Genomic DNA, 114,049 nt, shown 5'->3' with positions numbered 1-114,049 from the left:
AAATAAATGTTCCAATGACTCTATGTCTGCTTCACAGAAGATGCCCTTATTGCAGTCCATATTAAATCTATGTCTGAGGAACTCATTACAAGGATGTCATTCATCATTTTAAACTGATCCTCTTTAGCCTTCGGTAGAACAGGGATAGAAAGAAACCTTGTTCTAATTTGAATCACTTTCTCCTTACAAAAATCAATAACAAGGGGTCTCTTTCTGACATGTAAAGGGAAGGTCTGTGCATTTACAAATGTTCTTAATACCTTATTATTACAACTCTAATCATTTCTGGTTTCAATTTTATCGAGGAAAGTACTCAGTCTTGGTATCACAGGTGAATAACACAATGCACTATTAACCAACTGAGCCATGCCCGCAGGAATAGCTTTTAACAAAGACATATACAATCTCTTAGTACACGTGATATTGTGCTTTACACAAAACTCATCATAACTGAGAAAATTCCCTTCCCCATCCATAATGTGTACAATAGACCAGACACCTTTATCCATCCAATCACGAAAAAACAGCTATTATTCCACAAACAGCAACTATGTGGGGAAAAATTGTGTTTGTATAACATCTTCCAATATAATAATCCCTGACTATGGAAAGACAATAGTTTGCATTTTAATTTTGAAGGCTCAAAGTCACACCTCAAATGGAAATCAAGTCCCCCAAAAGACTAAAAAATTTTAGAAGAAAAACAAGACCAAACCGATTGATAATTTCTAAGGAAAGTTTGGAGCCACTTCAATTTGAGAGTCCCATTCATGACATCGAAATCAATTATATTCAACCCACCCTCACTGATTGGCTTCACTAAATCTTTTGTTTTTTCAAATAATGTTATACTGAAGTTGGTTAATATCTCTTGTCCACCTGTCAGAGATACTTAAAGAGTATGCTGGAGAAATTACCCTAGAAAGAACTTTGTTTTTCTGTATGAGAATTCTACCAATATTGTAACCACAAGTTGACTTTTTTTCATATTGTCGACCAGATTCTTTTGTAATAACAATTCCCAAATATGTTACTTCATTTTTTAACGGAATATTGAACAAATAAGATTCTGTATGATCATGAATTGCGATCAGCTCATGCTTTTTTAAATTCAATCTGGTGAAAAATGAGACACCAAATGAACGGCTACTGGAATCTGCTCTGCATTACTAAGATACAAAGCAGTATCGTCTGTCTAATTGACTTATTACCTAAAACATTCAAGGGCTTGATCTCTTTACTATTTTTAACGTTTCCAACAGTTCAGCTACTAAGATAAATAAATATGGACTTGTCGGATCCCCCTGTCTAATACCCCTATTAATGTTAAAACGATTAGATGTCCGATTAAACGATTAACTGTAATTGGTTGATTATTACCAACGCTGAGAAGAGCAACACAAACCACGTGAAATTGAAGTCTTCATGTTCTTGACAATAATAATAATTTTCGTCTGAATATTGACATTGACAAATTTAAATAGACATTTCAAAATCAAAAGTGAATTAAAATTGGATAAATATTACAGTTATTTACTTAATTAATTCATATCGAACCTTCTCTCAAGCACACGCTATCTCTACAAAACCCCGCCTACCGGAGACGTGTCAGCCAACCTGATGTCAGTGAATCCGGACACTCTGACAAGTACAGATAATTTCTGATTGGCTAAAAAGGGCAGGCCTCTCCCCTGCCGTATTTCTTTTTTTTCTTATTTTTCAAGACTCGTTTTTCAGTAAGATTTGACAGGTAGATGTGATATTTTATGTACAATATGAAAACATTATAAATTAAAACAAAGCTTTATGAGCCACAACGCTAGCCCCTCCCATTGCAGTGCCGGCTGTTTATCGCTAACGGACAATCTACTCAGTTATTCCAGTTTCTATTCTTCGGAAAGGCATTGCTGCCCAGTCTAAATAGACAGCTCACTAAGTTTTGGGACACAGCCTTTCGTCGCTCCTCGTTTGCACTCATTAGATCAGTCCACTCGCTAAAACTGGAGGAACTACCGCCTTTAAAAATAATTTCTACAGCTACAAGTGACAAGACGGGACTTTAGCGCTCATATGTGGAGTTTATCTGGGAATCTTGAGTGATTTGATCAGAACAGATTTTATTATTTTACATGCGCTAATGTTAGCCTGTTAGCTCTTAATCTCTCTTTATAAACCTCCGTTGAAATCAACATGAAGATCACTGTGGATTTTGAAGAATGTCTAAAAGATTCACCCAGATTTAGGTGAGAAGGGAATTTAAACTTAGAAACATGTCATTTATGTGTGACTGTTGTGGTGAAGTTTTAAGTGTCTGCCCATTACTGAACTTTGGATTATACCAGTAACATTCAACATAAGCATACACACATACACTAAACAAATTGATATTGATAGTATATAAATTGATATTAATAGTAAATTTGATCAGAAATGTAATTGGCATTATTTTAAGAGATTGGTTTTGTATTTATCTTGGTGTCCATGATGACATTATGTTCTTTTCATTTTAAGCAATGACAACAAAATAAGTGCTGTGATGGTATCAAATGGTAATACAATTGTTCTGAATAATTACCAGATTCATATAGCATGACAATTACATTGTACTTCATGGTACTGCTATTACCATGATATTTTTGCATACAACTTTTTTGTAGTGAAGTTACTTTTTTGTCAGATGTTTATATGTAAGAATCTGAATTAGATTTATTGCATTCTTCTCACATACAAGGAATCCATTTTTTTTGGTGATGGGAGAAACAAGTGCACACAGAACATAACAGTGAGACAGAATATAAAACAAGGTAAGAGTAGAAATAGATATACAAATAATTGGACATATATGGGGTATGTACATGGTAGGGTTGTACAGTATGTACAATTATTGAATTCAATCTGAGTGGATTTACATATGTACATGAGATATGTATTTACATGATTGCACTATGGGGGAGTCCTGAGGCAAATGGCCTGAGGGTAAAAACTGTTCTTGTGCCTGGATGTCCTGGCGCTCAGTGCTCTGTAGTGCCGGCCAGAGGGCAACAGTTCAAAGAGTGATTGGCCAGGGTGTGTGGGGACCAGATTAATTCTACCTGCACGTTTCCTCACTCTGGAGACAATTTTGAGCATCTTCAGCTCAAGGTTATTGTGACCGCACCAGACAGCCAGCTGATCAACCTCCCGTCTGTATGCAGACTCGTCACCTTCGCAGATGACCGTGGTGTCATCTGCAAACTTCAGGAGCTTGACAGTGGGGTCTTTTGCAGTGCAGTCATTTGTGTACAGGGAGAAGAGTAATGTAGAGTGAACTCAACCCTGAGGAGCACCAGTGCTAATAGTGAGGGTCCCGGATGTGAGTTTCCCCAGTCTCACTAGCTGCTGCTTATCTGTCAGAAAGCTGGTGATCCATCGACAGATTGGGGTGGGCATGGAGAGCTGGGCCAGTTTGTCTGAGAGAAGATCAGTCATAATGGTCAATGAAGGCTGAACTGAAGTCCACAAATAGGATCTTTGCATAAGTCATGTTGACAGCATCATCCACAGAACTGTTTGCTTGGTAAGCAAACTGAAAGGGGTCCAGCAGGGGTCCAGTGATGTCCTTCAGGTAGGCTAAAACCAGTTTCTCAAACTACTTCATGACTACAGACATGAGAGTGACAGGACTCTAGTCATTCATTCCTGTAATTATTTTTTTTTTGGGGGGCGGACTGGAGCATTTAAAGCATCAGGGAACTTCACAATGCTCCAGTGACTTATTGAAGATCTGTGTGATGATGGGGGCCAGTTGGTCAGAGCAGACTTTCAGACAGGCAGGTGAAACACCATCTGGGCCTGAAGCTTTCCTAGTCTTTTATTTCCAAAAGACCCAGCACACATCCTTCTCACAGATCATAAGTGCAGACTGAGTAGCAGGAGGGGGCTCCAGAAGGTGTTGGTGTGTGAAGTGAAGATTGGAGCGGGGGAGGGTGTGAGACTGGGCTTTTCAAATCTGCAGTAAAACACATTCAGTTCATCAGCCATTAGCTAACTCTCTACAGAGCGAGGGGGAGGTGTCTTGTACTTGTTAATGCTTTTCATGCCTTTCCACACAGATGTAGGATCGTTGGCTGCAATGCTCGAATTGAGGGGGGGGGGGGCTGGGGGGATCCGGGACCCCCCATAAGGTATTAGGGACCCCCCATAAGAAGTAAAAAATAGAATTAGGGGGTCCCTCAGATATCTTTATTTTAGTAAAAAATAATAATAACAAATCTGATTAAATGCATGCAATGGATACGGTAAATTTCGTGAATTGATTATTTACAATAATTTTTTTAAAGTTGGCTAGTTGCCATGTCTCTTTAACATGTAAACGCCCCGCCCCACATCTAAAGAGTGCTGTGCGCATGACATCGTTGACTGACAGGACTGTTTGATTGGCGCCGCTCCGTTGAAGCTAATTTTAACTTTTAAAAAATTGAGAAAAATAAACCTCCACTCGAGGAGAAAGCTTCTTATCGACTTTTTTGAGGGGTAATTGTCTCTCTATATATCTTTCTACTTTATATCTACCCACACCATATCGGGGCTTTTGTATTCCTTGAGTAAATTGGAAACATTTAGGCTTAAGTTACTATTTTTTTCATTATTAATAGTCCTGGTTCTACGGGAGTGCTAGAGATCTCGACGGAGATGGATAACAGCTTTTTAGTAAAGGGAGCGATCGTTGTGTGCTTTCTATGCTTTCTAATTTCCATTCAGAATTTGTATAAAACTTGTTTTTCATGCTGAAGCCAGGACCAATGGCCACGTAAACACAAAGTTTCGGGAATTACATACACATTTATGCGGGATTCACTCTTGAAATAGCAATAATTGACATTGATTGCCATGGCATTGTTTGTTTCTGAATAAAGCAGCCTTTTTCACTGAAATGGTCGTTGAATAGTTGCTGACTTACTCACTCATAACAGTGCTTTTCCGCCACCTACTGGACGTAACTATGTTAAAAATCGCATGTGCTGAAATAGTTGAAAAATCCCCACCAACACACAGACTGACAGCCTGTTTTGTCACAATCTATATGTTTAATATCTAATAAACAAGTTTCATCCATTTAATCAAGTCTTTTGGAGCAAACATTATTATCACAGTGTCACATAATCCACATTAATCATCCAGTTGTTTTTAGGGTAAAAACTACATTGGTAAAAAAAGCTAGAATCATTCTGTTGGATGTACACTGCTGTTCAAAAGTTCAAGAGTCTCTTCTGCTCACCAAGCCTGCATTGATTTGATGCAAAATACAGTAAAAACAGTAATTTTATGAAATATTATTACAATTTAAAATAATAATACAATAAAATATAATTTATTTTTGTGATCAAAGCTGAATTTTCACCATCGTTTCTCCAGTCTTCATCACATGATCCTTCAGATCTGAAATATAAATTTTGTAGCATTATACACTACCATTTAAAAGCTTGTGGTCAGTAAGAATGTATTTTTAAAAAATGTTGGGAAAGAAATTAATACTTTTATTCAGTATGGTTGCATTAAATTGATCAGAAGTTACAGTAAAGACATTTATAATGTAACAAAAGATTCTATTTCAAATAGAAACTGTTCTTTTGAACTTTCTATTGATCAAAAAATCCTGAAAAATAAAATAAATGTTTATTACATAAATGTTTGTTGATCATCATATTAGAGTGATTTCTGACGGATCATGTGACACTGAAGACTGGAGTAATGATACTGAAAATTCAGCGTTGATCACGCATTTTACTATATATTCACATAGAAAACATATATTTCACAATATTACTGTTTTTTTTATCAAATCAATGCAGCTTTGAGCAGAAGAGACTTTTAAAAACATTTAAAAAATTGTATCGATCTCAACTTCTGAATGGTAGTGTATATTTCATTTCATTATGTGTATTTATTTAAAAATAAAAATATTGAAACCAAAACATGGCATTGTCTAGTGTGCAGGTAAATAGTACCTCCAAGGCAAGCACAGTCCATTCCAGTTTAGCAGAGGGCAGAGACCAGGGGCGTTGGGGTATCGGGAGAGGTTGAAGGAGCCCAGCTGGAGGTTGCCTCGGGGTCTTAGTTGCGTTGCAGGTGGGGCAGCCGTTCACGAAGTCGGTGGCGTCCTCCTGCAAGGTTCCCCACCAGAAACGATTCTGCAGGAGGCGTATGGTGGTGAAGACGCCAGGGTGCCCGGAGTTTGTGGCGTCGTGGACCCAGTGAAGCACCCTCTCTCGGAGGCCAGGTGGAACGAACGTCCGATTGGGCGGACAGTCGGGCGGAGGAGGATCGGTCGTGTGGGCTTGTGCGATCTCCGCCATAATGTCCCATTGAATGGGGGCCAGGATCAATGTGGGAGGTATGATGGGCTCGGCGATGGGGCTCGAAGGACTGGCATCGTGTTGACGGGAAAGTGAGTCTGCCTTGATGTTTTTGGTTCCCGGGAGGTAGGAGATGGTGAAGTGGAAGCGGGTAAAAACAGCTCCAGCCGGCCTGTCGGGGATTGAGCCTCTTGGCGGAGCGCAAGTACTCCAGGTTGCGGTGGTCGGTGAACACCTGGAACGGATGTCGAGCTCCCTCCAACCAATGTCGCCACTCCTCCAGGGCTGCCTTCACAGCCAGGAGCTCGCGGTTGCCCACATCATAATTCTGCTCCGCCGGCGAGAGTTTTCGGGAGTAGAACGCACAGGGAAATAACTTGAGGGGGTCGCCTTGGCGTTGGGAGAGTATGGCACCGATACCTGAACCGGATGCATCCACTTCCACAATGAAGGGGAGGTCTGGGTTGGGGTGATGCAGGATGGGAGCAGAGTTGAATCGTTCTTTGAGCTGGTGGAACGCCTGGAGTGCGTCGGAAGACCAGTGCAGTTTGGTTTGCCCCCTCTTTACCATGGCGGTGAGTGGCGAGGCGACGGTACTGAAGTTCCTGGTGAACCGTCGATAGAAGTTCGAGAATCCCAGGAATCTTTGGAGCTCTTTCACGGAGTTAGGTTGTGGCCAGTTTAGGACAGCTCGCACCTTGCTTTCGTCCATAGCTACCCCCTCAGGGCTGATGATATAACCAAGGAAGGCGACAGTGGTCAAGTGGAATTCGCACTTCTCGGCCTTGGCATAGAGTTGATGTTCCGCTAGGCGCTTAAGTACTGCTCTGACCTGCGTAATGTGTTCTTCTAGGGAGCTGGAGTAAATAAGGATGCCATCGATGTAGACGATGACGCACCGGTTAAGCATGTCCCGGAAGATGTCGTTGATGTATGCCTGGAACACGGAGGGGCTGTTGGACAGGCCGAAAGGCATCACCAAATATTCATAGTGGCCGTTCGTGGTGGAGAAGGCCGTCTTCCACTCGTCCCCCTCTCGTATGTGGATGAGGTTGTAGGCGCAGCGTAAGTCCAATTTGGTATACACCCTGGCGGACCGTAGTTGTTCAAGGGCCGCAGGGATTAAGGGAAGCGGATAGCGGAACTTCACAGTGACATCATTGAGGCCACGGTAGTCGATACAGGGGCGTAGGGTTCCATCCTTCTTTCCCACGAAGAAGAACCCGGCTGCAGCTGGGGAGGTGGATGGGCGAATGAACCCCTTGGCGAGCTCCTCCTCTATGTACGACTTCATGGCTTGAGATTCGGGATCTGACAGAGGGAAGATTCGGCCTTTAGGGGGTGAGGTGCCTGGAACGAGTTCAATCGCGCAGTCGTGCGCGCGGTGTTGCGGGAGCTGTGTTGCCTTGGACTTGCTGAATGCTACGCTTAAATCAGCGTATTCAGAAGGTATCAGGGGAGAGCTGTGTGGAGCTGACGAGATTCGTGTCGATCCTACCACGGTAGGTGTGATGGCTTTTAGGCATCTCGCTGGACAGTCAGCGCCCCACTGTGTGATTTGGTGTTCCCGCCAGGAGATTCGTGGATTATGTTCTTGTAGCCAGGGATGGCCGAGGATAACTGGGTGATGGGGTGAGGAGATAACAAAGAAGCGAGTGGTCTCAGTGTGTAGTGCCCCCACCTGTAGGATCACGTCGGTGGTGGTGTAGTACACGCGACCGGTCCCCAGGGGGCGTCCGTCTAGCGCCGCCACTGCCAAGGGAGAAGCACAAGAGATCAAGGGAATGTTGACACGTCTGCATAGTGACTCATCAATAAAATTGCCTGCCGCTCCCGAATCAACCATAGCGCGAGTGATGAAATTCATGGAGGCGTAAGTGAGCTTGATAGGTACTTCCAGACAAGAGACAGTGAGGAAAGAGTTAAGTGGTTGAGTCACCCCGGATTGCGATGGGCGTGTTGGACAGTTAGCGCGTTGGTGCCCTGGTTGACCACAGTAGAGGCAGAGGTTACGTGAAAAGCGGCGTTCTCTTTCTTCCTGAGTGAGATGTGTCCGCCCGACCTGCATGGGTTCGGGCTCCTCTCGGAGCTGGCAAGTTTGAGGTGCTGGTGCTGACCACCGGTTTGGGCGTCTGGAGTGAATGAGATTGTCGAGCCGGATCGCCAGGGTGACGAATTGGTCGAGGGAAATTCCTTCGTTGCGGCAAGCCAGTGCGGACTGCAGTTCGGCATTCAGACCCTGACGGAAGTGAAGCTTGAGGGGGCTTTCCGGCCAGCCGGTCTGTGTGGCGAGGGTGCGGAAGGAAAGCGCGTAGTCCACTGCCGTGCGATTTCCCTGACGCAGGGCTATCAGCTGTTCGCCTGGGCTCTTACCGCTCTCGGGGTGGTCAAAGACGGTGTTCAAGTTACTCATAAAGGATTCGAAGGTCGTTTGAGCGAAACCGTGGTTGGTCCAGATCGCGTTTGCCCAGTCGAGAGCCCTGCCTGTGAGTACTGAACACACGAAGAGGATCTTGCTTTCGTCGGTGGGGTAAAGTGCCAGTTGTTGAGAGAGGAAGACCGAGCACTGCATGTAGAAGCCTTTGCATTTCGAGGGCGTACCGTCAAACTTCTCGGGGTGTGCGAGTCGTGAGCTGGCGATCGGCTGATAGTGAGGAACGGCGGCGGCCACTTGACTGGCGTGGGGCACGGCGGGCGCCGGTGCGGGCTGGTGTAGCGCTTGTACTGACCGCATCATCTCTTCCATGGCAGACGTGAGGCGCCCGAGTTGTTGGTGTTGTACTGACAGCTGACTCGCTTGGGCGGTGAGTTCTTCGGCCATGCGTGATATTACCGCTGGATCGATGTTTGGTGAAGTCTTCTGTAACACAGACTCAGGTAAGTTGGGATCCATCAGCAGTTTCTTTATTTAACTCACAGAGATAAACAGGCAATGGTCAAGCAGTGGGGAAGCTGGGCAAACGTAGACAGGCTGAGCGCGTAGTGAGGCAGGCAGAACGTCAGGGCAGGCGGCAAGTGGCAACACGAAGAGGCAGGCAAGAGTATCAGGCAGGCAGGTAACAGTCAATCATAGTCAAGGGGTAAGCAAGGTCGGTAGGTAGATAATCAATCAGGTTTAGTAGTTAGAACGCTCAGTAGTGTAGCCGGAACAAACAAGACTTCGCAATGTGACTGTCACTGTGCGTGGCTTATGTAGAGGGAGTTGAATGAGGAACAGCTGTACCTTAATCAAGCCCCGGTATGTGGGTAAGGAGGAGATTAGAATACAGGTGAACCTGATCTCCGGTGGCTGATCGTGACAGATAGTATTTTTCCATTCTTTTGCTAATGTTTAAGTAATAAAAAAAGTTGTGAAGATAGATATCCTTTTGAAGTTACTCACAGCTCTTTTATCACTGCTTTCGGAGACATGAAATAATTATTCCTGTGCCACTGTTGAATCTGACAGTGATACCATTCAGTGAGTCTGGAAGCCATCTGATTATTTTCTACTGTTTTTGAGACATTTCAATGTATTTTGAAGTTACTTGCTTTTACGGGTCTTCAAGAGCCTTATATGTAGTGCCCTGGTATATTTGCCATAGTTGCTGTTTTGGGTCTGCTACCCTCTAAATCCAGTATTACTTTAGTAAGTAATTTAAAAGAATAATTATATATATATATATATATATATATATATATATATATATATATATATATATATATATATATAGCCTATATAATTCTTTATCAAGCGTTTTTAATAAATAAGATATATTTATGCATATTATGATCAAATATATTGTATATTTTGTATAAAGTGTATATTGCAAGACTAAACCTACATCCACACCCCCTAAAAAAAAACTTGGGGACCCCCATAAGACTTGACTCAATTCGAGCACTGGTTGGCTGACAATTTTTGTGACTGTATTAAGTTAATAAATATTATATTTTGAAGGTTGTTGGTGTGTATATATACAGATAATTGAAGTGTGTAGTTTTTTTAATTTGTTTGTAAAGTTTATCTAACTTACAATTTTGTAATGAGAATACATGTATGTTTGCGCATTTAGATTTATAAGAGTTTGATAATTGACACTGTCTTCTAGTTGTGTTGCCAATTATGAAGGTGTTTGAAATTTGGTTTCTCATTAATGTTGATGTGTTGTGGTTTAAAGTGGTTAAAGACCCAAATTTAAGTGATTATTCACCAAAAGTATTCGGCTGTAAAACTTCCGCCGGAGCAATTGATCTCACTTGACTCTGAAATGGCGCATTTGGAGTAATCATGAGTTACTCAAATAAAGTAATCCAGTAAAAATTACTTCACCTAAATTGTAATCAAATTACTAATGACTTTTAAGCTACTTTCTAAAACACTTTTTTGCAGGAAAATAATTTTTTTCTGCTGAACAAATTTAAAATAATGTCTACTTGTTTATTTTTGCACACAAGTTATACACCCACTAGTTAGGGGGTTGACACTTCAGCTGTCATAGAAATGCAAACAGACATACATATGAACATAATTCAAGTTTTAAATGTGTTTTAGATAAATAATGTTTTTTTAAATAAGTGTAACCGTTAATGTACTTTAAATTAATTAACTTGATTAAAAGTCAGAAACAAGAATTTGATTACAAGAATTTTTATTGTAATACGTTACACTACTTTTTGACTAAAAGAATAATTGGACTTCTATAGAAAATTACATCGTAATCAGTTTACACCCAAAACTAAATATCATTATTGCCAAATTACATTGGTTCTCACATTTTCAGTGAATAATGATTTAAATATTGGACTTTATCTCACATAAATCTGTCGTATGTCTTCTGAAGACTTGGAATATTACTAAGTTATATGGACTACATTTGTGGTGCTCTTTTGTTATTTTTGGAGCATGACAGAGTCCCCATTCACTTTCATTGTATGTAAAAAGCAGTGTGAACATTCTTCAAAATGTCTGCTTTTATGCTTCACAGAAGTATGTCATATAGGTTTGGAATAACATGAGGCCGAGTAAATAATGACAATTTCTGATTTGGGTGAACTATTTCTTCAGCCTCAAGTTACTCGGAACTGAACCGGTTATAATTGTACTGTAAGGTAAACAACTACTTATAGCTAATTAGTAAAAGTCCTGAGATCGGGACTGGTTGAAGGAAGTCTCTTTAAGTGTTGAAGTGCTATCTGTGCTTTCTACCCCTCCTGTCTCCTCTTTCTCTCTCTCAGAACAGCATCCTGTCTCAGAAATAAGGAGCAGATGGGGTTAAGTAATTTGCAGAAGATATTGAAAGAGCCTTTATTTGTGTGTGCTTTACGTCAAAGAAAAGACATGCACTCAGCTGTCACGCATAACCAAGGGATCGACGCCTTTTTCATGTATCATAAATCAGAACATTTTCCGATGATTAGAATGATCAGTGGTGCCCAGCTATGACTCCAGAGGCTGTTCAAAATTCTGCTGTGCCATAGAAAGGAACACACATAATTTTCCATTATATTCCACCTAAATCGTTATCAAAGAACAAAGATTATTTACTGTGTATGTTTTCAGTTGCAAGTACAGTGCATCCAGAAAGTATTCACAGCGCTTCACATTTTGAAAAGTGAAATCTATTTATACAGAAAATCTATTTCTGAAATTTATTTATACAGAAAAATTGCATTATAAACGTTGCCATTTCTAATTGTATAGTTTGCACAGTTACACCAATTTCATACAATAACCTGCAAACTCATCAATGTTACTTTGTTCATTCTTGAAGAAGTACAAAAAAACCTTCAGAACTTTTATTTGTATGGTGACTAGATTCATAACTGCCAAATGCGCATTTACTCATCATGTGTGATGTGATACCAGTGCCTTGTTCTCCCCGCAGCCAGCTTCAAGAAATGCTATTTCACCCTCTTGTGGTCTCCCGAAGCTATTACGGCCACTAAATTCAATAGAAGACCAACTGACACTGAATTGGAAAGCACACAAATTAGACTTCTAGTTTAATGACATGCCTAGTATTAAGATCTATGGTATGTGGTTGCTAGGGTGTTTTGAGAGATAATCCTATCCTTAAAGGATACTTATTATGCAAAATTCTCTTTTACATGGTGTTTGAACATATGTGTGTTGGCAGTGTGTGTACACAACCACCCTATAATGATAAAAATCCACCCAGTCCTTTTTTTTTAATCCCCATTAATCATAAGCACAGTCTCAGAACAAGTCATTTGCTTGTTTGTTTGTATGTGTTGTTTCGTTATAGCGCATAGCAAACGTTGTAACAGTATTTGTGTGTGTGTGTGTGTGTGTGTGTGTGTGTGTGTGTGTTGCTCATCCATCATTGCAAAATTGCTGAAAAACTCTACAACATTTAAATAAATGTATCAAATAACCATTCGGAATCTTCCTGGTTCATTCTCAAAGTTGTTACTTCTGACAGAGTCTCTCCCTCATCAGTGTCTGACTCCGGTTCAGATTATTTGGGCGCACCGGTGCGACTGACATTTGACACCTTAACTTATGAACTTCTATAGTACCATCAGAATAAATACTCACGTATGCATCTAACATTATATACAATATACTTTTTAAAAGTGTTTTATAGTGCTGTTTTCGCACTCTAAATTAGCTGAGACAGACAAGGCTGAATACAGCTCCTTATTCTCGGAAGTGTGTACTGGCGCGCACTTTGTTCCTCCCTCTCTTTTCCCTCACCATGCATGCATGCACTGAGAGAAAGGCACATAAGCTGATATGCAACATAAAGAATGTTTAAGCTGAGTTTCTTGCTTGTTTTACCCGGAGCAATGATAAAAGACGGCTGACCAGCACATGCTTTACATGAAAAATAAATACACAACACCATGAACGATTGCAAAAACAGACATTTTGAATTAAGAGTGTGAGGTATTTTATGTGTGCGTCACAAGATCAAAGCATATTGCCCAGCCCTGAATGTGGAACTGAAGTGGGAGTTAATATGTTGGTTATTGCAGTGCTTTTCCTGCAAATGAAATGATATTTATTTGGCGCTTGGTGCTTTATATGCGCTAAATATGCTTCCTCATCTGAAACAAGCAGTACTCAATTGTGGTTTTCGCGCGAGCCGCCACAAAACCCACTCGCGTTCATGCGCTCTGCTCCTAGTGCTGGTGCCAATGTGGCAACCGCCTCCTCCCCACCGGCACCATAAGTCGTCTGATGGGGTTTAGGCTACTCACCCCTGCTGTCTTACCCGGTAGGATCTGATAGTTCACTAAAAGTTTCACTGGACCATCAGACGGGGACTTATGCCAAAAGCGTGTTTTAAAAAATAAATGTGTATTATTATTGTTAATCAATTAATTGCCATTCCCTTTAAGCTAATGCTGTTTTGAGACTTTCTGATATAACTGTGTGTTAACTGTAAAGCTGGCACTTGAGTTTCAATGGCAAAAAAGTCAGAAAATTGAAGCAGAAATAAAAACTAAATTCAAATTCAAAACAATAATAACTGTTTATAATGACTAAAGCAGCTTTCACTTTCTCTGGTGTATGTTTGAGTGGAGGGGAAAATCAAACAGAATGTAATAAGAGGTGTGTTGAAGGACAGGTTTGTCTTCGTACACCTAAAGCATATTGCTTTCATTCTGAAACCACTTTGAAATTTGTTCAGCAGCATACTAATCATTTGTTTTTTTCATTTATATTGACCAATAGTTTTTCTTAGTTGTGAAGGATAACATAAGCTTTAAAATTTGATGGTTTACGGTTACAATTTCAATTCAGATACTTGAACAGACTTGACTCGGCCTGTTGTGGACTCGGTCTTGAGTCCGACTCAGATTGTTTTGGACTCTGACTATTGTTTAAAGACTTGGACTCGACAAGGGTGGACTCGAACCCAATGCTACATTAAAGTATCCTTATACATAAGTCATGCATATGAGGTATTATTTGAAAGCTTAGAATCTGAACTTTTCAGAGATAACCATTATTTCTGCATTTGTTACTGAAAATGCTGAAATAAGGCCTCAAAACATTAACATTGAAAATTACCCCCCATATAAATATTGAAATATTTATACAAAATTAAAGCTTTCTAATGACACCTAGATTGAGCTTCTAGTCCACTCAGAGGCCGATATATTCAATGAAACTTTTAGGGTTGTGCTTGAACTGAAAATTACACTTAATGTCTATGGATGAGCACAACTTTGAGGGCTAAAATGCGTTAAAGCGGCACCTACATTTCAGATCTGTATATTGTGATGGAATGGGAAAGATCATTTTCAATGATTTTCCCAATTATTCCACAGTATGTGTGAATGGTGAGCTTTTACATTGGAGTGTGAAAAATTGCAGGCGGCAGCCTAGAAATCCACCAGAGTATAAACGGTTAATAGTGCAATTCTGGGAGAATTACACTACCATCATCCCGAGGGGAAAAGATCCACCTATCAAAGGATTGCAAAGTCAAAGAATTGCCAATCAAAGAAGAACAATGTGCACCAAAATAGTTCTGCAGGGACCACCCATTCCCATGATGCATTGTCAATGATCCAGTAGAGCCGCTCTCCCTACAATCTCAAGCTACTTGTTTATTTGCATATATATCAGAATTTTTGCAACAATCAAAAACATTTTATCAATATTTTTTATTTAAATTACAGTACATCATGTGCAATGCTTCATGCGATTGTAGTTCATTCCCTCATGAAAGAGGTTAAGTACAGATTTTTCAATACTTTTTTCCTTTAAATACTGTGGCAGCGGGGGCGTGGTCAAGCGCCCGTCCGGGAGAGAGAAGCGGTAAGGGCGCTCACACCTGGGCCAAATTATGACTAACACCTGTCTCTAATTGCAGTAGAGTGAGGAGAGCGGTGAAAAAGCCAGCGGCCGCAGAGCAGAGGGAGTCGACCAGAACAAGCCAACCCACTGCGCTTGTGTTATTGTGTGTTGATTTTCGTATAATTATTTGTGAGACAGACATTAAAAACCTTACCTTGTTTTCCTGGAACCTTCGGTTCCTGTCCTCCTTCCCGTGAGGGTTCTACAAATACAATTTGTGATTAGGGTTGTTACAATACCAACATTTCAGTAGTCAGGACCAATACAAGTAAAATTTCACGATTCTCGATACCAATTTCGTTACCACAAAGAAATAGGTAATATGCTATTGAACACACTCCTTTAACCAATTTTATACAAATTTCAATGTAAATAATAAATGAAAACAGTGTTCCTCAATTAAATAAATATTGCTTCAAGCTTTTTTAAGTAGGACTTAATGATACATTTTATTATTTTATTATTTATTTATTTCCCCCCCAAATATTGTTTTCCGTTCCATGTTTGATATTTTATCTCTATTTCATCATCAAAATTGTGTCTAATTAAATTAATTCTTAAAACTTTTCAGTTAGTACAATACTTTTACTTTTAATTGAGATTTCTTAATAATAAAAAACTATTATTATTAAAGTAAATTTCATTAGTCGGTACCAATACCATTGAAATTTCACGGTACTTGATACCATTTTCGATACCAAAGCAAAAACAGGTTACTAAACAACACTCTTTTATTAACAAAGTCTACAAAACTTTAGCAGCAGAACTAAGAACAGAAATATGCCATTGAGCAACACTTTAATTTAAATGTATTATTTTTTTAATGATAACAAAACCGTACAATGTATGCTTAAAGGATTTTTGAATACTTATATAAGATTTGCTTCAACTTTTGAAACTTTAAGTTTTTACCAAGTACTAAAGAAAAATCCTAAATAAACAAGCATACAATAGAATGAATAAAAAACAATTTCCAAACTAATGTGCAAAGTGCTCTCTTATTAATAAAGCTGCACATTGTGCATTTCTTATTGTGAAGACAAATGGCAGTGACATATATTATGATTAAATAAATCTAGCTACATTAAGTGTGTGCGCTCGAGGGATGATGTCCCCGAGGCAGAGTCTCTCTCAGCCGGGTGCAGTTTCAATCTCTTCACCTTAAATTGGGACATTTGAGCAACTCATTGAAGAGGCACTGACCACCAGGGGCGAAAATTTCATCAAAATGTTGGGGGGGACAATAAACATAACAATTATTTTAAGAATATATCATTATATTATTTACAATACACATATTTTAATGATATTTTGGGGGGGGGGGCAACCCTCAGATAGGGTGGGGTCCTGACCCCCCGACCCCCCCGCAATTTCCGCGTATGCTGACCACACAGAGAAATGCCAGTTTCTGAGTTTATAGTTATTAACATGATCTGCTTCTGTATTATTTGAACTTTAATAAAAGCTATAACGCATTAAATATAACTGCATTTGTAACACCGGGATGTTTCCTTTTAAAGAGCTCCGGATCCTCTTATTCCAAAACGAGACTGCTTCTGAATTATTTTTTTTTAAAATTGTTTTATTATATAATTCCCTAATACTTTGGGATCTACATAAAATGAAGCTGTGAAAGTTTAGAGTGCATCTGGACTGATCTTTGTAATTCTTCTCCTCCGTCAGGCCTGAACTGCAGTGCTGCTCTCGCTCGTCATTAGTTTAATATGATTTCATTTTACCTTAAATGAGATCAAACGACTATTCGACAATGAAAATTTTTCTCTTAATTTTTTTTTTTCCAACGTTGTCGATAATGTCGACTAATCATTTCAGCCCTAATGCAAAAGAAAATATGCTTTAGTTGCTTGAATAAATCCGGGTGTCTGTCTTTCAGGTGCTTTATTAAGTTTGATGTGTTTCCTCCTTTCGTCTGAAAATTGAGAAAGCACTGTTTACAAATAGGTTTTTGCTGATCTATTATGTTTCCCTTTTCATCAGCCTCAAATACAAAGAATTTCCAAACCTGGCTTTTTCCACTTTTCTTTTCGACAAGATTATGTTGAGACTCTGCAGCAGCTTTGCTTGTCACCATCTTTTGCTTGTTGTGAGCGTTAAGTTCCCGACTCTGATTGGGTACCGGATACCTTCAGAAATTCTGGTATCGTAAAAAAACTGCATCAAGCCTCCAAGAGGGATAAAGACATACTGCGGAGGATTGTGCGGGAGAGAGAGATCGTTTATGGGCATGTCCGTTGTGTGTGTTGTTGTCTTTTGTTCTCATACAGATGACGGTAATGTCAATAACTCAAAATAGGACACATAAACAAAGTAAGGCTTCAGGGTTCTCTCTCCCGCACAATACTGCGCAGTCGGCCTTTATTCCTCTCGGAGGCTTAATTAGCCTGATAAGGGACCGGGTGTGTAGAATCACGACCCGGCCCCGCCCTCCGCCCTGCCACACATCCTTTTGTAGTTTAGTAATCACACTAGGAAATATAGCATTTTTAGTTTGATTAATTGTCCATTTCAGTGTAAAAGCAGTAGGTTAACAGAGCATGCGCTCAAATATACGTGTGAGCATTTGAAAGCAGTCGTGTGTCAGTCAGACAGCATGTGGGGACCGAATTGAGTAGTTGTTTGGAACTACCTGTACTGCAGAAACAGTGGTATTGTTACATCTTTTTTATTTTAGTATCGACTTGGTACCGAAGTACCAGTACTTTTCACATTATCTTTAGTCGTTATTCACCTTGAAGCTGGTTGGTTTGGTTCATAGCTTAGCACTCATTTATGGAAACAAGACTTTCTGTGCATTCAAATCTCATGTAGTGATGGCAAAATTATGGCTTGTACATTATCAGTAGTTCTGGGAGTTTAGCATGTACAGTTTGCTCTTTAAAGTTGGTAATGATTTATCCACAAAAATTCCCTCTATGTAAGCTAATCTCATTATACATTGTTATTGGTTTTCTAAAAATCTGAGGTTTACCTCATTGGGAACTCCCCCTCTGCTTCATCCCAGATTGTTTCCCAACAATTACAGGAAGAATTACACAACTGAGGGGCCGGTCCAAGCGTCAGTTCCTCCAGAGTGTCTCAGCTTGAGAGATGTTATATCCTCACAAAACTCTTTTATTTATTTTTAAAAATGTTCATTTAAATAATGCATGGCTCAAACATAAGCATCTATGTCATTGATTAATAAACCATTAACATATCATGATATATATTTAATATTATGGAAAGGCAAATGTAGATTCACTTTTTAAAGCTATATCACCCATGAATAAGGGATGTGCAAAACTGCAAATTCTAAAGGAAACCCTCTATAATTAGGGTAGTTTCAGGTTAACCTCACCCTGATCAGACATGTCTCTTCAAGGGGACTTTAAGACAAGTAGCCTAAAACTTCTCTCACAGCTAAAATGCAGCACACTATCTGCACACTAATTAAAGTACCACTGCCAAAGATCATTACAAAGATATAATAAATGAACTAGTCAAACTCACTAATCAACTACTCTGATTCTGGACCATCATACCTCTACCCTCATACTTTGTAAAAAGGGGTGTTTTCACTCTGAAAATCTTTTGAGAAAGGTGGATGTCATTTCTCTATTGAATCCAGCTGGATAAATAAACCCCTATCCACTCGTTTGGTCTGACTTTAGGAATAGTCCAGCTTTAATTATTTATGTTGACATGTAAAGGTCTGATGTGGTTTCCTGCTTCTGGGTTGTTTAGTCCTCTGTGTGCCTTTTGGTTCTTTGAAGTTTGTTGTTACATTAATGTGGTTCAGCATCACTGATAATGTGATCCAGATACCAAAAAGTGAATTTAAGCCGTTCCTTTGGTGTAAAAGTGTATAGTTTATGTTGCATGACTTTTCATATTTCACTCCAAAATCAAGAGAAATCATTATTTAAATATGTAGCAAAAAATGGCAGAAGTGGTAGTGTGATAATGGTGGACAGCTGTACTGTTTCTTCTTTCATTGGTTTGTTTGCATATTTTAGTACTTTCTGGGACTGATTTCTTTTCAGAAACCAACAAGGAGGGAAAGTGGCTGGATGATTTATGAGTAAATGTGGCTGATAACATTACAATGGCATCAGGGCATAATTGATTCACTTATAATTGTTTTTAGGCTAATGTTGTTGTCTTTTTGTATAGTCATGGACAGCAGTTCACAAAATGATAGCTATGCTTTGTTGTCATGTGTGAGGAAAATGCCTATGAAAGGATCTGCTGAATTCTCTTAGTACGTTTGTAGATGTGCAAGTATAATTAGACTTCTTTCAGTTGTGAACAACTCAGTACTTTATCAGTGCTTTAATGACTAACTTAAAACAAATAATAGACGTTCATTTGTTGACACCTACTGGTTAAGTGTGATTTAAAAAAATTGTCACTGAACAAATCGATAAACAAATCTGAATGACAGACAGAGAAACAAAGGGTCTGTTCCAAGACATAGTGAGCTGGCTTGCTGTCTCCTGCCTACATAGGCAGCTGTCTTCTGAGGCAGCATCCTTACTGAAATGATGCCTCATAAGAGAACAATTTGGAACACTCTACATGGGTGGCAGCACTCTAGGATTGCATTCCCGGGGAAGGATACATATGATGCTACCATACAATTTGTCCAAACGAGGCATCAATGAGGCAACAATTAAGATACCTATGTCTGGCAACAGCCTTCACATCGGGAGCATGCCTATAATGTCTTAAAATGCCACCTCTGGAGGAAGCTCACTAGGTTTTGGAACAAGACCCATCATCTAGGGCCTGATGTGTAACTGTTGTGTACGCACAAAATGGGCATTGAAATTTACATATGCAATTTCCCATGCACACATCAGGATTTATAAAAATATAAACTGGATAAACTGCCACAGTCATGCAATATTCAAAAGACCAGGCTGGTTTGAAGTCATTGCCGGTTGTTTCTAACAGCACAGTTCTTTCTCGTCTTGAATTTGTTTAGGACACGTCCTGCTCTGTACTTTTGTATTACTTCACATTTAAATTTTTCACTTTTATGCGTAAATAATGTAAAGCAGTCCTGCCCACCGATAGCTTTGCAGATCTATCTATCATACTGCCATATAATCGTTATAGCAAAACTACTATCAGATGACAGTTCTTCCGTTGCATGGTATATTGTAATTCCTCCCAGCTCTATGGACAGATAGTCAGTTGTGATGTAGATAGTTGTGTTATCGAATGTAAAGTTCCTTCATTATTTCAGCTCCTTCACCTCTCATTGCTCACTCACAGTCTCTGGACAGGCTCCAGGTTGTAAAGTGTGAGGCAATGGCCTAGATTTCATTTACAGAGCCACTTCACCCATGTCAGCACTTTCCTAACAATCCGCTCGAGACGTAGCTGTTTTGGGAAAATGTCTAGGCTGAAAATAAGAAACAAGTGTTTGCAGGAAGCTGCTTTTCAATCGTTACTCTACTGATTAATAACAGTACTTTAATCAAGAGCTCTTGTCATAGCAAGATAACACAAAGACAGCAAACAGTAGAGTTACAGGAAGAGCACAGTTTTAAAATGCACAGGACTGCATCTACAACTCATGGTTTCTTGAGGGTTAAAGCCTAGTTTATGAAATAATCTTAAATTCTGATTTAAATTCTGATTATAGACATAGCTCCGGTACAATGTAAATAACAATAACAATAATAATAACAACTTTATAGCACCTTTAAAAACACAGGTTTGCAAAGTAATTCACAAAATAATTAATCAGAGACACAAATGCCATAAAACCGTAAGAGGTGGACCGCCCAATACAAGAACCTAACAACAAATCCAGACCAGGAGAACTAAAATGAAGTGCAGGATGCAGTTAAAATAAAATAAAAAGGGGCAGACATGAAAAAAATATATATACAATACGATAAGAAAAAGATGCATGTTAAAAAATGCACCAGAGATACTAAAAGTGGCCTAAATTCACGTTTATTTTTACGTTTCTGTCAGTCTGAGGTGTTGTTGCTATAACGCGTTGCTATGGGTTGCGTCACTTGCGTCAAGTTGTGTGTGTGTCTTGCTTCGGTCTTGTGAGACGGATTTTTATGGTTAATTTTATATATATATATATATATATATATTTATCTAAAATGAATTTACAATTTTATTAATACGTTCATATGTTTAAAAAGAAGAAGAATGTATTTATGTAAATTAAAATTTATTTATATATGAAATGTCGGATTTTTCTTTAATTTTTTTTTTATTTATTTTTTTAGCCTACGTAATTTTTTGGCGGCACCCCTGACACAGACACAGTCAGGGGGCACCCCAGTGTGCCGCGGCACCCACTTTGAGAAAGGCTGAGCTAGACTGTAAGGTGTATGAGAAGTGTCCGACAAGACAGTCACATCTATGCCAAGTGCTACAGGAAGTGTGGGGTGAAATGTCACCTGAGTATCTGAACAAGCTAGAATGCCAAGGATCTGCAAAGCTGTCATTGCTGCACATGGATGATTTTTTATGAGTATTCTGAAACTTGAAAAAAAAATGAAAAAAATCTAATTGTAATAGTAATTTTTCACATTATTAATATCATGACATATCATACATTGTGATCAGTTGAATACCACTTTGGTGAATAAAAGTACCTATTTCTTTCCACAAGAGCAAAATCTGTACATTATTCCAAACTTTTGGCTTGCCAGTGAATGTATATATATTAGGGCTGCAACAAATCTGTACAAACAATAGTGTGCAAGTATAAATGCCATGGTGCCACGCAGTCATCATACCGCTCAGGAAGGAGAAGCTTTCTGTCTCCTAGAGATGAACATAGTTTGGTGCGAAATGTGCAAATCAATCCCAGAACAACAGCAAAGGACCTTGTGAAGAAGCTGGAGGAAAAGGTAGACAAGTATCTATATCCACAGTAAAACATGTCCTATATCAACATAACCTGAAAGGCTGCTCAACAAAGAAGAAGACACTGCCTCAAAACCACCATAAAAATCTATTAATAATAATAATAAAAAGACTACAGTTTGCAAGTGCACATGGGGACATAGATCTTACTTTTCGGAAAAATGTCCTCTGGTCTGATGAATTTTTTTTTTTTTAACTGTATGGCCATAATGACCGCCATTATGTTTGGAGAAAAAAGGGTGAGGCTCACAAGCCGAAGAACACCATCCCAACTGTGAAGCATGGGGGTGGCAGCATCATGTTGTGGGGGTGCTTTGCTGCTGGAGGGACTGATACACTTCACAAAATAGATGGCATCATGAGGAAGGAAAAGTATGGGGATATTTTGAAGCAACATCTAAGGACATCAGGCAAGGAAGTTAAAGTTAATTTGCAAATAGGTCCTCCAAATGGACAATGACCCCAAGCATGATTTTTTTAGTGCTAAACAAGTTCTTGTATGAACACACAACCAAATGCAAACAAGCTTCCTTCATTGTGTTTATGAATGCAAATTTCATTTTTGGGTGAACTATTCCTTTTTCACTTGAAAAAGTACTCATGCTCTCTGACCTCAGAACAGAAACAGTGTGTGCATGAACTACAAACGAGATCTAAAAGGGATTGTGAAAGATCATACCACATTTATAAACACATGTTTTTGTTCTTGTGTTTCTGTGTATTTTAAAGGTGGTCATTTAAATTGAAGATGTTTTTAGAGATACTTTTATAGTCTATTTTCTGATGCTGATATATTCTGTCCATCTTGCTTATTCAGGAGTTTAGATTGAAATGTCTGACTGAAACTTCTCCGCAATGTCATGGAAATGTGAACAGAAAACAGCTTGAGGAAACATAAACTGCAGAGATCACATATCATGTCAAACTTCTCACTTTCACTGTGGTCATGAATAACTGATGACTGATGAGATTTCATATGTTTCTCAATTTCAAAAAATTATTGGGTAGTCAATAGAATCTAACTTCTTTTTTGTATAACTTTTTTTTGATTTGACATGCAATATTTCTTTCCTTGAGGTTATTTTAAGATTGATAAGAAAGGCCATAATCTACACTTTTGTAAAATATGAAATAAGTCCTTTTATAATGTTAGTCAAGGTTTTTGCGCAGTTATTTCGTTTTTCTTTACATTTTTCCACTTTCTCTCTGACCTTTTCACATTGTCCTAACCAGCCGCCACAAGCAAGCAAGTGAGTTGGTTTCTATTTGTGCAGTATAATGCTGGGTAACCCCACCTACAATGAAATCTCATTGGTCTAAAATCATTGGGCAGTTGGTCCTTAGAATTAAACAGACTTTTGTGTCACTGTACCTTTAAGACTTCTTTAAGTAAATTACCTCTATTATGATTGTCTAACTTTTGCGCAGTTAAATGACTGAAAATTATTTTCTTTCTTCTACAGGGCGACAATTGATGAAGTTGAAGGCGACGTCAGTGAGCTTGAGTCCAAATTAGACAAGGTACGTTTGAACTAGATGGCGACTTATATGGTGATGGATGCATCTAAATGATGGATGTACTGATATATCAGTGATATCAAGAAAGCAGGGTGGCCAGATATTGGGTCTCATTCACTAGTAATTGCTAAGAAAAAGGTTCTAGCAAAATTTCCGCCTGATTCACAACAAATGATTACACACATAAACTTGTTCTTACCCTCATTCTTACATTGACGAATCCAGATGATCCTTGGGCAAAGTTAGTTAGTTTTAAGTTTGATATTCGCCTATGGTACTTAAGGGATCATCTGAAAAGATCTGTGCTAAAACATCCCTCGCGTCCAAGTGGTCATTCAGATGACTTGCACGTTCTGTATTAACAGTCAATGTTATTAAAAAAACATTTCCACATTCTAAAAGCTTTGTTTTTTTTTTTTTTTTTATGTAAATCTGACATGTCAATTGAATGAATCCTTGGACACCATCTATGTTTTAGCGCTGTGGGTGAAATTTTCAGACAGTCCCTTATGGTCCCCTAGGTCATGAAAGCGAATCGGAGCATTTTCAGGCATAATTCTGAAGCTACATCAAGTTTTATGGCCATATTGTATAGTTTTATACTCTTTAACTCTTTCAAGAAAGTTAGTCAACTGGCGGCCTTCTTTGGAATGCTCCAGTGAAGCTATTTATAGTCATAAAAGTGTAGCTCCAATCTACTTGAATAGTGAAAGACAGAAATCTCCAAAACGGTTGGTAAAGATTACGATCAAAGAACATATTTCAAATCCGCAGTAAAATCTACAACTGGTATCATTGAATTGTGTTTCTATACCTCAGATTACGCTAAAAAAGCAATTTTATCAACTTGTACAGCTAATGAACATGTGTGTTCTTGAGTTGATTGACAGGCTATGTCCTGTCTCTAAAAGGTGATTGGCACTTTTACCTGCAAGGCAAGGCTTCCTTACTAAATCCTTTGACCGTTGGGTGTCCCAATTTCTCCCATTCATTTTAATAGAAGACCGGTCATCTGCTAAATAGGGCTGCAACTAATGATTATTTTGATAATCAATGAATTTAACGATTATTAAAACGATTATTAGACTATTCTGCAATGATTAATCATTAGCTCTGTGATTGTTTAGCTTGTGCCCTGACTTACTTGGTTGTATTGAACGTGCTTACTGACAATAAAGAGGACAAAATCATCTTTTAAAAATATCTCTAAATGACATTCACTGAATTAAAGGGGAAAAATACAAATCCTATTGTTATCAAGTGTCTTGTTTTCCATTTAAACTAGTCTAAAAATCCTTTTAGCGTTTACATTGAAGTTTTAAAGGGGACATATTATGCAAAATTGACTTTTACTTGGTGTATGTACATTCATGCGAGTCGGCAGTAAAGTCCAACCACTCCACTTTCTTATATTTTTTATTAATCAAAAACAGTGTGTCAAAATGAACGGTTTTCATTTTTGCTCTAAAGTGACGTCACTCTAGAGGCCTTACCCACGACTGGTGACAGACTGCACCCTATTATCATAGATCCTCCCCTGAGTGATCTACACACAGTCTGCCATTTTTTCTGCACTGGAGCAGATACAGTGAGAAGAATAATGTCTCAGCTTTGTGAATGAGTGTCAATATAAAGCAGGATTTTCTAAAAATGTGATTCTCAAGCATGGATCAGTACCAACTGTTCGTGTTCCAGCTTAATATCCTGAAGATGTAAGTAATCGCACTTTATATTTTGTGAATGATTGCAAATCGCCTTTCTGAATGTGCTTGTTAGCTGATTCCATGGCTAATGCAGCTCAAGTTACCGTTGTCTCCGTTTGTATTCACGGAGACCAGATATACATACAGTGGATATAAAAAGTCTACACACCCCTGTTAAAATGGCAGTTTCTTGTGATGTCATATATATATATATATATATATATATATATATATATATATATATGGCTGAACTCCGGTATTTACGCTGTCAGTCATATTCGTTCTGATTTGTTGCTGCTGTAGTAACCAAAGCAGGAGCTGTAAAGGCACAGGCCTCCTCCGGAAAGGGGGCGGGGAGCAGCAGCTCATTTGCATTTAAAGAGACACACAAAATCAGCGTGTTCTTGATTCCACCCAAAAAGAGGCATTTACAACATGGTATAATAAATGATCTGTGGAGTATTTTGAGCTGAAACTTCACAGACACATTCTGGAGACACATGAGACTTATATTACATCTTGTAAAAAGGGGCATAATACGTCTCCTTTAAAGAGGGGCTTATGCCATAATCGAGTCCGGCTGCAACTAACGATTATTTTGATAATCGATTAATCTTTGATTATTTATTCGATTAACTGATTAATTGGAAAATGAAATTTCCTGTATTTTATTCATATGTTATTTTTTAAGAAACAGAAATTATAAAGGGCATACAGATTTAGTTTACTATACTGAACGATTCTCCCGATGCCCAGTACGCCCCTGATCGACCCCAAAGTGTGTCGGCCCACTGGGAAAATGCCAGGTATGCTAGATTACCAATCTATCCCTGAATATAACTCATCCTCAATGAATGAGACTGGTGGGCAGACAGTGTTCCGAAAAATATATATATTTTTTTATTTTCTATATTTGAGTTTTCAGCTAAATTCTATACTTGAGTTCTAATGGGTAGATCACGTTGAACTAGTTGAGAGGGCAAACCTGCTTTGGGTGTCTGTTGGCTTAAGATATTGTTTGCACAATCGTAGAGTGCAATCAAAATTCAATTTAACGTCAGATTAATCTATTTTAATTAAATTAAAATAGTCAATAGAGACAGCCCTTATATTCACACAGCATGCACTGATGGAAAAGCATTCCTCTCACAATTGTTATGTGCTGTCCTCACGGAAGTTTTGCGAGTTTCCACATTCTATATTATTTACAATTGTTTTGTCAGACCAGCATCACAGCCAGGTAACTCTACCCCTTTCCACTACATATTGCAAGTCGCAAGTGCTGAGTGCACAAAGTGTCCAACATTCCACACTCCATTTTGATGGTTGAAGAAGTACAGCATCTGGGTAATCATAGTACACTGGTTCTAATAGTACACTTTCTTTTTTTCATTTTCATACTCGCACTACTTACACTACAAAATGGCGTAGAATAGTGCAGAAGTCTGCCGTTTCGGATGCACCTGTAGCCTTGGGCCACGTCCAAACTACTACGTTTTTGTTTGAAAGTGCACCTTTCATCCACACTTTAACACTGTTTTCATCCAACATAAAGCTTAGCAAAGCATTTTGAAAATGACTTTCACTTTCTAGTGTGTACGAATGGCAGAAACACACACTAATAGATTTTTGTTTGAAACTCCGTTTTCAGTTTTCTAACGTCATTGTTTTTTAAATTATGCAGTGATGGAGAGTTTTCGAAACGCTCCATTATCAATGGAGAAAAATGCATTTCTCGTGTGGATGAGAGGCGTAAACTTAGCTTTAAGCCATGTCTACACTAATATGTGTTTGTTTGACAATGCATTGATTTTGCTAAGTTTAGCCTACACCTTTCATCCACACTATGACACGTTGATTTGACTCCACCAGAAATGGAGCATTTCGTAAATGCCATTCTTGTATGGATTGGCGTAAAATTCAACATAGCCTTAGGCCACACTAATATGTTTACATTTGAAAACGTATTGATTATGGCATATTTACGCCTGTCATCCACAATAGAATGACGTTTTCCTGGACTGGAAACATAACATTTCGAAAATGCCGTTCTAGTGTGAATGAAAAGGGCAAACAAAGCCAAGGCCAAGTCAACACTAGCATTTTCATTTGAAAGTTCATTGTTGTCACTATGTTCACATTTCTCATCCACACTAGAAATGCATTTTCCATCAGCATAAATGGAGTGCATTCAAATAGTTAAATTCACACCTATCAATGCTTTATCATGGTCACATGGTGACAGCTTTTAAAGATGAAGTGTGTAATACCCGCCCTAAACTCACTCTGCTGGTTAAGCCAATGTTGTTGTGTCGGGCTGGATTGGTCACCCAAAACAAACAGAGGAATTGTTATAGCGGCACAGAAACAGTGTTTAAAGGTTTCGAGAAAATTATCATATGAATGGCTTACTTACTTAAATTTGTATATTACTCTGCATATTAAGCTTGAAGAGAAAGTATTTTAACAGAAAAAGTTACACATTTCAGCTTTAAAAGTTAAAGGTGTCACTGATTTTTGCAGCACATATTTCAACTAGAAAAAATATAAATAACAATTAACTTTATCTAAGGGCCAATAAGTCTTAAGTTCTGCTTGTTTTAAATTCGACACACATATAAAGTAACATGAAAAAATATTTTTTTTTTATAGACCACACAATCTGTAAAAACTCCAGAGATAATAAAATGCCTGGCCAAAAAAAAAAAGTTGCATAGATTTGATAACGGAGCGCATTCGTCGTGGCATTGGTTTGAGAACCTTATGAAATGCCACAACATTTATTTCCGTCCAGAGTAGCGTACATTTTTGGCCAAGATCTTGTATTGATGATGGGAGAGTCGAACCAGTCCGTAAAGTCTTCTCCAGCACATCCCAAAAACTTTCAGTGGGGTTAAGATCAGGACTCTGTGGTAGCCAATTCATATGTGACAAGGATTCCTCATGAATCTTGGCATTGTCATCCTGCCCATACTCTTAAGCATTGGAGAACCTGATCATTCAGGTAGTCAGCTGACTTCATTTTATTGCCGCATAACGTTGCTGAGCCTAGACCTGACCAACTGAATCAAAACAGATCATAACACTGCTTCCAGAGGCTTGAACAGTGGGCACTATGCATGACAGGTGCATCACTTCATGCCCTTCCCTTCTTAGACTGATGCACCCATCACTTTAGAATAGGGTATATCTGGACTCATCAGACCACATGACCTTTTCCATTGCTCCACAGTCCAATCTTTATGCCCCCTAGCCAATTGAAGTTGTTTTTTCCAATTGCATCACTAACAGCTGTTTAGTCCCAATCCTGTTGTTCTCGTCACATTGTGTATGTGGAAATGCTCTTACTTTCACTATTAAACATAGCTGTGAGTTCTACTGTCGATTTTTGACGATGTGACTTCAAGCGTTTTAGTAATCTCTGATCACGATTGTTCAAGATTTGTTTCTGACCACATTTTTTCCGTGAAGCTGATTCACCAGTATCCTTTCAGGTATTAATAATGCATTGGACCGTTCTTAACCCAATTCCAGTGATTTCAGCAATCTCCTTAGGCCAATAATTTGCCCCTTTGCAAACACAGTAACTTCTTTTCCACGAACATGGAATACATCTTTAGACATGGTTGCTTAAGAAATGAGAAGCTACACACTGCATGAGTTAGGGTTAAAAGAATTGTTGCCAGCTAAAACATATTAAAACACTGCAATCATTATCCAATCATAGGCTCTGAAGTATCTGCTCAAACGGTGACTTTTTTTGGCCAGAGAGTGAAATGGCCACACAGATTGTAGAGGTGTTGGCTCTCCAGGAACATGCATTTAATTTTTATACATTTACATTTATTCATTTGGCAGACACTTTTATCCAAAGCGACTTACAAAAGAGGAAAAACATCAGCGAATCATCTTATGGAGACAGTGGTACAAAAAGTGCCATATTACAAAGTTTCACTATCATCAGAATAGTATACAAAACAGATTTAAGTGCAACAAGAAATGTAAATATTTTTTTTTTTTTTTTTTTTTTTTAAGTGACCGGTTAAGTGCTTTTGGAAAAGATGTGTTTTTAGCCGTTTTTTTAAGATAGAGAGTGAGTTAGCTTCCCGGATTGAGTTTGGAAGATCATTCCACCACCGTGGTATGATGAAACTGAAAGTCCGGGAAAGTGTTTTGGTGCCTTTTTGTTTTGGTACGACAAGGCGACGTTCCTTAGCCGACCGCAGGCTTCTGGTGGGAACGTAGCTCTGCATAAATGTTTTTAGGTATGCTGGAGCAGACCCAGTGACTGTTTTGTATACCAGCATCAGGGCCTTGAATTTAGTACGTGCATGAACCGGCAGCCAGTGGAGAGAGACAAAAAGTGGTGTAACATGTGCTCTCTTAGGTTCGTTAAAGACCAGACGTGCTGCTGCATTTATAATTTGTCATATTCACATTAATGTGGAAAAAGCGGGCTTTGAAACCTGCAGACGTTGACCCCTAAGGTATAGGTATGGTATCCATTAAGGCTGCACAATTGATTGAATTATGATAAAAATCTTGTTTTGTTCTTGCGTGATTAGTAAACCGTGAAAGGCTGCATTTGAAAATATAGCCTAGTCTGTATTAAGAGCTTCAGACAGCGATGTGTGAGCAAGCGGCGCTCTCTAGTGGGTGTTTGCGGCACACACTGAGCAGCACAGCAATATTAGATGATTTTCCTTGTTTGACACAGAGGGATTCTTATAATTTTTTGTTTCTATATTATGCGTCAGGATCACTAACTTAGCTCAACCTTGTCTCTTGGACAACAAAAGACACCTTTGATAGGTCCAGGTTTCCTTCTCTCTCCTTGGTGCAAAACATGGCTGAATGCCAAATCATACTGTTGACATTCAATAGACTTGCTACACTATTTTGACATCCATAGGTAGTTTGAGCAGAGGCATAAATCTCTTGCAATGTCTTTTTAAGGAGGACATTAGACTAGGCACATTAATATAGAATGCTGATTAAAAATTATTAAAGCTATGTGGCTACCTGTGCATCCAGTCAATGAGAATCAAGTTGGGGTAGAAGTAAAAAATGATGTTTATATATTCAATATTATATACATATATAAAAAATATTTGTAGTACAATTTTAAACGTACATTAAATTGTGGAAATGAAATGAATGCTTGTTTAATACAAGACTTGCTCAATTCACCAAAAACATCAACATGACTGTGTATAGATTTCGTAACTGGCCGAAGGGGAACATTTCTATTAATCTGTCAAGCAAGCACAGTTGGCCAAATATCGGCCTGGCCGATATTATTGTTTTATCAATTGTTTTGACCTGAATATAGGAGTATCCATCCAACTGCAAAATCCATCACACTCATCTCATTTGATACAAGAGCCTCTTTCCTGCTGTTCTATACACCACTAACTGCTAAATAAACAGGAGCGGGGAGCAAAGGAGAGAGAAGGAGGGAGCAGCTCATTGTTGGGTCAGATTGCAGACCCACCCAGCGTTGTTTGGCCGAGTGACTCGCACTTCCCTCTCTCTCTCTCTCTCTCACTCTCAGAGGAAGGATATGAAGTCTTAGGAGGAACTCTAAATGTACACTGCAGTTTTTCTTAGAAATCAACACAAACTATGACTGTACACTGCATTATACCTGTCATAATTGAACAAATTGATCAGTGCAGGTCAGATCAGGTGGTCAATAAATATGGATCTAGAAAGTACTACCAAGTTGCAGAATACCAAGGATCATGGTATTCTTTGAAGTATCTTGGATTATCTTGTAAATATGGTGTAAAAACACCTAACCTAAGTTTTGCCTTGCCAAACACTACTCACATCTTCAGAAAATGTAAAAATATAGGTAGTAATTATATTTTTGTAATTCTCTTCTGTGTTTAGCTGGTGAAGTTGTGCATTGGAATGATTGATGCTGGAAAGGCGTACAACACTGCAAACAAACAGTTTGTGAACGGGATTCAAGAGTTAGCTCAGCAGTCTGCCAAAGATGATGTCATCGAGGTGAGTAAAGATGAACACATTATAACCAGTCAGTTAAGAATAGCATAGTCGTTTGGTATGTTGTGGCACTTTTCCACTGCACGTTACGGTTCAACTCGACTCTACTCGCTTTACTTTTCTGAGCTTGCTTTTCCACTGCTGTTTAGTGCCGCCTCAACGAGGGTGGGATTATAGGCTGATTGTTATAGTTGCACCGCCTCTACTGGCGTGACATCATCTTAAACACGACACAAAACAATAAACAATAACTTGACCGCTAGCTGTTAGCTACTAGCTCATTGTGCTGCATAAAGCAGTTGTTGCACGGTGATTTTACACAAGTGTAACAGTTAAATTGACCTGGTTGTTTTAGAAGCAAGCTTCCAGTAGCTGGTCAACTAAATAAAGTGAAGCTTTCAAGCAGAGTATAGAGTTAACGTACCATCCTCCATCGTGGACTCCCAACAACGACGTGGCCGAGTCCAGGGCACTCTCCCTCCCATTGCTTGTCAGTTTAGATAGCATCCATTTGGTCAAACCACTTCCACTTTTCCTTGATGGTTCTGTAGTCACTTAAGTTTTTTTTTACTTTTCCCTACACTGTTGGTAGGTACGGTGGTAGCCGTGTCTCAGCAGTCACTTGTGAGACACTTCCTGAAAGACTTTTTCGTTTCGTTCATCGCTAATGAGAGGAACATCTGCACCTCATTTATTGACCACACCGTGGTTTTGAGCACTGCCATTTCTTTTTACAAAGTCACGTGAACAAATGTTACTGCTATCGCTGTTGCTAACTTTAAAACTTCTATCAGCATAAAGCGGGTTGATGTCCCGTGTCGAAAATCCTTTGAATCCGTTAGTGACGATTCTCTCTGACCAATCAGTGATCTGCAGGGTTTTGACGTCACATTTAGTATCTGCTCAGCTCGCTTGGAACCTCGGCTGAGGTGATACTAAATAAAATGATCAGGTACCAGGTACTATCCACAGTGGAAAACCTCCAAAAAGCGAGCAGAGACAAGTTGAGTTTGTACCGTGTAGTGGAAAAGCCCCATTGGAATTGTCTTCAAAGGCGTGAGATCTTGTAGAGTTAAGAATATTCTCATATATCATCAGTATATTTTTGATATATTTTAAAATGTTCAGTATGATGGTGCCAATTTGAAGACTGCTGTTTATTTAGTGATCTTTTGATAGGCCATTTGGTTTGTTCACACACAAATGCTGGCCTCAAACCGACATTCCTTGTCTTTGCATATTTACTTTCCTGCATCTTTCAAATATCCATTGTTAACATACCAATGTACCATGAAATATGCCGGTGTTTTTCCTTGTATGCAACTGGCACAGGTATACACAACAGACACAATATCTTTCAAGAGCGTGTACAAGCCGTATTCATCCTCCAGAAATAAGAAATTATATTTGGCTTATAATGCTAATTTGAAACAAAGCATTTTTGAACCATTAACATTTGCATTGTGCCTGTATTTCTATGACAAATAAGGACATTTTCCTCAAAATATCAGGTCTGTTATTTATGACTTAAATTATTTACACATCATGGTAGTATCAGACTTTAGTTTATGAATCTATTGACAATCACCACTAAAAATAATAGGAAAAACTGAAGAACTAAAGAATTATTAATATGTTCAGAGGCATTACAGTAATTAAGTTATATTTTCCATTAAAGGAAATTAATCCAGTTTTTAGGATCTTTTTTTTTTGCATTGTGACATTATTTTGTTTAGGGTCAAGCACATTTCTCCCCCAAGTTCAGTGGAGGATAGGTGTCAGCAAGGTCACTCTGACTGGTCTGCGGCTACGCAGCCCCATTCGCAGCAAGCTGTGATGCACTGTGTGTTCTGACACCTTTCTATCATGGCCAGCATTAAGTTTATCAGCAGTGTTTGCTACAGTAGTTCTTCTGTGGGACTGGACCAGATGGGCTAGCCTTCGCTCCCCACGCGCATCACTTGGGTGCCCATGACCCTGTCGCCGGTTTACCGGTTGTCCTTCCTTGGACCAATTTTGGGTGGTACTAACCACTGCAGACACTGACCCAGTCGTCTAGCCATCACAATTTGGCCCTTGTCAGAGTCGCTCAGATCCATACGCTTGCCCATTTTTCCTGCTTCCAACATATGAAATTCAAGAACTGACCATTCACTTGCTGCCTAATATATCCCACAGGTGCCATTGTAATGAGATAATCGATGTTATTCACGTTACCTGTCAGTGGTTTTAATGTTGTGGCTGATCGGTGTGTGTGTGTGTGTGTATATATATATATATATATATATATATATATATATATATATATATATATATATATATATGTATATGTATATGTATGTATGTGTGGTTATGGAAAGTTTGAAATTGCCATTAAAGTAATGTAACAATGCAACATTTCTTGTTTTTCTTTTTATGATTTTGGATGGAATTTGTCCTGTATATGTTTTTTTGAGATTCGCCTTCATTTTGTGTAAAACAGAGAAATCTAACATTCATATAATTGTTGTTTTATTGTCTTGAATGTTTGTGTAAATGTCTCTTATTTCTTCACAGTCCAGTCTTACCAAGTTTGCTGAGAGTCTTCAAGAGATGATCAACTACCACACAGTAAGGAAATTTGCCCCAAAGTGCTCATAGCTTTCGCTGTGTTGGTGTGAAATGTTGGCGTGTTGTATGTTACTTCTTTTTTAGTTTTTTGTTCTGTTGTTAGGTTTGTGTGTATTTTTAAATAAGTTAATATGAGAATGATGACTTCAAGAAAAATTACAATTATTTTTTGCAGCATAAACAACAACTGTCCTCTAACGTCAGGAGTCTATAGCCATTATAGTTAGATTGTGGTAAGTTATTTATGGTCCATTAGTTATACACCGATCGGCCACAACATTAAAACTACCTGCCTAATATTGTGTAGGTCCCCCTTGTGCCACCTAAACATTCTGAGATACTATTCTTCTCACCACAAGTGTACAGAGCGGTTATCTGAGTTACCATAAACTTTCTGTCAGATCAAACCGGTCTGGCCATTCTCTGTTGACCTCTCTCATCAACAAGTGTTTCCATTCAGATAACTGCCCCTCGCTGGATGTTTTTTATTTTTGGCACCGTACGGAGTAAATTCTAGAGACTGTTGTGTGTGAAAATCCCAGAAATACTCAAACCAGCTCATCTGGCACCAGTGCAGGTTGGTGCTGTTCTGGCAGCATGAGGGGGACCTACACAATTTTAGGGAGGTGGTTTAAATGTTGTGGCTGATTGGTGTGTATATATATACGTTTATAATTGATAGTGTCACTTTCATACTGGTAATGGTGATTGGATGTTTCTAAAACAGATTGTTGCTTAGAATGGTTGGTTTAACCCTCTGGGGTCTGAGGGTGTTTTGGGCCCTGGAGAAGTTTTGACATGCCTTGACATTTGTGCTTTTTTTCAGTTGCTTAAAAACATATTAATGGCTAAAGTCTGATGACACTGTATTCAGCACAAACTGGGCTACAATAATATGTGAGCAACATGTGTGTACATGTGTGTACATGTTTGTATGTTTGAGAAAATAACGTTTATGCATGGTTTTTGAAAAAACTAAAATGTTAAGTCATTGAAATATGGCCATATAACACATACTAAACATTTTTCCACAAGACTTTTGAGAACTGGATCTTGTAGCCTAGATTTTTTGCTACAAAATGATGTGAAAACCATGCTGATCACTCATTCATACAAAACAATATAGTAATTGACAATTTTAGTGTTGAAAGGTCATATGCGAGGAGGTGTGAGCGATCATAAATATGGATTGTGATTCACACCTGAAGAGACAAAAGACCCATCCCCTGGGCCTATCAATGAGGAATGTGACAGAAAGTGAATTAATGTGAGGAGACTTAATGATTAAAATAAGTAATCTGACTATACATTTTCTTTACATAAAGACTTAAATTTAGACCTACAATACCTTTTAAAAGAAGTCTCTTCTGCTCACCAAGGCTGCATTTATTTGATCCAAAATACAGTAAAAACACTGATATTGTGAACCATTTTTACAATTTAAAAGAACCGTTTTCTATTAAAATATATTGTAAAATGCAATTAGTGATCAAAGCTGAATTTTCATCATCATTACTTCAGTCTTCAGTGTCACATGATCCTTCAGAAATCATTATAAGATGGAAATTTTTCACTTGTGTAAATATGGGCATATTTAAAGTTAATTTAACCTTTGTTGATGATAATGAGGCAGCATAAACACTAGTTAAAATATAATCTAAACATTCATATTATTTTTATATCATATTACATATCATATTTATATCATACATCATACAATTTAAATACCTGCTTTAGCTGAAAACAGCATTTAAATGTAACTAAAACTTGCTTATTAGGATTATTATTCAAATTTCAATACTCTGAATCCTGGCTGGCAAGTCTGGAAACAGTTTCATTAGTTGACAATAGCATGTCAACTAATGAAAACGCAATGACTTACTCGTCTGAAATTGTATCCTCGAAATGTTCATCGGAGTCCCGCTCTAATTCTGAGGAAAATGTTAACTCTTCCTTCCTATCCAGGAGTTTCCTCGCCTGTGTATCGTTACAAAGCTGCAGAAAAGTGAATGATTTGTGTTTACATTAAATCTCACCGTCGGGGGCGAGCACCATTTTCATTGATCGTCTCAGCACATTAGCGTATGAATGGCGCGCTCTGCTGGTGGGTGTGATTACATTACAGATAATTAGCTGAGCCTGGAGAAACTGTACATCACTTTGTTTCATACAGGTTACACTGCAGGAGAATATTTGTTCTAAATTTGAATTGTTTTATTTAAAAGTAGACATTTTAAGCTTTCTTTAGACATATGTTTCATGTGTGTGTGTGATAAGTATTCGCAGAGTTTCAGTTCATTTTTGTGACGCGTTTCTGAAATATGCTCGTGAACACAGAGACTGCTGAAAGCTCACGCCAGCGCGTCCGTCGACCCCAGAGGGTTAAAGAAGTAGTTCTGAACATGAATTACATTTTAGGGACAGAAACCTAAAAATATGTATTGAAATAAGCAAGGGCTTTCAATATAACACAATAATTTAGTGATGCAATGCACTTTGCTTAACCAAACTTTTTTATTTTGAGCTGAATAACATATACTGGATATTATGTTGACTTCTAAAGCCACTTTTTGTTTTGTTTGAAATAATTTACACGTCTGCCACAATAATGTAATGTATTTGAATATATGAATAATTATATTTATCATTATTTAAATTATTATATATTAAACAGTGTGGGGTAAGTCCGCTGTAAATGGGAAAAAAATTATTCCTCAAAAATCTTTAGCAAATTACTGATTAATTGCAATTTAAATCATTTAATTTTTTAATCAATCGACATATCATGTAATTAATTTTATTACAAATTTGAATTGATTTACAGCCTTGAAATAAATGCACGCAACACACAAAAGCACAATGTGGTAACCATGGTACAAGTGGAATTATTTGATATTTTCTATATTAATGCACCACCCTCCATCTGGCCTTCACCCACCTAGACAAAAAGGACTCATACGTTTGCATGCTGTTCATAGATTTCAGCTCAGTATTCAACTCGATAATTCCTCAGCACCTGATTGGAAAGCTGAATCTGCTGGGCCTGGACACCTCCCTCTGCAACTGGATCCTGGAGTTACTGACTGGGAGACCTCAGTCAGTCCGGATTGGGAACAGCATCTCCACCACCCCCACACTGAGCACTGGGGCCCCCCAGGGCTGTGTGCTCAGTGCACTGCTGTTCACTCTGCTGACTCACGATTGTGCAGCAATGCACAGCTCGAATCACATCATTAAGTTCGCCGATGACACGACCGTGGTGGGTCTCATCAGCAAGAACGACGAGTCAGCATACAGAGAGGAGGTGCAGCGGCTAACGGACTGGTGTAGAGCCTGGCGGAGAACCTCACCTGGTCCCTCAACACCAGCTCTATTACCAAGAAAGCCCAGCAGCGTCTCTACTTTCTTTGAAGGCTGAGGAAAGCACATCTCCCACCCCCCCATACTCACTACATTCTATAGAGGGGCTATTGAGAGCATCCTGAGCAGCTGCAACACAGCCTGGTTTGGGACTTGCACCGTTTCGGACCGCAGAGCCCTGCAGAGGATCGTGAGGACAGCTGAGAAGATCATCGGGGTCTCTCTTCCCTCCATCAAAGACATTTACAAAAAACACTATCCGCAAAGCAACCTGCATTGTGGAGGACCCCACACACCCCTCACACAAACTCTTTACCCTCCTGCCATCTGGCAAGAGGTACCGAAGCATTCGGGCCCTCACGGCCTGACTGTTTAACAGCTTCTTCCCCCAAGCCATCAGACTCCTCAATACTCAGAGACTGGACTGACACACAGACACACACACACACACACACACAGGTGTCCTGAGTTGTACTTTAATTATTGTCACTTTATAACTGTCTGCTACTTCAATAACTGCTATGTGCATAGAACACTATCTCATAGTATGTTATGTTTACGTTTGACATTTTTAGAATCTGTCATCTTTTTGCACTACTGTGTACTGGTCGGCGCTGCACTGTCTCTCACTGTGCCTATTGTCCTGTTCATTATTAGTAATTTATTGTACTGTCCCGTACTTTTTGCACACGTTTGGTCGTGCACTTTATATAGGTATATAGGTATATGTATGTTATTTAGTCTTTGTAGTCTCATGTGGTTCTGTGTTTGTCCTATGTTTTTATAATATGTTTATGTAGCATCATGGTCCTGGAGGACGTTGTCTCGTTTCACTGTGTACTGAACTAACTGTATATGGTTGAAACGACAATAAAAACCACTTGACTTGACTTGCACACTTAAGGTCACATTACCACCTCTGTATAGGCCTAATTCAACTGTTGTCAGTTATTCCTTACTTAACTTGGAATTCTGGATACTGGTGGGTTTACAGACATTTCAATGTTTTGATGAATTTTCTCTAACTGCATATCTATATAAATCACTTGAAAATCACGTCATTCTATAATCCCCATGGCTCAACAGTGCTGCTGGTGTCCCTGCTGTTGCCTGTAGCAGTTTTATACTGGGACTCTGAGTCCGTGTTTAAGTCTGTGATAAGATCAACTAACTTGTGGTTAAAGTCCACACAAAGTACATGATCTTTTCTGCACAGATGCGTTTGGATTATTTCATCCATAACACACTACAGCTATCTGATTTCACTGGCCTTTAACGTTACAAACACTCCAAAACCTTTTCACACTTCATATCAAAGTGCAGTAGCTACAGAAATGTGATAAAAAAGAATAAAATAAATATATATATATTTAGTGACAGTAGCAGTTGCTTGAGATTTCACCATTTGTTTTGTTTTGCAGATTTTGTTCGACCATGCACAGAGATCAATCAAATCACAACTGCTGACGTTTGTGCGAGAGTGAGTATCCGAACAACATCTGAATTATTGAAAATAGACATTTACCTTGACAAATTACTGAAACAGTTTGTCTGCACATTGACATCTGGATCTTTTATAAAGGTGTGGACCTGAGATAAAGTACCACTTGGTATGGCAAGCCAGTTTAAAATTTAATGACATGCAGGATGTGAATTATAGGGATCTGCAATTACATTTTCACTTGTGAAATGCTTATTCTTGATATCAGTAATTAGATTTGGATTAGTAAAAACATGAATTATTGATGTTAAAAATGACATCATTACTCATGGGGAATACACTTTGTTATAAGAAATAGAATTTGTATTTGTAAAAAACATAATTATTGATTTCTATAACTGCATTACACTAGTAGTATTTCACAATGACCAGGAATCGATATTTGCATTGTATAAAATACAATAAATGTTGTTTAGGACCATAAAGATTATTTTGTATTGTGAGATTATATTCATGACAATTAAGCACACTGAAGCAATTACTAAAACAATGTGATTTTAACAAAGAGATTGTTATTATGGGAGATTTAAATATTAATTGGGATGACAAAATAGTTAGAATCTTGAACAAATAACTGATCATTTTGATCTGAAGCAACTGATTAATGGTCCTACAAGAATAAGTAATTCAACAAGGACTCAAATTGATTTAATATTTAGTAACCGAGCTGAGAGAATTTTAAAATCTTTTAATATGTTAACAGGTCTCTCTGACCACAATTTGATTTTAGTGGCCAGAAAATTATCTGATAAGAGATTTAATTCATTGGTTAGGAAATAAAATTCTTCCGGCATCCCAAAACATAAACTAGATGACTTTAAAAGTGCTGTTAATAGAATCAAATGGGGTGGTTCATTAATGGGAACTGATCAGGAGGAAGATAGTCAAATATTCTCCAAAACATTAGAGAGCAATATTAAAGATTTTAGTTGTACATTTAGTCACAAAAATAAAAACCATACTGTCCCTTGGATAAATTCAGATATTTTAAAACTGATGAAAGAACGGCAAATAGATCCAAGTTAAGTCACGATAGACAACATTTTGTTGTGTTAAGGAACAAACTGGTAAAGCACATTATTCCCTGAAGATAATTGAAAACGCAAGAGGTAATCCTAAAATAATCTGGAACCAGTTACATAAATTAAAAGGACATAAAAAAAAGATAGAACATTACTTGAATTGAAAGTAAATGGGAAGTTGAGAAATAATCCAGTTGAAATGGCCGAAGCACTTAATAATTACTTTATTGATTCTGTAGTCTCAATTGCACAATGTTTTTCCCCTGAGAATACAGATGTTTGTACAGTTAATACAGTTGAACAAGCCTTTACTCTAAAGGCCGTCACTGAATTAGATGTCATAATATCAATTACATCTCTTTGACCATCTAGAGCAAAGGATATATTTGGTATTTACATTTACATTTATGCATTTGGCAGACGCTTTTATCCAAAGCGACTTACAGTGCAATTATTACAGGGACAATCCCCCTGGAGCAACCTGGAGTTAAGTGCCTTGCTCAAGGGCCCAATGGTGGTGGCCGTGTGGTTTGAACCACCGACCTTCTGATTAACAGCCCTGTGCTTTAGCCACTACGCCACCACCACTCCGTATGGATGTAGTAATGCTTAAAGCTTAAAATGGTATGGATGTAGTAATGCTTAAAGAGCTTAGTGTGTCACTAATTTATCCCATCACTAAAATGATCAACCTCTCAATTCTTCAGGGGACATTTCCATGTGCTTGGAAGTCATCTGTTGTTGTACCTGTATTCAAAAGTGGAGATCATTGTGCCAGTTATTATAGGCCTATTAGTCTTTTACCTATAGTGTCAGAGGTTGCAGAGAAATTGATAGCTGTGCAAATTACTGATCATTTGAATACTTGTTCATTTGCCATGCATCCAATGCAATTTAGATTCAGAGCAAACTACTCAACAGAGATGGCAAATTGCTAAGTCTATTGGATAAATGTGGGGTTGTTGGAGCTGTGTTTCTTGACCTTAAGAAGGCTTTTGATACTGTTAACCATAGAATTCTTATGTCTAAATTATTAGCTTTTAATTTTTCTCCAGAGACCTTGAGATGGATAGAATCATATTTGTCAGGTCGAATACAGTATGTTCAAGTACTGAATTATATCAACAGCCTTATATATATATCCACAGGTGTTCCCCGAGGATCTATTTTGGGTCCATTGCTATTTACTTTGTATATTAATGATCTTCCATCTGTTTGTCCCGACACTAACATCCGTATGCGGACGACACTGTTATTTATATACATGGGAGCAGTGTGTCACAAGTTGCTAATGAATTTACAAAATCCATGGTTCATGTAACAGCTTGGTTAGAACAATGCTGTTTACAATTAAATACCTCTAAAACAGTTTGTATTTTTTTTACCAAAACAAATAGTTCAAGGGTAGTCCCAGATGTTTTTGTGACAGGGAAGAGGCTACAAGTTGTATCTGAATATAAGTACCTTGGAGTTTTGATTGATTCAAGACTTTCTTTCAAAGCTCAGGTTAAAAAGGTCTGTAATTGGGTCAAACTTTAGTCTCGCAAATTTTAGATTTATTCGAGATTGTATGTCTACAGAGGCCGCTGTGATGTATGTGCACTCTATGGTTATTTCTCATATTACTTATTGTTTAACAACTTGGTCACAAGCTAGTATAACTACGCTAAAAGTCTCTGTATAAACAATCACTAAAAAATATAATCTTCTTAGTTGGGATAACATGATCAAATATATGTCTTATGTTCAAGACTATACATAACTTGGCCTCCCCGTTAAAACAATATGTTAACATAAGAACAACTGCCCATTGGTCCACAAGGGGTGGGGCTAGAAGGGACTGTATTATTCCCCTCAAAGTATAAATTTAGTCAGTCTGTATTTTCTGTTAAAGCTGCCCGGGAATGGAACTCCATCCCATCAACAATTAGAGGACTGGATACATACAGTTCTTTTCAGTTTCATCTTAAAAAATGGTTCATTAATACTCAGCACTGCCTACATTAGAGCTATATTATTCTCATTTTTAGCTTGTCTGTAACTATTGTTCTTGGTTAATTGTTTATTCTCCTGTCGCTAACTCTATGACCCCATAAATAGCACAATATATGTTACTAATGTAATGTATTTAATATGATTTATTATGCTTGGAATCGATTATGTGCTTGTATTTATTTATTTTTTTTTGTATTTATTTATTTTTATTTGTTTTTTTTTTCTTATTTTTATTTGATAATGTAGTTTGTGCGTGTGTTTTTTAATGCATTAATATATAAATGCCTTGTATTTTAGGGTGACTTTTTGACATTCCGTCAATGGTCTACAGATGAAAAATAGCCATTTGGCTAATTCTGGCACATTTACAGTCTTATTTATTAATGTGCATTGCCCCTGTAAGTAAATAAATAAATAAATAAAATGGCCCAGATGTAGAAAAGCTGCTCCAAACCAAGATACTTCCTCCACCATGCTTCACAGTTGGGATGAGGTTTTGGCGTGCAGTGCCTTTATTCCTCTAAATATAGTGCTGCCAAAAAGTTCAGTTTTGTTCCATCTGCCCACAGAACATTATTCCAGAAGCTTTGTGGAGCATCAAGGTGGTCTTTCGCAAACTTGAGATGTGCAGAAATGCTTTGTTTGGAGAGCAGTTGTTTCCTCTGTGTTGTCCTTCCATGAACACCATTCTTGCTTAGTGTTTTTCTTATAGTATGAAATGAGACTTAAGCAAGTTCAAGATATTTCTGCAGATCTTTTGCTGTTACTTTTGTGTTCTTTTTCACTCCCTTCAGCATTGCATATTGTGTTCTTGGGGTGAACTGTGCAGGACACTCACTTCTAAGTAAACTAGCAACAGTGCTGAATTTCCTTCATTTGTAGATCATTTTTTGTACTGTGGATTGGTGAACATCCAGGTAATTTAGAAATGTTTTGTATCCTTTTCCACCATCTCTGCAATTATTCTTCTAAGGTCCTCTGACATTTGTTTTAATCAGGGCATTGTTCACAGGCTTCTTGAGAAGTTCAGATGCTGTCAGTACCCAGATTGTACTGTTTTTATACTGCAGGGAAACTCTAAAATCCACACTTTCAATCTCAGCTCTTTGACTGGAACACCATATAGCTTTTTTAGAAGTCAGAAGCCCAGAGGTTCACATATTTTCCCAGCATGGACTGTGAATAATTAATTAATAGTTAAACAACATGTTCAATAAAGACATGAAAACTACAAATATTTTTCATTACTTTAAGCAGATTGTGTTTATCTATTATTAGGACTTGGGTGAAGATCATTTTATGATCCCTCGCAATAACTTTTGCGCTCCCTCACAATAGTTAGCGTTCCCTCACAATAGTTTGCATTCCCTTGCAATAGTTAGCGTTCCCTCACAATAGTTTGCATTCCCTCGCAATAGTTAGCGTTCCCTCACAATAGTTTGCATTCCGTCGCAATAAGGTTTGCTTTTCCTCACAATGGTTAGTGTTCCCTCACAATAGTTTGCATTCTGTCACAATAAGGTTTGCTTTTCCTCACGATAGTTTGCGTTCCCACACAATAGTTTGCATTCTGTCGCAATAAGGTTTGCTTTTCCTCACGATAGTTTGCGTTCCCACACAATAGTTTGCGTTCCCTCACAATAGTTTGCGTTTCTTCACTGTAGTTAACGTTCCCTCACAATAGTTTGCGTTCCTTCGCGCTAGCTTGCATTCCGTCGCAATAAGGTTTGCTTTTCCTCACAATAGTTTGCATTCCGTCGCAATAAGGTTCGCTTTTCCTCACAATAGTTTGCGTTCCCTCTCAGTAGTTAACGTTCCCTCACATTAGTTAGTGTTCCCTCACAATAGTTTGCGTTCCCTCACTGTAGTTAACGTTACCTCACAATAGTTTGCGTTCCCTCACAATAGTTTGCGTTCCCTTGCGCTAGCTTGCATTCCGTCGCAATAAGGTTTTGCTTTTCCTCACAATAGTTTGCATTCCCTCGCAATAGCTTGCGTTCCGTCACAATAAGGTTTGCTTTTCCTCACAATAGTTAGCGTTCCCTCACAATAGTTTGCATTCCGTCGCAATAAGGTTTGCTTTTCCTCACAATAGTTTGCGTTCCCACACAATAGTTTGCGTTCCCTCACAATAGTTTGCGTTTCCTCACTGTAGTTAACGTTCCCTCACAATAGTTTGCGTTCCCTCGCGATAGCTTGCATTCCGTCGCAATAAGGTTTGCTTTTCCTCACAATAGTTAGCGTTCCCACACAATAGTTTGCGTTCCCTCACAATAGTTTGCGTTCCCTCACAATAGTTTGCTTTTCCTCACTGTAGTTAACGTTCCCTCACAATAGTTTGCGTTCCCTCACAATAGTTTGCGTTCCCTCACGCTGGCTTGCATTCCGTCGCAATAAGGTTTGCTTTTCCTCACTATAGTTAGCCTTCCCTCACAATAGTTTGCATTCCGTCGCAATAAGGTTTGCTTTTCCTCACAATAGTTTGCGTTTCCTCACAATAGTTTGCATTCCCTCGCAATAAGGTTTGCGTTTCATCGTGATAGTTTGCGTTTCATCGTGATAGTTTGCGTTTCCTCACGATAGTTAGCGTTCCCTCTCAGTGCTTAACGTTCCCTCACCATATTTAGCGTTTCCTAGCGATGGTTTGCGTTCCCTCACAATAGTTTGCATTCCCTCGCAATAAGGTTTGCGTTTCATCGTGATAGTTTGCGTTCCCTCACAATAGTTTGCATTCCCTCGCAATAAGGTTTGCTTTTCCTCACGATAGTTAACGTTCCCTCACAATAGTTAGTGTTCCCTCACAATATTTTGCGTTTCCTAGTGATGGTTTGAGTTTCCTCGTGATAATTTGCGTTTCCTCACAGTAGTTAACGTTCCCTCCCAATAGTTTGCGTTTCCTCGCGATAGTTTGCGTTTCCTCACAGTAGTTAATGTTCCCTCACAATGGTTTGCGTTTCCTCGCGATGGTTTGCTTTCCCTCACAATACTTTGCGTTCCCTCCCAATATGTTTTGAATTACCTTGTGATAGTTTGCGTTCCCTCGCAATAGTTTGCCTTCCCTCACAGTAAATGTATTATGCTTTTATAACAGTAACCACTTTATAACCTTGGAATTCGTAGTGAAACCATAGTGATAATAGGAAAACGAAAACTATGGTAATAATTTTCAGATTATTGTGGTTTTACTATATAAATAGTATAGTTTAACTTCCCGCTCATAAAAATCCCACTCTGTCCTTTAAGGGGCTCTGTAGAATGAGACTTTGACTGGTAAATAATGTCATTACAATAATATCACAAACAAATCTTGACAGCTTTTGCAATATTCATTGTTAACTGTTAATATTGCCAAGCCATGTGTGACGCTACAAATAAATACATTTTTCCATGTTTGTCATAAAGTTTATAAACAAAGTCTTCCTTATATTTATGGAATGTTATTGCTCTGTGTTTCGCAGGGACCTTCGGAAATTTAAAGAAGCTAAGAAACAATTTGACAAAGTGAGCGAAGAGAAAGAAGCAGCTCTGTCCAAAAATGCCCAAGCACCTCGCAACAAACAGCATGAGGTGGATGAGGCCACCAACATTCTCAATGCCACACGCAAGTGCTTCAGACACGTCGTTCTGGACTACGTACTGCAGGTAAGATCACTTCAACATGGCCTGATGTTAACTAACAATATGGAGCTGCAGTTTAAAAAACATCCATTGTTAATGGTTAACCTACTCATGCAGTCTTTGTACGATAACAGGCCAAACTAAAATACAGAAAGTGAAAATTGATTTGCAGACCGACATTAAGGATAAACTATTAACACTTGAAGATCGATTCATGTTACACAGTAAACATGACCTCCCTTCTCACTTCCTGGGCCGTGTACACTAGTACACTCTTAGATTTAATTATTCCTATGAGCAAGAGCATGTTCACTCTAACAGCTTTAACTTATTGATTTCTAACGTTATTACTGTAGGTTGACCTTTATTTTAAAGTTACATGTAATGGCCTGGAAACTCAAATAAATCTCTCCACCTAGTCATATTTAACTCTTTAAGTGCACTTGGCATACAGTAGCTTGGCATGCAGTACAGTGCGCATCCTGGTGGCACAGAGAGAGAACGGCTTATTTCCAGAATGAAGACTTTCCAGTTTTTAGGATTTTAGGAAGCTTGATAGTGGCCATCATTATGTAATCATCCATAGTTGATATGAGCCTACAGATGCAATAAAAGTTTCTCTGTAGTAGGAGATTTTTATTTCTTTATTTTTCAGATTAATGTGCTCCAGTCCAAGAGACGATCAGAAATCCTCAAATCGGTAAACCATTCCTGTCATGTTTTGCATCCATCATGTATAGTTAAGACTTAAAAGAAGAGACTGGTGATTGTGTAAGTGTTTTTACTCTCTCTAGATGCTGTCCTTCATGTACGCCCACCTGACGTTCTTCCATCAGGGTTATGATCTGTTCAGTGAACTACAACCCCTCATGAAAACACTCACTGGACAGGTACATTACATCTCACTGTCTGTCTGTCTGTCGAGTTTGTATGTCTTTTTATCTGTCTGTCTATCAGTATATCTGTGTATTTGTCTGTCTGGTGAATCTTTCAGTCTATCCATCTGTCTGTCAATCTATCTTTCTGTCTGTCTGACTTTTGAATCAGTTTGTCTGTCTTTCTATCTGCCTTTTTGTTGTCTTTCTGTCTATCTATCTGCATCTGACAAAATTGTCTGTCTTTCTCTCTGTCTATCTGACAAATATGGCTGTCTGTCTGTGTCTTTTGGTCTGTCTGTCTGTCTATCTATCTACTGCATCTTATCTATCTGCCTCTGACAAATTGGTCTGTCTGTCTTTCTCGCTGTCTGCCAAATCCGTCTGTCTGCCTTTCCCGCTATCTATCAATATGTCTCTCTGACTATCTAGCTGTCTATATGTCTGTATCTTTCTGTCTGTATGACTCTTTTGAATCTGTCTGTCAAGTCTATCTATCAAATCGGTCTGTCGAATCCATCTATCTAGCTGTCTGTATGTATGTCTTTCCATCCATCCATCCATCCGCCTGGCAAATCTGTCTGTCTGTCTATCTGTTTACCTATGATCTGTCTATCTGTCTGTCAAGTCTATCTATCAAATCGGTCTGTCGAATCCATCTATCTAGCTGTCTGTATGTAAGTATTTTATCCATCTATCAATCCATCCGCCTCTGATGAATCCATCTCTCTGACTGTCTTTATGTCAATCTATCTGTCTGTCTGTCGAATTATATCTGTCTGTCGAATTATATCTGTCTGTCCATCTGATGAATCACGGGGAATGTTCTCTGTATGAAAAAGCAAAAGCTTGATTTCTGTGCTAAACCTTCCAGCATTTTATTTTCACCCTCAAGGACTGACCGGCATGTGAATCCTTGTTTCCTGTGGGCAGAAATTAGAGGGTTTTCAAGACGTGTAATTGGTCAGTACTTACACTTGGCTTGCACTGAAAACAGGAAGTTAAATTGAGTGATTAAGGGGTATTCCCTGTGTGGCAGTTAAATTGAGTATGAGAGAGTTGTAAGTTCATAGTCACAGTGGATTGTAAAGCACAGGGCTGTCTGGATTTGTTTTCAGCTCTCTGTCTGACAACATGAAGCTCAAGAGAGTGGAGCGCTTATGTCGTGAGGTTTGGAGAAGCTGTCCGCAGGTTTGTGATTGTTTTCATCATGGACTGCTTAAAGATAAGAGCAAACATATTCATGAAGGACTGATAACACAATACCAGTCAACATTTTGGACACATTCTTAATGTGGTTGCTAAGGTGTTCTGTGTGGTTTTTGGTCCGTTTCTAATCAGTGACTAGGATGTTTTAGGTGTTTACTAAGGTGTAAATGAGGTGTTCTGGGTGTTTGCTACCCAGGTCAACCCAAGCCTCTATGACATTTTGGTCTATAGATATGGCTTGGGATCCTCCTTCAGTGTACAGTAAGTCTATGGGAAGTTTTCACCCATCAAACTTTATCGTAAGATCCCTTAGAAAAGTCAACAAGCCACATGATTTGAGGTGTCATTCATGTTTGTAGCAGAAAAACCGTACAGGACGAGTTTCACGCTGAAGTCTGATGTTCAGATCACTAACTTTAAATATGAGCAATAGTAATTATTCATGCTCACTGTTTTTATCAGGTGCTAAGTCTCTGTCATTAACCGAAGGCTATTATAGGCAGTGGAAACGTCTGGTTGTGACTTTGACGGGGAAAACATTTCTCATCTGACCTTATCAGCAGTGAATCTGACCGCCTTTTTCCTGCTAAACCAAAACAAACCGCTTCACCCAACTATTGTGTAATGCTGATCCATGATGGATACAGGGTTGATTACTTGCTGTATTTGAGAAAATAGAAGTGCACGTAAAGTTCATTGCTCTTCACTGCTTTCCCCTGTAAAAAAAGAAACATCTTATTAGCATCACTATTATTAATAATCATACGCAGGGTTAGGGTTAGTGTTTTGAATAAACTTCTAAACCTACAGTTAGTATTAAAAAAAACTTTTACTTTTACATTTCTGTCCAATTTTTGTCTGGCAGAGGATATGATGGGTTAAAAAACCAATAGAGTGATTCTCACTTGTCAAGAAAATGTCCTGGTCAACAAATAAGAAATAACTTTTTCAAATAGAAAATAAAGCATGTTTTTTCCTCAAAAAAGATCTTGTACCACGATGTGGAGGAAAGTTAAAGTCTGTTGCACTCTGAACAAGTAGACGTGTAACCAATAGAAGGTATTTGAGGTGAGGGGTTCAGCAGTCTATCTATAGTGAAGAAGAGGAATCTAGGATTTTGTTTGTGGCTGTCATTTTAACTTTAGAATGAAGACTTTCTGGAAGACCTCATTTCATTATTTAGTATGTTTAAAGCTGCACTACAGTACTTTGGGCTTTCTATTGACATCTGTGGTTGAAACTAGAGATGTGCGAGACTAGTCGACTAAACGGTTCGGTTAATATTTCCCCCATTAAACTGTAAACCTTTTTCATTAAGGATATCTTTTTTAAATTGATTTAATAATACAAATATTATTTTAGAAAGAGGATATCTGGAGCATATAGCAAGTTTCATTTCACCTCAGGCTGCGCATACTTCTTCTCTCTCTCACTCGCGTCACGCAGGAAAATGTCCTCTTGCTAGACAAGCAAACTCAGCAAAGTAGTTATGAAATCACTTCGGTGGTGGTGCGGGAAGCGGATTTCCAAACTTTTGAAAGTCCCTATAGATGTTTTCACATTTGAGTCTTTTTTAATCGGTGCTTGCTTGTATGTTATTTTTCCATTGTGCAGGCCATTTCAAGCACAGGATAGCCGCCTCACATGAGAGTGATGTCAACATTGTCACCTGAGGCTGCTATCCTGTGCTTGAAAAAGCCTGCACAATGGAGAAATAACATGAATTTTGCTCATCAAATAAGATATGCTTGTGAGCAAGAAAATGACTGTTTTAGGCTAGGTATGCCATTTTATACTCAGACTGATAAAGAAGGCTAATTTCAAAGACGTGCCGACTACTTAAGCAGGTTAAGCTATCTTTTATTCTGTGTGCACGTCATATTTAGAGAACATTACATCACAGTATTATTTTTTTCTATCCTATAGCTACCTGTTTCACTTTTAGCTACTTTGTTTTACATCGCAACTGTTATTGGTAAACGTTCTTTACTGAACAGCTGTCATATTAGATCAATGGTACTGCACAACGAAACATTGTGAAATACGAACAAATTTTCAGCGCATATTTTTTTATCTTGTAGATTTAGCTTAGCCTACCTGTTAATTAATTCATTTCAACAATGTACTGACTGTTTTAATAAGTAATTTTAATTTACATTCCGTTTAGTACATGCTGGGTTGCTCTATTGGTCCTGCACTATTCATTTGATTATTTTCAACAAATATCCGCCAACCTTGATTCAGTGAATGCGTGTCATGTTCTATATTTAATGTAAAATGGTCATAATGCAATGCGAGCATGTCGCAGATAAATGCCCTTTTTCAGTGGAATTTGAAATAGATTAAGTATTTTAAATTGCTCGCATAAACTATTTTTTTGTACTGTTTTATGAAGGTGGGTTTCTTTTTAGAATAGTCGATTTCAAAATATTCATTTAAACGTCAGTTAAATTAGTCATTCTGCACCTCCCTTGTTGAAACCTAAAATTGCAAGTAACTTGCAGAAGTTTCCTTTATGGTTTCTTTGACAGTAAACTTATACCGTAATGAGAGATGGTTACACGCTAAACAAATTAATATACACTGATGAGCCAAAACATTATGAACACTCACAGGTGAAGCGAATAACATTGATTATCTCCTAACAAGGCCACATGTCATAGTCTGGGTAGATTAGATGGTAAGTGAACAATCAGTTCTTGTAGTAAACGTGTTGAATGCAGGAGAAATGGGCAGGATTAAAGACCTGAGCGACTTTGACAAGGGCCAAATTGTTATGGCTAGACGACTGGGTCAGAGCATCTCTGAAACCGCAAGGTCTGTGGGGTGCTCCCAATAAGTAGTGGTGAGTACCTACCGACAGTGGTCTGAGGAGGGACAAACCACAAATCAGCGACAGGGTGTGGGGCGCCCAATGCTCATCGATGTGTGAGGGCAATGAAGGCTATCTCATCTGGTCTGAATTGACAGAAGGTCTACTGTGGCACAAGTCACAGAAAACTTTAATGATGTTACGGGAGGAATGTCACATCACACAGTGCATCACACCCTCCTGTGTAGGGGGCTTCACTGTAGGGATGGTATTGGCCAGGTGAAGAGCGGTGCCTGGTTTCCTCCAGACATGACCCTTGCCATTCAGGCCTAAGAGTTCAATCTTTGTTTCATCAGACCAGATTATTTTATTTCTCATTATCTGAGAGTCCTTCAGGTGACTTTTGACAACTCCAGACAGGCTGTGGTTTCTGTCTGCCATACAGGCCTGTTTGGTGGAGTGCTGCAGAGATGGTTGTTCTTCTGGAAGTTTCTCCTCTCTCAACAGAGAAACACTGGAGCTCTGTCAGAGTGACCATCAGGTTCTTGGTCACCTCCCCGACTAAGGCCCTTCTCCCCCGATCGCTCAGTTTGGCCGGGCGGCCAGCTCTAGGAAGAGTCCTGGTGGTTCCAAACTTCCATTTATGGATGATGGAGGCCACTGTGCTCAATGGGACCTTCAATGCAGCAGACATTTTTCTGTACCCTTCCCCAGATCTGTGGCATGATACAATCCTGTCTCGGAGGTCTACAGACAATTCCTTGGACTTCATGGCTTGGTTTGTGCTCTGACATGCACGGTTAACTGTGGGACCTTATATAGACAGGTGTGTGCCTTTCCATATCATGTCCAACAACTGAATTTACCACAGGTGGACTCCAATCAAGTTGTAGAAACATCTCAAGGATGATCAGTGGAAACAGGATGCAACTGAGCTCAATTTTGAGTGTCATGGCAAAGGCTGTGAATACTTATGCAAATGTGAATTGTTTTTTTTGTTTTGTAAATTTGCAAAGATTTCAAACAACCTTCTTTCATGTTGTCATTATGGGGTATTGTTTGTTGAATTTTGAGGAAAATAATTAATTTAATCCATTTTGGAATAAGGCTGTAACCTAAAAAAATATGGAAAAAGTGAAGCGCTGTGAATACTTTACGGGTGCACCGTATCAATTTATATTGTTGTATCTCTTCCAGCTGGATCAACTGGTGATGGACTCAGCGAAAGATAGGAAGGATATGGAGACCAAACACTCCACTATACAACAGAAGGTACGAGACCTCCTTCAAACAAACACTCATGATCACTTCTGCTGTAGGTAAAACCCTTATTTAGGGGTTTTCTGAATGTTTGTGTTCTTCCTTTCACCTCATTCTAAAGAATGCAATACTGCAATGGAACAACATTTAGCTGTTTCTAAATGTATTTATCTTCGAAGTGACAAAAGCACAATCAATCAAAAAACATTTAATTGAGTTTGTGTACTCATTTACTCATGTATTACTATTATTCTAAAATGTGACAAATAGCAATAATAAAGTCCTCAAAACTATGGAATAACACAAATGGATGTATGGGAATTATGTGATGAACAATAACAACAAAAAAGTGAAACAAAACCTACAAAACACACATACTGTAGAGAGTCATGTTGAAGCTTTTGCCTTTTCTCAAGTTTATGAGTAAACAATCGATGTAATAAAGTCACTGTTATTACAGTAGAGCTGTTCATCTTTCTGGATCACAGCTGAACATGTTGGAAGATTTTAACTGAATCCTGGCACATGGCAGATGCAGTAGTGTGGTTTATGTAGTAAAATGAAACCCAGTCATGACCTCCTTTAAGAAGGATCTCTGAAGTGCTAAACTTTAACAGTTGTTAGGGTGTACAGGTACATCCACCAGGAAACCAAGGTATGTTTGCAAGTTGCAATACTGCTACAATGAGCACTTCTGAGGAAAAACTAGTCACTGGATTTGTGAGGTTCATGATATCAAATGTTTGATTGTAATTCAGAGTATATAAGATTTCCACAAGAACTATAACAAATTAATAAGGCCTCCTTTTGTTGGCACTCACCATGTACAATGAGAGGGCTGGGCTTGTGTGTCGATCTGCATCTTGTCAAATTCTGGCATTACATTGAGTCATCTCTCATGTTATATCTGACTTGTTGTATCATATTTGGTTTTGGTTCATGGTTCGGTTTAGAGTTTGGGTTAGACTTTATGGGTAGGTTTAGGTTTGGGTTAGGGGTTTGGAAAAATCATAAGAACTTTGTTTGTTTGTTTATAATTTTTTCTCTTTGGGAGTAAAAGGTGTACATCTTATAATGCGGCTTGATGAGCATGTTAATCTAGAGTAAACATATGTGGAGGTTCATGCTATTCACCATTTCATCCACGCACAACTTTCCATGAGCCCCACCGAGACCGAGAACCACCAAATAGTGACCACGAGAAAGGTAAGCCAATTGGTTGCTTAGGAAGACTGGCTGGATTCACTCAGCACAACCTGGATTTCAACTTCCAACTCCAGCATTGGTAGTCAGCGTCTTTGCTCGCTGAGCTTCCCAGGCCCCTGAAAATGATTGCGCTCCCTTTATTTAGTTGATACACAAGTGCGAGCTAATCAAGCTCAGTACAGGGAGAGATGCACAAGTGTTTTGAGCACTCTTTCTTATTTCCTTAACCTCAAATGGCAATGAGATGAATCACTTTTCTTGAAGCAATTCACAACTATTAATAAATGTCCCAGCACTGCAGAATAAATTTTAGGATGCGTGGTATCGGAACATTTTATCGAGAATAAGTACATGAGCAGAGTATCTAACCCCATACCAGTCTTATAACAAACGCTTTCAATCGCTGGGGAGCCCTTGGCCTGATGTACACCTCCATCTTTCCCTGGGGAAGGGCATGCTTTAAGCCCAATCTGCCGGCATGAAATTCCTGTCTACCTGGATGAGGGAGGGGGCAAGGGGAGGGAAACAGAAATCATTTAAATGGGGGTACTTCCTGTAACAGTGTCTGACCTCCCAAAAAAACACTGTAAAATTTAAACGAGAGGGAAAAGACCAACGGAGAGCGACAATGAGAGAGAGAGAGAGAGAGAGGAGAGAGTTGGAAAAAAAAAAAAACCTACTTGCCGGTTCTCCGTTACACCGTCGCATGGTCCTCGATCACTTCTCCACCCTCTCAGGCGGACGACAGCCGCTTCTCCCCGGGCGGACCGGAGTCAGACTCACGACCCCTGGCGGTCAAAACGCCCCTCTGCGTTCTCAGTGACTATTGGGGACACTCCGCCGCCTCTGGCAGCAGCCCTACCGCTCCAGGCGGTCGGGGAGACACTTCCGTCCTCCCCTCACAGACGGCGGTCTTCCTTCGACCCCTCCGCGTTTCTGGGGGATGGCAGGGCTCTCCTCCGCCCCTGGCAGCGGCTCCATCGCTCCAGGTGGTCGGGGAGTCCAGTCCCCACTCGCCTCGCAGACGGCGGCCGTTCACCGCGTCCGGGCGGTCAGTCTACTCCCTTCCCCTGGTGGATGGCAGTGGCGCTCCCTTGGGTGGACGGCAGTGTCGAGGACTCCGCGACAGGCATCCCTCCTCCTTCCCGGGCTTCGGCATCAGTTTAACACAGTTCGAGGAGGCGAAAACCAGCTTGTCAATATAAATAATATTTGAATGCTTAACTTAAACAAAAGACAACACACACATGTCCGTAAACTCTCGCTCTCGTCACACCACCGTCTGCCATCGGCCTTTATCCCTCTCTGATGCTTAATTAGCCTGATAAGGGACCGGGTGTGTATAATCACAACCCGGCCCTGCCACACTGTATTAATAACCAGCCCTATAAGATAATTAAATGTAATCTCCTGCAACCCCATCTGACCACATGGGGTCACAACCTCAAGTTTGAGAGTCTCTGTATGTTTGTGTGTATATGCAATGCTGTATCTCTTATGCCACATTGAGCACATAGTAATTAATGTTGCTTGTCCTTGATGTTTGAAGCATGACTCTCACACCTTCAGCAGATCTTTTTATGTTTTCCTCTCTCACTTTCTCTCTCTCTCTCTCTCTCTCTCTCTCTCATTGGCTGTATCAGCAGTTTTTAACATGGTCTCTCTTCTTTTCTGTCTGCTCACGTGAGGCTGCACTGCAGGTGAGTCTGTCGCTCTTGTCCTTTCTTTCTGAGTGCTGCATGAATCACGTTACATTAATAAAGTACAGAGTCATTACTATGTTAATCAAACTGTGGCTGTTGGTCAGAAGGTCAAAAGTAAGGTACAATGTGCAGTCAGCGGGTCATTGTTGTAAAATAAACCCAGACAAAGTTGATCAGGTCTCTTAATTCACTCTTGCACTTAAGGTAGTACACTATCAAATGTAAATGTTTAATGTGATACCTGCTCTTCTGGATTGTTGAATCCATACCATGAGCCACGGTTAATGAATTCATTCATCAACCACAAAAACCCACACTAGATCTGTGTCATGCTTTGACAGTGACTCTTTTGGTGTTCATACACATGTACACTTCGAAAAGCACACTTACTATGTGTAGAGTGGCTTATTTTAGTGAGGTAGATCTTGGACAACACTGACGGGATGGTCACCGTAACCACTGCTAACACACAGACACGAACACTGGTCTCTTTGACATGAAGATCTTCAGTCGCTTCCACTATGTGTGGTATCTGGTGAGTTTATACAAATATATACACCTAACTTTGCTGTTAAATCAATGATAGTGTGTGATGTTATGGTGTTATGGTGTTTAGCTATCAGAGTATTTTTAGCCAGACTGTGCCATCTGTTGGCATAGGCGTTGAATGTTGTTGACATCTTTTTTTTTTTTTTAACATAGACATCCACATCTTTGTCATCCTCTATCCTGTATTATGTCATCGCTATTATGGGGTCACTTGTCCTTGTTTTCTGTTTGTGTGGTTCATTTGGCTTGCTGTTTCTGTTGAGATTTGTTTTAATTCAGCATTAATTTGTGTTTATCAGTGGTTCCCAAATTTTCCCTTTCTTATCTTTTGGCAATTTTCAAGCATTGCAAAAAAATTCTAAATAGCTCCGATGTTATCACATTTTTAACTATAATCGAAATAAAATGCCACATGATCTTCAGCAAATATTAACCGTAGAAACAATTATAAATGACAAATATGCAAGCAGTTTGGAAAAGTGGAGAAAATGATAAAAACTGCCAAATTTGAAAGAACAGATCTGCCTGGGGCAAAGTAATTTCATCACTAAGTACTCTAGTTATTTTGTAGGAATGGTGTTTCCAGACTTAAAAGGATTAGCCAAACAAAATGTATGTCTTTGATTTAATGTACTTTTTTAAATTTGTCCTGGACTGTTTTTTCCGACGCATCACCTAGAATCATGTTACCAGCCAAATTATTATACAGCAAATAGTTTAGAAGATATAAGCCAATGAATGTTTTGGCCATGGCCCAAATTCACTTCTCAACCTATATCTTCTAACCAATATGTCAAATCAAAATTATTTTGAAATGTTTTTGTTATGAGGTTCTCTTGATAAGACCAATGGTCTAGGAGGAGTTTAAAAACAAAATGGTGGGACAATATTATAGACGTAATTAACATATTTATTCCACATCCAGTTGTTAAAATTGGATTTCGGATTTAGCTGCCCAGACACTTAGGACAGAAAAAGAATTAGAAGAAAATGAGCACAAATGGGGTTTCAGCACCTTTGGAAGACATATTGTAATATACATTTTTCATGAAAATGTAAATTTATGTGACTCTGTATTGTATGTACACAACAGTAGGCAAATGACTTAAAAATGTTTATTGCAAGATGAAAGGAACAATAATTTGGTGCTTGAACGCCAATTATAATGTAATACTTATGTTTGTAATATGACATTTTTATTACAAATATGAAATCCGTCTTTGAACAGCTAACCTATGAGAGGAACTGCAAGTATGTTGCAGTCTTTGAAGTGTGAACAGTGGAAAAGTCTCAAGTGAGAACGGGCGAGCTGATATAAGCTCATGACTGCTTGATCAGGTTACAAAGAGATGGAAACCAGATCTGCTTTTTAGTAATGCTCGATCCATTTAATCACTTGTGTGGATGTAAACCTACAACGAGAGAGTCACACTGAGGGTCAGGCCCTGCCATGACAGTCATAACTGCCCAATTCTTTTTTCCCCTTTAATTTAAGTATTAAATGAGGTATAGCTTAGTGATGAAAAATGTGGGCTGGTAAACCTCATTAAGGACGATCCAATGTACACTTGATTTGACTTAACCTCAGGTTACTTCACAGTGCTCTTTACTCGTCAAGAGAAGTTTAAACAGAAGTTTAACTCACACTTATGCAATAACACAGCGTTGTCTCCAATTATTTATGGCAAGATCTTTCTACATTTAATCATGTGCAGGATATGAATTATAGATATCTAAAATTCTATTTTCACTAGGTAAAATGCTAGTGTGTGATATCAGTAATGAGGTTTTCACTAGTTCAAATGTTAATTCTTGATACGTCATTATTTTTGAGCACGTATTGTTTACAAGTGAACCTAAATACTATTATAAAAATGGGCATTTTTACTAGTAGTATCTCCGTTTCTTATATCCATAGTTAGCATTTTAACAAGTAAAAATGTAATTATATTAAATTATAATGAATTAGATATTTATAATGCATATTCTGTTGGCCATATCCATTGTAATATGAATTAATAGGAACATATTTCTGGTTTGGTGTTGATGAATGGCTACTCCTGCCATACTGATAGTGCTGTTAGGGTACATAAATGTTGAAAAACACTATTTTAGAAGAAGTAAATTAACCATCCAGAGCAGATTCAACTAGATTCATGTTGTATACAGGTCGGGCTGTAAATGTACCTCCTCTACTAGTATGTCACGCTTACCTGCTGTCACCTGGTTAAGGTTTCATTCCAGCATAAAAAAACAAATGCACAGGATCCAGTGACAGCCGCGCTAGTGTTACACATGTTCTGCTAGTCTGAGCTCAGTCAGGCTTTGCTAAACTAGTCTGAGATCAGACAAGATCATATGACATCTACAGGAAGCAGGGATCCTTGATTACTCTAACTTGGTATAAACTTGGTTTTCTTAAATTAACAGAACATTGGGACTCATTAATGAGCAGAAAAAATGTTTGTGTAAATTTTATGTAAACATTTTCTGCCGAAAATTGTCGGATTCATGAAAGTTTTTGTATTTTCAAAATGTTAGGATTTACACCTGCTTCTGACCACATGTAAATCATGTGTAAGACATCTGAACATATTGTCTTCTTTCGGGCAAAACTGTCATGACTGTTTTTTTTTTTCAACCAGCCTACCCTATAAGGGAAAACACATGTAAAATCCCACAAACAGTATAGCTTGCAAATCTGTAATATCATACTGCATTTTGGTCAAAGATTTTCTTCAAGCATTCTATTAATTTCTCTTAAGACTCTTCCGTTTGCACATATATTACTGTTACCATCAGGATTATGCTGACGATGTGCTGCGAACTGAACCAGAGATGGTTAATGGTAGTGGACAACTTCCTGCCAGCGTGAACGGAACATGTTTTACACGCATACAAACCATTTTTACAGCTTGAACTGTTTGATTCACAAAAGAGCCTCCGATGACATCAAAAACATGCGATGACTGTAAGTCCTGACTTTCTTTGAGACGCTACTGTGCTTGATAAATCAACATTTTAAAATGGGAATGTGCTTAATTGATAAAAATGATTTAATTACTGTTAAAAGCATTTATTAACGAGTCTGGTGCGTTCCTTATATGGCATTTTCATGGGCGTGGATTATGATAATTGTGAAATAAATGTGCAGACGCCCCTCTTTACGAATGTTTGGAATTCACTAACATACTCACGTTTTACTAACAAATCTGGGGAGTACAAAGCGTTAGTGAATCCGTCAGATAGTTTTCGGGAAAGTCCAACTTACTCAGAATTGAATCATATATTATACAAAAGTTTTATGAATGAGGCCCATTGTGTGTGCTTTGTGTATGGTTTTGCCATAACAGTCAATATGTTAGTTGACGTGTGACGTACTCCATCTAATACGGTTTTAAACATCATTTTGCCAATTTCAAATTATTATGCATGCAGCTTTCATGAGCTCATTTTTAATGATGATTCAAAAGGAATTATGACTTAAAATATACTCTCTTCCGTATATATTAATATATAGGTGTTACTTGAACTTCGAGCAATTTCATACCCCATGAAAAGATTTATATGAAAACTAACAAGCTTTTTTTCTTTCTGTAATATGAAAGTCTTATTAAAACTGACATGAGATGACATATGAGATAAATTATATTTGATGAAACCAGAAAAAAACAAGGTAAATATCACAAGCAGAATATTTGTATTAAGCTTAATTTCCAGTCAAACTGTAATTTTGCTACATTATGCAAAAAAGTGTGAAACTATCATATGCAGTGCATTCAGGAAGTATTCAGAACCCTTCTTTTTAAAATGCTTTAAATAAAATAAAAAATTCCACATCAGTCTCCATACCCCATAATGACAAAGCAAAAAACAGATTTTTGATAACTTTGAAAATTCATTAAAAAGTAAAAACTGAAATATCACATTGACATAAGTATTCAGACTTTTACCTTAACTCAGTACTTAGTTGAAGCACCTTTAGCAGCGGTTACAGCCTCAAGTCTTTTTGGGTATGACGCGACAAGCTTTTAACACTTGGATTTGGGGATTTTCTGCCATTCTCCTCAGCAGATCCTCTCAAGCTATGTCAGGTTGGATGGAGAACGTCGGTGGACAGTAATTTTCAGAACTCTATTGGGTTCAACTCTGGGCTCTGGCTGGATCACTCAAGGCCATTCACAGAGTTGTCCCAATGCCACTCTTGCATTGTCTTGGCTGTGTGCATTGTCTTGTTGGACGGTGAACCCTCTGGCCAGTCTGAGGTCCTGAGCTCTCTGGACCAGGTTTTCAATTAGGATATCTCTGTATTTTGCTGCGTTCTGCTTCCCTTCAACCCTGACCAGTCCCCCAGTCCCTGCCGCTGAAAAACACCCCCACAGCATGATGCTACCACGACCATGCACCGTTGGGATGGTATTGCGCAGGTGATGAGCAGTGCCTGGTTTTCTCCAGACATTATGCTTGGAATTGATGCCCAACAGTTCAATCTTCGTTTCATCAGACCAGAGAATCTTGTTTCTCACAGTCTGAGAGTCCTTTAGGTGCTTTTTTTGTTTCTTGCACTGAGGAGAGTCTTCCAGCTCTAGGAAGAGTCCTAAATGTTCCAAACTTCCATTTAAGAATTATGGAGGCCATTGTGCTCTCGGAAAACTTCACTGCAGCCAAAACTTTTTTGTAGCATTGCCCAGATCTGTGCCTCATCTCTGAGCTCTGCTGGCAGTTCTTTTGGGCAGTTCATGGCTGGGTTTTTGCTCTGATATGCATTTTCAGCTGTGAGACCTTATATACACAGGTGTGTGCCTTTCCAAATCATGTCCAATCAATTACATTTTGCCACAGGTGGACTAATAAAAGTGTAGAAATATCTCAAAGATGATCCAGAGAAATGGGATGCACCTTAGCTAAATTTCAAGTGTCATAGCAAAGGGTCTGAATACTTATGTCAGTGTGTTATTTCAGTTTTTTGCTTTGTCATTATGGGGTATGAGTGTAAATTGATCTGATGATGATAATAATAATAATAATAATTAAAATAATTTTAGCATTAAGCTGCAACATAACAAAATGTGAGAAAATTAAGGGGTCTGAATACTTTTTGAATGCACTGTAATTGTGTATTTAGGATACATACAATGTTAGCTATGGAATTAGCTTTAGCAAAACAAAGTAGTCAGGCATTTAATTTCAAAAACATTAAATTTTTTATTTCCATCAGCGTCATTTCCACCACAGAGTCCTGTTAACCACAATACACAATTTGAAATGTGTTGGAAATGACACTGTAGAGGGAATTTTCAAGATTTTCTGAAAAAATTACATAAATCTCCTATGCTGCTGGACATTTTTGAAAACAAATTTGTAGACTTTTTTTTTTTTTCTTTGTTTTTCAGTCCACTGTGCTAAAAGTACCTGAAGTTGAAGAAACGGCCATATATTTTAACCTAAATTCTTGATGTCTATCAAATGTCAAAAAAGGCACAATTGAACAAGTTGTGGTCATAATTTTATCGTTTGTTAATGAAATCCCCTCTTTATCTTTGTTCAGGAGTTTGTGAATGATGAGACCAAATTGGAGTATAATGTGGATGCAGAGAATGGGATTGTCATGGAGGGATATCTGTTCAAGAGAGCCAGTAATGCCTTCAAAACATGGAACCGGTCAGTGATATGAACAGAGGCCTTGCCTTAGATGACACATTCATATTGTCTCTAGGTGTTTTATGGACTGATGGCTAATGGCTTAGTTAATGGATAATTCTAGGTACGCATATGTACATTACTGAGACATCTAAAAATGGTGCATCATCTGGAGAGCATCACATTTTCAACATGTTTGTCAAACATCCAATGAACATCCTAAAGGACACAATGAAAAGGGAAAGGTGACCAAGTTATGCCAAGTTCAAAAAAATGACTTAATCATATGATATATATGTGAGTATATATGGAATTACTGATGCTCACCTGGTACAGCATGTCTCCTGTAATGCCAAGTTTATGGCTTCATTTCCCAAAGAACACACATACTGATAAAATGTGTAAGGAAGTCCAGGGTTAGTTCTCACACTTTTTTACTCCATTGAATATTTCTCATTGTAGGTTTATTTTTGGAAAGTTTGTTTATACACATCCACATACCTTGCGCTGTAGAACATTTTTACAGTTCTTGCTCAGGACAAAAGATACAGTTGAACAGACGTTTGACCTTTTCGCTGACCCATTGGGTTATATCATCACACTATACTGTATGGGGTAAATTGTCACATTGGAACTTGCCATTAAACCAGTGGTGTAGTTTTCATATGAACATTGGGGGGTGACGGGGGAACGTGTCCCCACCATCACAACCACCAAAACAAAATCTACACCTCTCTGTAAATCTAATAGATGTGACAACATGTCCCAATAAAAGTGTGACCATATGCCCAACCTGAATCTTAAGAAAATTCCTTTGACCAAAGAACACATTGAAGTCTTCATAAAACAGTTGACCGCTGCTTTGATGTATGCCATTGTCTTTGATTACATTCACTTGTTTACCCAAGAGCTATAACGAAATATGATGATTAGTAAAAGTTTACTTTTGGGTAGAATTCACTGAAATTATTCTAATTTAAGAGGGTTTTGAACTGGGGTGAGTAAAATATCGATTTCTACAACAAATTGTTATTTTCAGTTGAAGATCCCAAGATCGTTCTATTACTCTGTGGCAACTCTCTACAATGTAAAGAATAAATCACTTGCATATGCGAGCACATTTTACGATATGCGAATAAAAATGTCTGATTAGCCACTGGCTGGTAAATGTTCAGATTTTACTCACCAGTAATTGAGTAGTATGGTGGCAAAGAAATTTACCAGCAAGATCCTTTCACTGCGTATTGAGATTAAAAGTTTGGTTTACTCGTTCAGTGTAATGTGTGTCCAAAGACGAGATCATGTAATCCATTTTTTCTTTTAATACACTTTTGATTCTTCACATTTTATTGTTGACCATATAAACAAACAAACAAACATTTAATTGTATTGCACGGATGCGGTAAATAAGCCGTACCACTCTTGTTAAAATGCACTCAACCGAAACATTTCTATGAGGTGCTCGCTGGACTGCTGCTATTCTTTAAAGAATAGTTCACCCAAAAAAAAAAAAATTCTCATGATTTACTCACCTTTAAGCCATCCCAGATGTGTATGACTTTCCTTCTTCAGCAGAACAGAAATGAAGATGTTTATAAGCACAGTTCAGCTCTGTTTGTCTGTACAATGCATGTGAATGGGTGCCATCAGGCTGCTGGCTGTTTGATGATCCAAAAGACAGATTTAGGCAACATGAAAGTAATCCACACGTCTCCAGTCGATCAATTAATTGTCTTCTGAAGCAAACCGATAGGTTGGTATAAGAAACAAATCAATAATTAAACGTTTTTAAACTTTAAATCGTTGTTTCCGACCAGCTTTGTATTGCTGTTTGAAATGACCTAATGCTCACGTGATGTTCGTTCCTCTGTTGTATACAATGTTGTTCTTACATCACTGATGCATCGACTGTTGGCAGGAAGCGATTTTTAAAGTTAATAAAGTTTTAATTATCTTTTTTTTTTTTTTTTAACCTATAGATTTGCTTCAGAAGACATTAATTGATCAAAAATATTATGTGTAAATTACTTTTATGTTGCCTAAATATGTCTATTGGATCATCAAACAGCCAGCAGCCTGATGGCACCCATTCACATGCATTGTATGGATAAACAGAGCTGAAATGTGCTTATAAACATCTTCATTTCAGTTCTGCTGAAGAAGGAAAGTCATACACATCTGGAATGGCTTCAAGGTGAGTAAATCAAACATAACATTTTTGGGTGAACGAACCCTTTAAAGAGACAATATTGTTTAAGTGCTTACTGTACAAATCAATATAAATACTTGTGAACAGTCCAGATCATGCATGTATACAATAAACATATAATATATGCAGTTATATACACTGGCGTCCAAAGGTTTGGAATAATGTACAGATTTTGATGTTCCGGAAGGAAATTGGTACTTTATTTCACCAAAGTGGCATTCAGCTGATCACAAAGTATAGTCAGGACATTACTGATGTAAACAGCACCATCACTATTTGAAAAAAGTAATTTTTGATCAAATCTAGACAGCATCATCACTCCAACACCTTATCCTTGAGTAATCATGCTAAATTGATCATTTGGTACTAGAAAACCACTTCCATTATATCAAACACAGTTGAAAGAGATTTGGTTCATTAAATGAACCAAATGAGTTCTTTGTGTTTGAGTTGTCACAGTATACAATAGACTGGCATGTCTTAAGGTGATTATTAGGTGAAAAATGGCAAAACAGAAACAGCTTTCTCTACAAACTCATCAGTCAATCATTGTTTTGAGGAATGAAGGTGATACAATGCTTGAAATTGCCAAAAACTGAAGATTTCATTCAAAGGTGTACACTACAGTCTTCAAAGACAAAGGACAACTGTCTCTAACAAGGACAGAAAGAGATGTGGAAGACCAGATGTACAACTAAACAAGAGGATAAGTACATCAGAGTCTCTAGTTTGAGAAGTAGACACCTCACATGTCCTCGGCTGACAGCTTCATTGAATTCTACCCGCTCAACACCAGTTTCATGTACAACAGTAAAGAGAAGACTCAGGGGTGCAGGACTTATGGGAAGAATTACAAAGAAAAAGACACTTTTGAAACAAAATGGCAAAAAGAAAAGTTTAGAATGGACAAAGAAACAGCCATTGGACAACAGATAATTGGAAAAGAGTGTTATGGATCTTAACCCTATTGAGCTTTTGTGGGAAATTGGTTAATCATATTTTATCGTAATTATTTAAATATATACACTACCGGTCAAAAGTTTAGGGTCACTTATTCTTTATTATATTATTTTTTTTTCCCCCATTTTAGAATAATAGTAAAGTCGTCAAAATTATGCTATAACATAAATGGAACTATGGGAATTATGTTGTGACTAAACTAAATCAAAACTGTTATATTTTAGCATCTTCAAAGTGTCCACACTTTGTCTAGATTTTGTCAGACATGTATTCTTGACATTTTCTCAAGCAACTTTTTGAGGTACCACCCTGAGATGCTTTTTAAACAGTATTGAAGGAGTTCCCATCTATGTTGGGCACTTATTGGCTGCTTTTCTTTATTATTTGGTCCAAGTCATCAATTTCAAAACCTTTTTTTTTTTTAAATAATATTTTAGTTTTGTAATTAAATAAAGTCATATTTTGGCACAATTATATTTTTGTCTACAAAACAAATTTCAGGCAAGTTTTTCAAAAGTTTTGACCAGTAGTGTACATGTTAAAGTGTTTTTTTTTTTTGTGTGTAGAGTTAATTATATACATTTTTACAAGTATAAATATTTGTTACAAGTATATGTTTACATTCCAAAAAAAATCAGTGGATGTGCTGTAATTAAAAGTTGTGTAAAAGCTTCTGCTGTTTTCCAGTGGAAGTTTTTAATAATAGGATCAAATGGGCAGATTCAATTCATATCAAGCTTTATTGGCAAAAGAAAACTTTGTGTACATTGCCAATGCTTTTTAAGACATTAAACAAACAAATTGAATGCTGAATTTTACAAATAAGTCCAAATCAAATTGAATTTGTAATCAAATTTAATAAAGAGCTTGTGCATCAAAATCTAATTGGGAAATATGTATCAATATGCAGCCCTAGTTTTGAACTGGGTGTCTGAAAGATACAAGATACAAAACCACTGCTAGAGAAAACAAATATTTGTTCAATTCGACTTTTGACTCTAAATCGTATTGTTACTGAGATATAGTCCTTATGACTATTTATTTTGAATGGACAAAGTCATTTTTGATAAAATCTGCCAAATGAATAAAATGTAAGTCTTTGAAAATCTTCTGAAGCAATACAATACACATTTTAGCTATGTGTTGCAGGTGAAATGCTCTACAGTCTTCTGGATGAATATGCACACATTGAATAGACATCTCAGCAATGTAGGTGTGTATCAGGTTTAGTAATTTGCCATGTCTTGTTGATAATTGTGTTTTTTTGCAGACGGTGGTTCACAATTCAAAACAATCAGCTAGTGTACCAGAAAAAATTTAAGGTAAACCTCATGCCACCATTACTCATAAATAGCTTCTTTATCTAGATGTGTTTTTGAAGCTAACAGACCTTTGTTTTGGTGTGTATTTTCCAGGATAACCCTACTGTTGTGGTGGAAGACTTACGGTTATGCACCGTCAAACACTGCGAGGACATCGAACGCCGCTTCTGTTTCGAAGTTGTGTCTCCAACAAAGTGAGTCTAAGTACAAGGGCTGAATTATTAAACATTATACCACTCCACTGTTGAATACTCTGTTTTTTGACAGATGTTCCAAGGTGTTGATTTATAGAGCGCGTTAGTGCCCACCTACTTTTTCAGCCATGTTGGTTCTGGAAGTATTTTTCCCATTCATTTTATCCATAGGGGTTTTATAAAGTCCTTCATAAAAGAGTTCTAAGCCATGAACCAAACCAACTAGCTCTGAGGTGAATCACAACATTACAAACTTTGATTTGAAGCAAAAAAGTATTTGAAAATTGGACAAAAAGACGAAGGTACAAGAATTCCTGCGGCATCCTGAAACTACTTCATAGCTGCTCAGTTATAGAAAATTAATCAACACCTTGGAGTGTCTGTAAACCATTTAGAATCTTCACAGATATTCACAGAAGAATTTTAAATGTTAAATTATAAGATTATTTAATGTATTTCACTGTACTTTGTAGTATATTTCTCTGACATTAATAAAGAAAATAAATCCAGCCAACTAGTCACCGTATCTTTCTCTTTTCTGACTGCCGTAATCCAGTGCTTTCTTTTGGATGGTCGTGGAATCATAATAATTTTTTTTTTTTTTTTTTTTGCTGTTGGAGCAAATAGGAAAGCAAAAAATATATATTTGCAGTGGTCTCCCATTTACCTTTATACACAAGTAGCACTGTTTAACCTGCTATAGTTCACTTCCGCATTCCAAACCAGGAAATGTGTCCCAACGCTGACTCGGATCTGTTTGTCCTTAAAGATGTGTAGTGCCATGTATAAGACTGTATGGATGACCGATATTCTCTATACTGTAGGAGTTGTATGATGCAAGCGGACACTGAAAAACTCAGGCAAGCCTGGATTAAAGCCGTCCAAAACAGTATCGCTACAGCCTTCAGGGACAAAGCAGTGGATGCTGAGGTACAGCTGTTTCTATTTTGCTTACTTAACTCTTTAAATTGGTGGGGCCAAGAGTGTGTAATAAGTTTAAGCTTAATATATAATAGTTCCTGAATACATAAATAGTCATACACAGGATTGGTAAGGTTACTTTTAAAATGTATTCCACTACAGAAAACATGTAACGTATGCTGTCAGATTACTCAGTAACATAATATAAATACATTCGTTTTTATATATCAAAAATAAACAAGTGAATATTGTTTTAAAAATATACCAGAAGAGTAAGGCAAAATAGACAAAATTCACTAAGGTTGAAAATACTATCTATTGGGGGTCTGGGTATCTCAGCGAGTAGAAACGCTGACTACCCCCCCTAGAGGCATACCAATTCAGGGCGTGCTGAGTAACTCCAGCCAGGTCTCCTAAGCAACCATATTAGCCCGGTTGCTAGGGAGGGTAGAGTCACATGGGGTAATCTCCTCATGGTCGCTATAATGTGGTTCTCGCTTTCGGTGGGGCGTGTGGTGAGTTGTGTGTGGATGTCGCAGAGAATAGCGTGAAGCCTCTATGTCTCCGTGGTAACGCGCTCAACAAGCCACGTGATAAGATGCGCAGATTTACGGTCTCAGACACGGAGGCAATAGATTTGTCCTCCGTCACCCGGATTGAGGCGAGTCACTACGCCACCATTAGGTCTTGGAGTGCATTGGGAATTGGGCGTTCCAAATTGGGGAGAAAAAATAAATACATTCTCTAAAATGCTTAAAGTAAATGTACTTGAAAAGCTTCACGAGCTATTCATGAGATATTTAAGGATTTATTCGATGTTTTTACAGGGAAAAAATACAACCATATTTTATTAAGAACTGCCCTAATAACAAAGGTCTTACTAGAGATTTTTTTTTTTATTATCGTTATCTAACGAGGATTTCCTTAATAGAAAAAATACACAATATATATATATACAATATAATTGTGCATGTAAAAGGGTTCACTTGAGAGTTTAAATAAGGTTAACTATTTCTTCTGCTCCAAACTTGTTTTAAAAACCGACAGTGTACACAATGACATGTTTATCTAATTGTATGTGGATTCTGTTCATAAAGTTCATGAAAATATATTATTTGTAACTTTCTATATGATGCTAAAGGCTACATTGGTTATCATTTCTCATATAAACAATTTATTCTTGCAAAAATACTTAATATACATACATAGCATTGGCAAAATATATATCCTTCTAATTGTGGATATATTGGATTTATGTTTCATCTGTCGGAGCATTTTTATAGATAAATGTTTTTTCAACTGAATAGACTCCATATTAAATAAAATCATGACTGTAAAATGCAAAGTAATATCTTCAGTAATCAAAATAATTTTTGAATGTAAAAATTAATTACCAATGATAGTTGAATACAGTTACTCATATTTAGTATTTTATAATCCTGTTACATGTAGTCCATTAATCCTCAACCCTAGTCATATGTGAAAGCTTAGATTCTGAATATTTCACATTATGTTTATGATCAGTAGTCAAAATTATCAACTATGAAATTATACCTCAACAAAGAGTTTAGATCTGTCTAGATTAGGCTTCTAGTCCACTCAGAGGCCGAGATATTTAAAAACAGTGGGGAAGGTGTGAGGGCTCAAAAACTAGATTGAATGTCTATCGATGAGCATATGGCGAGTGCTCTGCTGTGTTAGACCGCCACCTGCATTTCAGATCTGTATACTGTGTTTGAAGGAGACTGAGGAAAATGTATTATTCTAATACTTGCTGCCTTCTAGTGAAACTAACTTAACACTTACTTTCAGGGACATAGAGCAAACAGAGCCTGAATCACAGGCTTTCAAAGACAACAGATTTTTTTTTTTCATCATCAGAGACCAATTTTTTGCAATTAGACAACTGTATGTTTGCAAGGTAAGCTTTTAAATTTGGGGGTGAAAAATTGCAGGTGGCAGACAAAACTTGCAGCAGAATTTCAGGGGTTAACCCATGTCAAGACATGATAATAACCCACTGTCAGGCTTTGACAATATTGGCATGTGTTTGGCAGAAGATGGACAGGAAGTCGTCTACATCTACAGGCAGTCTGGAATCAGGTGGAGATATGAAAGAGAAGACTCTTAAAGGTGACAGCGCAGTGCAGAAGGTGATGGCTATCGCTGGCAATAGCACCTGCTGTGACTGTGGGCAACCTGACCCACGTTGGGCAAGCATTAACCTGGGCATCACTCTCTGCATTCAGTGTTCAGGGATACACAGGTGTGTGTGTGTGTGTGTGTGTGTGTGTGTGTGTGTGTGTGTGTGTGTGTGTGTGTGTGTGTGATACAGAGACTCTTTATTTAGTTATTTAGAAATTATTTAGTGTTAGATAAATTTATTAATTTAATTAAAAAACAAAATATCAAAGCAAGTGTCATCTGCAAACAAATTATGCTCGTGCTTTTTTCAGAACTAACTTCACTTTTATGAGCCATTTTTGTTATTACTTTGTGTTTTGTAAATTTTGCTTGCTTTCAAATTTTGTTGTCTAATGCATTGACATTTGGACATTTTTAAGTGTAACTTATATGTTTAATTGTTTTTTGGGGTCACTGTATTTAAGATTTTAAAACATATAGAAGACTTCTTCAAAATCTTTCAAAAACTTCTAGTTTATTTTAGTTGTATTTTTATGTTAAATTTGGGCCGTTTACTGTAGAAAAAATATCCACAAATTTTTGACTGATTTGTTTTCTTATAATGAATTTATGGATTCACCAATTAATAGTACTGTATAATTTGTAGCTGACACTGATTGCGATTTTCTTTTTTTATATATATAATTTCTTTAGCCCAAAGTGGTTTTACAACTATACTGCTTATGTTAATCTTGTGTTAGTATTTAAATGGCTCTGTTTGTGTTATGTTGTGTTTGTCAGGAGTCTTGGAGTTCATTTCTCGAAGGTTAGATCTCTGACACTGGACACATGGGAGCCTGAACTACTCAAGGTGAGAGTCAGTAATGACACGTGAATCTGACAAATGAAGTGTTGAGACCTGAATTTATAAAAACAGGGTATGATTGACAGATGTTTGTGAGAACGGTATGTTTATTTGGTATGTTTAAGACACGAAGCAACCAATGTGAGATCCTCCAAAAGCATCCGTGTGCAGATGTACATTGACATGTCCTTAAACAAGATCTCATAATACTTTTCGGACTGATTGACAAATTCACTTGTGAAATGGATTGCTGTGAACTGTATGCCAACGATTGGCTTATGATCAATAATATGCAAATAAACAATCCACTGGCTTCTGAAGCCACTTTTTGTATTGTCTTATCAATGATTAACTCTTCTGCCCCAAGAATGTAATGAATTTTAATTATCTGAATATTATATTTTTTATGTAATTATTTGAATATTAATGATTAACTATTTTTAATTATTTCGTCATTGTATATTTAATTATTGTATTTGAGGGGCTTTCTCAGCAAATATTTATATATGAGATTAATTATGATTAATTCGATAAAAACGTTTAATCGATTGACAGTGCTATAAATTAAATTAAAACATTATGCCAAAATACCCAAGGCTTTTTTCAAGAATTTCAGTCTTTTTACCATCTATGATCTATGATCTGTTAAATCACTTTGACATTTGTGACCACAAAAATAGCAAATTAAAATCATTTTTATTCAGAAATAGAAAACATGTTAATCATATGGGTTTGTCTTATGTTAATTACAGTTTGAATGTTCTTTTAAATTAAGTAATAGGACCAGACAAAAACAAAACAAAGAGTGTAATTGACCATTAGTCCATGTTTTTATTTTTCTACAGCTGATGTGTGAGCTAGGAAATGGTGTCATTAATCAAATCTATGAAGCACGCCGGGAAGAACTTGGAGCCAGAAAACCACAGCCAGGAGATCCCAGGTACTGCACTGTAACCAAAATATTTACAGCTAAAAAATTTTTATCAACGTTAATGCATCAGAGAGATTTTACATTCTAGAGAGAAGATCTTTGAGCTTATTCAAAATATGTAGTCTAAATCCATAAATTATGTATATTTGGACCATTTATTTTGCGTTTATTTGTGTTTCCTTTCAAAAATGAAATAAATAAATTATATATAAAAATTTCTCTCTAATATTTTTATTTTTTTTTTTAAACTGAAAAGTGAGAAATTAGCATAAATTCTCATGTTTATTGCTTGTGGATATAAAATGAAAATACAGTTTCAATATTTGATTTTCACATGGGGTGGACCTTAAACGCGATTGGTCAATCTGCACTGTCATCTGACCTGCTTTAATCATGTCCATCAGAACAAACATTTTGCTGAAGGATTAATCTAAGTTTAATTAAGAACATTTTCATTCTTCCATATGTTTGGCAGTTACATAATTATTGTAAGTCTGCTTCACACGTATATCAATGGATTTATCCGACAGCTCACCAACTGAATGCAGAAACTGGTCATTATATAATGATGCTGTAGCTCCAGTTTTAAAAGGCAGGGTGTAGTCCGATTATTATAAAATGGTGTAAAGCAAATTACTGAACATGAACACAAATCCACACATTTCTATACATTGTAAATATGTACATAATACATAATCTATATCATTAAACAATTTGTAGTTTTCTTTGCAATGATACCAAACACTTGACCCACAATGTTTTTTTGTGTGTCTCACTTTACTTGTATTGTACATTTATATCCACTTTTCATAAATTACAGCAAACTATTCAAACTGTATATTAATTTTATATTCATGAGCAATAAACTTAACTGATTTCACTTTTTTTTTTTTTATGAAAAAAATAGTTCTGTCAGTCAATTCAAATGTTTTGTTGCGATTAATTACAAAGGAAAGAATTAGTTAATCGTGATTAATTGGACATTTTGAAAGTGCTGGAATTTGCCGCTATATATACTTCTTTCCTTGTCAAAATGTATTTATTTCCATCTTAAGAAAGAAAGCAAAATAAAAAGTAACTATTAGTCTTCATTAACATTTTCCAAACAAAGCCTTCCACAGTATAATGATAGAAATGCACTAAAATAGCAACTTTCAAGTAACATTAAACATTTTCCAAAGTCTAACTGGAAGTTTAACTGATTGAAAGAACGAGTCCCCACATTATTGCAATGAGCAATAAATCTTTTAAACCCAAATCCTCCACAATCTGCCAGTAGACTGTGGCTATCCGCTTTCCTACAGCAATCGTGAAGCTGCATTCATGATTCGCTTCAGGGTGTCAGCGTCAGCGCCACTTTGAACTCCACATGACGTCTTTCTGTGGTAATTAAAATGCACCTTATATAGGCTGAATAATACTGGACTTCTATCACAAGTCTCATCTAGGCTTCTTTTGTACATCAAATAGCATTAAGAGGTCCTTTCTCCATAATTTTATCACTGAAGCGCTGTTGTGTGTGTGTGCAGAGATTTTTTTATTTACTGAGATCATATTTTGTATTTTTTTTGTTTTTATTTACTATAAATAAAAATATATACTGATCTATCATAGGAGAGAGTGTAACAGTCAACTAGCATGTTACATTGTGGTCCAACAGTACCGCCCATAGAATGTATATGGGACTGCCATGTTATGCTATTTTATGCTAAGCTTGTAGGCTCCCCTTGTAGAAAGGCTTGTGTGTGTGTGTGTGTGTGTGTGTGTGTGTGTGTGTGTGTGTGTGTGTGTGTGTGCGCATGCGTGCGTGTCCGTGTTGTGAAGTGTGCATCAGTGTAATGACTCCAGGCAGACACATTACAAAGGTTCCGCCCTTCCCAACAAGTGTTTTTGCTGGTTTATGTTGTATTAACGATAAATGCGTTAATCGGATTGAAGATAAATGACTGCAATAAACTTTTTCATGCATTAACACATTGATTCTAACAGCTCTAGAAAAACGATCTAACTAAAACAATATCTAAACGAAAAATTATCACAACGTGCGTGGACCATATTGTTTTAGTCCATGTTTTTTTTAGGTTTGTACATTTCATTTAATCATCCTATTGAAAGCAATTAATTGCTTTAGACATGATTACAAACCTGTATTTAATCATCAACTGTCTTTTGACTAATAGGCATGAGATGGAGGCATACATCAAAGCCAAGTATGTGGAGCGAAGGTTTGTCCAGAGACGGTCGGAAGATAAGATCAAAGAGAAGGTTTTATCATTGAGTAATCCAGATAAAGATCTTAGTAGCTTTTCAGAAGCTCAGCCTACAAGACAACCAGCAACATCAAAACCCCCAGCTGCCTCTGGTTCCTCAGGTGAGCAGATCATCATATCTCATCTCACTACAGACAAGATCTTTTTTCTCTTTCCTGCAACTTTACTATTTGCTGGCTCAAGAATCAATTTAACATTTGTTTTTGTCTTTCTGTGGCCCTGTTTACAACTGCTATTAACATCCTTATTGGGTGATCCAATATTGGAGATCCAGTCTTGATCTAGATTCAGTCTTTATTTTGTTCTTAATCCAATCTTGATTATTAAGCAGTCTGGATCTTGATCCAGTCTTGATCTTGATAATGATCTGATGTTGATTTTGATCGAGTCTTAATCTTGATTTTAACCAGTCCTGATAGGGTCCAATAGATTCAATGTAAAATCTTAACCCTCTGGGGTTGACGGACGCGCCGGGCGTCCTGCTGGATATTTTCGTCATTACAGCTGAAACAACTTAAAATAATCCGTCAATTTTGGGTATACAGATAAGTGTAAGACATCATTAGAGACTATAAAGGGTCTACTTTTTATTTGTGTATACTCACAATAACAACAAAACCTTGTGCATTTGTAAAATAAAGAAATTAAAAAGTGTGAGCTTTCAGCAGTCTCCGTGTTCTCGAGCAAATTTCAGAAACACGTCACAAAAATGAACTGAAACTCTGCGAATACTCATCACACACACACACATGAAACATATGTCTAAAGAAAGCTTAAAATGTCTACTTTTAAATAAAACTATTCCAATTTAAAACAGATATTCTCCTGCAATGTAATCTGTATGAAACAAAGCAATGTACAGTTTTTACTTGGATATCTAATTATCTCTAATGTGATCACACCCACCAGCAGAGCGCGCCATTCATACGCTAATGTGCTGAGACGATCAATGCAAATGTACACGCCCCTGACTGCGTTCAGAGGTTTGATGTAAACAATTCATTTTACTGCTCGTTTGCAATGATATACAGGCGAGAAAGCTCAAGGATATTAAGGAAGAGTTAACATTTTCCTCAGAATTAGAGTGGGACTCCGATGAACATTTGTATTTTGAAGAGAGACTTGATCCAGCCGAGGACACAATTTCAGATGAGTAAGTCATTTAGTTTTCATTAGCTGACATGCTATTTTATATAAACATGTACATATTTTACTAGCGGGACTGTTTCCAGACTTTCCAGCCAGGATTCAGAGTATTGAAATTTGAAAAATGTCGTAATAAGCAAGTTTTAGTTACATTTAAATGCTGTTTCGGCTAAAGCAGGTATTTAAATTGTATGCTGTCTGATATAAATATGATATGTAATATGATATAAAAATAATATGAATGTTTAGATTATATTTGAACTAGTGTTTATGCTGCCTCATTATCATCAATGCTTGTGCTTGCAAATATCTGATCAGGTGTAAATGAGTAAAATGCACTTTAAATATGCCATATTAGAAAATCAACATCTTTTAATGATTTCTGAAGGATCATGTGACAATGAAGACGGCAGTAATGATGCTGAAAATTCAGCTTTGATCACAAATTGCATTTTACAATATATTCAAATAGAAAACTGTTCTTTTAAATTGTAAAATGAGTTCACACAATATTTTTACTGTATTTTGGATCAAATAAATGCAGTCTTGGTGAGCAGAAGAGACTTCTTCTAAAACGTTTAAAAGGTTGTGTAGGTATAAAATTAAGTGAAGTCTTTATGTAAAGATGTAACTTTTATGTAACTTCTTTTAACTTAAAGCTTGGTTTTGATCATTAAGTCTCCTCACATTCATTCTCTTTGTCACATTCCTCATTGATAGACCCAGGGGAGGGGTCTTTTGTCTCTTCAGGTGTGAATTACAATCCATATTCATGATAGTTCATGCCTCCTCACATATGAGCTTTCAACACTAACATTGTCTTACAAAAGTTAAAGTAGTATTTTTTTTTCTATGAATGAGTGATCAGGATGGTTTTCTCATCATTTTGTAGCAAAAAATCTAGGCTACAAGATCCAGTTCTCAAAAGTCTTGTGAACAAATGTTTAGTATGTGTTATATGGCCTTATTTCAATGGCTTAAAAAATTTTGTTTTTTCAAAAACCATGCATAAACGTTATTTTCTCAAAAATACAAACCTGTACACACATGTTGCTCACATATTATTGTAGCCCAGTTTGTGCTGAATACAGTGTTATCAGACTGAAAAAAGCACAAATGTCAAGGCATGTCAAAACTTCTCCAGGGCCCAAAACACCCTCAGACCCCAGAGGGTTAACCTCTCTCACACTCGACTCTGACCAGCAGAAAGGGGACATATTTATACATAATGCTTGAGGGAACATTTAAATAAATGACCGAATTAAACACACTGGACACTTTTGTCCATGCCAAGTTTAATAGAAAGGCTTTGCAATGACGAAATTGGGGCAATATCTTCCTGTTCAATACAAAACCAGGGAGGGGCTCTCTCAGGTGGAAGGGACCACTGAGCCAAATGTCTGACACCGAATGCATAATAATAAAACAAAATCTTGTTGAGGCCTAGCCCACCTTTGTCAATCAGCCTATATAATTTATTGAAATGTAATCTGGGATGTTTACAATTCCAAATTGTAGCGAATCAGCTCGCATTCTTCCACCATTAGGTAGCGAATGAGCTCTATGAAATATTAATAATCAATCATAACTTGTTATAATCTATTATGAATATTTGGATCAGTTAATCGGGTTAACTTGATGTAGCTACATTAACATTACAACCAAATACTCGGTTCATCCCGTGAACACTCAATATTGGTTATTAATTAATTAATTAATAGAAAGGTACATTTCCGGGGCATGGGAAATGTCTTTCTTACTAAGTATTAAGAGCAAGTAGTCAAAATCTATGATTAGTGACTTTAGATATGAGCTTGAGACACAGACAACTTTACATGTGACATGAACAAGACTTTATTAACTAGACTAAACATTTAAACTACTCTAACATACATATACATACATTCATACAGTTTACCAAGGGAAAGAGGGCTGAAGCAGAATACAGGAAGGCAAGAAGTTATAGCATTGTTTGAAGTTCAGCAGATCAACAGCCTGAGCAAACCATCATATTAGTTCTGACACGCCCTTTTTAGAAAGGGGTGAGGATACTTAATGTATCAAATAATGAGACTAAGTTTGATACTTGCATGTCCCATTTGAATTAAACTGTCCTGATGCAATTTGTTGAGGCTCCAGTTGATCTTTGATGATGTTGTCTTGATGAGAGAGAACCAGTGGGAGTCAGAGACAAGGCCGTAGCCTGGCACACGCTTGGGAGTCCTTGGGGCCTCTAGTTTGGCATCATTCAGCGAGAGAGTGAGAGAGCACAAGGCTCAGAGGGCAAGAGAGGCAGGAAGCCAGAGGAGCATAAGAGAGTGATGAGATAAGAGATAAGCGAATAAGAGAGAGAGAGGAAGTGGGCGCAGCAATTTTATACCCTTAGAAACATGTCCCACCTCTCATTGGCTCGACCAATAAGAAGGGTTTGAGTTCTAGGCGGGAATTTGGTTTATTGCTCTTTGTTCTCACATTTCTCATTGCATGAGCAAGAAAGAAACTAGGAAATATACTTGTAATACTAATATGTTGTTGTTATCGACATATCATGTACACAGTCATTTCGATCTTCAAAATACCAAGTTATAGAGACCAAACATGACACACATATGATTTCGGTTAACCATAGTATGCAAAGTCTGAAACATTAACCCATTAGAGTTTGCAAGAAAACATAGATCAAGCACATTTAAGGGAAAATGTGAGATGGCACATTAGATACATGTCAATATTTATCACATGGATATATAGAATATATATATAGGATTAACAGGGTTCATTTCTCTTTCTCAGTAAGAGAATGAAGTGAGGGTCAGCACTTCTCTGAACATTCCTTTGGAGGTCGTAAAATTCTCCTTCCATTGGGACAGGAGAATGATTCCTTTGTCAAGGCTCATTTGCATGTTTATGACAGTAAGAGATTTTGGGCTGAATGACTCAAAAGATAGTAAAACATCGCGTAATATCATTCTACAGAGATCTTATATTCGAATTCAGCTCGGACAAATCGTAAGGTTTAATTTGATACCAAGAAAGGTATATTTGGTACCTTTAAAAGTGGGTTTAACATTCTTACACTCAGGCTATTAAATATAAAGCCTCTTATTAGATATAATGAGTTCTCCTACACTACTAAACAATTCTACTAATTTTGATCTACACCAAAATACATAGCACACAGGGATTACAACATATTTCATTAAAACTAAGCCCTTTTAGGCTTTATAAGAAAGACACACATTTTTACGTTCAAAAGTTTCCCCCTTCCGGTCCACACGATAAGCACGTGGTGAGCATGCGGATGTCACATGTGGTTCTCTGTCAATAGTTCATTGTCTCTTTGTCAATACATTTATTGTGCTTGTGGAGACTGGTTGGCGCTATTTCAGTAATTAGGGGAGTTTTTAACAGTAAGTTCTTGTTTGTTCGGAACCTGCCGAGTTAATGATTCCTTCATTGATTCCCCCAGTCGCTACAGTCCCCCTTTTCGCCAGGTGATGTCCCTGTTGGAGACATCATCGGGCGACAATCATCACAATGGCGGATGGCAGGTGAATCATGAGGGTTTTGTAGAAGGTGGTTGTTCCACGGTGGGTGATGTAGACAGTAGCCACATCCAGGTCTCTGCAGCAGGTGCAGAGGCAGCAGGTGCCTTGACAGTGTGTCACCTGTCATTATGAAGTCAGTTCGTTTGAGGCAGGTGCTTGTTTGTGGCTGCAGGGAGTGGTTATGGGCATTGTGTAGTGTGGAGAGAGTTTCAGACTGACCTAGTACTGGTAGCAAAAGGGCAGCAGGTGGCCGTTCAGCCCTTGGTTCGGCACCCAGTCACCAGGTGTCTGAAGTCTGCAGTGTTACTCTGCTCTGGCAGCAGTGCTGACTTGAGCTTGCCTGAGTGGTGTTGGGCAAGAGTCAGAGGTTTGTTCTTCCCAGTACTCCTCAGGGGAGTTCTGTTCCAGGAGCTCTTTTGCTAGTGCTAGCAGCTCTTGTAACTCATAAACAGGCTTTCCTAGCTGTCTTTGTGCAGCCTCTGTTTGGCACCTGTTTGAAAGGTGTACAGGAGGATGTTGTTGTAGACTGCTGTGGGACGTCCTGTGGTGTTTGCTGGGTGAGGATGTTCTTTTCCATGGCTTCTCCCAGCGGTTGGTCTTGTGTCTAGATCTATGGCCATGGTGACGGTTCTGCCCTCTGCTGGCTAGTAGCGTTTCGTTGAAGGCTCTTGCATTGTGGCAATGCTGGGTGCCTTCTGGTACCAGCTTTGGATTCTGGATTTTGCAGTTCAGAATCACTGGGGTCTTACAAACTCTTTTTGAGGAGGCCTTGTGTTTGTTAAAGGCCTTCTGTGTCAGGTCACGCAGTTGTTGGATAGGCATTGTGTGGGGCAGGCCATAATGCCTAAATGGTGACTTACCATAGGATGGAGGTTTCGGAGGAAAAGGCTCTTGAAGCTGGTGTCCTCCTCCATCCCAGGTTTGTTGCTGAGCTCGAGTAAGCTCGTCTGAGTCTGTGGTAGTAAACATAGGGAGTTTCATGCCGACCCTGTTTGGTGTCTAGGGCAGCGATCAGTCCGTTTTTAGACTCTGAGAATTCCCTTATGATGGCTTGTTTCAGCTGCTGGTAGTTAGACTGGATGTTTTCTGGCTGTCGAGCCAGAAAGCGTCGCAACTCTGGGCTGGACGTGATCCAGATCAGATGGAGTCTATCTTGATGGTTCACACTCATCAAAGACTGCAGGTGAAAGTCAATGTCTCGCAGGTAAGCGTGGACGTCGTGGTCTCCTGCAAGCTCTGGTGTAAATGCAGGGATATGTCTGGCCATTCGGTTGAGGTCTTTGAGTGTCGCTACACGTGTCGTTTCAAGATTCGTCTGAATCAATCCTTTTCCTTCCGCGGCTGCAGAAGCTTTAAGGAAACTGTCCGATGACGTGTTAAGCAGTGGGGTTTGTCTCCCCCTTTGTAAATCTGTGCTTGGCTGGGGAGGTTTCTCTGCTGATTGCAAGTGAGGGAGTGAGATGTCTCTCCTGCTGTGGTTCCTTTTGCAGCAGGTAAGAGTGTCTCAGTTCTCGTTGGACCATGTCAAGTTCATCTTTGGTGTTGTCCAGCTGCTGAGTCAGCACTTTAACTTCAGCTCTGGACACATTCAGTTGACCTTCACAGGCCATGATTCTGGCATCTTTGTCCAAGAGTTCAGAATTTGCTGTTTTTAACAGTGAATCTTTGTGAAAAAGTACCTTTTCCAGGTGCTCTCTGGCTGTCTTTTCCAACTGCTCTTGTTGTTTAGCAGCTGTCAGAGCCGTTTGAAGTCTGTGGATTACCTCCTGTGACTCCCTTCTGCCAGGGTCCTTGTGTCTGTCCTGAGCCTCCATCTCTAGCTGGTCTATGCGGTTTTTAGCATGTGTCAGCTCCGTTTGGGACTCAGTGATCTGGCGTTTGAGGTTGTTTACCTCCTGTTTCAAACCTGTGAGGTTGTGGGCCAGGACGATAACCTCAGTCAGATATTTGTGCTCATACCTCTGGTTTGAGTCGTCTGTCATTAGTTCTTTTCCCTCGTTTTCCAGTTGCTTTTTGTTCTGTTGCTGAAGGTCGTCAGCAGCCATGGATAAAAGGGTGTTCCTCAAAACACCTAGCCAGTCCTTTTGGCCTGCCATCTGGGCAGTTAGGCTGAGCATCTGCAACATTTTGGCACACTTCTGGTGAGAGTAAGGGCAAGAGACTAATGCAAGATCAAACAGAATTTGGAGCTAAAGGCAAAGTGAGACAGCAAGGTGTATAATGTACAGCTAGGTTTTGCTAGGTGTGGTTAACAATTGAAATGTGTTCCTGATTATTACTATCTTAGCTGCAAATAGCAGGATGCTCAGATTTGTGTGGATCTGAGTGGCTTTGCTAAAAGAGCGTAAGCCTAGATTTAATAAATGACTTAAGATGTTTCTTTGGGTCAAATTATTTATCAGCACTTACTGATAGCATACAACAGGCTTGATCTTTGAACACATGAAGAGGAGAAAGAAAGAGGAAGAAAAGAGCTTTCCTATTAGATTGTGTCTATTAGTGGTGCTCAAAATTATGCCATAGAAATCGTCTAGATTACTAGTGTAGCTGGCTCATAAAATTTAAGCAACTTGTTGCAAATAAACACAAAATCGAGAAGAAAAGTATGTCTAGTTACTTTTGCAGTTTTATGGGGAAATAAAACCACACTAGACCAAGAGGGTTAAATGGGAAAATAAATAGCTGACTTCTATTATTAGTAAAAATAATAAAAAGACTTGAAGAAGTGATTAAAATAGCAGAATAACCTTGTATTGGGAATAATCAATAGCACTTATGATCAACAATTAGATTTGCTTTGGGCATCATTCTATAGTTGGTCACAGCTGTTAGCGTGTTCAAGACCACACAATGTGTTTGTCCCTCTATAAAGTCAGGGCCGGCCCGAGGCATAAGCGAACTAAGCGGCTGCTTGGGGCCCCCTGGTGGCCAGGGGGCCCCCCAATCATTTTAAAAAATTTTTTTTTTTTTTTTTTTTTTACAATTAAACAACTTAAACGAGTGATATAAATGAATGAATGAATAATTCAAGACAAGAATTATTTGAATTAAACTGTCCTGATGCAATTTGTTGAGGCTCCAGTTGATCTTTGATGATGTTGTCTTGATGAGAGAGAACCAGTGGGAGTCAGAGACAAGGCCGTAGCCTGGCACACGCTTGGGAGTCCTTGGGGCCTTCTAGTTTGGCATCATTCAGCGAGAGAGTGAGAGAGCACAAGGCTCAGAGGGCAAGAGAGGCAGGAAGCCAGAGGAGCATAAGAGAGTGAAGAGATAAGAGATAAGCGAATAAGAGAGAGAGAGGAAGTGGGCGCAGCAATTTTATACCCTTAGAAACATGTCCCACCTCTCATTGGCTCGACCAATAAGAAGGGTTTGAGTTCTAGGCGGGAATTTGGTTTATTGCTCTTTGTTCTCACATTTCTCATTGCATGAGCAAGAAAGAAACTAGGAAATATACTTGTAATACTAATATGTTGTTGTTATCGTCATATCATGTACACAGTCATTTCGATCTTCAAAATACCAAGTTATAGAGACCAAACATGACACACATATGATTTCGGTTAACCATAGTATGCAAAGTCTGAAACATTAACCCATTAGAGTTTGCAAGAAAACATAGATCAAGCACATTTAAGGGAAAATGTGAGATGGCACATTAGATACATGTCAATATTTATCACATGGATATATAGAATATATATATAGGATTAACAGGGTTCATTTCTCTTTCTCAGTAAGAGAATGAAGTGAGGGTCAGCACTTCTCTGAACATTCCTTTGGAGGTCGTAAAATTCTCCTTCCATTGGGACAGGAGAATGATTCCTTTGTCAAGGCTCATTTGCATGTTCATGACAGTAAGAGATTTTGGGCTGAATGACTCAAAAGATAGTAAAACATCGCGTAATATCATTCTACAGAGATCTTATATTCGAATTCAGCTCGGACAAATCGTAAGGTTTAATTTGATACCAAGAAATGTATATTTGGTACCTTTAAAAGTGGGTTTAACATTCTTACACTCAGGCTATTAAATATAAAGCCTCTTATTAGATATAATGAGTTCTCCTACACTACTAAACAATTCTACTAATTTTGATCTACACCAAAATACATAGCACACAGGGATTACAACATATTTCATTAAAACTAAGCCCTTTTAGGCTTTATAAGAAAGACACACATTTTTACGTTCAAAAGTTTCCCCCTTCCGGTCCACACGATAAGCACGTGGTGAGCATACGGATGTCACATGTGGTTCTCTGTCAATAGTTCATTGTCTCTTTGTCAATACATTTATTGTGCTTGTGGAGACTGGTTGGCGCTATTTCAGTAATTAGGGGAGTTTTTAACAGTAAGTTCTTGTTTGTTCGGAACCTGCTGAGTTAATGATTCCTTCATTGATTCCCCCAGTCGCTACAAAATGAAGGACTTCACTATGCTGTCAAATTGCTTGAAATAAGAGAGGGGACATCTATAGGGAGAGATTGAAGCAGGTAATTTAATTTTAGAATATAATTCATTTTAATAACATTAACCTTCCCAATCATAGATAAATGTAATGAAGCCCAACTGCCCACATCGCTCGAATTTTTTTTTTTATTAAAGGGTCAAAATTAACTAAATAAATCACTCAAATTTGCTTGGAATAAAATACCCAAATACTTAATGTCCTGTTTGGGCCACTGGAAGGCACCTGGCTGAAAAGCTGTTTCCGGGCAGTAGGCTGTCATAGCCAAAGCTTTGGATGGAGACCAATTCACTCTGTATCCCGAGAACTTAGAAAAGGAATTAATAATTCTTTGGAGGCAAGGCATAGATCTAGTAGGGTCAGAGACGTATAATAAAATGTCATCCACGTTAAGCAAAAGCTTATGAGCCACACCTCCCGCCGTCACCCCTGAAAAATCATCCTCCTTCCTTATCACTGCTGCTAATGTTTCCAGGGCAAGACCAGAGTAAAATAATCTTAAATTAATTAATTTGTTTGTACCGCTGCTACCGGGTGTCTATAAAGTAACTTAATCCGTCCAATAAAAGTATTCCGGAATCTTTATATTTCCAAAATCTTAAAAAAAGATAATCCCATTCTACCATATCAAATGCCATTTCGGCGTAGAGATGGCAGCGACCAGAGTCTGATCTTTCACCACTGACCACATGATATTGATGAAACGCCTAATGTTATCAAAAGAGCTGTGGCCCCGAATAAACCCCACCTGATCTATATGTATAAGAAATGTCATAACTTTATTCAGATGGTTAGCCAGAATTTTTGACAATATTTAAAGGCTAGCTGGATCAGGGAAATTTTACGCTCACTTGAATCTTTTTAAGTATCAGACCGATCCAAGCTTGTGTCATGGCTGGCAGAAGCTTTCCATTCTTTAATGATTTCGTATAAACTTCTAGCAAAAGTGGGTCCACTTCTGTAGCATAAGATCTAAAATATTCAGCGGAAAAGCCATCTGGCACCGGTGACTTTCTTGTAGGCAAGGCCTTAATTACCTCGCCAAGCTCCTCAAGTTTTTGCTCAGTCGTCAGTTTAGGACAGTGGTTCTCAACCGGGGGGCGCGAGTAGGCTACGATGGAAGGGGAAAAAAACTGGAAAAAAATTTTTTTGGGGCACATTTTTTTTTATCACTAAACTACTGTCATAAAAAGTTATAGTTTTTTATATACATAACTCCTGAATAAAAATTAAAATGTGTTTGGACTGATTTAAAAAAAAAAGTTTTGAACAAATTTGATTGGTTTGTCGATAGTGAGCGCAAATGCAGGTGATAAGCATAAGCGGTTTCATTAAGCGAGTCATTGAGTCGTTCATTCAAACGATTCGTTCAAACGGCCGATTCATCAAGAATGAGACAGATGTTTGTGAATGGGTCATTGAATCTTTGACTCAACCGATTCGTTCACAACACTGAATCATTCAAAACACGATTGAGTATTGCTGTGAGATGCGCTATGGCTATGCTGTGATCTTTGTTTGGATTCATCGGATCTATTTTCGCTGCTAAAATAGACCAAAACAGGCATATTAAGTAAGTGACTTAATATTATTAACTTGTTTGTTGAACTGTCATATGAAATCAGTGTCACATTTTCAATCGTGAGGTGATGGTAAATTAAGTGATGGTCAATTGTCAGCTCTCTAGGTCGTCAGGTCGTGTGATGTATGTTGCTGAACTGTATTCAAATGTTATAAATATAAAAACACCACATTTTGAAATTTAACTGCAGTATGTCAATTTAGTTTATTTGTGTGTGCTGCGCTCATAGACTTTAGAAAACGGCGCTCATTTGTTTGATTTCTCCTCGAGAAGCTGCGCAAGCCTCAAAAGTTTAAGGTCCTTGCACCCTGACTGACTCTGAAACTGTCGTATTCGTTTTTTCATATTCGTCATTTGGTGGCTCTCAATTGTCAAAACCCCTCAAAATATTTGCTACGGATGCGAAAAAATGCAGAAAATCGAACCATCCGAATTATATTTTATGACGGACGGAAGTTTCAGAGGCTGCAAACGTATAAAACGTGAGGTCGTATTTAGTTGTGTGTGTGTATATATATATATATATAAACGAATAAACTAGTCAGAATATAGGCTACAGTTAAAGCTTTCCTTTAGTTTTTGTGAAATGCTCGCACGCACGCAGCCACACACACACAAACATGTTTAAATACATTTATGTCGTTAATAAATAAATAACAATACATTGTTGTAACAGCAATATCTCCAAGTTTTGTTTTTCACTGTAAAAATGTCATGATTTGACAATGCAAAGAGAGTGCCGCCACCCATACGCGGAAATTGCGGGGGGGTCGGGGGGGTCAGTACCCCTGCCGCCACCTTTTCCCCCCACTTCAAGCACTGATTATAACACAAACAAATCATCCTCCTGGCGGCTTTTTTTTTTTTTGTCAAAAGCGACAAATCCAGCGACTTTTACTGGTGTTTTTGGAGACTTTTGTGGTGTTTGGAGACTCGAAAGCACGAATCACTCTGCAGTTAGGCCTACTGTGCTCAACGAACAGCGGGTGCTGTCGTGAGCCCCTCTCCCGTCCAAAAGCACTCACAGGCGGTCAGTCTCTCAGTAGCCTCGCACAGCAGTCAGAGCAGAGAGGAGACACACACCCCTCCGCGTCCAGGCTGCAAATGAATCGCGCATGCGCATGGCCGCCGCCGTTCCCGCCCTGGCTTACAGAGCGGGGTATAAATGTAAATGTTCACTCACTCTCACACAAAAATAAATCACTGCATTTAAATTGACTCACGACATAGCTTTCCATTCACTCTAGTCTAGTCTCTTGCCAAGTTCGCTTGTGCCAGCTCGCGCTAGTCTTATCAAGCTCGATTTACATAGGCCTTTACTACAAAACCCCAACAGTCTTTTTAAAGACTAAACCCACAAACATTCTTTTTTAAGATTAGATCAAATCTCAGCCCTAGCCAGTATTTTTTTTTTAACTGCTAGGCAGTAGCTACACTTAGCTAAAACTACCCACATGACTAAGACACACACACACACACACACTGACGAGGACTACAATCGTTAAGTATTAAAATAAAATCTGAATTGTCTGCAAAATAATTATTTTGTTCGTTTAATTAAAGATTGTGCCTAAGTCCCGACTGATTAGCCCCTGATACGTCTCTCAACATACACCACACACACAGTTACATATTGCCTAAACTTTATTGAAAACACATCAAAATGGAGAAATTTCTTGTGAGGACCAACAAGCCAACCGACGCACCACCAGCTGCAAAAAAGCTTCTAAGGTACGATGAAGCATACCTGCAATTTGGGTTTACAGTCACGGCTGATCTGAGACCTCAGTGTGTCAGTGTGTGCCGAGGTGCTGGCAAGCGACAGTATGAAGCCCTGCAAATTAAAAAGGCACCTCGAAACAAAGCATGCTGGCATTAAAAATAAACCAGCTGAATATTTTAAAAGAAAGCTTGATGGCCTCCATCAGCAACAGGCAACCATTTCAGTGCACAGCACTGTGTCTAAACAGTGTTTGGAGGCATCGTATGTAGTGGCCAAAAGGATCGGTAAACTGGGTAAACCGCATACAATCCCAGAGACTCTCATTTTGCCGGCAGCGCAAGACATGTGCAGAATAATGATAGGCGGGAGTGCAGCAGCCAAACTCGGTACAGTACCACTGTCCAATGACACAGTCGCTAGGAGAATTGTAGACATGTCCAATGATATCAGAGAGCAACTGATAGAGTTCGTAAAAAAGAGTCCTTACTACGCGCTGCAGCTGGACGAATCCACTGATATTGCTGGGCTGGCACAGCTCCTCACCTATGTCAGGTATCTGCGGGACAAGGCGATTGAGGAGGATGTCCTGTTTTGCCGGCCTCTTCAGTCGCATATTTTTATCCGTGAAAATGGTTTGGCTTGGAACCGATGCGTTGGCCTATGCACGGATGGTGCGCAGGCAATGACGGGGCGTGAGCGTGGCCTAGCTGCTCGCGTTCAGCAAGTAGCTCCACTTGTGAAATGGACACATTGCATGGTCCATCGTGAAGCACTAGCTGCTAAAAAAATGCCGGTTCTCTTTGACTCCGTGCTGAAGCAATCCGTGAAAATAATAAATCTCATCAAATCACGGCCACTAAACTCTCGCTTGTTTGGGGTCCTCTGCCAGGAGATGGGGTCAGGGCACGAACAGCTGCTTCTGCACACTGAAGTTCGCTGGCTCTCCAGGGGGCGGGTGTTACAGCGGTTGTATGAGCTGCGAGAGGTGAAGTGGTTTTTGACAGAAATCAAATCAGATCTGGCGAAGAATCTGGATGACACTATGTGGCTTGCGTCTCTGTCCTATTTGGTCGATATATTTGACCGTTTGAATGGCCTCAACCTGTCTTTGCAAGGCCGCGAAACTCATATTTTGCTCCTTGCAGACAAAGTGCACGCCTTCACACAAAAACTAGACCTCTGGCATGGCCGCATCAGTCGAGGGAACTGCGACATGTTCCCCAGCCTTGCAGACTTTATCACTGATGCAGGCACGTCACACGATTTCTCCTCCCTATTTCAATCAGCGTCTGAGCACCTGTCAGCAATGAGAAAACAATTTGCGACGTAATTTAAAGAGGATTATCGCTCTTTTGCGTGGGTTCGAGATCCGTTTGTGTGCACAGCAAACAAGCTATCAATTGATATGCAGGAACAGCTTATTGAGCTGAAGAGTGACAGTAGACTCAAGGAACTCTTTAGCTCCTGCCCTCTTTCGTCATTCTGGGCAGCATTGATGCAGGAATACCCCGAACTCTGTGACGTCGCCTTGAAGATTCTCCTTCCTTTCGCGTCAACATATTTGTGTGAGGCAGGATTCTCAAAAATGACTGCACTCAAAACGAAATACCGCAATCGTGCACAAATCGAGGATGATTTGAGGCTATGTTTATCAAACATTGAGCCAAGAATTGAGGATCTTTGCGAGGCAAAGCAGGCTCAGGTCTCACATTAACATCACCTATGTAGCGAATCAGCTCTATGAAATATTAATAATCAATCATAACTTGTTATAATCGATTATGAATATTTGGATCAGTTAATCGGGTTAACTTGATGTAGCTACATTAACATTACAACCAAATACTCGGTTCATCCCGTGAACACTCAATATTGGTTATTATTTAATTAATAGAAATGTACATTTCCAGGGCATGGGAAATGTCTTTCTTACTAAGTATTAAGAGCAAGTAGTCAAAATCTATGATTAGTGACTTTAGATTTGAGCTTGAGACACAGACAACTTTACGTGTGACATGAACAAGACTTTATTAACTAGACTAAACATTTAAACTACTCTAACATACATATACATACATGCATACAGTTTACCAAGGGAAAGAGGGCTGAAGCAGAATACAGGAAGGCAAGAAGTTATAGCATTGTTTGAAGTTCAGCAGATCAACAGCCTGAGCAAACCATCATATTAGTTCTGACACGCCCTTTTTAGAAAGGGGTAAGGATACTTAATGTATCAAATAATGAGACTAAGTTTGATACTTGCATGTCCCATTTGAATTAAACTGTCCTGATGCAATTTGTTGAGGCTCCAGTTGATCTTTGATGATGTTGTCTTGATGAGAGAGGACCAGTGGGAGTCAGAGGATCTTTGGTGAATGGAAAGACAAGGCCGTAGCCTGGCGCACGCTTGGGAGTCCTTGGGGGCCTTCTAGTTCAGCATCATTCAGCAAGAGAACAAGAAGCAAGAGAGACAGGAAGCAAGAGAGAGAGAAGCAATTTATAACCTTAGAAAACATGTCCCACCTCTCATTGGCTCAACCAATAAGAAGGGTGGAAGTTCCAGGCTGGAATTTGGTTTATTGCCCTTTGTTCTCAGGTTGCTCATTGCATGTGCACCCTGGAGGGGTGGTAGCTGATGAAGAAACTAGAAAATATTCTTGTAATACTAATATGTTGTTGTTATCGACATATCATGTACACAGTCATTTCAATCTTCAAAATACCAAGTTATAGAGACCAAACATGCCACACATATGATTTCGGTTAACCATAGTATGCACAGTCTGAAACATTAACCCATTATAGTTTGCAAGAAAACATAGACCAAACAACATTTAGGAAACTCATGAGATGGAACATTAGATACATGTCAATACATTTATCCCATGGATAGAATATATAGGATTAAAAGGGTTCATTTCTCCTTCTCAGTAAGAGAGCACGAGGCTCAGCACTCTCTGAACATTCCTTTGGAGGTCGTAAAAGTCTACTTTATTTGGGCATGAGAGAGTTCCTTTGTCCTGTCAAGGCTCATTTGCATCCTTTATGACTCGGGGTCAGGACTTTGGTTTGAATAACTCAAAAGATGGTAATACCTAGCAGAACACCATTCTAAGGTGATCTTATATTTATATTCAGCTAGGACAAATCGTAAGGTTTAATTTGATACAAAGAAAGATGTACTTGGTACACGTAGACGTGGATATACACTGTTAGGCTATTAAATATAAGGCCTCTTATTAACTATAACAGGTTTTACTACACTACTAAACTAATTTCAACTAGTTTTGATCTATCATCAGACAAATAAACACACAGGGATTAAAACATATTTCATTAGACATACATTTCTAAGTTTAAAACTGAAAACACACACACACACACACACAGTTTTACGTTCAAGATCTCACATGGTAAAACATGCGGTGTGAGGCGAGTCGTATGGGAAAGGGGGGGGCTTAGCAGGCACGAGGATTTCCTGTCAATAGTTCATTGTCTCTTTGTCAATAGCGCATTGTGCTGTGGAGACTAGTCGGCGCTATTGCAGTAATTAGGGGAGTTTTAACAGTGGGTTCTTTATTGTTCGGGACCGGCTGAGTTAATGATTATCCTTCACCGATTCCTCCAGACGCTACACCTACCAGCAAGCTTCTGTAAAAAATGCAGATGATGCCTACTATTAGGCCTAGTAATAATAACAATAATAAAGCATAAATTAATATCAGAGGTCTGGTGCCAATTCCCAATTATAGCAATAGCCTAGTAATGATAATAGGCCTACTGATGATGATGATGATAATAATAATAATAATAATAATAATAATAATAACAACAATAAAGCATGTAACCTCATATAATTATATAGCAATAGCCTAGTAATGATGATAGGCCTACTACTACTCATAATAATAATAATAATAATAATGCCTGCAAGCTCACATTAGAAGTCTGGTGCTACTGCCAATTATAATAATAATAATAATAATAATAATAATAACAACAATAAAGCATGGGGCGGGGCGGGGGGCACTGGGGCCCCAACTGCAATGAACCAGCTTTGGGGGGGCCCAGCTGGCAAAAGGTTGAGAACCCCTGGTTTAGGAAGTCCATCCCTCTAAACTCAAACAGTCCATGTACGCCTACGAGAGCCCCCGCGACAACTTTGTCATCTGTTTGCTCAAGTCGGTGCTTCTATACAAATTTTGTGAGACAGAATTACACAACAGAAAATAATCTATAAAACAAACTCCAGCCAATAGGTAGAATAAACAAAGAACATATAGATTCATCCACATACTGTCCCGAAGGTGTATTCCTCCCCAAAAGAAGCTCCAGCCTCTAGCGGAACCAACACACACAAAAAAAAGAAGTTAATAATAATAAAATATATATAAATAAATAAATAAACATTCAGCGTCCTCGGGCAGTCGAACAAATGTTCAGTGAGCCGGCTGTTTCTTAAGTGCAGCAGATGACCTAATCCTGCAAAAAAAAGAATCCACAAAACAAACTCAATCCAATAAAAGGCATAAGCACAAAGAATGAGAAGATTCATCCACAACTATCCCAAATGAGTGTTATTCCACAAAATAATCTCCGGCCGCTAGGCAGAACATAAAAAAAGAGCCCCTCAGATTCCTCGGACAATCAAGTGTGAATGTTCAGCCAGTCATGTTCACATAGAGGCAACGTGAAAATCACCAAAATAACTTACTCATTCCAATGACTTTACATGTATACAATGTACTTTATATGCTTGTTGTGGGCATGTAAATACTTTGCGGCCATCCTTAGTTACTATTCTCAGTTTGGCCAGAAACATTAGTCCAAAAGCGATCATTCATTGATGCAAGAGCTTCTTGAATTGATCACGTTTCTCTCTTGTAGAATTCGCAAAGTATGGGACAAAGAAAATGCTGTGGTTCCAAGAAATCCTTCCTTTACTCCTCGAGATTGTTAACAGATGATCTCAGAAATTTGGCAAGAATTGATTGGGGCCTGTCTCTCTCAGTGGACCTCCAATCCGGGACTCTATGAGCTCGCTCGATTTCCAGCTTATGGCCAGTTATGTTGAGCAGACTCTGGAAAAGCTCGTCTAGGAATTCACCACCTTCCTCATACTCAGGAATTCCAACAATTCAAGTTGTTTCGCCAGTTACAATTCTCAAGGTATTCCAACTTTTCCAAAACACATTCCAAGTCGGCCTCAGTCGCTAGCGGTTAGCCGTTAATTCCCTCTCGGATGACTCCAGATAATCATTCCGTTTCTTAACGTTCGACAATCTTTTAACCAACTTTAATCAACAAAGTCCACCAGGACCACCGTAGGCATTACAGACATGCTGGACAGTTGCCGCTGGATTTCTCCCGCCACACCGTCCAAACTGAATCTGCGGCCTTGTCTGGGATATCAGCTTGAGCACGTAAGTTTCCTTTAATGTCTCCACAGCCCGAGCATTTTGAGTTCTTTGACATATTGTCTTCATAGAACAATTATGAAACAGAGCGTATCGAATCTCACCGGTTTATGACACAAAAAAATATTTAAACTAGCAAAGTGCGCAGAGCTCGCAGGTCACACGTCCGACCCACGCATAGCGCCATGTGACTCCGATTCATTCTTGATTTTGATTATGATTCAGGCTTGATCTTGAATCTAGTCTTGTTGTAGATCCAGTCTTTATATTGAACTTTATCTGATTTTGATCCAGTCTTAATATTAATCTAATCTTGATCTCAATCCAGTCTTAATTTTGATTTATTCTTGATCTTGATTTTGATCTAGATCCCATGTTGATGCTGATCCAGTCTTTAAAATGATCCAGTCTTGATTTTGATTCAGTCTTGATCTTAGTCCAGTCTTGATGTTGATGCAGTCTTTATATTGTTCTTGTTTCAGTTTTGATTTTGATCCAGTCTTTAACATGATCCAGTCTTGATGTTAATTTCAAGTCAGTATTGATCTTGATCACGATTTAGTCTTGACCTATATCCAGCCTTGATCTTGATTTTTGCAGATGCATTGTGATTTGTTCACTCAAGAACTGTGGACTGTTTTTGCATTACAACCATCAAATACCACTTTTATAACACATCCACCACCTTCAAAAATAAATGTCAAGACAATTACTTTCAAACTTGTGAAATTGAGAGATATGTGATCACTTGCTGTGATCAATGTTCCTATAATTATGCATAATTTGTTATTTGTGTGGACGATTATAGTTTTGTGCCACAAATGGTGGTAGTTATTTAGCCTAATCGTTTTATCAATATCTGTCAGTTAGAAGGGCTTGTGATCAGATCACCTGACATGGATGTTAATTGTGTGTTAATAGGCTCAATGGAAATGTTTTTCTCTTTTTGTCTTGCACTATCTGTGTATTATCCCAACTCTGACCTCTGAACTCTCACTCCTAAATTTTATGTTGCTGAAGCCCAAAACGAGTCTCTCTTCTGTGTAGATGAGCTTGACTCTTTGTTCTCCTACTTTAACACCTCCGCCAAACTGCGTAGTTGTAAGTACTGCTGTGCATGTCTCCCTGACACTGTCTTTTATGTGTTTTTTTCAATAACACCTCACTGACATTTCTAAGTCCCACATCTGTTCACCATAGCTCAGTTCCAAAGCATGGGGGGCTGCAATGATTTTTAGTGTCAACAGACACAAGAGATGACTCACAATTGACTTCAATAGCACCAAGTAGGACAATAGTCCCAAGTAGGACAATAGTCCCAAGTAGGACAATAGTCCCAAGTAGGAAGCATTTCAGGTTTTGGAACAGAGCTCATGTCATTTATTTATTTATTTGTACTTTTCTTGCGAGAAACTTTGCATTGCTCATATCCAATTGTCATCTCCTTTGGATGTATTATTATTTATTTTTTTCTTTTATAATTTGATGGGGCTGATTGTGATATTACGGAGTGGTTTAAGTCGCTGTGTGTTTTTTCGTGTCAATGTGTAAAATAAACTCTTTGACAGGGAAATGTGCTGATGGTGAAACAAACAACCTCACTGATGGAAGCAAAGAAATGCTGAATACAACTGCTGCCTCCAACACACTCAATGACACGGGTCAGTCTGATCTACACAACACCATTCCACTGAAATAGAGATCAGGGGTCTCATGTATGAAACGTGCATACGAACAAAGACAAAGTTTTCAGATTTATAGAACCGTACGTACGCCAGAACCTGTGCAAAGTTCATTTTATAAATCCCAGTTATTTGGAAGATTGTGTGTACATGCATGTTTTTCATTCCCCACACTGTCTCCTCCCTGAAATAACCATATAAGGAGCTAACATCATCTGTTTTTACTATGCAGAACATATTTTGCATATAATTTACGAATGCGTGTTGCCATCCAGATATGTGATTCTATCGTGTTTAATGGTAGGAACAACTTGGAAAATAGGAGATAATAATAATAGTAAATGTCACATGTGCCTTTAAGATAAACGCTGTTGCTAAAAATATTTTCTTAATATGTGTCTTGTTACATCCTTTAAACAAGATTAATTTACCTGAGAAACATTGTTCTATAAGATATTATATAAGATGTGTTTTCAGAGAATATATCTTAAATATAGGCTAAGTTTCTCATTCTCACCTCATTGTAAGTGTAAATCTAAAGGAAGCTATGCAGTTCTGCTTCTTATTTGATCCTTAAAAGTAATTATGTTTTACTGGAAACAAAACTGTTTCTGAGATACTGTTATTAAATAAAAAAGTCAATATGTATTGAATGATAGTCAATAGTCAGAAATAGTGATGTCAAATGTAAATACTGATAATCACTATTGCTAAAAAGCAACATGGTATAGTAGTTATTTTTTATGAATATAGTACTTATTTGTCTTGTAATAAACAAAGAAATATATATATATATATATAATATATTCTCCTGTGATTGTAAACTGATATAGATATGAAATAATCATAAAAATATGAAGCACAAAGATCTATTGCATGGTCACTAATGACCCTATACACTTTTGAAAATCAAGCGGTTAGAAAACATGTATTATTTCAGTTTTGGAATTTTTTTGTTGTTACACTATTAATTAGAGAAAGGCTGAAGAATACAAAAGTGGTGGGGTCATAACTCCAGAAAATGGATGAGATCATGTGATTTGATCATGTGATGTATCTCAGTGATTAACAGCTCACATTATCTGAAATTCAGAAGGCACAGAGTCGCACATCATGGATCCTCAGGCTGAATGTTGTGGGAAAGATGTGCTGGTGTTCTGTGAGCCGAAGCAGTTCACCGTAGGCCTGCAGCTGTACTGGGCATCGTTCTCTCGCAGTCTGCCTGACATGGCTGAAGCTCTCGCGCATGGAGCCGAGGTCAACTGGGCCAATACGGATGATGACAACAGAACGCCCCTCATCATGGCTGTACATGGGGTGAGTGCTCACATGATATTGTTCCAAAGAAGCCTGTTAAATTGTCACATTATTTACTGTAGTTGAACAAGAAAAACTTGCTTTATACATGTATAAATATATCTTATCACACACACAAAATGCTGGATTGCTCAGTAAATGTTAACCCTTTAGTGATCCGGGGCCTCATTTGACCACTTTTACCTCAGCCTTTTTTTTGTGTGTGTGTGTTATTCTCATACCTCTTTAAAATCCCTACACCCTGTCTCTTATGAATAGTGTAACAATGTGTTTTCCCATTGGTTGCATATTCATTGCAATGGGCATTAAATCTCTTTATTTAATCATCCTCCACAGTATTAATCTGCCGGTAGACTGTGACTATCCACTTTTTTTACAGCAAATGTGAAGCTGCGTTCATGATTCGCATCAGAGCGCCAACACCAGCGTTGAATGCCGCTTTGAACTCGACATGAAAAGTTCTTCCAGACATAATCATCTCATTCGGCATTTGGGTGATAGTTAAGATTTGGTATACTTCTGTGGTAATTAAAACATGCCTTACATAGGCTGAAAAAGACTTAATTTCTATCGCAAGTCCCATTTTGGCTTGTTTTGTACATCAAATAGTGGTAAGAGTCCTTTTTCCAATTATTTTATTTACTGAGAAAACAACCTCCACAGCTCTATCATAGGAGAGAGCATAACGGTCAACTATCACCGCCCATAGAATGCCAGTAACTGAGCAGATTGTGAAATACTCAGACCGGCCCGCCTGGCACCAACAACCATGCCACGCTCAAAATTGCTTAAATCACCTTTCTTTCCCATTCTGACATTCAGTTTGGAGTTCAGGAGATTGTCTTGACCAGGACCACACCCCTAAAATGTTGGATGTTAGTCCAAGATGGCGGCGCGGTAGCACGCAGCGGCCACTCCGGATCCACAATGGTGCTATTTTTGTTGAAAAAGCCCGACTTTTGCAACACATGGACATCGGAGCAACCAGTGTTCGTGTCTACCATCGCCAGACACTACTCAAATATAAGACTCATGCAAAAACCAAGCTGCATGATGACCTGCAGGAGGCGCTACGCGTACTCGGCTTGCTGCGGAGACCAGGCCTCCAGCCCTCGGCGTCGCCTGATGCCGGTGGCCGGGGGAGAGGACGTCGTAAGCGGTGTGCGAGAAAGCGAAGCGCGAAAGAGGGCGGGGTCCATGCTAGGCTAAAAACAAACCCTAGCCGGCCGGCTCTCCCGTCTATCCTGCTCTCAAATGTTTGCTCCCTGGACAATAAACTGGACTATATCCGACTCCAGCAGGCTACGCAGCGTGAGTTTAGAGACTGCTGCGTCTTTGTTTTCACGAAGACGTGGCTCAGCGACAGAGTTCCGGATGCCGCCATTCAGCTAGACGGGCTCGCCTCGTTTCGTGCCGACAGAAATACAGCTCTCTGCGGTAAGACTCGCGGTGGTGGCTTGTGTGTTTACATCAACACGGAATGGTGCAAGAACTCTATGCTAGTCTCTAGTTACTGTTCATCGCTGTTGGAGCTTGTGACGGTTAGATGCAGACCTTTTTATCTACCACGGGAATTCACCACTGTTTGCATAACCGGAGTTTACATTCCCCAGCGCTAACGCTAAGGAAGCGCTCTGTGAACTGTATGGGGCTATGAGCGAACTGCAGAACGCTCACCCCGACGGACTGTTTATTGTCGCCGGAGATTTCAACCATGCAAATCTCAAGACAGTGCTCCCTAAATTCCATCAGTATGTGGACTTTGCAACGAGAGGGGCTAACGCGCTTGATCTTGTTTACACAAACATCCCAGGCGCTGACCGGGCGGAGCCCCGCCCCCACCTCGGCTACTCAGACCACATCTCTGTTATGTTAATTCCAGCATACAGACCGGCTAGTCAGACGCACAAAACCGCTTCAGAAGCAGGTGAAAACCTGGCCAGCAGGAGCCATCTCTGCTCTTCAGGACTGTTTTGAGTGTACTGACTGGCACATGTTCAGGGAGGCTGCAACATATGGCGATTCTACCAACTTGGAGGAATACACAGCATCAGTGACCAGCTACATCAGCAAGTGCATTGATGATGTCACTTTCTCCAAGACCATCACCACACGCTCCAACCAGAAGCCGTGGATGACTGCGGAGGTGCGCACGCTGCTGAGGTCCCGAGACTCCGCCTTCAGAGCAGGCGATAAGGCAGCCCTAAGAACAGCTAGGGCCAAACTGTCACGGGCAATCAGAGAGGCAAAGCGCGCACACGCCCAGAGAATCCACAGTCACTTCCAGGACAGCGGTGACACGCGGCGCATGTGGCAGGGCATCCAGGCCATCACCAACTACAGGACAACATCAGTTGCCTGTGACAAAGATGCCTCCCTTCCAGATGCGCTGAACGACTTCTACGCTCGGTTTGAAGTGCAGAACGACGTGATGGCGAGGAAGTCCACCCCTCCTCCCAACGACCAGGTGCTCTGTCTTACCACGGCAGATGTGAGGAAAACTCTACGTAGAGTCAACCCACGGAAGGCTGCTGGACCAGACAACATTCCTGGCAGAGTGCTCAGAGGATGTGCAGACCAGCTAGCAGATGTTCTTACCGACATCTTCAACATCTCTCTGAGCAGCGCCGTCGTTCCAACGAGCTTCAAGGCCACCACCATCATCCCCATGCCAAAGAAGTCTTCAGTGTCCTGCCTCAACGACTACCGTCCCGTCGCACTTACACCCATCATCATGAAGTGCTTCGAGAGGCTCGTCATGAGGCAGATTAAGACCCAGCTGCCCCCTCACTAGACCCACTGCAGTTTGCGTATCGTTCAAACCGTTCAACGGACGATGCCATCACCACAACCCTCCATCTGGCCCTCACCCACCTAGACAATAAGGACTCATACGTTCGAATGCTGTTCATAGATTTCAGCTCAGCATTCAACACAATCATTCCCCAGCACCTGATTGGAAAGCTGAACCTGCTGGGCCTGGACACCTCCCTTCTGCAACTGGATCCTGGACTTCCTGACTGGGAGACCTCAGTCAGTCCGGATCGGGAACAGCATCTCCACCACCACCACACTGAGCACTGGGGCCCCCCAGGGCTGTGTGCTCAGTCCACTGCTGTTCACTCTGCTGACTCACGACTGTGCAGCAATGCACAGCTCGAATCACATCATCAAGTTCGCCGATGACACGACCGTGGTGGGTCTCATCAGCAAGAACAACGAGTCAGCATACAGAGAGGAGGTGCAGCGGCTGACGAACTGGTGTAGAGCCAACAACCTGTCTCTGAACGTCGACAAAACAAAAGAGATGGTTGTTGACTTTAGGAGAGCACAAGGTGAACACACTCCGCTGAACATCGACGGCTCCTCTGTGGAGATCGTCAAGAGCACCAAATTTCTTGGTGTTCACCTGGCGGAGAACCTCACCTGGTCCCTCAACACCAGCTCAATCACCAAGAAAGCCCAGCAGCGTCTCTACTTTCTTCGAAGGCTGAGGAAAGCACATCTCCCAACCCCCATCCTCACTACATTCTATAGAGGGACTATTGAGAGCATCCTGAGCAGCTGCATCACTGCTTGGTTTGGGACTTGCACCGTTTCGGACCGCAAAGCCCTGCAGAGGATAGTGAGGACAGCTGAGAAGATCATTGGGGTCTCTCTTCCCTCCATCAAAGACATTTACAAAAAACACTGTATCCATAAAGCAACCAGCATTGTGGACGACCCCACACACCCCTCACACAAACTCTTTACCCTCCTTCCGTCTGGCAAGAGGTACCGAAGCATTCGGGCCCTCACGGCCAGACTGTGTAACAGCTTCTTCCCCAAGCCATCAGACTTCTCAATACTCAGAGACTGGTTTGACACACACGTGTCCTGAGTTGCACTTTAATAACTGTCGCTTTATAACTGTCTGCTACCTCAATAACTGCTATGTGCATAGAACACTATCTCATAGTATGTTATGTTTACATTTTTAGAAACTGTCATCTTTTTGCACTACTGAGTACTGGTCGGCGCTGCACTGTCTATTGTCCTGTTCATTGTCAGTAATTTGTTGTACTGTCCTGTACTTTTTGCACATGTTTGCACGTGCACTTTATATAGGTATATATAGGTAGTTTATATAGGTATTTTATTTCGTTGTGTTGTCTCATGTGGTCCTATGTTGGTCCTTTGTTGTTTTTTTATGTAGCACCATGGTCCTGGAGGAACGTTGTCTCGTTTTGCTGTGTACTGTACTAACTGTATATGGTTGAAACGACAATAAAAACCACTTGACTTGACTTGACTTGACTAAATGCATTGAAGCAACTGCCATGTGATTGGTTGATTAGATAATTGCATTAATGAGAAATTGAACAGGTGTTCCTAATAATCCTTTAGGTGAGTGTATGTTAACGCATTTATTCTGACAGCTCTTATATATATATAGTAATCATACATATATGAACCACAGAATTAAGTTTTATCACACTCCTAGTAAAATCTTTCAGTAAGTGAACCTGGTTCAGTGCAGAGCAAAGAGCATTTTCTGGATTTTCTTCAAGTCCTGACTTTCAAGGTTACTTGAGGATTTTGACTGCATTTAGTTTGAATGTATTATATGTACACTGAAGAATAAAGATAAAACTTGCCAGAAAATAAAACACATTTATTTGTTAATGCAGTGACAAAATGATAAAATGTATGGATAAAGCATTAATTACACACCTAATGTGTGGCTTTGCTCTTCATTTTGTTGCATTCATGCTAAAAAAGCTTCCTGCTTACTGTAGTGAGTGAAAAAGAGAGAAATAAATATGAAATTGCAAAACTGACCCGTTCTTTCTGACTAAATCACTTGAAAGCATCGAATAGTATTTATGAATTTCAACCTCATTAGTACGAACCTCCCAGGAGGACTTGAACGCAAAATATGTCATGTTTTGATATTTTTTGTAAAACATTTATACCCATTTCTAGAAAAGAACTGAGACTTTAAAAATGTCAAGTAGTGGCCATGCCACTATTCAACTATTATCCATGCAACTGTTCTAAGATGACAATATGTCAAAGAATTCAAAATCCTTGGGCTCTGGGGACATTAAAAGACACTAAAGTGCTCAGGCTGACCCCCCTGAGCAGCAGGCCATGGGCCCAGGAACCGATTTGGTTGCAGAGTTCCAGGAATTCGGCGAGAGATGCTGAACATGTCGGCAATGCTGAGGAAGGTGGCTGTTGACTTGGAAGGATCTTGCTGTAATATGTCGATCGATCACTGCCATGGAGGCAAAATTTACTGATGTGGTCACAAGAGTGGGGGATGTCGAGAAACGGATCAATTATCTGGAGTCATCAGAGAGGGAATTACCTGCTAATCCGCTAGCAACCAATTTGGATTTGGAGCATATCTGGGAGAAGTTGGAGGACATGGAAAACCGTAGCCGGCGGAATAATGTCCCTATCGTGGGAGTCCCGGAGGGAGCAGAAGGACAGAATATGGTGGAATTCCTGGACGGGCTCTTTCTGAGTCTGCTCAACATGACAGGCCATATGCTGGAAAGCAATTCTGGCCTAATTTCTGGGATCATCCGATAAAGTGAGCCGAGGAGTAAAGGAAGGCTCTTTTGGAAGAACCACTGCATTTTCCTGTTACAAAGACTTTGAATTCAACAAGAGAGAAATGTGATTGATTCAAGGAATGCAAGAAACTTTTACATCATGGAAGGTCACTTTTGCACTGATATTCCTGGCCAAATTGAGAATAGATGCTAAGGATGGCCGTGAAACATTCACATACCCACAGCAAGCGATGTCCTTCATAAAGGCTCACGTTGCCGCCGGGTGGACCGGCTGAACATCTGCTTGACTATTTCAAGATTCTGCATGCTCTTTTTGTGCTGGTTCCGCCTAGCGGCTGGAGTTTATTTTGTAGAGCAACAAACCTTCAGGATGGTTTTGTGAATAAATCTACATGCTCTTTGTGCTTATAGTCCCTATTGGCTGGAATTTGTTTTATAAATTATCTATTGCTGTGTAATTCTGTCTCACAAAATTTGTATAGGATCACAGATGGCAAGGTTGTCTCTGAGGTTCTCGTAGGTGTGCATGGACTGTTTGAATTTAGAGAGATGGACGCCAGTCATTGGTGGGGTTAATGCTAAGATTTTTTCTGTTTGTTTGGTTCTGTGGAATGTTTGTGGTTTGACTGTTGCACTAATGTTGGAATGTGGTCTTTATAATCCTGTTTTTGACACAATACATTTTTTCTTACAAGTCAAAATGTTAATATGAATGGATTATCTCTCTGGGTTGGGGCACCCCATAAAACGAAGTACGGTTATTTCTCTTCTTTAGCATAAAAAATATATCATGTTTCTTCAAGAAATGCACCTTTCCCCACAGGAATCTGAAAAATTTCGAAAGATATGGGGTGGGAATTTTTTTTATTTTTATTGTGCTGGCTCAAGTAAGAGCAGGGGAGTCTTTACACTGATAAGTAAACATCTACAATTCAAATGTCTCAAAACAGAGGAAAGATAAATTAGGAAGAGTCATTATTGTTTTAGCTGAAATTCAGGGACAAAGTTTTATTTTAGTGAATATTTAAAATAAATATTTTATTTTTATTTTATAAATATTCTACAACTAACGTTGATGATCAGTGCTTGTCCTCAGTATCCTCTGTGGGCGTGGTTTGGGAGGCAATTAAGGTGATTCTTAGGAGCCAGATCAAACAGTAAAAAGATTCACCAAAAAAATCCAAAGCGCAAGAACTCATGGAATTGGAAGGAAATATTTAAAGTGCAGAGGCAGAGCTGAAGTGCCGAATGTCATCTAATGGCCTCAGAGAACTGACCCCGTTGAAATACAGATATTATAATATTTTGTTATAGAAGGTGGAGTTTTGGCTGTTCAAGGCAAGACCGTCATACTTTGAGTCTGGGGACAAAGCAGGGAAGCTTTTGGCTATATACAGTATATAAAACAGAGAGGGTCTTTTTCTACCATTCCCTCAGTGAAATCTGCTGGTTGTGAAATATTTACCTCGACCAGTGATATTAATAATGCTTTTAAAGAATTCTATCTTTATCTTTATAGTTCCAACACTTTGTCTACTGATTAAGATATTATAAACTTTGTGGAACCATTAGAGCGTCCTAAACTGACGGCAGAGCAAACAAATTCTCTTGAAGGCAAGTCTCCGGAGCCAGACGGCTTTGCCACTGAATTTTTTAGATCTTATGCTACAGAACTGGCTCCAATTTTGCTAGAAGCTTATATGGAATCATTAAAGAATGGAAAGCTTTCTCCAACCATGACAAAAGTCAACATCAGTTTGATTCTTCAAAAGCCAAAGATCCAAATAAATGTAAGAGTTACCATCCAATTTCCCTGATCCAGCAAGTCATTAAAATATTGTCAAAAATTTTGACTAACCGATTAAGTAAAGTTATGACATCTCTTATACATATAGATCAGGTGGGGTTTATTCGGGACAGTAGCTCTTCTGATAACATTAGGAGTTTCATTAATATCATGTGGTCAGTGGCGAATGACCAGACTCCGGTCCCTGCCATATTACTTGACAGCGAAAAGGTGGTTGATATGGTGGAATGGGATTATCTTTTTAAGATTTTGGAACTATGCGGGTTTGGGAATATTTTATTGGATGGATTAAGTTACTTTATAGCCACCGGTTGCGGCGGTACAAACAAATGGATTAATTTCAGATTATTTTACTCTGGATAGGGGTACCTGGCATGGTTGCCCTCTTTACCCATTATTGTTCTGTTTTGCCCTGGAACCATTAGCAGCCGCAAAAAGAAAGGAGGATGATCCAGGGGTGGTGGGAGATATGGCGCATAAGCTTTTGCTTTATATGTCTTGCCTCCACAGAATTATTAATTCCTTTTCCAAGTTCTCAGGATATAGATTCAATTGGTCTAAATCCGAAGCTTTGGCTATGACAGCCTAATGCCCGGTAATGGCATTTCATCCGGGCGCCTTCCAGTGGCCCAAACAGGGCATTAAGTATTTGGCCATTTTATTCCCAGCAAATTTGTGTGATTTATTCAGAGTTAATTTTGACCCTTTATTAAAAATGTTTTCGAGCAATGTAGGCTTCATTACATTTATCTATGATTGGGAAAGGCTAATGTTATTAAAATGTAACTACCTGCTACAATCTCTCCCTATAGATGTCCCCTCTCTTATTTCAAGCAATTTGATAGCATAGTGAAGTCCTTCATTTGGAATGGAAAACGTCCCAGATTACATTTCAGTAAATTGCATAGGCCGATTGACAAAGGTGGGCTAGGCCTACCCAAAATTTTGTTTTTTTATTTATTGGCTATATTATATATTGTTTTATTTATTTATTGCATTCGGTCTCAGACATTTGGCTCATTGGTCACTTCCACTTGAGAGAGAGACCCTCCCTGGTTTTGTATTGAACAGAAATTTCATGCCCCAATTTCGTCATTGCAAAGCCTTTCTATTAAACTAACCGGAAAAGTTAAGTTACACCCTGATTTGCACGCGGTATGGACAAAAGTGTCCAGAGTGTTTAATTCCGTGTAGTGGTGGTGGCGTAGTGGGCTAAAGCACATTACTGTTAATCAGAAGGTCACTGGTTCGAGCCCCACTGCAACCACCATTGTGTCCTTGAGCAAGGCACTTAACTCCAGGTTGCTCCGGGGGGATTGTCCCTGTAATAAGTGCACTGTAAGTCGCTTTGGATAAAAGCGTCTGCCAAATGCATAAATGTAAATGTACATTTCAGACATTTATTTAAATATTGCTTCAAGGATATGACTGAACCTAAAATTATGTTTTTATTAGGTCTGTAAATCGATAAAAAAAAATTTGCGAATTAATTACATGGTGTCCCGATTAATTAATCGCGATTAATTGCATATACAAATATTTGCTGAGAAAGCCCCTCATATAACAATAATTCAATATATAATGATGAAATAATGATACATAGTTATCTTTAATATATAAAAAAAATATATATATATATATATATATATATATATATATATATATATATATATATATACTACTGCATGGGCACGTTCCCCAAAAAAGTGCGTGGCAGTTTCATCTACAGCATTACAGGAGCAGCAAAGTGGATCTATTTCAGGGAGCATGTTTCTTAAATAAAGATTGACTGGGTAAAAACGGTGTAACAGTTTAAAGGACACCTCCTTAACCGGTAATTAAATATTTGTGAGGTAAAGACCATACGATAGGGTGACCACCTGGCTATTGCTCTGTTGCAGGTCAGCAGACCTGATTTTGCGGGACACGAGGGAGAGATAACTTACTATTATTGTACTAGGTGAATAAATATTGATTTTATATTAGATGTATTTTTGCAGTGATGTTAAATGTTAATGACTGCGCTGTGAACGTCACTCAGTTTAGCATAAGGGGGGGGGTGTCAGGACCCCCCCTATCTGAGGGTTGTCCCCCCTAAAATATCATTAAAATATGTGTATTGTAAATAATATAAATTGTTTAAGAAATAAAATAATACAAATGCAAGCGGGGCAATAACAAAAAAAACCTTGGTGTCCCCTTCAAAAATTGCTCTTGAGAATTGTTATGTTTATTGTCCCCCCCAACATTTTGATGAAATTTTCGCCCTTGATTTCGTAGGTTACTCTTTTTGACTTAAAATAAATGTGCCTTTTCATACAAAATATCTGATATCTTTCAAAATTTCACACTCAGTCATGAGGGTCTAAATGTTCTCCCTGTTTAATCTTTGTTTTGTCACATGACAAAAGAATGGTTTCCCTGCATGTTAGTAACACCACTTGACTATTTGTCTTGACAAAATTATTTTGAAAGAAATAATAATAAAGTACTTTTCCAAACCAATTATGCCAAAATTTATTTTTTATTGAATTTCAGGCTTTAGATTTTCATTTTTATTTTTATTTTTTATATACGGTCTCCGGACAGTTACACCACTGAGATACACAATATTTGACTTTTAAGCCCCAATAATAAAAATCAGAATGACTTGTTGAGTTGTATTCAAGTAATTATTTTGTGTGATGTGTTTTTTTTTATGTATTTTTAAATAACTTAATAGATCTGGACAAAACAATGTGCAGAATGCCATTGACCCTTATGGCAATTTAAAGCATCTTGTTATATGTGTCTTTATATCACATATGTGTCTCTTTCAGGGATCTCTGGTCACCTGCGAATTTCTGCTGCAAAATTCAGCCAGCGTGAACCAGCAAGACAATCTAGGCAGAGGACCGTTACATCACGCCACCATACTGGGCCATACAGGGTTAGTGCTACTCAAGTATGATATGATAATATTAATGATAATAATGCCATTTTTGTTACATAAATCTTACAATAATTTATCATGCAGTTATGACATCCTGTAATATGATGAATTTGGCCTTTTACTAATGGCCTTTTATGGAATCTGCTTTCCCACTGCAGACAAGTGTGTTTATTCCTGAAACGGGGAGCCAATCAGAATGCAGCAGACGCTGAGAATAAAACACCACTGTCAACCGCAGTTGAGGCAGCAAACGCTGATATTGTCACGCTGTGAGTTGCTTTATATTGAGCTATTTTAAGAAATAGTTACAATTACAATTTTTACTTTATTTACTCACCCTAAAGTCATTCTAAACCTGTATAAAGTACTAATGCAGTCTTAAGGTTTTCTCCTATGGGTTTGTAACAACACAAGTTTAAGTAAATATGACATCATTTACATTTTTGGATGAACTATTCCTTTAAAAATCCTAGTCAATATTTAGATGAAGAGACAAATTGAAATTGTTTCTAAACATAAAATCTTGAGTGTTTATGTTTCCAATTTCTGTCTCCCCGACAGGCTTCGACTGGCAAAGATGAATGAGGAGATGCGGGAATCAGAGGGTCCGTACAGTCAGTCAGGTCAATATAACTCAAACAGCCCTACTGAGATGCAGTACAGGAAGTGTATGGAAGAGTTCATTAGCTTACAGCTCAAAGACTCCTAACACACATACTGTACATTATTTGACCAAATCACCAAAGCCTGCAGCACAATATATGTGAATATACACAGCTCAAGCTTGGTTCATGTACCCTAGTATTTTAATATAAAGCATCTTATTTATAAACATTAGTAGGACAGAGCTGCAATAAATAGTCTTGTGAACGATTGTAAACTAGTACTGAACACATACAGTGAGGAAAATAAGTATTTGAACACCCTGCTATTTTGCAAGTTCTCCCACTTAGAAATCATGGAGGGGTCTGAAATTGTCATCGTAGGTGCATGTCCACTGTGAGAGACATAATCTAAAAAAAAAAATCCAGAAATCACAATGTATGATTCTTTAACTATTTATTTGTATGATAGAGCTGCAAATAAGTATTTGAACACCTGTCTATCAGCTAGAATTCTGACCCTCAAAGACCTGTTAGTCTGCCTTTAAAATGTCCACCTCCACTCCATTTATTATCCTAAATTAGATGCACCTGTTTGAGGTCGTTAGCTGCATAAAGACACCTGTCCACCCCATACAATCAGTAAGAATCCAACTACTAACATGGCCAAGACCAAAGAGCTGTCCAAAGACACTAGAGACAAAATTGTACACCTCCACAAGGCTGGAAAGGGCTACGGGAAATCGCCAAGCAGCTTGGTTAAAAAGGTCCACTGTTGGAGCAATCATTAGAAAATGGAAGAAGCTAAACATGACTGTCAATCTCCCTCGGACTGGGGCTCCGTGCAAGATCTCACCTCGTGGGGTCTCAATGATCCTAAGAAAGGTGAAAAATCAGCCCAGAACTACACGGGAGGAGCTGGTCAATGACCTGAAAAGAGCTGGGACCACCGTTTCCAAGGTTACTGTTGGTAATACACTAAGACGCCACGGTTTGAAATCATGCATGGCACGGAAGGTTCCCCTGCTTAAACCAGCACATGTCAAGGCCCGTCTTAAGTTTGCCAATGACCATTTGGATGATCCAGAGGAGTCATGGGAGAAAGTCATGTGGTCAGATGAGACCTTTTGGTCATAATTCCACTAACCGTGTTTGGAGGAAGAAGAATGATGAGTACCATCCAAGAACACCATCCCTACTGTGAAGCATGGGGGTGGTAGCATCATGCTTTGGGGGTGTTTTTCTGCACATGGGACAGGGCGACTGCACTGTATTAAGGAGAGGATGACCGGGGCCATGTATTGCGAGATTTTGGGGAACAACCTCCTTCCCTCAGTTAGAGCATTGAAGATGGGTCGAGGCTGGGGCTTCCAACATGACAATGACCGAAGCACACAGCCAGGATAACCAAGGAGTGGCTCTGTAAGAAGCATATCAAGGTTCTGACGTGGCCTAGCCAGTCTCCAGACCTAAACCCAATAGAGAATCTTTGGAGGGAGCTCAAAATCCGTGTTTCTCAGCGACAGCCCAGAAACCTGACTGATCTAGAGAAGATCTGTGTGGAGGAGTGGGCCAAAATCCCTCCTGCAGTGTGTGCAAACCTGGTGAAAAACTACAGGAAACGTTTAATTGCAAACAAAGGCTACTGTACCAAATATTAACATTGATTTTCTCAGGTGTTCAAATACTTATTTGCAGCTGTATCATACAAATAAATAGTTAAAAAATCATACATTGTGATTTCTGGATTTTTTTTTTAGATTATGTCTCTCACAGTGGACATGCACCTACGATGACAATTTCAGACCCCTCCATGATTTCTAAGTGGGAGAACTTGCAAAATAGCAGGGTGTTCAAATACTTATTTTCCTCACTGTATGCACCTTATTTACATTTGTCTGAATGCAAATACTGGCAGTCTTATATGGTAGCGTATTGAATTACTCTATGCTCAAATGTGTCAGTATATTTTGTGATCATTTTGGACGCATTCCTGATATTTATCACTTCATTCGATGTTCTTCGGGGACATACGTTTTTATGAAATTTTAAATGTACAGGTATTTACGAAAATCCTTGCATTTGCCCATAAATGATAACAATTACAGTGTTATAAATGCATCACATAATAACAAAACAGAAAACACTTTTAACTCAACTTTTATTTTTATTGAAATTATTTAAATATAAAAATTGTATCCACAGGACTTGCTGAATTCTCTATTACCAAAAGTGATTAACATAAGATACATTTTTAGCATGAACTCCATAAATATATTTAAAAAAATTGTATGTTGAGTTATTTATATATATCTTAATAAAATGAGGAATTAAATTGCACTAATATTATTAATTTATCAGAAATGTTTTAAGGTGTAAAAACAGGAGGAAAAACTATATGTTTGGATTAATGAAGTAGTTGTGAGGCATTAGCTGTTACTCTAGTGATTGTAGTTAATTATGTGTAGCCACAGAGGGGCGCTGTAGAGCTGGACTTTACACACTGCTGGATGGATCTGGTGAAGTATCAAAACATTGACATGCAATTTACCTGTGATCTGAAATGTAATCTCCTAAACTGCCATCTTTAAGCATATCATACATTATGAACATTTCCTTTCTTAAATGTGACTAAATCCCTATCGATAACAGGATTATTCCGTTTCTTGATGCAAATTGTACATATAAGATCTGTATATAAAAAGCATGAAACATTGTTGAATGTATATTTCTGAGCAGCTATCTTTCTGTCTCACTTTATCACAGTTATTCTATTACTGTAATGCAACTATTTGGCCATTTCTGTAAAAAAGGCATAATTTAAAGGAACATTCAGGGTTTAGTACAAGTTAAGTTCTATCAACAGCCTTTGTGATATACTGTTAAAGGTGCTGTAAGCCATTCTAGAATTTCCCCACATTGAGATGATGGTTTAGCCACGCCCCCTTTTTTCAAAACCCCACACTCCAAAGATACCAAATGAACATTATTAAAGGATTAGTTAACCCAAAAATGAAATTTCTCTCATCATTTACTCACCTTGAAGCCATTCCAGATGTGTATGACTTTCCTTCTTCAGCAGAACCGAAATGAAGATGTTTAGAAGCACATTTCAGCTCTGTTTGTCTGTACAATGCAAGTGAATGGGTGCCATCAGGCTGCTGGCTGTTTGAAGGTATAAAAGACATATTTAGGCAGCATAAAATTAATCCACACAACTCCAATGATTAATCAAATTTTCTTTGTCTTCAAAAAGTCTTCAGATGGGTAGGTTCGAGTAAAAGAAAAATGGATAATTAAAACTATATTAACTTAAAAAACAATCACTTCCTACCAGCAGTCGACGCATCAGTGATTTAACCGCAATGGTGCGTTCACGTGAGAGGTTGGAAGCATGCGCTTTGTATACAACAGAGGAATTTTTACAAATTTTACTTTGTATACAAATGTTTTAATTATCGTTTTCGTACCAACGTATCGTTTGCTTCAGAAGATATTTATTGATCAACTGGAGGCATGTGAATTACTTTAATTCTGCCTAAATATGTCTTATGGATCATCAAACAGCCAGCAGCCTGAAGTCACCCATTCACTTGCATTGTACGACTTTCCTTATTCAGCAGAACCGAAATTAAGATTTGTACTGTTCAGCTCTGTATGTTCATACACATCTGGTACTTTTGCACTTTGCAATTGCTTTTCTTCATTCATCTTCCAGTTCTTTTTCTACATCTATTTTCCAATGGCTTTTCTTTATCATTTCACTTTGACTTTTCTTTCTCCATTTGACAATCGAGTTTAAAAATGCCATTGGACAGTTGACTCACAGGAGCAACCAATGAACTTTCGACTCAGTTTTAAGACACACCCCCTCTCCCATGAGCCACTCAAAGGAGATGTAAGACAGTCTGTTATTGGACCGTAATTTACAGAGGTATGAGCAGTTTGTGTTCTATGAAGCCTGCGCAAAAGAAACAGACACAAAACGGATCTGAAGTTAATGGTCTCTTGTGCCACAGCTGTTTTTATATACAATAAACTGCCACAAAAAATTACTTTGATTCATCATTCAGTCAACATTATTCCACAATTGCTGTCAATAGAGATGAACTTGTATTGAACACAGAAAATCCATTCAGACCTTCACACTTTACCAAACAGTTCTTGACAGTATTTCATAAGAATGTATTTTATAGTGTTAGTAAATGGTCCGAGAGATCAGATCCAAGTGTAAATAAATCTACTTCATATACGATAGTTTATGTCATGTGCTTTTCAGCTCTTCATTTCCTCATTTCTCTCCTGCATTCTGCTAAACTCTTGAGTTTCTCATCTGAAGTACTGCAGGTATGAGGCTCACCCCTCTCTCTCTCTCTCTCTCTCTCTCTCTCTCTCTTTCTTTCTTTCTTTCTTTCTTTCTTTCTTGTTAGTGTGATGCTGTTTGGATTTGAAGTATGCAATGGTGTGTTTAGCATGCTTGCATGCAGGTACTTGCCCTGATAATCAGTTATACTCTTTTCTCTTTACAGGAGATGAAACATACCAGGACATTTTCCAAGACTTTACCCAGATGGCATCAAATGACCCAGACAAATTCAACCACTTCTGAACACATGAACAAACCTCCAATAGTATAGCACACCATGCCAACCTCCACATAAATCCATTTGGGTAATGGATTATTTGTACTCATTAGTTGGTGATGTCTTTGAAATGTAATATTTGTTTTCCTTATTAAATTGAGTATTAATTCTATGATTAGCATTACCTGTCAGATTGTAATTATAAATATAAGATGTCTTATATAGATATTTTTCATGTATTCAATATCTGCCCACATGGTAATTTGGGTGACAAATTATATTGCACTCAGACCAGATGAATTGTAACATGCTGCGTTATTGACTTTTTATTGTAAATTACGATCAAATATTTTATATAGGTTTTCATTCCTTGCTTTTTTGATTTATCTATTGATTCTCAGACGAACAGCGATTAATGGGAGTATTTGTTTGAGCCATTGGATGTAATAAACCTCATTCATGAAACGCACTGAACAGATTTGTGTAAATCCTTCCTGCTTACGAAAACAGTCGCATTAATTTACAGTTGGATATAAAAAGTCTACACACCCCTGTTAAAATGCCAGGTTCTTGTGATGTAAAAGAATGAGACAAAGATAAATAATGTCAGAACTTTTTCCACCTTTAATGTGACCTATAACGTGAACAATTCAATTGAAAAACAAACTGAAATCTTTGAAGGGGAAAAATAAAAAAACTCACAATAACCTGGTTGCATAAGTGTGCACACCCTTAAACTAATACTTTGTTGAAGCACCTTTTGATTTAATTACAGCACTCAGTCGTTTTGGGTAGGAGTCTATTAGCATGGCACATCTTGACGTGGCAATATTTGCCCACTCTTCTTAGCAAAAGTGCTCCAAATCTCTCAGATTGCGATGACATCTCCTTTGCATAGCCCTCTTCAGATCACCCCACAGATGTTCAATTGGATTCAGGTCTGGGCTCTGGCTGGGCCATTCCAAAACATTAAACTTCTTCTGGTGAAGCCATGCTTTTGTGGATTTGGATGTGTGCTTTGGGTCGTTGTCATGCTGAAAGGTGAACTTCCGCTTCATCTTCAGGTTTCTAACAGACGCCTGAAGGTTTTGTGCCAAAATTGCCTGGTATTTGGAACTGTTCATAATTCCCTCCACCCTGACTAAGGCTGCGGTTCCAGCTGAAGAAAAACAGCCCCAAAGCATGATGCTGCCACCACCATGCTTCACTGTGGGTAAGGTGTTCTTTGGGTGATGTACGGTGTTGTTTTTGCGCCAAACATACCTTTTGGAATTATGGCCAAAAAGTTCAACTTTGGTTTCATCAGATCATAACACATTTTCTCACATGCTTTTGGGAGATGTTTGTTTTTGCAAACTTCAGCCGGACTTGGATGTTTTTCTTTGTAAGAAAAGGCTTCCGTCTTGCCACCCTACCCTAGCCCATTCGTATAAAGAATACAGGAGATTGTTGTCACATGTAGCACACAGCCAGTACTTGACAGAAATTCCTGCAGTTCCTTTACTGTTGCTGTAGGCCTCTTGGAAGCCTCCCTAACCAGTTTTCTTCTCGTCTTTTCATCAATTTTGGAGGGACGTCCAGTTCTTGGTAATGTGTCTGTTGTGCCATATTTTCTCCACTTGATGATGACTGTCTTCACTGTCTTCCATGGTATATCTAATGCTTTGGAAATTCTTTTGAATGTGATTGGTTAATTCTGAACACAGCCACATCCCCAGTTATAAGAGGGTGTGCACACTTATGCAACCAGGTTATTGTAAGGATTTTCATTTTTCCCCAACGAAGATTTCAGTTTGTTTTTCAATTGAATTGTTCACGTTATAGGTCACATTAAAAGTGGAAAAAGTTCTGACATGATTTATCTTTGTCTCATTCTTTTACATCACAAGAACCTGGCATTTTAACAGGGGTGTGTAGACTTTTTATATCCACTGTAAATGCAAATTTTTACATACAACAAGAATATTTTTAGGAATGATTTGCACAGAAATGCATTCTGCTTGTGTAAATCATTTGTAAACTTGTGTATTGCGTGCAACAGTTTTCGTAATAAATGGTTTACATTTACACAATTTACACACATTCATTCTTAATCCCAGTTTCTTACAAACGATTCACACAGAAATTTGCCCTGATCATGCAAATCATTTTTAAATCCATTCTTGCATAAATTGTGGGATTCAATTCAAAGTGACAATTCAAGAATGGTTTATTGATCTATTTACAATTTGTTTTATTGTGTTTTATGAGTGATGGCCATTTTTAGTTTTTGTAAATAGCAATTCAAGAGGAATATTAAATTGTTCACATAGTATCACAATTCCCCAAAACTACATTTACTGTACTGTATGTTTGTTGTGCTCTCAGCATGTTTTTATATGCTTAATTGCTGTTTGATGATGTGGCGCTGATATTGCACATTTCTGAAAGAGATCTTACAAAACTTGCATTGCATTTTACATTAGCATGTGAACCCCATCCCAATTACTTATAAGTAAAAACAGTATATAGTGAAATATAATCATACTTCAATGCATTGGGAGGGAAATTGTGTATATTCTGTACATACATCATCTTGGGTTGGGTAGTTTATTTTGTGGTACTTTTAAATATTTTGATATTGCTTTTATTATTTTTTTTTCAGTTTTTTTTTCAACATTCTGTATTTCTTTCAGTCTGTATGATTCAAGCAATTTGACAATGTTTGACTGATATAAATGGTTTTCTCAGTTATTTTTATAAAGCCTTTTCCTTTGTTTGACCATACATGTACTTATATCGAAAGTACTTTATTTAGCCTACAACGTGTCTGCCTTGTCTTTAAACCTCTTCAGTTGAGCTTTTCACCAAAAAAACAAACCCCCTTGTTTCGTCTCTACATGATCAGATTGGTTAAAGTAATCTACCATACAGTGTTTCCAATGTTGAACACATGTGCAGGTTCATATTACATAAACATTGATGATGTGTCTCAAGAACGCCACAACTGTGCAGTCACTCCTGACGGATGACCTCAAGACCTGCCAGCTCTCCTCTGAGTCACATCATGATGTTTTATAGACTTTATTAATAAAGCTCCTGAACCAGTATAATGAGTAAAGCAAGTCAAATACATTAGATGGCATAATGTGAAGTGTAGGGGCAAGTCACATGCATTATGGTTATGTTTATCTGAAAGACAGAGTGAATCAGAATCAATTTTTTAAATGTTTTAAATCCAAATTCTTTTGACAAGGTTTGGTCAGTACTGTATCTAGCTTTATACAGTTGCAAGAAAAGTATGTGAACCCTTTTGAATTAGCTGGTTTTCTGCATTTATAAAAATTAAATCACATTTTATTACCAATTAAAGTCACAAGTATAGACACACATAATGTGCTTAAGCTAACAACACGCACAAATAATTGGATATTTCATGTCTTTATTGAACACATCCCAAGCAACATTCACAGTGCTGTGGAAAAGTAAGTGAACACTTAGGGTAATTATGCCAACAAAAGCTAAATAGAGTCAGAAGTTGGCATCCAATTACTGACATTAGATTAGAGGTGGGGGTATGAGCTAGTTCTGCTGAAGCATCTGCTGACGAGGACCATGCCTTACAAAAAAATTATAATTCAGAAGACCTACAATCAAGAATTGTTGCTTTGAGATAACTTTGTAACCCTTTTCAGATTTATGCAAAGAGCTTAGATATTCATCTGTTTACAGTTAGACAAATGATCTATAAATGTAAATGGTTTAGTACTGTGGCTTCTATGCCTGAAATTCAATTCTTGATCAAGATGGCACACCACAGAATGCTCAATTAGGTAAAAAAAGGAACCCTAGAGTAACAGCAGAAGACTTCATTGGAAGTGTTTAAACATCTCTGATCATGAGCCTGTTATATGCAAAACATTAAACAGATATGGTGTCCATGGCAGGACACGATGAAGGAAGCCGCTGCTTTCCAAAAAAAACATTGCTGCGTGCCTGAAGTTTGCCAAAGACCACCTTGACAATCAACACTACTGGATAAATATTTTGTGAATTAATTAAACAAAGGTTAAATTGTTTGGGAAGCGCATACATCACTACGTATGGTGTAAAAAGGGCATCGCATACCAAAAAGAAAACATCAAAGTACGGTGGAGGAAGCATCGTGATTTGGGGCTGCTTTGCTGCTTCAGGGCCTGGACAGTTGGCCATAATCGATGGCAAGTTTATCAATATAAATTGTCAAGGTGGCTTTGTGCCAGCTGAAGCTCAGTACAACCTCAATTCTGAAAAAGTTGGGACAGTATGAAAAATGGTAATAAAAAGAGAGTGATTTGTAAATTAGAATTACCCTTTGCTATATTGAAGCACTACAGCTACACATTATATGACACATATGTTTTATCCTGTGAAATTAATATATTTATTTATTTTTATATCAAATCAGATGACCGCAACATGCTCCAAAAAAGTTGGGACAGTCAAGTGTTTTACCACTGTAAAAACATCAACATTTCTTCTAACAGTTAAGCATTTAGGGACTGAAGACACAAGTTTTTAAGATTAGAAAGTGGAATTTTTCCCATTCATCCATTACGTAGATCTTTAGCTGCACAAATCTTTGTTGCTGTATGGTGTGCTTCATAATGTGCCACACATTCTCAATTGGAGACAGGTTAGGACTGCAGGCAGGCCAATCTAGCACCCACAATCTCTGCCCACACAACCATGCTCTTGTAGTCTGGACAGTATATTGTTGAAGTTGTCCTGCAGGAAAATTCTGGGATGTCCCTGGAAAAGACGGCAGTATATGTTGCTCCAAAATTGTTACATATCTGTCTGCATTCATGGTGTTCTCACGGGCACTGACACACCCCTGGCCCATACAGGCATTGGCTTTTGGACCTGACGCTGATAACAGCTTGGTTGGTAATTTTTCTCTTTGGCCCGGATAACACTACAGCTGTGTTTTTCAAAAACTTTTTTAAATGTGGACTCTTTGAACCAAGTTCCACTGTTCTACTTTCCATCTAAGATGAGACAAATACCAGATAAGTCATCAGCGTTCTGGTCAGTGTTGATGTAGGGCTTCTGCTTTGCATAGTAAAGCCTTAACTTGAATCTGTGGATGCAGCGGTGAGTGGTGTTGACTAACAAAGGTTTACTAAAGTAATCCCAAGCCCATGTTCATGATATCATTACATCTGAGGGATCATAGATCATGTGCATTCAGAAATGTTTTTTGTCTTGC

General features: G+C 38.5%; 1 protein-coding gene across 2 annotated transcripts; it reads left to right on the top strand.

The window, feature by feature from the left end:
- Nucleotides 1-1,951: 1,951 nt before the first annotated feature.
- LOC127640928 (arf-GAP with coiled-coil, ANK repeat and PH domain-containing protein 2-like) lies at nucleotides 1,952-110,655 on the top strand. Of its 2 annotated transcripts, XM_052123646.1 has the most exons (23): nucleotides 1,952-2,243; nucleotides 23,520-23,577; nucleotides 31,173-31,292; nucleotides 33,846-33,899; nucleotides 38,681-38,739; nucleotides 45,236-45,419; nucleotides 46,051-46,095; nucleotides 46,190-46,285; nucleotides 51,489-51,563; nucleotides 60,558-60,670; nucleotides 65,089-65,140; nucleotides 65,234-65,334; nucleotides 66,159-66,264; nucleotides 68,313-68,521; nucleotides 69,181-69,250; nucleotides 70,090-70,184; nucleotides 72,356-72,546; nucleotides 91,901-91,993; nucleotides 93,108-93,331; nucleotides 103,522-103,631; nucleotides 103,793-103,903; nucleotides 104,196-104,257; nucleotides 108,766-110,655. In XM_052123646.1, the coding sequence occupies exons 1-23, from the start codon at nucleotides 2,191-2,193 to the stop codon at nucleotides 108,843-108,845; spliced, it is 2,361 nt and encodes a 786-aa protein (XP_051979606.1). In that variant the 5' UTR covers nucleotides 1,952-2,190; the 3' UTR covers nucleotides 108,846-110,655. The 2 variants fall into 2 exon arrangements, with proteins under 2 accessions (XP_051979606.1, XP_051979604.1); XM_052123644.1 differs by lacking the exon at nucleotides 108,766-110,655 and having other exon boundaries at nucleotides 104,196-104,487.
- The last annotated feature ends 3,394 nt before the right edge of the window (nucleotides 110,656-114,049 follow it).

Source organism: Xyrauchen texanus, chromosome 50, assembly GCF_025860055.1.
Source record: "Xyrauchen texanus isolate HMW12.3.18 chromosome 50, RBS_HiC_50CHRs, whole genome shotgun sequence".
Taxonomy (NCBI): Eukaryota; Metazoa; Chordata; class Actinopteri; order Cypriniformes; family Catostomidae; genus Xyrauchen; species Xyrauchen texanus.
This window is presented reverse-complemented; position numbering and strand designations above follow the sequence as displayed.

Bases quoted from the DNA above. Each gene is read 5' to 3' on its own strand.
- LOC127640928 (XM_052123644.1), top strand. From the start codon at position 2,191: ATGAAGATCACTGTGGATTTTGAAGAATGTCTAAAAGATTCACCCAGA. The intron at 45,420-46,050 runs GTAAGATCACTT...TTTATTTTTCAG, and splicing joins TTCTGGACTACGTACTGCAG to ATTAATGTGCTCCAGTCCAA. The intron at 46,286-51,488 runs GTACATTACATC...TATCTCTTCCAG, and splicing joins TGAAAACACTCACTGGACAG to CTGGATCAACTGGTGATGGA.